Source organism: Anas platyrhynchos, chromosome 1, assembly GCF_047663525.1.
Source record: "Anas platyrhynchos isolate ZD024472 breed Pekin duck chromosome 1, IASCAAS_PekinDuck_T2T, whole genome shotgun sequence".
Taxonomy (NCBI): domain Eukaryota; kingdom Metazoa; phylum Chordata; class Aves; order Anseriformes; family Anatidae; genus Anas; species Anas platyrhynchos.
Window position 1 is genome coordinate 185671943 of NC_092587.1, and position 142452 is coordinate 185814394.

General features: G+C 43.6%; 4 protein-coding genes and 1 long non-coding RNA gene across 11 annotated transcripts; 2 read left to right on the forward strand and 3 right to left on the reverse strand.

The window, feature by feature from the left end:
* Positions 1-795: 795 nt before the first annotated feature.
* LOC106016383 (uncharacterized) lies at positions 796-15839 on the reverse strand. 2 transcript variants are annotated; one of them, XM_027469647.3, is made up of 3 exons: positions 15706-15839; positions 8002-8076; positions 796-2156 (listed from the first exon to the last, which is right to left on the reverse strand). In XM_027469647.3, the coding sequence occupies exons 1-3, from the start codon at positions 15738-15740 to the stop codon at positions 1871-1873; spliced, it is 396 nt and encodes a 131-aa protein (XP_027325448.1). In that variant the 5' UTR covers positions 15741-15839; the 3' UTR covers positions 796-1870. The 2 variants fall into 2 exon arrangements, with proteins under 2 accessions (XP_027325448.1, XP_027325458.1); XM_027469657.3 differs by having other exon boundaries at positions 8002-8072; positions 15706-15838.
* Positions 15840-15936: 97 nt separating this feature from the next.
* Positions 15937-75614, forward strand: LNX2 (ligand of numb-protein X 2). Of its 5 annotated transcripts, XM_038174966.2 has the most exons (11): positions 15946-16077; positions 45264-45398; positions 48826-49323; positions 57835-58070; positions 58900-59099; positions 62367-62762; positions 64299-64445; positions 66531-66708; positions 68358-68589; positions 70254-70412; positions 73175-75614. In XM_038174966.2, the coding sequence occupies exons 3-11, from the start codon at positions 48923-48925 to the stop codon at positions 73308-73310; spliced, it is 2085 nt and encodes a 694-aa protein (XP_038030894.1). In that variant the 5' UTR covers positions 15946-16077; positions 45264-45398; positions 48826-48922; the 3' UTR covers positions 73311-75614. The 5 variants fall into 5 exon arrangements, with proteins under 5 accessions (XP_027325424.1, XP_038030894.1, XP_071888756.1 ...); XM_027469623.3 differs by lacking the exon at positions 45264-45398 and having other exon boundaries at positions 15937-16077; XM_072032655.1 differs by lacking the exons at positions 15946-16077; positions 45264-45398 and adding an exon at positions 33014-33032.
* A 9391-nt stretch (positions 75615-85005) lies between these two features.
* On the reverse strand, positions 85006-102523 carry LOC140001333 (uncharacterized). The gene is made up of 4 exons (XR_011806476.1): positions 101948-102523; positions 96075-96193; positions 89658-91144; positions 85006-88237 (listed from the first exon to the last, which is right to left on the reverse strand). It is a non-coding gene; the product is annotated as an uncharacterized lncRNA (long non-coding RNA).
* Positions 102524-104148: 1625 nt separating this feature from the next.
* On the forward strand, positions 104149-108971 carry MTIF3 (mitochondrial translational initiation factor 3). Of its 2 annotated transcripts, none has more exons than XM_072032656.1 (4): positions 104149-104269; positions 106055-106518; positions 107712-107857; positions 108691-108971. In XM_072032656.1, the coding sequence occupies exons 2-4, from the start codon at positions 106056-106058 to the stop codon at positions 108901-108903; spliced, it is 822 nt and encodes a 273-aa protein (XP_071888757.1). In that variant the 5' UTR covers positions 104149-104269; position 106055; the 3' UTR covers positions 108904-108971. The 2 variants fall into 2 exon arrangements, with proteins under 2 accessions (XP_071888757.1, XP_071888758.1); XM_072032657.1 differs by lacking the exon at positions 104149-104269 and adding an exon at positions 104307-104536.
* On the reverse strand, positions 108888-113552 carry GTF3A (general transcription factor IIIA). Its single transcript, XM_038174971.1, has 9 exons — positions 113303-113552; positions 113090-113190; positions 112652-112748; positions 112369-112457; positions 111433-111506; positions 110201-110284; positions 109566-109795; positions 109431-109490; positions 108888-109178 (listed from the first exon to the last, which is right to left on the reverse strand). Exons 1-9 carry the CDS (start codon positions 113510-113512, stop codon positions 109017-109019), a joined length of 1107 nt encoding a protein of 368 aa, XP_038030899.1. The 5' UTR covers positions 113513-113552; the 3' UTR covers positions 108888-109016.
* Between the last annotated feature and the right edge of the window lie 28900 nt (positions 113553-142452).

Consider the following 142452-nt stretch of genomic DNA (forward strand, 5'->3'; position numbering starts at 1 on the left):
AAAAAAGTGGAATTGCATCTGAACCTACCTCTGCTGATGAAGACCATGACCTGGTTTAGGTCATGTCAAATCCTCTAGACCAGCATTGGAAGCATTGTCTATCAACTAGCCAGGTTAGTTTTGAATGCACACATTCAAAATATGGAGAGGAATTTGCCACTGCAAAGCCACATATGCCAGCACTGACATTGCAGCAGAAGCTGGCTGGAACTGTAAGTGCAATCCTTCAGATAAAATTATTGAGGAGAAAACGAGCAATGTCCAGTAAAACAAGGACTACAAATGACACCTGTTAATTTAAATCAAAGATAGCCCTAAATTTTCCCAAGATGCTACTTCTTCTTTGGTCCCACTTAAATCATTGGAAAATTTCTGAGGATGGGACTTCTAACATAGTGCTATAGTTCCTGCAGGGAAATAGAGAAAAATAGCTGTGCTCTTCAGTGTAAATATGGAAGTATCCCACTTCCTTGGATAATGAGCCTGGCAGCCACTGCTGGCCTTACCACCAGTTTAACTACCTCCCCTGTATTCAGAAGAGTAGTTCTCCGCTGCTAGATCAAAATTCAATCACAGCAATCTCCACTTTGGTCTCCCCATCTCCTAGCTCACACGATCTTCCCACGAGAGCCGACAGGTAAGTATAGCAAGACGAGGTAGAGCTGTGCCTATAGGTGGCACTCTTGCCCTGACACAGCATTGAAGGACCATGAAGTGCTCCTCCTTTTCTGTTAGATGACAGAGACACGATTCAGATAAGAAACCCATTAAAAGCAAAACAAAAACCACAAAACATTTTTAATGAACATTTCGGATTTTATTGTCAACACACGTAAAAACTGAAACCTACATTCAAAACAGTCACTTCTGAGAACACCGAAATACAAAATATTTCACACAGAAGTTTGTTATCATAACATAAACAGAAAAAAAAAAGGACAGAGTATGCTGATGTGGATTATAGGTGCTCGAGGTCACACGTTTAAGAAGTGTACCGCTACAAAATCGTCACATAGGTTTGGGAAGTGAGCATTTGATTGTGTTTAAGTATCTGAATTTCTAGTATTACACGTTTACTTGGAAACTTCATAGCAGTGGACAAAAACATGATAATTGTCTTCAAGGATTGTTTTGAAAGCACCATGACAACAGACTGTTCAAACTAGTTCCTTACAGAGGGAAGTCTAAACAGAGACAATTATTGCAGTTATGGCTTCTTAGGGGTAACGTTTAATGTTATCTATGACAAAATTGTGAATATACTACACGCAAAGTTGGTATTTCCTGGTAGCTCCTCCTGAAAAGTAAAACCAGCATAGCCCAGTTTAAATTTGCTCTTTTTATACTAAAGAAACCAAACTCTTACATGCTATACAAAATAGATGTGCATTGACCAGTCTTCTCTTCTTCCAGATCCTGTAAAACTAAACTAACCCAAACAAGCAAAACTTCTTCATTGGTTAAGCAGCAAAAATAAGTTCTGCCAACTTTACACAATAAATAGACTTCTGCTTAAGTTAAATTTATTTCCAAAAGGGTGACATGACTAAATAAGTTGTATTGGACAGTGACGCACGTATCACGCTCCATTACCAAGACCCTAAGCTTAGTCAGAAGTGGAGTGAGGAAAGGAGCAACGGGAAGGGAATGTCTGTTCTCAGACAACTGAAAGATTTATGCTGCACTTTGCTCTTCTCTTAAAGGTCCCGAAGAAACGTTTTATAAAACTATCTCTAGCTACTTCTCACACAAGCAACTCGGTTCAAAAATCAATTCTGAACAGCATCTCTTTCTGGAAAAAAACTAACATCCCTGCAGTCCGACGTCTAATGACATTTCTTGGCTTGTAACAGCACATACCCATCTCTCCTCATCGTTTGCTAGATCGCTTTTCATACTTATCCTTTGTGTGCTGGTTCCTGTTTCGGTGCCTAGGAGGAGAGTAGCTGACTCTCCTTCTGGACTGAAAGCTGGGTGTGTATGGATGAATTCTGCGTTTCTTTGGTTTTTCTTCTTTCCTGCTTTTGTTTGGCTCTGGCTCCTTACTGACTTCCCTTTGCTCACGTTCTTGGTCTTGTTCTTTTTGAGATGGTAACGTGTTTTTGATGGTATTAATAAGAAATCTTTTATTCGCACCAGCAAGAGGACATTTCAACCTGTAAAGACATTTAAGAGTAATCAAAATATGGGATAAAAACATCCTGAAAGAAATGTGAGAGTTTAACTTCAATAATTTTAAGACAGTTTTGTGTTTTTGGCTTTCCTTGCATGCCACCTAGTGTAAACTCTCAGTACAGAAAGATATGCTCAAGGTTGTCTTCATTCTCCTTTTATCTTACTCTTTATAGGATAAAAAATATTTTACTTTAACGGAGTGAAAGTTCATGTGATTTTCACAAGGCAGCGTGCAGGGAGAAGCAGATAAGGCGAGACTCATGGTTAACTCACTTTACACAGTGACGATATATTTTAAAAGTTTGTCAGTGCTTAACTTTGCTATTCAGGAATCAAATATTTAATAACACATTCTGAGTCATATGAGAATGGTTAACATGATCACAGTGCTGACCATAATAGATTATTTAATGAACTGAGATACTCATAAAGTAAAGGATACACTTGCATGAAGAACCCAAACAACTGTAGTAATAAATCAAAGGAGGCATACCAATTTTAACCTATGTTTAGCAACCACCAAATAAAACGCTTTTTCTTTAATAGAAAGGGTACTTGATTAAACTTCTTTTTGTTGTTTCTGACTTTCCCCTCTTGCAGCTTAATGCTTTTGCATGTAATTTATCAGCTCCTCTTAGTAAACAATTACAGCGTGTTACATTTATCCTGTTGTTACCAGTTGTACTACTTACTCCCAATTTATCATCTCTTAGGGAATGGAATGAAAATAACAGAAGTTTGAATACATTCCTTCAGTAAGCCAAAATCATTCTGAAAACTTTGCTTATTGTGGGAGCTACCGTGAGTCTGCCTGCTAATATAGAACCTAAGGGATTGCTCAAAAAAAGCAGAGATGTTGGAGATCGCAGTCCCTCTGAATAACCAGACTAAGCAGAAAAAGAAGAAAATAGCATACTTCATGACATTGAACTGTACATGGAATTTACTTCAGATCTACTTATTAAGCATTACTGATAATTGTTCTTGTTATAAATCCTCCAAGAAATTAGTCATTTTAGAAACATACACTAAGCAGACACACTGTTTTATTTCTGCTATGTATTTCTTGATATTTCTATTGCATAATTACAGTTTGTAAACCTCCTGCATATAAATCTACACTGTTTTACTCAAACCCAGGTTAAAAAAAATCAAATTAAAAAAAAGTAGATGTTCTGTACAGATTTTTTTTGTAAACTAGGGAGGCAATCATGCATTAGCTCTATTACTGAGTGAAAGTGCACAGCTAACATTTGTCAGTAGAATAGGGTTTCCATTTCAAGCTACACCAGCTATGAACGTGGCAATGAAAATGCCATGGCACGGGCTGCACTCGAGACAACACAAAACAGCCAGCATTTAAGTCCTCTGCATGTTTCATGCCAGCATTACGCTGTTGTACCTCAACACTTCCAACCAAGGAGCCCAACTTTCCCTAGGATGGATCCAGGTACAAACTATTTTACATTCGTATTCTTCCTCTTGCTTTTTCTTAAAAGCTAATGTATTGATTAAGCACTTATATATATAGCACCAGAATGAGACAATCTGCCCTAAATAAATCCACCTTGCTGAAGTATTTATTTCTTTTTGGCACTACGAGCGCTGCCTGAGCTATACTGAGAATGAAAACTGATGAGAAATGCAGGGCTTCAGAGTCAGCTAAGAGATGTCATTAATTCACTATCACACAGCAATAAAAGCGAGCCCCCGGGTTTTCAGGGAGCAGCAATAAGTCACAGCACTGAGGAGAAACGTCAGTCCTTGGTTTTATTGACTTCAGACTTCAGCAAAGCAAATTCTGCCTTTCAGTCTTGAAGGGAAATGAGATGTACGGCACACCCGCTACATTACACGTGCACACACGTAAATTCATAATGTTTTCATGTGTATGTGGCATATCTGGAGCTGTGAGGATTCAAAGCGAACTGTATTATTAATTCATTGATGCCTTTTTCAGCAGTTCCAATGGTGAGAAAGACGTAGGATACTTCTATAGCTCACTTCCCTGAAGACAAGCCTGTGGCTTGCTGCAGGTCTGTCTGATGCTGAGATGTTCAATTCACCGACAGCTGTGCCCTCAATGTAATTCTGAAAAACTGCAAAAAAAAGCTCAGTCTATGCGAGGTGAATCACAATCTGCAAGCCAGTGAACAGTTCCACACGACAGAGTGCAAATGCTTTGTTTGTTTTCAGAAGACATGTGAGGAGAGCATTACGGTTTCCAACTCAAGTGTGCCTGAAGCAGAACTGCAGGCACGGCCAAAGAAAGCAGCCTACCTGCAGCTCTGAAGCAATCTAGCTTACAAAACTGACTCCAGTTTTGGAGTAATGTTTTCATTCAATGTAATAGTTCGCTTTGTTTTGCATGTTTGGACAAGCTGAAAACCTATTTTTCTACGTAGAATCCCTTCCTCCTCCAAACACCCCTCACCCCAAAGTTTCTCTGCTGTCTAATGATGAAATGCCAACTCTCCAATTTGAGCAAGAAAAATAAATAGAAACCATTCTTGCACACACAAATCAACGCTTAATCCCACTTGTGCTGCACAGAAGTGGACTTAAAATGTCAGTCCTTTTACTCCCCAGCAATGCTGGCCACCAGGTTTGGCACTGTATTTCAGCACAGCAGTGCACATTAAGGCTTTTTATCAGAAGAACTCACTGACACTGCGAAGACTGGCGAACAGAGCCACGAACCACAGTCTTTGAGCATGTCACACAGGGCTGGCACTGTCAGCCTTGGCATGCAGAGCATATCAGATCTTTCCAGGAAACGGTTTACTACTTACAAGTACATTTCTAGCACTTCCAAACTGCCACGGAAAACAGGGTATTTAGCAGAATAACGGCTGAAGGCACAAAAAGCAGCTAGGGGTTGTTTTGCCAAGTGAGTTGCTAGAGCAAGCTGCATGCTCTGGGCAGCCAGATGCGGCTGGTAGGGCAGTGCATGGAAACCTGTGCTGTGATCACTCTGCTTTACCATACTCACTTTGCAGTCTCTGTACCTCCTTCCTCCTGCTCCTTACATCCACAGGAAAAAGATGAAGCAGAATCACACTGCAGTGCCTGCATAGCGATGCAGCATCCATGCAAAGGTGAGACACAACACAGCGTATTGCAGCTCCCATGCACTCAAGGCTTTCTGCCTCATCCTCCTCATTTCACATTCTGCAGTGCTTCTGACCAGCAGGTTTGGTATTGAACAGAAAACCATCTATAGGCATGAGAGCAACTTTAGGAGTGCTTTGAAAGAAACAGGACTACGAGTAATTTAATGCTTCTAACATTTATCTGTTGTTTGCAACTTCATCTGCTCTGACAACGCAGAGCTGAACAAACCGTCCTAAAATATGCTGTTTTCTATAGCTTATTTTGGGTAAGCTTTTAAAGTAAAGCAGAAAAGACTATGTTCAGTTCAGCCCTAGCTCACTTGCTACCTGGTCGTAGCATCTATCCATGCCGTCCACAGCAAGCTTGTAAGAAAATATAACAGTGGCAAAAACATTGCCAAACTGGAAAAAAAATAAATACTACCAACACTGTTCTGTATTTCAAGTCTGAATCTCTGTGTTGGAGACCAAGGAGTGAAGGATGACCACCTGGTACGTGACTGTCAGCTCTGTGATGTTTGTGTTTGCAGTACAAGCCCAAAGAGCAGCTGACTATCCATCTCATGAGACAGGACTGCAAAAAGCTAGGCAGGGATGCGTGGGGAACTTCTTCAAGCTGTGCACTCGAGCTATGGAGAATTAATCACTCTGGAAAACAACGGAGCAGTGGCATGAACCTGAAAGCAGTCCCAGAACAGCATTCAGAGGTTTGCTGGAGAAGGTTTTGCTGCCATCAACACCCACCAGGAGACTCCACTCTTTGTTATGGCATGCACAATATAGCTCCCTGTGAATGACACCTTCCCACACACCTCCCTTTATTAACTAATTCCTGTCAAATACCACTGACTCCAGACATATTTTGCAGCATCAACTGCTGCTGGAGAGCAACACAAACTGGAATCTGCACAGTATGAGCAGTAGCAGCCTCTGCCTCTCCTCACCCAAAGAAAGATGTCAAAACAAACCACTTTTCACAGGTCAAGTTACTTTCTCTACCTAAAGCCAATACAGGATTGATGGCCTTATAGTACTTTTCCAGGGTTTTTGCATCTCACCTCCCCAGCCCTCCTCTGACAAAGGGTTGAAGAGATCCCACAAGTCCTCATGAAACACACCTGTAAGCATTCTGAGTTTGGCAAGCAACGGAGGCTTTCAGTTTTACCTGTTAAAACTGTGCTTTAGTCAAGTAGGTGATGATCTCTGGTGGCAAAATTTCAGCCATAAATTGTCACAGCACCACAGAAGTCACACAGAAGAAGGAGCTGTAGTAAATGGCTGGGGATCCCTTACCTTCTGCTTACACCCACAGAAGTGTAACCTTCCCCCTTTACCTTCACCCTGCTCTGAGGGGTTGGAATTTATGTTGCCCAGAGAAGCTGTGGATGCCCCATCCCTGGAGGTGCTCAAGGCCAGGGTGGATGGGGCTTTGGGCAACCTGGTGTGGTGGGAGGTGTCCCTGCCCATGGCAGGGTGTCGGAACTAGACAGTCTTTCAGATCCCTTCCAATCCAAACCATTCTATGATTCTGTACTTGTAGCTTGAGTAAGTAATGTTATTTCCTTGTGCTCTTCTTACTCTGCTTCCTAGGCACTGGCTATTGCCCCCTGACAGAGTTGGATGGATCCCACCTTTGAGCCAGTACAGCTATTCTCATGTTCCTCTGCAGTTAAAAGGATCCTTACTTCAACAGTCTCAGTTCATATCACTTTTCCAAATCCCCATGTCAACAAACTTTCTCTTCCTGAAGCCTTCTTGGCCATCTCTTCTCCTACATCTTTATCCCATCACAGCCAGCTGAGTGGGACCACTGCTCCTGCACAGACAGGGAATAAAAAATAGCTGGGAGCAGAAACCCATACGTGCTCCTGGAAAGTATTGCAGACTGCACAAGTGGCAGAGAAGTTGCACAGGGAGAGCTGGGTATTTTCCAGCAGAAATTTTTGGTTTCCACACCTGGAATTACCTTGCAAATGCTCAGTAACAGGACACACACAACACTTCATGATGCTGATTATCTGCATTGGTTTACCTGGCCATTTTGCAAGGCTTGCAGAGAAAAAGCATGCTGCATCAGTACAGCTGTAAGTACTTTAGGAGATTAAACCAATTTAATTATTTTCACATAAAGGGTATAAATTTAGGGTATCCCTAGCAGAAATACTGGGTAAAATATACACAAAAAAGACCCCTCAAGTCTTGCTTAAAAAATATAAAAGATTAACTTTTTAGAGCAAGACACCAATTTCATCTCTTCAGAGCTACTAAAACAAACATAACTGAGAAATCAGCTGAGAACTTCATAAAGAGCACAGGCTTATCTTGTAATACTGCTGGTGAAAGAAGCCAGACCTTATCTACAAATGAGTTTATCAGAATGAATTGGTGCACTACTTGTGTGAACATCCTTGGTTTTGGGATGCTTCTTATCAGTCATATACATAATTGTGAGATGAACGACTCTACTCAGCATGTTAGTTCTCCAATTGCTTTGCCTTCAACACATTTGGTCAAGCAATTTTATGCAGGCAGAATTCTCCTCAACTTCTTTCTTATCTGGAGTCAAATTTTTGCCCAGACAAATTAATACCTGGATGAAGACAAACTATTTAAACACAACGCAAATTAAAATGCAAAGACTTCTGTCACCCATTAAATGCAAAATTTACTTAGGCATTGGTCGTAGAATTCATTTCCTCTTGGCACAACTTACCAACCCATCGCTCCCATTGTTTCAGCTCTGGTTCTCCCACGTTTTGCTTCTTTAAGCAACTCTTCCACAGCCTTCCTAAACATGAGAAGAGGAAAAAAGTTAGCACTTGAGGAAAACAAGAACTTGCTACTTTATGCACTTACATATAGAAGTGGAGAGCCCATTGTTTAATTCATTACAGGCAATAAAGAGGAAATGTTGCAAATACAACAATTGCAACACTAATTTTCATTGGAGAGTAGAAATAAAGCGTGCAAAACTGGTACACTACACTGAAAAGCACAATCCCTGTGCTTTTGGGGAATGCTCTCCCTTGCTATCATTTAGGTTCTTCCTGAAGTCCTTCAACCACAGCAGATCTATTCTGAGCACAGCCCAACAACACTAGCAAACTACTAAGCAGTCAGTTGACAGAACTTCTACCACTGCATCCACCAGTAGTTAAACTGCCCTAGCTTTGGTTTAACAGGGGAAGAAAGAAGCTCATCTCTGTGGTTACAAAGCACTGTCGTTCAAAATGACTACATTACCAGGATCTTTTATTAAAAAACAAAAACAGCCACACTCACATGAAAGCAATTAAATAACTGTGCTCACTTAAAAAGTCAGAGAGTAAATTATGCAAATTGTAGATAATTCCTACAATGTTGGTCTTTCAGTTCTCTTTAGACATTAATTTCAATCTCAAGTAAAACTTTAATAACTCCTCTACAGTATGTGGTTGAAGTTAATGGGAAAACCAATAAGCAGATAATGGGAGCCATTTATTATAGGAATTGAACGCGGAAGCTGACAATTAGGTTAGTTAACTGTAAGCAACTATACACGTCAAGTGACAGGAATTGCAAGACAGAAAAAGGAAGCTCTGCACCTGGCTCTAAACCCAGGACACGAAGCTCAGCATTAACACAGACATGGGTAAGATTGAAGGCTCGAGGAATGGAAAGCAGTGGGTGAAGGAGGGGGGCACGTGTCACTTTGCTCTCCCAGCTGTGATGTGCTACGAGGGCTACTGGTGTTCAGGCTCTGTGAGCAGGACTGCCAGCATCTTGATAATGCAGAAAGGTAGCAGGCAACAGCTTTCAACCTGAAGAAAGTCGCATCCCATCGTGTCACGGTGTTATTAGCATAGCAGGGTTTTGCTGCTGTGCCACAAGATTACAAAAAACAACAACTGAGTATTGATGCTGGTGTCAAGCAAACACTGAGACTAGAGAAGCCAAGGCTCATCATTTAATAGAAGAAGCAGAAGAAAAGCAAGCAGTTTACAGAGCAGGGCCACACGAAGACCTAAGGAGATAATGCTGGGCTCTAAACAACCAGCAGTCATTTATTACCATTTCTACGTCTGCACAGAGAACACCAGAGGTCTTAGCTTTAATTGCATACACTACACTTGTGTAACAGGGCATGAACATGAACAGTACAGAATTTGTCAGTAGCTAATGAGAAAACTTTATGCTGTTACCCAGCAGCTTACATCTGTCAGTCAAGATCTAACCCTCTCCAGTTAATGGTCTTAACACGGGAATATTCTGTGTATATATCCCTTGGTTTCAGGGGGAAACCATTCCAGCCAGAAGTGAAATCTATGCCAGGCAGATGTGCAAATGCTCACAGATCGTAACTTCTTTGATAGTTTGCATTTGAAGGGCTTTGAAAAAAGAAAGCATCCACAGAAACGACAGAAGAGAAATGCACTAAAATGTATTATTATTCCTCCATTCTCTAATCTAATGGCACATCGGTTTAAGGTTCCTTTCAGAAGTGTCTCTGAGGTTATTACTATGATCTCAGCTGTGCTTGGGATACTTCAATTCCTTTTTTAAGCATTCACCCCAATGCCAGGATATTTTACATCTCCAGTCATTCACAAAATTGAGCATCTGCACAGGTGAGCTGTCATTTGTTAGAGTTACCTGCATTCTAAGCACTGCTTTACCAACCCAGCCAGGTACTGCTGCCTCCCCAGGCAGTGGGATATGGGGCACAGCAATTCCCCAACACCCCAACAAGTGCCAGAAACACAGGCTCTGTCACTGGAACGTGGGAGATGTTACCTACGCAGGTCTTGGAGAAATCGAGGCAATATTTTACTGTCCAGACCCAGAATTTACAAACTAGTTCAGGCAGCAGTGGGCATGGCAGGAGCATGCAGCCTCTTGAAAACTTGTCCCGAGCCTTCAAACAGAAATACCAGACAAAAGGCAGGAAAGAGGGGGAAAAAAAAACAATCCACCTGGCTTTTTCTACCATGGTTACCAGACTTTCTGATTCTGCTGTAAGAGATCTGTAAAGCAGTCAGATTAAAAGCCGCTATATCTGTCACTATTTTATAAACGGAATCATAAACCAAAAGATTTGAGCCATAAAACACTAGGAAAACATTTTAAACAGCTACAGTTCAACTTTACAGGAACCATCAGAATAAATTAATATGGTGACATCAGTTCTATAACTTTATGGCTTATAATTCCTAAGTTATTTGAGACGTTATTTTTGCAATGTTTATATCACAGAGCAGGCTGACTTGGCATCCACCTCAGCAAGCGAAAATCCTCCTGTCTTATCAGCAGTTGTTTCCTGATAGTGGTCTTTTAACATTATTCCTAATCACTGTATCTGTACAAAGCCCTCTGGACTTGCACAGACAAAGGGGAAAAACTGCTCAGATAATCTCTGAAACAACGCATTTCCACTGGCTGAACTTACATTCGCTGCACAAGTCAGTCAAAATCTTAAAAGCTATGCAAACGGGGTCACATTTGCTTTTAAAGGCCTCCTGGGACTCAGCATTCCTCGCTGTCTTCATTTGTACAGCTAGGTTACAACTCAAACATTCCTGCAGCCGCCTGATTCAGATCCAAGAAGAGCAACATAAGCAAAGGGAACACAACACACAACTTTCACATGAGAAAAACCCAAGCGGAGGGAAAACAGGAATGAAAATTAAGGGCAGGGGCACATTTGAGAGCACTGTCATCATTCTGGCATCTTTCATGGCAAGGAGAGCAAGCGCCACTTAAAACTGACTGTGGCAATCCCTTCCGAGCAATCAGGCTCTGCTAAAAAACAAAATACAGTAGCATGAAGGTATGTGTATATACATACATATATATTTTTTTTTTATCTCCATGAGTATGGTCCAAGAATTATTTACATTTCTGTGGGATGAGATTTCTTCCTCCATATTCCAAGGTTACAGGCAAAAGTCCCATTTTATAACCCTAACAACTCGCATCACAAGTGCCTGGGCCCAAAGAACGGGAGAATGTTAAAGGCTCTGATGTTGGGCAAAAATCACATCTGCTTTCCCTTCTTCATTCAGGGACAGGACTTTATCATTTTTCTGAAAGAACAAATGCAAAATAGAGGCCAGACAAGAAAAAATTTGAAAGGAATGTAACAAGAAACAGGACAGCCTGTGCTGAGCAGGCGTGGGGCACAGCCAGACAAGCACGTCCCCACCAGCAGCCTGTTTGCAGGTGCCCAGCCCTTTCCATCCCCTGACTCCTGTTTTCCCACTTTTGCTCCTCCCCAAATCACCTACATCCAGCCCTTTCCCTGCCTGTGGTTCCTCCCCTAAACATCCCATAATGGGCATTGTGCAATCTCCAAATGCTCCTTCCCCTGCATCTCCTGGGGTGCCCCATACCCACAGCAGCAACACCCTGAGGTCCCTTCTGGTGGTGGCTCAGCACTGAGTCATCCTGAAGGGTGTGACAGCAGGATGCTGAGCACCCAGGGAGGGGCCCGGAGGTGCTGGTCATTTCTCCTGGTCCTTACCCTGGGTTCCTGCCTCTTGTGGTGCCCCTGAGGTCCTCTGGGCCTGGGGAGAGGTGTCCCTGGTGGGCTGATGGCCGCAGGGTGGGCCTGGATCAGCCCCGCTCATTATCAGGGCTCCCCCACCTGCCTTTGTCCCTCTGAGCTCCTCTGTGGGTGTGCCCAGGAGCTTTTAGCTCATACCTACCAAGCCCTGCACCTCCGCCCATGCCATCATCTCATTAAAGATCCCAATCCCAGTGAGAACTGGGGTGGCAATAGAGCTACGGGACTTGCTTCATAGCATGCAATCAGCTACTGAAATGCACACAGTAACGAGCAGGAAGGCACCATCCCCCAAACCCCTGAGCACTGAAACCTACCTCCTGAGGCTCCGGGACCTGACACCTAGCTGCCAGCCCAGGAAAAATGAGCGGTTTTCTTAAAAAAACTTATTTTCTCAATGTGGTTTTATGCTGACTTCTGTATCTTTGACCACGCAATAGAAGCGGATGTTGGCGTGCTGGTTACATCCAAATAATATCAAGGCCTGCAATCAGACAAAGGTCTGAAGATATTGCCTCCTAAAATAGAGGACTGCTATTTGCAATCAACTCCTAGGAGCTGCTTTGTCCCATCTTTGCACACTTACTAGGAAATTTGATGAAAAGGGATGTCAGAAGAAAAGCTTAAGCCAGAATACCGCAAGCAAGAATAAAGAAGGAAGAATAAAGAAGGCACAAATATGCCACAAACTTCTTAACGTGTGTTCAGAGAAAAGGCACTCCATGCCAGGCACGTTAATGCTCACGTCCTTTGTGGATCAGGAGCCTCATTTCTTAAATATTCTGGTTGTCAGTCCCCAAAGTGCTATTTCCAGGACATTTCTGCGCTGATTTTCTCAACAGCTCGAGCAGTGAGGATACCACTCAGCTCAAACTACGATTTTAGCTTGCAGACGACTTCTTCCCATTAAGATGGGAAAGAACGACAAACTCAATTACAACACCTAGATTTTAAAAGCCAATAGTAAGAATAGTTAGAGCTCTCATTTAATTTCTCCAAGGGGCAAAGCCTACTTGTTAAGAAGTGTAACTGGGACATCTGTGCTGCAAAATATTAGGCTATCAATTCTCAGCAAAAGGCTTCTCATTACAAGAATGAGCAATAGCTTTCCTTGGAATTTAGTACAGTATCTCCTTAGGAAATGCTTATTTTTAAGTAAATGATGCTCCAAGCAAGCTTGGTAGGCAATTCTAATAAAGCATGATATTTAAGGTTGTGAAATATTTATAGCTGATGAGATAAAACTGATTATGGAAGAATGTGGATACATGGTAAAACACAAAATTTCTCTGAGAATATAAAGGAGATGTGCTAGAAACATGAGACACCGAGCGCAAAGACAATTTAGGAAGGGGAACATAAAAAAGTGCAGATATTTAGTAGAAATTGCATAGGAGAACAAGTACACATGCTTGCATGGGAAACCAAGTAAATAGTTCCTAGGAGATGATTTGTAATTCCCCTCCTCCTGGATCATTTATCTTACCAACAGCATTAATTATATATTAACAGTTCACCCTAGAATTTTCTTTGGGTGGCTAAGAATTCACCCTTATGTTCTAGATCTTCACTGATGTACCAGCAAGTTTATGGGAAAAATGCCAGTTCAAGCTTCCAACAAAGATCATTGGGAGAGATGGAGGAGAGGAAATAACTCAGGAAAATATAGCAAATATTTTAGACACTCATGATATTTCAGTTTTTTAGAATCACAGAATGGTTTTGGGTTGGAAAGGACCTTAAAGACCATCGAATTTCAACCTCCCACTAGGCCAAGTTGCCCAAAGCCCCATCCAACTTGGTCTTAGGTTTTTTGAGTATTTAAATCCATAGCATGCAACAGTCTCACGGTAACTTCCAAGTCAGTATTCACCTTCAGCAGTGACTACCACCCCTATTAAAGTGAATAAAGCACCAAACACAAGATCAAGCGTGAGTCAGATGCAATAATAGCAGGGAAACCCGGCAGTAAGGACAGGATAGAGCAAGTAGGATGAAAACACCTCTCCTTAGATGATCGCAAAAAAAAAAAAAAAAAAAAAAGTAGGACAACTGGTTTCTCCTAGCACATCGCTGTTTGGAATGCTGAGACACAAAATTCACACCCAAAAAAGCACGCACAAAAACAGTTACACTTCCACCACTCCCCTCCATAGATTAAATAAGAAGTCCACATACAGACTACTGAAAATACTCCAAAGAAAAACATTTTCAAACAGTAAAGCAAAGTTAACACGGTGGCTACGGAACAGAAGTGCCATTTTTTTTCAGACTAAAGCCATATTATAAATTATGAAATTTATAAAATAAAAAAAAATAAAAAGCTGACAAATTATGAAACCTAGCTAGCACTGCTGCGCTACTGACCCCAGAGTATGGTGTGGTGGTTTTACTTGGGTGGGCGGCCGAGCTCCACCACAACCGCCCTCTCACTCCCCCTCCTCAAAGAGGAATGGGGAGAAAATACGATGCAAAGGGGTCAAGGGTTGAGATAAGGACAGGGAGACCGTGCAGTAATTATTTTGATGGGCAAAACAGACTCTGCATAGGGAGATGCAGTAATGTCTGCCTGCCACAGGATAAAGAAAGGTCTACTCCTGACTATTGAAGACTGCCTGGAGAAACATTTTGGAGCCAGAAGTACCCAAGCACGACATCTAAATGCATGTAGCATGAATTGAAGTCCGGGTGCTAGTAGCAAAAAGGAGTTGTGAATGCTGAGGGTATGAAAAAGGAACTATCTAATGGTAGGCAGAACCAGGACAGAAAGTGATAGTCATCTGGAACACTACACGGGTTATACGGTGAGCATGGAGCCACCTCAACTCTTATGGCACAGTAGCACAGATGGAAGATACAGGACAGCTAAACCCTACCGTGTGTCACTCCCTAAGTCATGAAGTTTCATCCTCATTTTCTACCACACTACCAGGGAAAAGGAATGGAGAGTCCTGAATCATCTTGAAGCTACGTGGCAGGACAAAACTTCAGATCTGGTTCCTGGAAAGGAGAGCAGCAGCAGGGGACCCTGGAGCAGGCTGCTGTACCCCGGGGGGCTGTCTGAGCACCCAAACCCCCAGGATGCCAACAGCAGCCAGGGGCAGACAGCACCGAGGGAGAAATGGCAGAGAGTCAACAGGCTGTGAATGAAAAAGGCTCAGGTTGGGAATGGCACTAACAAAAATAGCATCCGTGCATATATAGCAAGACGCTTTAATAATTTAACTGATTATCGGAGAGCCGAAGTGGCTTACCAAGAATTAAAGGCCTCCTAGAAAGCTTGGTGCTTTCTATCCTTTCTACCACCCCAGTGGTGCCACATTTATCCCATCTCAATGTATGTGCTAGATACAAGCAGAAACAAGTGGTTTTCTCTAACCACCCTCAGATATATTTTCTTAAAAGTTAGGGGACGGGACCATGGGTGCAGTTCAGCGAGCCTCTACTTATCCCTTCAGTGCTGTCACAAACCAGCCGGCACACGCACACAAAATGCAGCCTGTACAACAGATATAATGGAAATATTACCCCCCAAAACCTGTAACATAAGCACCTGAAGTCTAATCCTAAAGCCAAAGCCCGCGAGGCCTGCAAAAGGAAACACTCAAGCGCAGAAACCGACCTTTTGGTTTTGACCCCAAAAGTGTTCACCTGGGGACACCACGTTCAGTACGCATCGCAAAATGAACCACGTTACCCCAGCAAGATGGAAATTTGTGAAAAGTTTAAGTTTTTAGTATACCAGGGACGAGGCCTCGGAGCCCGGCCCCGCTCGGTAGCGCCGAGCCCCGGGCTGAAGCGAGCTCCCCCCCCCCCCCGGGGGAGCCCGGCCGCCATCTCGGCGCTGCCCCCCCCCCCTCCTCCTCCCTCCCTCACCTCTCCAGCTCCGGGTCCTCCTCCTCCTCCTCCATGGCGGCTGCTCTCAGACCAAGCCGGGCGCCATGCCCCGGCCTCAACCAAGCAGTATCGGGGCGGAGCGGGGCGGAGGCCGGCGCCGAGGACCCCGGAGGAGAAGGAGGAGCCGGGGCGGTGCGAGCCGGGGCCGCCACCACCGCCACCGCCACTCCCCGCCGGGGGCCGCCGGCGGCTGCGGGAGGGCTGCGGCTCCTCCTCCGCCTGACCTCGGCTCCCCCCTCACCGCCCCGGGAGTGCAGCGAGCAAAAAAGGGGGTGAAGGCAGCAGGCTGGGTCCCCTCAGCACCCCCCCGGGGCTCGCCCCTTGCCCTGCGGGCAGGAGGAGCCGCCGCCGGTGAGTAACTTGGCTGCCCCGCCGCCGGGCCTAGCCGGGGAGGCAACAAGTGCGGTGGTTTTTTTTGGGGGGGGGGAAATTTGGGGGGTCCTAAAGCAGCTCGGGGACTCCTGAGCTCGGCTGCTGGAGGATAAGAGAGGGGAGGTGCGGCGGAGCTGGGCTCGGTGCCGTGCCGGGTCGCTGGCGGCTCCTCCAGCCCGCCCCGGCACCGGCTTTGCCCCCCGTTTCTGGGCTTTCAGCTGCTGGGAGTGTGGTCGGGGAGCCCCAAAACCCGGCCTCTTGGCAACTTGCAGGCGGCGTGCTCGAAATGTGCTCGTCTCGCCTTCAATATTCAGCCAGCGAGGCGAGGGAACAATTGCTGCGGGAGTGCCAAACACGCCTGTCCCCTGTGACTTCTCCCACCGCGCTCCTCATGCGTGGCACCGGCTGTTTACCTCTGCCGAAATCCACTATTAAGCACTTCTGAGCTTCGTTTAATTCCTTTTTTAATTACACGACAGCACGGGCTTGTTTTCCAACCCGCGCCTGCAAAGTAAAAGTGGTTGTTACGGCGTGGCTGTGGGGTACGGCTGATGGTCTCTGGAAATAAATCCCAAATCGTAGACGTGTCCGAGCTTTGGTTCAGAAGGGAAATCGTTCAGAGCTAGGCTCTCTTAAACAAACTATCTGAATTACAGATTTTATTATTATTACTATCATTCCTCTCCCCAATTCCTCCTGGCTCCGCGGTGCTTTATTCTAAGCTGCAATCCAGCAGCAGATCAAGGAGGCTTAGGGGGAAACATCAGATGGTTCCAGTTAGTGGCCCCACCGCCTGGAAAATCGGCGTGCTATGACCATATGCTGCCAGGGCTTTATTAAAACAAATTTCCTCCAAGTGGAAACAAGGTATACAAGCTTACTTTCTGGGGCCAGGAGACCTGATGGGGTCCTTCTTGCATTTAGTTTCCTAGCATGATGAGTTTATTGAGGGAGGAACCTGCTGTTTCCCGATGACAGTGCTGTACGAGATGATTAACCTCAGATTCAGGGAGTTGGGAGGAATGCTGTTGTGCCCAGTTAGGGTTTTGATGTTGTTTTCAAGGAAAAACGTACGACATGTCATGGTTTTAAGTGCTTGAGCTATTAAAACTGGAATCTCTGAATAAACACAAATAAAATGCATGGTTTTAAATGAGGGTTTTCTATAATGAAATCCCACCTGTACCTATTCTTACTCACTAACTCTGGTTACTGACTTCACAAGAGAGAACCCGTGGCCTTGGACTCGCGTCTACGATTGGCAAAACCAACTCCATTTCCCAAGACAGGACTCAAACCTTCCCTGAAAAATAAATAAATAATGAAAGAAGCTGCAATTTAAAGATGAGTCTTTGCAAGAGGAATGCGAGCAGGTGACTGCGTGGAAAAGTTTAGCTCTCGAGAGAGAGAGTTGTTAATTTAAAAAACACGCCTACTGAAGGCAGCTTTTGCCAGTGTTTGGCATCTGCTCTCGTGGAAGCCTTCGTGACCTCAGTGAAACTTCTGTGTCATAAGGCTTTTCCAGTGTTAAATGGCCTTTGAACCTCGACTTCTCTACATATTTATGGGCCTGAATCACTAAAAACCAGCAGAAGTTTGTTAGCTTCTAGTAATAACTGTCTGCTTGAAAATACTTTGAAATACACCCCTTTTTTACTCCCATTTTTCCTATGCTCTTAAAAGATGTCTTAATATATGTGAAAGCATCTGTGAAGGAGAGGCAATACCAACAATATCACTTGAGAAGGGAAATGTGTAGGCATATGATGTGTATTAGACATCGGTTTAATATAAATTAATGTCATAAATCAGCAAGATGCTGCTTGTTTAAAGAGCTATGGGATATTAAGGGCCATAACTAGTAAGAAAACAGCATTCATGCAGTGATAAAATGCTCCCTGGTGTAAAAGGCACCAGAGGAAGCTGATTACAGATTAGATGTAGTCAGTGGCTTGTCTCTGATATTTGAAAATTCGTAGTTTGTTTGGTTTGCAGAATCGATTTAACGTGACATCAGTGAATCTTGTGCTTCTTAATTGCTTTATTGGGTCTATGGAGTTTGTTTAGGAGCTGTGGAGCCTTTTGAAGATGAAAATTCACTTAAGCATCATTAATGATGTAACCGTTATGTCACGATGCCCATGGGGCAATAAAAATAATGATGTTGCAGTGTGTGCTTCTTATGGCCCCAGCCCTACAGATCTGTCTCTTAGATATGTTTAATTGTAAGCATCCAGGTATTTCTCCTGGAATTAGTGGGCCTGTTCTTGGGCTTAACGTTAAGCCTGCGTGTAAATGGTCTCAGGGTCAGGATTCATATTCACAAAGTTCATGGGCTAAGCCTGTTGTGTGTTTTCACCCTGACTGTGCTGTCTTTTGTGCGAGATGATACAGGTGATGACTTCTGGTTTGGGACTGAGGGTTGCTTCATCTCCTGGCACACACTGGGATGCTGCCTCCATCCTTGCAGCGGGCTTTGCAGTGCTGCAGGCTCCTCCTTCATTCATCAAGTATTTGTGGTGGTACAGACCTACCTAAATGTCAGGCCTTTCCATGTTCTGAGCTGTTTATTTCAATTACTGAGAGTTTTATGAATAACTTGGGACAGCTTCCTTTCTGAAATTTGGTAAAGGCTGATAAAGAGGGCGCCCAAGCCAAGTCTCTCACTATTAGTTGTGCATTAAATGGTGAAAACAAAACCTTCTCTAAGTATTCAGATTGGTATAAAATCAGATAACTTACGACATGGTTTAGTGGATGACATTGGTGGTAGGGGGATGGTTGGACCAGATGATCTTGGAGGTCTTTTCCAACCCTAATGATTCCATGACTCTGTGATTCTATGAAAATAGATTTTAAATTACATTTTGCATTTCTGTGATTTTTTTTCCATCCGGTTAGTAGAATGTATTTTTATTTAAAAATGAAACTTTGCAGTAGCTTAGGTCAACATTTGCAGTCTCGTTTTTGTTTAAAGCAAACAAGTGGTGACGTTGCTCTGGATCTCTGGCATGTTGTTAGGAATGTCTCGAATTTTCTTGCTGTCATTACAGCAGAGCAGATCAAATCAGTCAATGAAGTGATTGTGAGGTTATAATAGTGTCAAATCAATGTTGTTTCCGAAGTTAATTTCTGCCTGTCAGTCTGTGGAAGGGTAGAGCTGGTTTACTTCAGGCTGGAGTGGTGGATGCTGGGTTTGCCAGGCTGTTCTCCCTTCGTGCTGCAGAGGAAGATGTGGTTTTATATTTCCTTGCAAAGATTTGCTAACGCTTAACTACAGTTTGATGGAGTGTGCAGAATTGTTATGAAGAACAGTTGTTTGCAGAGCAAAATTCAGCCTGACTGAGGAATATATCCAGTATACGAAGAGATCCTGTTTTAAAATGTAGTAAACAACAGCAAGTGGTAGGTTTAGATCATGAAAAGGATGGAAATAGACTTATTTATCTTGTTCCTACTGCTGTGCTGCTTGGAATAGAGCACAGCTGACAGTGGTATGCGTTAAGGGAGCACACATCTGGGCCAAGGAACAGTAGCTGTAGAGGGCAGAGCAGGGATTTGGGGTCAGGTTGACTGGGGGAGTGCAGCACTGGCAAATATTGCTCAGCACACAAGGGGGAAATGAGTGGCCAGCTACCTGCTTCTGCATCAGGGAATTATTTACAGGGGGGAGCGATTTCAAAGCGTGCTCTCCCCATCCCAGCCCCCTGAGATAACATTACAAGTTTGCATTTTCGTGATTATCTCCGAAGAGCTTCCTCGAGCCCCGTGGAACCTGTCAGGATGTTGGTGTTACCCATCCCTGTGGGCTGGCTGGTTGGAGAATCATCAGGAAGGAGCACAGTTCATCCTTACTGACTGCAGTCAGGCAACTCTCCACTAATGCAGTATTATATTCAAAATTTTCACCCTGAAAGGCCAAATAATATCAGAGGGTTTAAAATTCGTACTTTCCTGTGGCTTTCTTTGTTCTCCAGATTGGGCGTTAATCCTCATTTCTGAATTCATACACAGAAAAAAAGACCGCTGGGGCAGCAGCAGCAGTATCTGATGTAGCAGAAGTGCAAATTCAAGCAGAGCTAACAGATGGAGGTAAAAATGTCAGAGTTGTATACCGAAACCAGGCTATGGAAAGTTCTTTGCAGTGGCTGTTGCATTGTGCTTGGATAAGCTGGCGTGTTCTGCCACAGGAATTTTGTGTTTACTGTGAAAGGGCCAGTGCACGGTGGGTTTTTTGAATACACAAGCAACGTTTCAGAAGCTAGATTTTTCTGCCTATCAAGTTTTGGTTGGCATTCCTGATTCAAGTCTTCATTTAAAAATAAAAATAATAATAATAAAGAAGGTTGGCTGGTATCAGCGAGCCTTCTTGAGTCAGTGCGTTTATTTTGTCATAACATGAGTGTGCATTTATCTGTGCACCTTGTGTTAGTCCCAGATGAAATTAGGTGTGTCAGCAAGTGTTCCCTATGACTGTCATCGAAATCATTCCCCTAATTGACATTGCTACCTGCTACACCAGCAAAAACAAAGCAAAACCAAGAAACCCAACAAGTCTCCCAAGCTCTTACACTAACCACATCTTGATTTCAACAGAGTTAGCTCTTTACCACCTTCAGGAACAGCCTGTGTGCAGAGCAACACATTCAAAGTCCATCTTCTGCCTGTTTTTACCTGGTGTGCCAGGCAGTGACTCACCCACCAGAGGAGGAGATGTGAAGAGCAGCAGCAAAAGCCCTAGCACGTGGTGCAGCGCCTCAGTAAGTGCAGGGAGGGCTCTAGAGATTTTCATACCCATAAGGAGACTGATGGACTGCAGTAAGTCAGATCCCTAAGTATGGATGTTAAGCTGCTTCTACACATTTGGAGGCTCAAAATCAGAAAAAAAGTTAACACCTATTGCGACCTCATGGAGAAGATGCCTTATTTCTACTTATTTTTACCTCTCTAGTTAACTTATTTCTTAATAGTGCACCCCTTAATACATTTTTACACTTTTTAGTAGATCTCTTGCCCTGCCCCACATCATCATTTTCTCCTGTTGTAATTTTTTTTCTCTGTCAAGTTTAAAATTTGTTTGTAACCAGACTGAAATAGCTGATTGATGCATCACGGGGCCACATAGATCCTAACTTCTATATGCTTTCTGGTCATTTTTAAATGCTGTAAACTCCATTATGTTCATACAGCTTAAGTTGCATCTTTCATACAGTACGGGGATGCCCCTATTGTTAATTGAAATAACTTTTAAGAACTTTATTAAAAAGCCAAGCTTCTTCCATAATAGGTTGATTAGGATTGCCTCCTGTGCAGGTTCTTTTTCCTGTCTTTATTTCCTGTTCTAGAGGGGTTTTCTCAGCCTTTTATTGTTACAGACAGCAGCTAATGAAGCTCACCTGAAGTGAAGATCTTGATGAATTAGTAAAACAGTCCTGTATTTGTGCTAGCTCTTCCATTTATATTAAAAATTATACAGTATAAGTCCATTCCAGCACTGTTTTTACAAATAGTCCATTACTAATCTGTCACTGCTTCTTCTAATTAAGGTTGAAGCTTTGAAAATCACAGGGCTTCCTGCCTTATAGGAAAGGAATGTAAAAAGCTATTTGTGCAGTATTGAATGCCTTCAGAATTTCGGTTTGCTTCTTAACTATTCTGATGTTTTGTAAGTGCTGAAAGTAGAATTGATCTCATCTAGGGGGCTAAAAAATGCAGATACATTTGTGTACTTGTGGGCCTGTCGAGCATTTTATCTGAAAGCCTTACAAAGATGTGTGTGTTGGATCTTCACTTGCACACTACAAAGCTTCATAAGAATTCAGTGACAACCAACCAAATGCGTTTCTTTTCTGAATCACTTGTAAAAAAAAAAAAAAAAAAGGTATCGTTCTACTTAGTCTGCCAAGTAACCGCTGTGCAGTACCTATTATCTGCTGGATGGCTCAGCACGCCTGTGCAGTGCTGATACTTTTATGTCCTACAGCTCGTGATATGTGTCCGTGGCTGGAAGTGAGACGAGCTGAATTAGGCTTCACCGTGTGTACGGCAGCAAGCTGTCTTGGTGTATTTTTACAGTGTGGGCATGATTCTGTATAAATAATACTTGCATTTTTAGCTGTGGGGAGTTTTTTCCCCTCTGAAATCCATTTTGACTGATAGCTGCTGACTTATCTATTGACTGTGGCTCTCCTGCTTTCTGTGGGGAAAATAACTTTCCAGTAAAGCAAAAGTGAAGGTGAATCAGTAGTTGTAAAAAGGAGAATCAGCAGCACAGCTTGTCTATGCTCTTGACCTGGGCTGTCTTTGCCTTGTAAGCAGAAAAAGAGAATCTATGGGAAAATTAACACTGAAGTGAGTGGTAATGCAGAATTTTGGATTACTGGGCTGTGAAATGAAACTGTTATAGCTCTTTCTTCAGTAAGGGATGTGTGCCGTGCTAATGCAGAAATGCCACGGAAGTGTAATACTTTCCTAAATAATATTTTGAAAAGTTTGGAAAGCTGTGAAGCCAGGAAATGTTCATCGCTAAGAGTCGTGACATTATGAAGTGCCAGCTGGTTGATAAAGAACTTTTGGAAACAGCTTGACATGTTATTTCCTATAAATTATTGCAACAATACAGATCTCGCAACAGCTATCATTTGTCTTTAAATAACAATCTCGAGTTTAGCAAAGGCAACTCATTTCACAGAGCTCCAGTGCTGTTAGGATGCAGTAACGGCAACATCATGCTGTGATTTCTGGCCTCAAAGGGTCAGAGAGGAAATATTCCTGGTTTAGCTATGATACCGACTCAGGTAAGGATAAAAGATGTTTTATTCTAATAGGTGAGGCAATGCATAGCTGAAAACCTGCTAAATTTTAAGGTTAAATTGAAATGGAGGAGATAAGAGACTTCAGTACAATGCAGTAGTGTTAGGAATAGCTGCTATCCCATATATGCCTGTCCCACATACTCTGTTTTTCAGATGGTGCATCACATGCTGAATACTGCTCAGTCATCCCTACAACTTGATTGTACGATTTAATCTGCAGCTGTGACTTCATGGGGTCCTTTGTGGGCCTGAGAGTCCTTCTGCCTGGCTCTGCTTACAGGAGAGTAACCGAATTCAGCACAGTTAGGATGATGTGATTAGAGCAAGGCGCCCATTATGGGATTTCTTTTCTGGGGCTGAATTGCTGCTGGTACAAATCTCGTTAGCATTCTACTTCTAACTTTATATATAGTAAGTTTCTACATATAAACAATTTTCTATTTATAAATAAAACAAAGCCTAAAAAAGGGGGAAAAAAAAGTATTTAATCTTTTCAACATTTTTTTGCTCACTTTTCTTTCTTTTCAGATCTTGACTAAGAAGTCTTTCCAAACTTATTTCTAGCAAAGGACGCTTTATAGAAATCTGATCCAAAATGTGTGTTGTGTTTGTCTGTTTGTTTTTTGTTATTACCAATTTAACTGCTGTTCGCTCGAGCTTTGCTTTTACTTGTTGGTTGTAGAGTAACTTTATTCTTCTGGTGCTATCAGCAGTTAGAGTGGTGAGCAGCTTGAGTGATGTGTTGTTTAGATAGAAAATCTGTATAAATGCTATCAACATTGATTGTAGAAAATGTCATGAACAATGTCTGGGTCTTACTGGGGGGATTTTCACATAAACTGTCACAACAAAAATTTGGAAAACAGTAAATTACTGATGGAAAAGTAATAAACTTTTATAAGGTAACACATGAGTTATTGTCCTAATTTTCCAGCTGATGCATAGGTGCACATAAAAGGACAGACATCAGATTGCTTTTGTTATCATCATATAATACATTTTAGTGTAATCCAAAAATTCTTTTTTTTTTTTTTTTAAGGATAAAGTTACGTAGTTTTCTGACTTAAAATAAGCCTGCTTCTCAAATTTGAAAGAAGATGGAAGCAACAACCGAAAGAAAAGGAATAACAAATTATTTTGTCAAGAGCAGTGATGAGATATTAAAACTGTACTTAAATGTATTAAATATTTAATTCATAGAGTTGTATTTAAGTATGTTGATAAAACTCTTTAGTGGAAAAATGCTCTGCCTTAAACATGAATTGGAGAGGATTAGGATTTAATAAAGTGAATTACTGTTTCTGTTTGAGGGGGAAAATATTTTTCCCCAAGGTTTTGATTTTTAAAACTACCGGCTTTCTTCCCAGATGTTCTAGAATATATTATGCATTGTTGTAAAACAACTCTAATCTCTAATACGATTATCTGTAAACTTCCTTTGTTTACTGAGGGATTTTTCAGATTATCAAATCATTCTGTATACAAATCCTACTTCTCTTGGTGCATACTTTGAAGTCGACACTGCATTCTCTAGGCAGCACCCCAAATGCAGCTTCCCAACGTAAATGAATGATGATTATTGTCCTCACGTTGGGAAGGGAAATTGAGTCTCCTGTCTCAATTCATGGTTCACTTCCAACATAGGGTAATGAGAGCAGGTGCACTAAGGCACCAGAGCGTGTGAATTGATTTGCAGTATAAATATAGACAAGTTATTTATGAGTGTATGGAATTCAGGAGAGAAAAGGGTTGGAGCCAGAGTTGTCATTTGCTTTTTAAGATTTCATGGGCGTGTTTTTCATAATACCCATACACCGAAATGAGAGGAACTGTTGTCTGTTATCATCACGGTGGCACCTGTGCTCTGGGGCATGGGATGGGGCTTAATAAGAGGGAAGTGTCTCTCAATCCCAGTCCTCTGTGTAAATATGAATTATTCAGAGCCCAGTGTGGAATTTCTTGGGACAGTGCAAGCTGTGCAGGGATGTGTTGTGTTGTGTTTTTTTATTTTTTTTATTTTTTGCCTGAAATTGTGAGAATCTGCCATGGGGAAAGACATTCGGAGGTCCTCTTCCCCAGCAGCATTCTTCCCCTGGATGCACGAGATCGCAGGCAAGATGTAGCAGGAGAAGGGAAAACTAAGCAGAATAGGATGCGTCTTCGAAGGACAAATCAGTGCGTTGAGAGCTGCCTTTGCTGGCAAAATCCTGAGTAAGCAGGTGGGCTTGGCGCCGTGCCCTGAAGGTGAACGTGCTCGGCCGGCAAGCCAGCGGGGAGGCACAGCCCTCGCTTCTGCCTGTGATCTCCAAAAACATCCTTTGTGAAAGCTTCTGGCTGCCCTCTGCCACTTCACCTTGGATGCTGGGAGAAAGAAATGGCCTTTGGTAGCTAGGACTGAGGGGACGCAAGGCTAACAAAAAAAAATCAATTGGTGTAGTATCAGTTGCGTTTGGAAATGGCTTGGTTTCTTTTGTGCATGCTGAGCAGCAGCAAGGCTGGGATTATATTTCTTTATTTGGTGCTCTGGGCAGCAGGAAAGCTGGGCCAAGAGGTGTCACAGTGCCAAAGTGTCCCCTGGGCACTTCCATTCCCATTCCTCAGCCTCCCCCCATGCCAATCCCCAGCTTTCCAGAGGCCCCTGGTGCCAACTGTGCCCAAGCAGGGACACCCAGAGCAGGCTGCCCAGGCCCACGTCCGGGCGGCTTTTGGAGCTCCCCAAGGAGGAGACCCCACAGCCTCTCTGGGCAGCCTGTGCCAGGGCTCCGTCACCCGCCCAGCACAGCAGTGCTGCCTGGTGCTCAGAGGGAGCCTCCTGGGTGCCCGGCTGTGCCCATGGCCTCCTGTCCTGGCACTGGGCACCACTGAGCACAGCCTGGCTCCGGCCTCTCTGCACCCTCCCTTCAGGGATTTAGGGACACGGATGAGATCCCGCTGAGCAGCCCAAGCTCTCCCAGCCTCACAGCAGAGATGCTCCAGCCCCTTCACCACCTTGGAGTCCCTTCTTTGGACTCTCCCCAATGTGCCCAGGCCTCTCCTGTACTGGGGGGCCCAGAACAGGACCCAGCACTCCAGCTGCAGCCCAACCAATGCTGAGCAGAAAGGATCACCTCTAAGCCAAGCTTCCCCAGTCTGTTTCAAAACGGACAGAAAAGGTGAAAAGAATGACCAAACTCACCAATTCTGGCTTGGTGTAGCTGCAGATCCACCCAGTGAGCTGAGGGAACCTCACAACCTGTGAGGTGCCTGGGCTGCCACGCTGTGCCTGCTGAGGTTTTACGGTGGCCCCGAGGCGAGTCCTGGATGTCACGCCTGGGCTGGAGAAATATTGCCAGAGGTACTTTTACTGCTGAGGTCTAGCCGAGTACAGACGGTGATATTCTTAATTTTCCAGGCTGTTGCTATCTTATTCTCAGCTGTCCCTAGACGTCCTCACCATTTTATGTTTCCCCTCTAATGGCATGAGCCAAGATGTCATAATATCCAAAATCAAATGTACCAGAAAATATAATAAATTAGAGTCGGGCTAGCAGAGTAATTGAAGAATAAACTGAATTTTAAACAACACGAGATTGCGTTATGAACTGATTGCTATGCACAAAATGCACCAGAGGAGTGCGACTTCATGTAGATTTACTATTGATGGCAGTATTTCCTAGATTGCTACTAGTAATAAGGAAATGAAAATGGTTTGAACTTTTGAGTTAGTACCGCTACATAATATTGCAGCAAAGGAGAAGTACCATTCTAGTTACGCATCAAAGTGATTCTGGGAGAAACATTTTCTCAGCTATTTATTTATTAATTTAAGAGTTTTTCGTGAGTTTAACAATCCTGAAGCTTCTGAGGCCACAAGTTTTTGTCACAGAAAGAAGTAAATTCATCCCCAACTGTTTTTTTTTTTTTTTTTAATAAGAAATTGTTTATGTAAAGTACTTGGTGCAGTGGATCCCTCTCAAGTGAGAAAATTGAGCTTAGGGACATCTGGTGTCCCGAAGAAATGCTAAGGTTGTCTGCCAGGTCAGTTTTATGGCAGGTAGTCTGCATATTTTGTTTGAATAATTTTGTCCTAATTTTTATTTCATTAAGAAAAAAAGGAGCAGATAACACACACGTAGGACGTTTTAAAAATAACCCTCCAGCTGCAATACCAGTAGAGATGTTGGGAGACAGTCACGCTTATCTGAGATGGCATGAGAAGGTCTGGGTTTGTGAGCCAGAAGGCATCTCAGCTGAGACGTGGTGAGCATGCATGCTCTTCTGGTCTCCTGAAATCAGAAATGAGATAGCGCTGGTAAAAGCCATCCTGAGGCTGTTCTTATAACTCAAAGTTACGGGAAAGGTTGGGAAATGCAAATAGTCGGTAGGAGGTATTTGCTGAAAGATTACAAGTGGCAGGGTTGAAGAGTTTCAGTGGGCTGTATGGAACTCGATTCTGTGCAGAAGAGTTGGTGTCGAGGCAGTTGGGCTGTTGATATGCAGAGAAAACTTGAAAAGCATTTTGGACTTTACTTTCTTTCAGTTTCATCCAAATTTTGAGAATATAAAGAGAATTTTGTAAGGATGAGCTCTTTGGCAGCAGTAGTTCCAGCTCAAGTCAAGACTCTGATGCTTCATAAATTGGGCTCTCCAGTGGCATACCAACTAAAGGAAGGGCTGTTCAGTGGTAGAAATGAAACCTAAGGCTTGTTCGGTGGCAGGGAGGGCAGGAAGGCAAAAAAGCGATATTAATGCACTGAAATAATGTCATTGTGTAGTGGTAAGCACTGTGATTTGTGCTTTAAGTGAGAATTTTTAAGTTTAAAAGTTTAAGTTGTATTTCAGCATGAAATTGTATTGTTGATATTCATTAGTCTTGTAAAATTTCAGTAAGATTCTCTACCGGGAATGGTAATGAAATACATATTACTTGTAAACTAATTTTTTAGAATAGTGAAAGTGGTAGCTCGTGAGTTAAATACGTGAATATATTAAGTGAGCTTTATCATTGTGAAACTTATTTAAAGTGTCGTAAATCCCTTGATTTATGTTCCTTCTCAATGCCATGACCTAAAGGAAGCTGAAATTTATCTAGAAGAAACAATTATTTCCCGTGTAATACTTATTTCCCCTGTGTAACTTGTAAAATTAATTATTTTTCTGTATATATTCTGATGACTTAATAACTTATCTTCTTGCATCCATCCCCTGTTTCCATAGAAATGGGTTCAGAGATCACCAGGAGGCAAGAGCAAGGACTTTTGTGTATGACTTCCCCTCCACACTGCCTGTTGAGATAGTAAGTGGCACAAACAAGCCTCCAAACACCACTGCGCCAGCTCTTAAAACTTGTATGGCAGGAGGCTTGGGGAAATCAATCTGCCTATCACTTGGGGAAAACAGGCAGCCCTTAACCTGTTTAAAAAAAACAAACAAAAAAAAAACAAAACTTGAGCAGTGCAAGAATTCCTACAGGAAGGTTTTGAGGAAAATCATTTTCAGGATCCAGAGTTACATTTCCACTCGCTTCAATGGCAAGTTTTGATGTTCTGTGAAAGATTCATAGCTCTCTTGTGCTTTTCCTTTTTCCCTATCACACATCCCAGGTGACTTTTGATGACGTACCCCAACAGCATAAATCTGTGAGAATCTTCCCCAGTGGAATATGATACTTATAACAAATGTTTGTGCGGCTCAGCCTTTCTCTAGCTGTGGTCAGTCTCTGCTTTCTAGTATTTCTTACCCACTTAACCCTAGTAGTGAAATCTGTGCACCGTGGCAGTTTACTCTAGGGAAGACCACTCAAGAGCAAACTGTTGGTGAGGAATATAATGGGTAAATGGAGTTCTTTAAAGGAGTTTTGGAGCATCGTTTTCTTTCAAAATATATTAGTGTCATGGAGGAAAGCAAGCATTTCTGATAAAGTTTATTGCAGTAGTAAATGTTAGGAACGAGTCAGCAATATTGAGCAGGCCAGATCATTCTGGAGGCTGCAGGCAGTTGAATGATGCATTACAATTTAAGCAATATATTCTTTCTAGCGTTCAGAAGCAGAAAATCTAAACCACTTTTACAGGCTGAATACATCCTGAAAACATGCAGGAGTCATCAGAATTAACCATTGGAAAACAGCTCCGTCTTCAGTTCTGCAGTGAGGTGCCTAACAGAGTCCTCAGAGGAAGGATAAAGGAGTGAGGGAGCACTGAAAATGAGCACGGAGGAGCTGTTCCTGGGGCACGGGCAGAGCTGCTGGTTTGCTGGGAACACTTCTGAAGAGTTAACACTTGAAAGCTGGAAAGCCTTCAGGAAGGACTTACAAAAATGAATAGAGCGTATGCCGTCTGGTATTTATTTAAGAACCCTTCTTTCCTCATCTAACTAGTAAATAAACCACGGCGCATAAAAGTAACGGGAGTTTTCATCATTTTAAAGAGCTGTTTACATATCTGGCTGCGCTTGGAAGCTGCCGACAGGCAGCAAACGCAGCTAGGTAGGCCTGGTGATGGTCTGCTACAGGCTGAGCAAATATCATAAAGGCTGGAGAATGGGAAGCCCTCAGGAACAGCAAACACGGATAGCTAATACCGATCGGTAAGGATTTCTCTGTGAGATGCGAAATGGCAGAAATGTGTATTTAATGCGCACAAGCCAACTAATTGCTTCAGCTAGACCCAGCGCACAGCGATCCCGTTGCCATCAGCACTTGGTGGCATAATTTATATCGAGGGACGCTTTTCCCGTGGCAGGCGGGCAGAGAGCCAATGCCACGTAAAGTCATTCGTGTCATCCCAGGGACAGGTGGGACCGGCGGGCTGGGGGCTGGTTTACGAGGCAGCTGCATCCATCCTCGCATACCAGGGCTGCTGCAGGGTCAGGCCGCTACGGCTCGTTTCGTGGCGTGTTGTGAGTGCTCCCAGTCCAGTATTTTAGCCTAGTGATTGCCGTTTCAGTGGAGACTGCTATGCTTGAAGAATCTGCCCAGTCTGTTTCTTTTTTTTTTTAATTATGTATGCCACGAAGCAAGTGTAAATGAATGCTTTCCATGCGCGCATTGGATAAGGAGATGGACAGCTTATAAATGCACTTGTTACTCTTTCATATTCAGATAGACTTTGATGGCTGTAATGTAGCAGCACAAAGTTTTTGTGAACGCCAGAAGGAAGATGAATTCAGTTCAGATTCATCCCTGAAAAGTCCAATAAAAAAAGAGAAAAGGCCTTTCACGTATTTTCTTGCCTTATTTTCCTAGCATGATAAAAGCTGCTTTGCTGCAGCCTTAACGAAGGATGTAACAGTTGAAAGGAAGCTTTTCCCACCTGAAGGAAAATGTTGAGAAATTGCAAAATGAGTTTACAAGATCCTCAGCAGAAATATTTCATGGGGCTTAAGGAGGATCCCATTGTATAAAAGTGGGAGAACCACAGATATAAACTAAATCCCTGCATCAGGCAATATTTCGTTTGAAGTGGCATAGCAATAAAACTGGTTTGTTTGTTCTTTCCACCCTCCTGCTCTTCTGCGCTCTTCAAGAGAGCATGGGCTGGTGGTTTCAAATCAGGGATGGGGGTATTTTGGTATTTCTTCCTCGTGTAGGATGAGACAAGTACCACAAGCAAATAACTTCAGGTGAGCTCATTATTTCCATATGTAAGCTGAGGGAAAAAAAGCCCATCAAAAGAGTTCGTAAAGGTTAAAACCTTAATAGTTACCACTGACATTGAGGTTCTTAGGTAAAGGCATTAAATAAGTGGAATATATTGTGACTGTATCACGCTCATTGTCTTCTTCCCTCACACCTCACAAAGTTAGAATGTAAAGAGATGAGAGCATTTTTCCTCATATTTATGCACAACACAGAGCAGTACAATTGCTTAGCTAAATCAACGGGACTTTTTCAATTATAAGGTGCCATTACCTTTCTGTGTTCTTGTCATTTATGAAATCAGCGGGTGGTTAATTAAATTGGTCCTTTGGACTCTTCTAAAGGATGCGTATTAATTATATTTTAGTGATGGTGTGGACATTTCTCAACTTTTTAATGAGGGTCAAAGTTGTTTACCTCTTTCTTAGGAAATAGCTATTTCTTTATTGAGGGTAGTATAATACGGGTGGTTTTGTTTGTTTGTTTTAATAAAATCTCATTAGCTGCTCATTGGGATGTTAAATGCTGTGATCACGTTACATGCTTGCTTGAAATCAAAACTTAAAATCTGAATTTTCCTGACTGCAAAGCACTGCTAGGTCTGCAGAGTCCACGAGATAACTCCATGTCAATGAAGGGAGTAGGTTCATTGCTCAAAGAGGACATGTTCCCCTAAACCATCCAGCTCTTTTGATTTCGTGGCTTTGGAAAGCAATTTTGGGGCTCAAAACCAGGATGTCCATGTAGCTTGATGGAGGTGAGGACCCTGGTTTTACTCACATTGCTGTGCAAAGTTTTGCTGGACTGTTTCACAGTATGGATAAGATCCATACTCGCTGTCCTAAAAATCCTAGAAAAAAAAAATCATAGCAATCACTTACAGACATGGCTGTTGGGTTTTTTAGTTAATGACACTTGCGTGCTAAAGGAAGCCCCGAGAAGGTGTGCTAACAACTGCATGCTTTTGCCAGGATTAATTTATATTGGTTCCTGGATGAGATAGTGTGTTCCTGTCAAATGCCCAAAACCAAACAAAACCCCCTAGCCTGGTGTAAATACCAGCGAGGCTGTCACTTAAGTGCCGCTGTAAACGTCTCGAACAGATGTGTAAAGTTTCTGTAGCACTCCCTGGGTCTTTGAAATACCACTGCAGGTTTTATCTTACAGGAAGGAGCAGGATGGCCCTCGCTTCTCATCTGACGGGTTATTGACAAGTTATTCCACGGGGCTGGTGGCTCCACCAGGGCTGCTGTCTCCTCTAGACCATGCAGCTCTTCCCCATGAACCAAAACAACATCGGTCTTCTTTATGCTGTTTATCTACCTTCATTTATTTAAGACCACATCAAGCCAAAAAAGAGTTGAGAAAAGCAGTTTCGGTACGGTTTCAAAATGCAATTTGCTTTGTAATCGTGCTTTCTCAGACAGAGGATGGTATAAAGCCACCCTGAAGTCTTCTGAAGCATCCATTGAGCCATCGAGCTGAACCCTTCTCATCTGGAGCACGTTCATCTGCTGCTAATTTTTATCTCGTTTGTAAGTTTAGGGCTTTTTTTTCCCCACTTGATGGAACAATATAAGTGAAGGAAGGGGACATTTCCATGAGGGATGTGGCAGTTACCATATTTAGGTGGCAGTAGACTGCTGCATGGCATTTCTATTAGGTACAGTAAAATGGGATAGTAATATTTAGGTATTCAACTTGAAAATGGGGTTACTGAAGCCCAGCATCCTGGATTTTATAGAAGTAGTGGCCACTGTGGAGCACAGTGGTTTGTAGTTTGTGGGTCTGCAAATATTCATGACATCTATCATTCAAAAAAAAAAAAAGAAAAAGAAAACAACAGGGAAATTACTTTGAAAGAAAAATAGATTTATTTATTTTTTGGACAAAAGCAGAATAATTCAAGATGTACACTTTCTGCACCAAACACCCATCTAGTATCAAGATACTGAATTATAAACCCACAGAAACTGAAAATTATTAAAGTAAGCTTGGTTTGGGAAACATTTTAAAACTTTAACTTCAAATTTTATTTTCTCATAATACAATTTTCTTCAGGAGGAGGAGATAAGAAATAAGATTATATAATCCAGTTTGCTGTTTTTTCCTGGAAACGCCGTGTCTGGAGCAGGCTTTGCATATGGTTTGCAGCTCAGGGACAGCGTGACGGGGGCTTGAAATGCCCTGCGTGTGCCGTAAAGCTGCTCTGCTCTATGCGTGGAGTTATTGGAACTATTCCTGTGTGTGTGATACCCACACATGCTCTCCGGGAGTGCTTAAAAAAAAAAAAGAAGTAAGGCGCCAGATATAGTAGCCCTGTTTCATTATGCATTCGGGAGAAATTGCTGACGACATTTCAGCCTGCAGTTAATTTTAATGTTAGGGTTGGTATTTGAAAAGGACACGGCGTAAGAGAACGCCTGCGGATCTTTTATGCTGGCTGCTGCTACGGCCCCAGCTATTCACGTGAGGGGAGGCGAGCAGATGGATTCCCTGCTGTAAGTAAAGCAAACCCTGCGAGATGCTCCAGCGGTTGTAAGGGGCCGGTCCTCCTTTTTGATTGCCCGCTGGCGAATTCATTTGGGTCCACCAGCCTGCTGACAACCTTTTTCCTTGAAGTTCTCTGTCGTCATGTGCTACCCTCCTCCTCCTCCGTGAGAACAGCAGCGTGGTCTCCGTGCCCTGTGCAGGTATGCTGGCCTCCCTCCTCTCCTCCTCCAAATTCAGGAGCAAAAAGGGTAAGAAAAAGCGAGGAGGGAGAGGGGCTGCCAAAGGTTTTGTGACGGATCCTCAGTGCCAGCTGCCTCCCTGCTGGCCGGGGGCTGGTGAGGAATTAATCGTACCTGGGTGTTTCCAGGCTCTGCCTTCTGGAAGATGCTCTTCTCCAGAGGGCTTAATTGCAGGCTAGACCCTCTGGCGAGAATTACAAACAAGAAACGCAGGAAATACTCTGAATTCAGCCCGTTTCGAGTGTGTAGGCTTCTCTAAGCCAAAGTGTAAAGTGAGTCTGTCTCGAATTAACTGTTTCATGCTTTCTGTTTATTTGTTTGTTTATTTATTTTTACATTTATCTTTCCTAAATGGGATGTTTCTCTGAAATGTTGTGTTTAACAGGGTGATGCTTTGCAAAAAGGCTGTGGTCAGGAGTCTAAATTTCACTTGTACTAGGCTGCTTTTTGGTGATTTACATGTGCGTATACTAATTGTCTTCTTAAAGATTTAAGAATTTGAGCTTTGCTTAGTTGTAAAATCCAAGTTTAAAAGCACATTTCATGAATTACAAGGGATTTATGACATCCTTTCAGTCTGAAGGTGACAAAGACGTAGCAGTGAAATAAAATGAACTGTTTGTGCTGATGCAAGCAAAGGTCAGTGCATGTTCTGGCTGAAATTAAAGCAACTCCTTCCTTTCTCACAGCTGTTTGTATCGGCTATAAATGCATGAGATGGGTATTGAGAGCGTGGCTGGGAAATAAGCTCTTAAATACGAAAGCTCTTTGGTCTCCTAGGATACATATGTGGTTATAGTTGTACAGTTATCCGTGAGGCTTTCCCATAGAAATCCTAGAAACGCCGTTAAACTTCCAGCTAGCCTTATAACCCCGCCTTACAGCGAGGACTCCTGGTTTCATTGTGCTTTGTGCAGTGCAAACTTTGAGAAACAGGGGTCCCCCTGGTAAAGACTTCTTTAAAACAAAAAGCTTCAAGGTACTTTTAAATATAAAACAAAAAACAAAAGATCATTCATGCTGGTTTTTTATTATTAACTCTGCTTACTTGCAGAATGTGTTGATAGGAAAAATGAAGGTTAAGAGCTATAGCGTATAGGTATTTTGAATTAACTGTGTGTGATGTTGTACACACAGTAGTTCATTGTATGCTTTGACCCCCAGTTTGCAGCTAAATGGGAGTGTGTTGGAGCAAAGGATATCCCTGTGTGCATTCCCACATCCTAAAGGAGTAGGGAGGGCAGTGGAGAAGGTGTGTCTCCAGCTAGCTGGCATCCCAGCAGGAGTGCTCTTCTCCAAACCAAGCATTAAAAAAATAATAATTAAAAAAATCCATCTTTTGTTAGCATATGGGAAAGTTGCAGTGATTTTATTTTAATTGGTGAAAAATACAAGACTCTTTGTAAACCTTTTAAGGTTCAGATTTACTTCTATTTATTTCTGATACAAAGCATTGACTGAAGCCGAAGCAACAGAACATGCTCCAAGAACAAAGGAAATATCAGCTCTGGCTTTAAACTTAGCGAAAATTTCATGTTCGGTTAAACCAGTTTGTATGGACAAGCAGTAGATCCCATTTCACATATTTCCAGTTCTGAAGTTCATAAAGGGAAATGCATGCAGATTACTTCCCTGAGCCAAAGCATGCTACATTATTGTAGTAGGTTTCTAGGGTAACTTCTAGGATTTTACCTTTTCCATGTTAAAATTTTTCAGCTGGATGGCCTCTTCAGGACCCTTATGTATTATTTTTTTTGCAGCAGCAGCATTCAATACCTGGAGGCAGCCTAGTTGCCTTGGAATTTATTTCTTGTCTCTCTCTTCTCATCCCACATGACTGATAATAAGAAGCAGCGTTGTCTGTGGCTGAGTGCTGCTTTTACAGTAAGATGTCTCTTTTGAATGAAAATCTCATCATGTTCTTGACTGCACTTCTGGTTGTCAAGCTGCACATAAAAGGGGCAGAAAGGGCTTTTAATTATCCTATATGCCCACTTTTGGGTTCATTAAACTTAAATTTGAATGCTTAACTTTTTAACTCCCAAAGCATGTGAAAATCAAGGTTGCTTTTTTTTTTTTTTTTTTTTAAATACTAAACAGCTGTTTACAGAAATGGGAGGTATTTTTCTGACCCCTAACTGTGTCAGTATGGAAACTATAGAGCAGATTTTTTGATGTGTATTCCCTTATACTTCTATTATTACAAGCTTAATAGAGAGAGGACCTGTCTCAGGATGAAGTGCTCACTCGTTTTCTAGTTACTCCTTGTCTTGTTGGTGACTGACAGGTGAAGGTGATCTGGGGTTGAGTCCTTCTGACCCACTGGACTATTTCTGTGAGGCTCGAGACTGCTCTGAACCTGGTAGCAAGTTGGAGTCCATTCTGACAAGACCTGGATTTTAAGAACTCGTATTTTGCAGGTGAAATTCTGACTAGTTCCCAGCCTTATGTAGTCCCCTGTTGCTCACGGGAGCACAGAAGCCTGGAATTTCGTTATTTTCACTGAATCAGGGAATCATCAGGATCATGAAGTCCAACCATTAGCAAGTCCCATCAGTAAATCATGTCCCTTAGTGCCATGTCCACACATTTCTTAAATACCTCTGGGGATAGGGACACTGCTGGGCAGCCTGTTCCAATGCTTCAGAGTATTTCCAAATACTCCATCACCTGCTTATGCTGTTTTATTAAGCTAACCTGACATTATTAACAGAGCTGCTACCGTTGTTTTTTCTTTTAAGAGGAGTAGGCTGGTGTCTACAGCAGGGCTAGATGGTGTATGGCATTTCTAGGGTCTCATTGTCTTGACACACAGGACTGCTCTTTTTTTTATGAAAAGGGTTAGAGATCTCCCATGTGGATGTTGGTCTTTATGTCAAGGGGACAGCATTTTCTTCTACAGATACTTTCTACAGATACTAGTACACAAGGAGCTTTGCCTGGTAGGGTTTCTTGCTTGGTGTAGCAATTCAAAAAAAGGGTTTAAAGGTTTACAAAACGTTTCGTCTAAGTGTCTGGCATAAAATACGTGAAAACATTTAGCATGGGCTGGGAGTAACAAAAAAAAAAAAATGGAAATACCTGAGAGTTTGAATTTTTTATTTCTGTGAGCCTAACCTAACTTGTTGAGAAGTGCTTGGCTTGGAAAATGAGCACTGTGGTTAGGGAATGCAAAGAGGCTAGGTACTCCTGAGGCTGAATTGTCTGTCTCTTAAAGACCTTTTTCCAAAAGCAATGCTAATGAAGTAATATCCTTCAAAGTGAGGCTGGTAGTTTAAGAGCTAGTTCTTAAGGGTTGAATAGATAGAATAAATGAGGAAGGGAAAACTGTATCATCCCCCACAGAATCTCAAATGTGAAATTTCGGCATGCTGAGAAGAGATTGGGCAGTGACGAGGAGGAGGAGAAGGAGGAGGAGGAGGAGGAGAAGCAGGTTGGCTCCTTCCCAAGGTAGCATGCTTCTGTCAGCCTCTCTTGCTGGAGCCATTTTGACCACGGGCACAGAAAACTGGTGCCTGAAGTTAGGCTTTGGAGCATCCGATCTGTTGGGGCGTTTGAGCGTGTCACTCCTTTCCCCTTCTCTTCCCAAAATGTGGTGAACCAGAGTTTCCGACTGAAGTAAGTGCCTTCTATATGTTTTGCAAATTAATTATTAAGTCTACGAAAAACTAAGTGTATTTTTCTTTCATAATTCTAGGCCTTTGATTTTTAATGACTTACTTTTTGCTTGCTGGACAAGGGTTGTGGTTGGAAACCTGTCCTGTGATACGTCCTAACCCCACCAGACTCCTCTTGACCCTTCCCCTCTTTGCTTGTAGGATGAGCACCCTTCTTGGAGTCCCCTTGTACTTCTATTGGACAACTGTATTCTCGTTTAATTCTTTGTGTATATAAATCCCTAATTTCTGCATGTGGCTACCAGTTTGGGGTTTTGCATAGGTGCCACCTATTACGTGTCTTTAGTGTCATTTTTTCCTTTGATTTTATTATAATTTGTATTACTGTTTTAGACGGTAATGATTTTGATTTGTCTGCCTTTAAGAATCCTATTTTTTTTGTTTAAACAAAGAATGAGCCTACCAAGGAAGTGAGCAGAAATGCTTTAACAGCAGTTCAGCGCTTACTCCTCCACGTTTTTCATTTTGTAAGGGGGAGGTAGAAGATGATTGCTTAATATTTAGCCCCTGTCACTCATACCACTCATTGCTATGTGGTGCTAATACTATGCATCTTTGCTGATGTTTTCACTTGAATCTTAAACGACTGGATTTTGACAGTTCTGCCGAAGTAGTTTCTTTCCAAGAACACTGTAACAGGATTCAGGGGAGATGCTGCAGCAGCCAAACTGCACCTCAGGCAGATGCATAAATGCACTGTAAAAGGCTCTCTGTTTGATCAGTGCTGAAATTCCGTTTATACATATATATGTTTGTGTGTGCATATATATTTAACATGCAGGCAGCCAAGATAATATGAAAAATAATTGAAATAAACATGCTGCAAACATGGTTAGGGACAATGGAAGTGCTTTAGGAAAAAATGTGGTTGTTCTGTGTTTTGTTTTCATTCAACAAATGCTATCTCCAGTCTGTCCTTGTGGCTGTGGAATTACAAGGACTGAAGTGGAGGATATACGACTCTCACAGTTTAACTAAAAAACAAATGCAGTGTTGTCTTTGCTTCCATATACTTTGTCAAGTTTATTTGTATAACCAGCCTTGACTTCACATAGCTCCACAGCCACTTCCCTCCCCGAGCCCTGTCTAAAGGCCCCAGATCAGGTTCTAGCACACTGTGTATGCAAAGAGCTGTTTACATACAAAATATTTAAATGATTTTTTTTTTTTTTGTTCAAGGTAATGTTTGAGACTACAACTTCTACATCTAACTTGCTGTTGTTATGTAAATCCTGATTATGCATGGAGCCATTTGTTTTCAGTATCTCTGCACACAGTCTGTGTCCAAGGTATGATACGTGTACATGTAGAGAGCTTAAGCAGAAGATCTTGATGGGAGCGTTTTTGTTTTTTTGTTTTTCTGACAGACAGATGTCCTATAAAGCAACACGGGGGTGTTTTGAATAAATATAGGAGAGCAGGAGGGTAAGTCGAGCTGCGAAGCTGGCTCAGGCTAATTGTGCCTAGGCAGGGAGCTTGAGATAAATGCTGTTTTGACTGCCGACTTCAGAAGGTGGATTCATTTTCCTTCTGTTTTGAAGAGCTGCCCCCGTCCTGGTGTGGTGATTTCTGTTTTCTGTTATTAGGGAGCATGAGGGCTGTCTGGAGGCCGGGCAGGCTGGTTTTGGTGATTGCTGTGGCTTTCCAAGCAATGCGGCTGGAGTGTGGGGGCTCTGCTTGGCAGGTGGAGGCCTCAGCCCTGGCCCTGCTGTCCAGACCATCCTCTGAGCTTTCTCAGGGACCTGTGGGTTGCTTCTGCTCATTGTTGGCCATCCAAAGGGCTCTGTGGGCTTCTGGAGGCCCTTTGGCTCACACTTCTTGGCATCGGCTGTCCAAAAGGCTCTGCAGGCTCCTGGAGGCCCTTTGGCACGCGCCGCCACGTGGGAGGGAGCCCTTGGCTCTGAGGAAAAACTCGTTTTGAGAGAAATTCTTCTTTTTCTCTCGTTCAGTAGGGCACACCTTCATTGTTGAATTATTTGGTTGGCTTAAAGGGCTGCTTGGGAGCATCATGGTGTTGTGGTTGACGGTGTGGAGCTGTGGTTGACGGGGGACATCAGATGTGGCACGTCAAATAAGATGGCATACCCCTGAAGGAAGAGCTTTGCCTCCCCGAAAATAGATAGTCCTGCGATTTAACTATCCCAAAAGCTCTTTTATCCTTCTTTCCTCCCATCCACCCCCAGCTTTTCTTTGTCATCAAAGCTGTTCTGAGAATAATCCAAGAGCGTTGCTGTCTCCTTGATTTTCCTCCGTTCACACCCATAGTGACTGGGGCTTGCTGTACAGATAAGCAGGGAAAGGGAACATGGCTCACCTCATCCTTCTTTATGTTCTTTGAATTGCCTCAGCTCCTTAAAATTTATATTAATCAAATCAAATTGTATCTGTGCGTAGCCAGGAACTGGCTATGTTTAATCTAGTTAAGTGTTTTCTGTTCATCCATGGAAGCCCTCATTTCAGGGCAAAGAGCGCCGGGGAGGGCTTTACAGAAGGTTTAGCATCTTGATCGACAGCTTTCTGCTGCCTCCATCTCTCCAAACAGAAAGGGTGGCACATATGTCAAGGGCTGCTGGACAGATTGCACTGCAGAAAATAACCATGTTGGGTAAGCACATGTTCTGCTCTTTCTTGCCTTTCTCCTCTGCTCCGTAAGTGAGAAGAAAGCCTCATTTATTGACTGCTTGCAGTTAATTTCTGACTGTTGAGGTGGTTTTTTTTCACTCTCACTGGATGTAAAAGCCCACCTGTTACAGCAGTGGTAATGAAATACTGCTTTTGCTATGCTCTTTGTGCTGGGAAGGAAATCTGTCTTTAGCTCTACCACAGGTAAGCATGCATTATTCCCACTTTCATTCCACTTCGCTTCTCTTTGTTTATTTTTCACCGCTGTGAAACCCCAAAAAGGATGTATGTAGGAGCTTGGAGGAGGTTTTGTGTAGGATCAGGCCTACAAGCTGCAAACCTGTGGTGCCCATGGCTGGTGTGTGACCCAGGAGCGGAGAAGAGCAAATCCTTGTGCCCAAGGCTGCTGGTTGCTGTCCCTGCTGGCAAGGGAAGAAGCAAACTCAATTCCCATTTCCTTCTGAGGGCTTCCAAAGCCCCTTTTCCTGACCATCAGGAAACACAGGGTTTGCTCTCCTGTAGCTTGATTTGTGCCTTTCACTCCGTTCCTTTTTCAGAGCTCCTCTTGTTCAGTATGAATATTCAAAGTTTAATCTCTGTATTTTTTTGATGTGTAGATGTGTCTTCATTAAAGATTCATGTTCTTGTCTCTTTTTCATCTATTTTGAGGTGATTTATCTGATGTAGCCCTGTATTTTCTATAAAGAATTGATTTTTCATATGGTTACAATCCTCATCCTCCCTGTCTCGTTTGAGACTGATTTGACTAAACTAAAGCTATTTTAATCTCCCGCTCTCAAAATAGAAACCATTCCATTTGTGCTGTAGAAAATGGCTGCTGGATGATCTTTGCCTGCTTTGAGCACAAACCTTCTGGCTCCTTCCTTAATCTTGCAGAGCCGCTTCCTCCCATTTCGTCCCACGGTCCGCTGGTGTCAGGGTTCCCTGGTTTTTTGGAGTCGTGGTTTTGGGAGATGGGCATCATCCATGTTCTGTCTAATGGAAAGATGGTCCTGTGTGTCCCATCGTGCACGGTTCCGCCTTCCTTTACATCTTTTCATTCGATGCTGAGATTGATGCTTGGATCCCTGAAATCTTCTCAGTCTGAGGACACTGCATGGGTGTCCCTGTGCTGGCTTCCCTGCTTTGGCAGAGGCGTTTCGCCCACGAACGCATTCAGCAGGTGCCCTGCGGAGAGACACCCCTGCCGAAAGTGGCTGCCGTAATTAAAGCCCGTCGTCCCTGTTGCTGTGGAAACGCAGGGAGCCCGACTTGCAGGCAGCTTCGTTTTCCCAAATAGTCCTTCGCCAGATTTAAGCAGGGCTTCGTTCTCGGTGGGGCCGTGCCGGCAGCTGGCGTGGTGCGAGCGCTTTGGCTGCGTGGGCATTGCCCCTGCGCGTGGGACAAAAACCAAGCAGAGGGGTGGAAAATCTGCAAGGAGATGGGTTTGCTCTTAGCTCAATGCTGCCGAATGGTTCAGTTGTGTTCAGGCACAACTGTATTCAGCTTGAATACAAAAATTCCACTCATTCTGCTGAACACCTTCAAACACAGAGGGAAATATAATCGGGATTCAGTGAAAGTGTTGCTGATGCATTAAGAGAAATCCATCCTAGTCTAATTCCTGTACGCATGCCATCTCTCTGTTGTTTTTTATTTTTTTCTGTGACTTTGAGCTACCAGATGTCATCTTTTGACATCATAACATTCGGTTTTGTTTGTGTTTTCAAACAAGCAAGAGTCAAGCAGCACTACTTTCTCACAGACCTGCGCTGGAATAGAGTTGGGTTTTTTGTACTGGACGACAGCGAAGCCCTCAGACATCTGGATAATTAACATGGATGTTATGCAGTCAGTGCAAGTTGCTGGTTCTGCTCCACTTGTTTGCTGTATGGCTTTAATATTAAAACACAGATTGTATCTAATGAGCTAGGTCACGCTTATTGGAAGACGTGGGATAACATTTTTCCCCTCTAGTACCGCATGCCAGCTATTTATTCTCCTCATATTTTTTATTACAGAGCTGCTGCTATCTTGTGTTAGTCCACTCGAACTATGGTCTGCTTTGAAAACAGTTCTGAATCATCAGCCTGATGCTGTAATTCCTGTGAAGGATGCTGGACTGGGAACAAAGGACTAATTTTTCATGTTATGATGTGGTTTTAAGCCATGAATGTAACCACTGTCTAGTTTCCCTCTCCTGTGGCTTGTGTTTATCCACTCCTGGCTGCTAAGAGATGATGTTCGCAACCCTAGCGTTTGAACAAGGGGAATTTAGAAAACATGAGGTCTTTTCCAGCTGGGGTGCCATGGAAATGGGGATGTAGTGCAAGATTGAGAACAGACTTCAGAAATCCTGCAGTATTCAGAAATTAAGAAAACCTTCCCTGAAATCCGGGGTGACGATCATGCTACTGTTCAGAGTTATTGATGGGTACATAGGAGCAATTAGGCATTGCCTTGTAAATACAAATCTGAATGGCCAGAAGAGGATGAGTTGAGCCTTGAAAAAAGAAGACTGAGAAGGGATCTAAGTAATGTTTACAAATACCTGAAGTGTGGGAGACAGAGGGATTTGGCCAACCTCTCTTCAGTGGTTTGTGGGGACAGGACAAGGGGCAATGGCCACAAGATGGAGCCCAGGAAGTTCCGCACCAACATGTGAGAGAACTTTTTCACGGTGAGGGTGACGGAGCACTGGGACAGGCTGCCCAGGGAGGTTGTGGAGTCTCCTCTGGAGGTATTCAAGGCCTGTCTGGATGCCTACCTCGGCAGCCTGCTCTAGAGAACCTTTGACAGGGGGGTTGGACCCGATAATCTCTCAAGGTCCCTTCCAACCCCTACAATCCTGTGATTTTGTGATGAATTGTCCTTCCCACCTTGAATTTTTAATGTTATTCTGGCAGCACTGGCAAGAAAGAACAAATCTCCAGTAAATTCATCTGGTCCAACAATGTTTGCCATTCCAGGTAAGGCCAAAGTGACAGTTTGGCTTTCTAAGGACGTGTCTAAGAGCACAATAAAAAGATAATTTCAGATAGTTTCTAGACGCTTGCCAGGGTTCATCTGAAGCTGCCAGTAAATCTTAGGCTGGTAACATTTAGCACACATTAAGTGTTTTTCTAGAAAAGTTATAACTCACTATTTCATTTTCAGGATATTTCCAAAAAGCTTCATAATTTTTTTTAAAACTTTTCCCTTTTCAGTCATTCATATACCTTGTTTTTACTTTTCAAAAAGTTCTGCCAAGAAAATATAGCCGTATATAATTCTTGTTCCTCTTCTCATTCTGCTTATCCTGATTCTCAATTTTTAACCACAATAAAGCAATAGACTTCTCATGCCTCTGGAGATCATCGTTCAGCACGCAGCTTGATGTTCCCAGAGGAGGCTCCCACAGGAGCAGTGGCCTCGTGGCCAGCAGGGACCTCACTGTGGCCAAGGTTGCAGAGAGCGGTGGCCTCCAGGCAGAAGGCTCCGGAGGACCACATCCGTCCATGGGGAGCGATGGGTGTGAGCATGGCCATCCACAGGACGTGCAGAGCTCTCCCATCCCACCCCTTTAATTTAAGTTAAAATCTTCCAGATTCAGCCATGCATGAGCATCCAGACTCGGTTACATGGGTGACTTCAGAAAGCAGCCCAAGCACCCGTGTCCCCCTTGGACGTGCCTGGTCCAGAAGCCCGTGGGTGCAGGAGGAAGAAGCAACCAGTGGGGACAGAGGCCATGGGGAGGCTCTACCAGGAGCACCCAGCCGCTGCCTTTGTCCCTTCACTGCTGTCAGAGCCAACTGAGAGCTCTGCACAGCCCTGAACCCCTTCACCCCTTCCACTGCCTGTGCTGGGGTCAAAAGGGTGTTTGCATGCACTTCATTAGCACCTGGCTAATTAGGTCCAGGGACATCTGGATCCTTCCCCATTAATGTGTCATGGTGGGAAGGATGAAACTGAGAACAAAGAGTGCAACTGTGGAAGAAACAAAACCTACGGGGCTTGGAGCAAACGTGTGCCAGAGGCTGCCCATATGTAAGAAACATGGGATCAGCACAGCATACTTCCCTGTTGTCCCAAACCAAACTCTCCAGAAGATTTTTGGGAAGTCACTTGGCTCACCCCATGCTTCAGGTCCTTATTTGTAACAGAAGGAGTCTCTAAAGCAGGGGACTTTCTAAAGCAGAGGGGTTATGAGGAGGAGAGGGCGGCAAAGTGGGAGGGGAATGGGGAGTGGCAGTCCCCATCCTGTGTCATGAGGGGGCTGAAGGTAAAAGCAAGGGGAAATCAAAATGTCAGGGTGTGGTTGGGCCTCAGGATGCGAGGACCTACGTTGCCTACCAGGAAAAAATGTCCCAGGAGAGGAAAGGGTGCCGTCGTGAGGCATTGGGACTAGAGGGAATGGCCTCAAGTTGTGCCAGGGGAGGTTCAGGTTGGCAATGAGGAGACATTTCTGCTCAGAAAGAGCAGTCAGGCACTGGGACGGGTTGCCCAGGGAGGTGGTGGAGTCACCGTCCCTGGGGGTGTTCAAGGAGAGGTTGGATGTGGTGCCTGGGGACATGGCTCAGTGGGTGACACTGGTGGTAGGGGATGGTTGAACCAGATCATCTTGGGGGTCTTGTCCAACCTTATTTTTTCTATGATTCTACAAGTTCAGGGTCATATTTCATAGTAGTTCTTATAACTTCTTTCCACTACAGGGAATAAGAAGGGGATATGCCAGGGCATCCCTGTGCTGTCATCAGGCAGCAAAATTTCGAGCCCTCCCGGATAAGAAGAGCCAGCCAGCGCACGGTGGCCTTGAAATGGGAAGAAAGATGTGTGGGCATTGTCTCACCATCACTTTGTTTAATCACTTTGTTAAGGGTGGCACTTGTTAAAGGCTGTTTTTCCCATCTTGGATTTTGCTTGAGGGTATCACGTTAAAAAGAACAGGAAACTGGTTTATTAAAATAGTTTTAAGAGGGATTTAGTTGGGAAGATGGGTATTTTCCCTTATTGCTGCTGTGGCACGGTCAGTATTTTTGTGGGATTTTGAATGGTCAGATCGAGGGATCTGACTCTCCAGGTTTTTAATAAGACAGCTTAGGAATAGATTACTTGAACCTCTGATAGCATTCATTGCAAAATACATATTTCCATTAACTCCAACTTCAAATTGGTGTTACCTATTTGTGACTTATGTGGAAAAACAAACAAAAAACATAATACAAGTTCTGTTTTGCATGTGGTATGTTGCTTTTTTTGTTGTTTCATTTTTATTCTTTTATCATTCCCATCCAGAGGGAAGGAATAAGCATCATGAAATCTGACATGGGTATGAAGCCTGACACCGTACGCTTTTGGAAAACTTTGCGAAATTTCTCCAAAGCATGTTAGTTGAACCAATAAATCAGACCTAGAGGAAGCCTATGAATCAGGCTACTGCTTTCAGACTAAAGTAGCTGTCATGCATGCTCTGCATAAAAAATACATAAAAAAAAAAAAAAAAAAAGCACAGTTGGATGTCCAGTCTCGTCCAGTTCCCAAATGAATTGTGATTTAAAACTGAGAGCAGGGCACCACCTGCACTGTTCTGCTGTCGTAATGAAGTCCCAGGTGAATTCTGTTCTAGGGAATTACATGACTTGAAAACCAGTCCTGGCTGGCTCTTTTACCCTCCTTTCTTTTTTATTATTATTTTAATTCAGACTATTTTTCCCATTCACAGCTTTCCTGAGCTGATACCGTCCTGTGGAGCTGACAATCTGCCATGATATGAGAGATAAACAGTATAAGGGATGTATGAAGAGGGATGAAGCACTGTGTTATAAACGGCAATGCTCTGGTGTTGTGTATTTCAGGGGTACGTTGCTTCTACGTGGGGGAAGTTTAGACCCAGCTTGCTATCCCTGTTGTCTCTCAAACCATAAATACCGTGTGCATAGGCTTGGTAAACTGATTGGTATTTTGCACTGGGAACAGCCCCTGAAAAGTCTTGGAACAGATAATTAGGCAGCTGTGGTGTACAATCGATACAAATCCCAGTGAATGTTTTTTTTGTTATTGAATATGCTTGTCCGAAATGCAACCAGCAGCAGCACAGGAAGCAGGCAGCGGTGCTGGGGTGAAGAATTCCCCAGGGTTTTTTTGGTTTTCGGTGCTCTGCGTGTGTATGTATATATGTTCATTTGTTTTTTGAATCCCTAAGTTGTAATGGACTTTCTGGCAGTGAGCTGTGCTGCAATGTTTGAACTGGTGTGGGGAAGAGAAGGGAAAATACCCTGTGAGATCCAGAGGCGAGCAGGAGTTCCCTGGAGGGGAGGACCAAAAGCACAGGTCTTTCTTTCGTGAGATGCTCTGCCAGTAGAGAAGAAGCAGTCCTGCACACAAGCAGGGCACGTTTGAGCCACGAACAGACACTCGTTTTGCAGAGTCCCACAGGTTAAAAACACAGCCATCTCTCTGGCATTCCCTTCTGGCAGGGCACCGCCACCACCACGGCTCTGCCCACAGAGAGGTGGTAGAAGGGCTCTCGGATCATCAGCTGCAGAAAAAGGGCTCAGGTTAGCTCATATGATCGTTTTTGATCGCTGGCAACAGTGGCTCTGGGAAGCAGCTAGAGGCAACGTCAGCCGCCACAGAAATAGGTCTGGTGGAGCACGCCTGCCCACAGCCCAGGCTGCCACCCCCCAGCAGAGCATCCACACCCTGACTGCTGGCGGGCACATCGAAAATGTGATGGTGAAAGCCAGTTGTCTCAATAACTTTTCTTGTTTTACTTTTTGTTCACGATCTATAGTAACCATTTTAAAAGTTTAGCACGCATAAGGATTTAATTATAGCCTCTCAAAAGCCTGGTGCTGGTATCTTTAACCACAGCAGCTATCCCACAGGTGACTTCACGGGACAGAAGTGCTGGAAGCCTGTTCCTTTTGAAGGAACTGTTCCTAAGAGAGGGTAGGTTTAGATTATACATTAGGAAGAAATTCTTTACTTGAGGGCGGTGAGGCCCTGGCACAGGCTGCCCAGAGAAGCTGTGGATGCCCCATCCCTGGAGGTGCTCAAGGCCAGGCTGGATGGGGCTTTGGGCAACCTGGTGTGGTGGGAGGTGTCCCTGCCCATGGCAGGGGGGTGGAACTGGGTGGGCTTTAAGGTCCCTTCCAACCCAAACCTTTCTGTGGTTCTGTGAATTCACAGTGCTCAGGGGTCCACAACTGGAATGCACAGGATGGTGCCAGGACATTTCTGTAGCCTCACTCATGTTGGATGGGATGTTGGGATCTTGGTTACTTGGAGAAGGAGGAGTCCTGTGCTTCATCAGTAGTATGGGCAGTTTGGACACATAACACATCGTTGTCCACATGTATGGACACATCTTTAACACCAGCTTTCTGAGCCCCTTCTGCACACTGGTTGTGCCACCGGTGCCGCTGACATGCAGAGCATCAGGCACCACATGCTGGCTGGCTGTGCTGGCTTGCCTAATGCTCCATGGGGCAAAACCGTTTGGTAAAGTCACAGAGCAATGCAATGCCTTCCTAGAACACCAAGCTGGTTTATTTTGCATCTCATAAAGAGCCATTAGGTGGGTCTCCTTCCTTCGGTGCTTATCTGGGAGCCCCAACATGCGGTGGAGAGCTGCAGTTTGTGCATGAGAGCCCTATGTGCTGGGCTCCTTATCTGCTTTCCAATCTTTGAATTTTTACATAATGCGTTTAAGACTGGTTTTGAGTAATCTCTTTTGGGGTCTCATTTTGCATTCTTAGTCTCCAGTAACAAAGAACTGCTGTGCTATTCCCTCCTGAAATCCTTTCCAGAAGGTGCACATTATCTGCTACAAGGGAGGGCAATGAAGAGCATCAATTTCCACAGCAGAATAGAATCCTGGATTACAAATTACTATTTAATCCTTTTTGCGTCAAAGGATATAATAATCCTTGCAAAATGTGCTCTAAGTCTTGTGCTTGGCTGTGTGAGGTTAAGGGGCAAAAACTAAAACAGGAATTCTCCTAAAATGTACAACATAGCGAAACGCATGTGTTCTGCATGAATTTGGGAATGTGGTTATGACTACGTTTCAGCAGCTAAAGATAAAGATGATGGGCTTGTGCTGCTAGAAAACTAGCAGTTTTCATTTCACTGTAAGCTTGCGATTACTCTGTTAGAATACAGCCAGTCTCTCGTGAGTGTTGCTTGGCTGTAATAAAGAATTCAGGCACAAAATAGGAATTGCTCAAATTTGATTTTTATTTGTGATTGAGAACATTTGCTGAAACTAACTAATTAGCAGGACTCTTAAAAATGTGAGAAAGCTTGTTTTGTTTTCTAAATCATCCTGTTACAAGATTCAAGCAATGTGATTTTGTGTAAGAGGGAAGAATAAATAAAGTTGGGAGGGGTAAAGCTTCTCAAACTGTAGACTGATGGTTGTACAGTTTCCTGACCATGGAGCTATTTTAAGGCAAAGTTTAACAACTTTTAAAGTTTAAAAAATGAATTCCATAGTGACAGATCTCCAGTCCTTTGACTGATGTGATTATTGTCTCGTTGAGAATGTTGTAATTTGAATTTTGTTAGATACAAAGCAGAACGGGTTAGTTGCTTGGAACCACTTACTTCATGTAATCAGTTTATTCCGTGTTTTTACTTCTGGCCTGTGTACTAAATCGAATGTGTCATGCTGCATAGAATCAGCCCCTCTTAGCTGTGTAGGAATGAATCCACAGAGAGAACCTGAAGGTAAGTGGTGGCATATACTCAATATATGGAAGTAACAGGGTAAGCAATCACTTCTGATACATTTAGTACAAAATACTGAGACCTTTAATGTGTAATATTTGACATTAATACACAAAATCCGAAAGGAAGAGTAGGACCAGATTGCTGAATAAAATCATAATCGCATATTAAAGAACACATTTAATTACTTGGTCATATCACCAGTGTTCCTCAGTGGAGTGGTTTTGTGCTAGACGCTGATGGCATGCATCTGGTGTGACATTGCATAACGTGATGTCCTTGCTCTCAACAAGCTGCTCCTCTTGCAGGTGAAAGCTATGCAGTGGAGCAGCTGGCACAGAGCTCTAAAATGTTTGTTGTAACACGAATCACACGGGTGTATTTTCTCATTGCTCTTTTCCACAGCAAATGTACAGAAACCAAAAATGTTCTCTTGATCTAACTGTTGTTCCTTAGTGGGTTTTGGTAAACCCCAAACAAGTCAATAGGTCTGACGAGAACTTTCGTACTTCATTTGGTATTAATGATTTTTATTTCTTTATTTGCTGCAGAAAGTGACACTTGACTGAAGAAGGGAAGCCCCCTTTTCAGAGCAAACCCATCCTATGAGGAGGAGGAGGAGGAGCACTCCGCGTTCCTAGCTGCACCATGGGGACTACAGGTGACGAGATGGCTGCGGTGGAGCAGAATGCCTCCTTGAACCCCTTGTGCTTCGAGTGCGGCCAGCAGCACTGGACGAGGGAGAACCACCTGTACAACTACCAGAACGAAGTGGATGACGACTTGGTCTGCCACATTTGCCTTCAGCCCTTGTTGCAGCCATTGGACACTCCCTGCGGACACACTTTCTGCTACAAGTGCCTAAGGAACTTCCTGCAGGAGAAGGATTTCTGCCCGCTGGATCGAAAAAGACTCCACTTTAAACTCTGCAAAAAGTCCAGCATCCTTGTTCATAAACTGTTAGACAAGCTATTTGTTCTGTGCCCCTTCTCGTCGGTATGTCAGGAAGTCATGCAGCGATGTGACCTGGCGGCACATCTCAAAAACAGGTGAGCCATGCAGATGATGGCATTGGTAGATGAATACTTACACACTTAGACTGATTCACACTTAGACTGATTCACATAAACTGGGGAGAGAGGGGGAAGAGGGGTCGTGGTGGCTTTGAAACTTACAGTAGAGCAGTTTAGGAAATGAGCAGCTCATAACAGAGCACAGGCAGAGTACTGGATCCAGTTCTGGACGTCACACTGCGAGAATGGTGGGGAACACGTAGAGAGGACAATGCAAGTCAGTGGAGATCTTGTAAAGGTGAAAGAAAATGGGGTTATTTAAGGTAAGAGAAAATAAATACAGGGAGGAGGCAAGAGGGGGAATGAGAGAAATGCAAGCCACGCCTGCAAAGAGGAAGGAAACGGTGCAATAGGAACAAAGGAAATTTAGTTCAGATTTTAGGTCAAAACAAAACAAAAACAGTCTGGCACTGGCATAGATTGCTTGGGGGGCGGTTGTGTATTTTCCACTTTCAGAAGTGTTCACAAACACATTAAACCAGCCTTTGCCAGGAATAGTTATGGCAGCACTAATTCTGCCTTGAGATAGGCAAATGGACAATGTATCTCTTGAAACTCCTGCAGGACCTGTTCTTCTGTTGTTGTTTTAAGATTTATTTTTTAGAATCTGTTCACAGGTTGACTATATGTTCTGTATTTATGCCATGCTTTTTTTCTAGGATTTTGTTTTTTAGGTGGGGGCGACTTATTCTGAACCATTAATGATTTAAAGTTCTCCTCTTTTATGCCTTCCTACTCAAAGCACTTAAATACTGAAAAGAGCACATGACAGAAAAAGGGAAATAAGCTTGTCAAATTCAGATAAAGTAATATTTCAAACTGGGTAGACAAGTGCTCTTCATTCTTCCAACAAAGGAAAGCCTCCCTTGACTGCATGAGGTACTTTGCTACATGAAGATGTTTCACCCTTCTGTGGAAGGCAATGTCACTTTTCTCATGGTCAAACATTAAACCTGTTTTGAGGGGTGCACTTAACTGCTTTTGTTTTCTCTGTAGTTTAGAGGATATTTTTATAAGCAAATAGTTTTTTTTTTAATTATTTTACTACATGAGCTGTGACATACCATTGACATCGGGCATACCATTTATGTTAAATCTAAAGCATAATGGAATTCATGAGTCAGGGCTAAAAAATATTATGCACATCTAGACCAAGTAACACATTTTTAAACCGGTAAGAGATTTAAGAAATTACAAGAGGAGAATAGTGAAAAATTATGTAGGGAAGGAAATAATGTATGCAAAGGCAATGCCTCTGCTTTCAAAGGATTCTGTTCAAGTGAATTGCATCTGATATCAGAAAATATTTCCTGTGTACAACTCAACATTATTTGTGCCTTCAATTCAGATTGCATATTGTGTTTAACTTTGAAAACCCGTGTTTATTTTGCAGAAAGAGGTTTCAGAAAAATATGTACCTGTCCCTGCAAAAAAGCTTCAAACGCAGAAGAGTAGGCATTGTGCATATCTGTTGAACATACATAGACAAAATGCACTAAAGAAAAAAAACTCAGAGAGGGAGCATTTGTCAGCAGTGATTGTAAAAACAAGCACAGTGCCTGGTGACTCTTGGCAAAAGGGGAATGTGCATGTTCTAACCCTTCTCTTCTCAGTCACCGGGCTGAGAAGAGGTCTTCTCATTTCCATTCCACATGAACTTCATCACAGGTTTTGTTGTTACCTGCTTTGTTTTATTTATTCTTTTTTAATTATTATTATTATTTTTAAATCACCCTGAGCTTCAGAAGTTGGCTGTTTCATGTGGGACATTTCGTTGCTTGGTAGGTAGCTTTGTCTGCTCTTTGGCCAACAAGCCATCTCCATGGGCTTCAAACCAGAGGCCCAGAGGGAGAAACAACAGTGGCTGCAGTGTCACACGGGAGAGGTTTTCTTTCCTGCGTCTGTCCCCAAAATGCAGGTAGTATTAGCTATGTCAGTCCAGTCCAGCCTTGTTCAAACAATTCATTCAGGTGCATCTTCACAGCACAGCGTTTTCCATCTTGCTCTAAGCCCCAGATGCTTCCAGGAGCTGAGAGGACCACGGACATGCAGGACGTGCAGCATCCCTGCAGTCTGTAGTGAGCGTGGAGTTGCCTGGGTTTTGCTGGTTGTTGTACCCACAGCAAGGACATACACCTGTGCACTGTCCATGTCAGGGAAGTACAGGTATTAATGAGCAGCCTTTCTTGTTCCTTCTCCCACCCTTTCTTTTCTTTTTCTTTTTTCTTCTTTCTTTTTTCTTTTTTCTGTTTTCTGTTTTCTTTTTTCTTTCTTCTTCTTTCTTCTTCTTTTTTTTTTCTCTTTTCTCTCTTTTCTCTTTTCCCTTTTTTCTCTTTTCTTTTTTATATTTCCCAGTTTTCATGTATTATCTTAGGTTCTTGCTCATTTCCCCTAGGCAAATCACTTCTGATCTGTACGATCACTTGGAAGGAGGTGGGGGAGACAGCCTACCTGTTTGTTAGTTTTATAACCCCAATATGAAACTGGTAAGAATCACAGAATCACAGAATTTCTAGGTTGGAAGAGACCTCAAGATCATCGAGTCCAACCTCTAACCTAACACTAACAGTCCCCACTAAACCATATCCCTAAGCTCTACATCTAAACGTCTTTTGAAGACTTCCAGGGATGGTGACTCCACCACCCCCCTGGGCAGCATTTTTATTTTATAAAAATAAGATTTTTATAAAAGCCAAAACGCGAGCAAGACCCCTGCTACATGTTTACTTCATCTTCTAGTTTCTCACTGCCATTTCCCTCACCTTTTCAGTCCATTTTCCTTTATTGGCATCTCTTTGAGTGACATTAGGGCTATTTACAGCAAGGACACATAACTTCTTTGTACACGGAAGACTATGTATGCTCACTTCAGGTATATATGAAATACTCATTTACCTAATGCACAAGATTATCATGAAATCTGCGTGAGCAGAATCGCGAGCTTTTCCTGTTTGTCAGCTGGAAAAAGCTTTCAGTCGCAGGCTGCTCATCTTGAATTCCTTCTCTTGTCTTGGGATGCGGATGTGCATTTTGAGTACATGGTGATTTTCAGTTTCCAATTAAGTTTATTTGCAAACATCTGAACACCAGTAATTATCATTGCTGCCATAAAAGATGGCATTAACTGTGTAGCTTGAATTTGATTTCGTGTGGATTAGTGAACCTAGCAAAGTCCTGGTACTGATTATTAAATGTAGGAAAGAGATATAAAATTCAGTGCTACTGTAATTTTCAGTATAGATTAATATAAACGAGTCTCAGTAAGCACTTACATAACTTGTTTGCATTTCTAAGAAATGGAACATGTTTGGTTAGTTTCGGGAGTTTAAAAACATTCACACTCAGGTTTTCCAGTGTTGTTATAATTGGCTCCCTTTGAGCATAGAAGCTGGAAGAAATGTCATAATATCCACCAGGCAACTCAGAGTGCAAGGTTACTGCAAGCTACTCTTGAAATAAGAGGCAAGAGACACAAATGTGATTGCTTCATGGTCACTAATTGTATTTCATGGTACCTTGTTGCTCAAAGAAAATATTAATGATTTATCGATCCTTCAGTTTAGTCAGGTTCATTTGGGAAACGTGGCTTTCAAAGTTGAACACCGTGAATATAATCTGCCTTAAAGGAAAAAATGCATGATGATGTTGGGTTGTACTGTTTTTCTCTGTCAGTTGAAATAGAAAACTTGGTAATGTTTAGTAAAGTAGGTGCCAATTCCACTTCTAAATATCAAAGGCAATTTATCAGAACAAAATCCGGGAAGATTAGTAGGGCTTTTTCTGTGTGATTTTGATTCAGTTAATTCTTACAGATGATTCAGACCTGAACAAATTCCATTGTACAAAACCATATTCCTAAATTTGTACGACTTTTTAATAAGAGGCTTAAGTATCATGTTTATGTATTCCTTTTGAGTCAGACTTCAATTTTCTCCTATGTTCTATTCTGGTAGTTTAAGTTGTTATTTTGGATAGGGACATTTTTCCAAATGTTTTGATGTTGAGGTTAACGTTCAAGCCAACTTTGTGAAAGGCTAGATTTGAACTTTAAAAAAGATTGTATTTTCTGAAAATGGAAGAATTTTTTGAACTACTCACTGTGTATCAATTAGCATGCTTAATATACAGGTTTAGATTTATAAGACCTACGGCCAAATTAGCTGTATAAATGCAAATACTTATTCAAAAGCTAGGAAATCTCTCTTATTTTGGTGTTTATTATAGTGCTTCTAGGTTATTTTCCTTTCTCCCATTCTCATGCCAGCTACAAGCACTGTCCCTACGCTTCTGCCTTTAACACCAAGAGAGTTGAAGAGGATCTGCAGAATTTAACCCTCTTTTGGGCTGTCCTTTCTTATACATAAGTATGCAACAAATTCAGGGCTTCTCCATATTGCCAAGGACTTTTTCCATTGCTGGAAAAGAGAAGGATCTGTCTGGGGCTGGTTTCTGCTCTAAAGCCCTCTGGCACCTTGTAGGCTCCTCAAATCATTAGATGTGAGAAACAAATAAGCAACAGAAGCCCTCTTCCTTGTGTGTATGGGTTTTTGTTTTGTTTTGGTTTGTTTTTTTTTTGTTTTTTTCCCCAAATCCTCTTGGTTCCCAAATCTAGTTAACTCCTAGTGCTTCTTTATTTTTTTCTTCTTTTATTTTCCTCCCTTGGCAAAAGAAACAACAAACCCCAAACACTTTGCTTTCCAAAGAGGCAACATGTTTTACTCTGAATTGCAGCTGTAAATCTTGCCAAAATTACTGTTTAAGGTCACTTTGTGGGCATAGTTTTTTTGAGCGATAGCACAGGCATTTCAGCTGCTTCTCTGCAATCTTTGCTTAAATTCAGCTCGTACTTGGAAAACAATTTAGTGCAACTAGTTTGAGGCTGTTCGGTGTGTTTGCTTTTATCAAACCTCTAGACTGGGCAGAAAGTGATGGCGCAAGTTACAATGAAATCTTTCTTTTCAGTAGGCAGTGAGCAAATGTGTTTTTCAAGCCCCTACTGTTATTCCACGGAATACACTATAAACTACATCTTAATTTCGTATGAAAGCTCTTTTTATCTGCAGAGAGGGATTGCTGCTGGTGTTCCAAGAAGTCAGCTTTTAAATGAGAAACCATCGGGCTTGGCTGCTTTAAAATACATGTATAAATAAATAACAATCTGGTATGGATTAAGTGAGGTTGAGGATAAAAATTACACCTACACGCAGAAGCTCATTTTACATCCCAAGAACAGCTACCCTTAAAGTTTCCTGATAAATTACATCACTTGGGTCCTTTTGCTGGTTGTTTCAGCATTGTAACTCTCAGGCACCTGCATTCATGAAAGAAATAACTTCTGCATGTTTCAGAAAAACGTGCCTTCTTTTCTTCTCACTTGTGGCCAAGTTATTCTGGCTTTGTAGGTAGATATGAAATGCCATTCCTGGGAGAGACATTTCAGTCTCAAGTCCTTCTTTATGCCATTTGTTGTAAGAGAATGGATTCCTGTGCTTATAAAAAGAATCTTTGATGCTAGCTTTGATTCCAAGATGTCCATCTGTGTACAGAACTTGTTACAGGATTTTGTCAAAAATGCTCTTTATCCCGAGCATTTGGTAAAAACAGTGTTAGTGAAGTTGTGCACCTTTAGAGATTTATTGGCACTTGCTATCTGTTACAGCTGCTGTATGGTTTCACCGTTTGTGAGTAATACCTTCCTACTGCCAATAAATACATTTTTATGTTGCAAGAGGAAATGAAAAATCTTATAAATGTGCTTGAATACCAACACCACCTTTTGCTGCTCAGCAGGTGGAATATCATGTTTAAAGAGCTGGGAACTGGCATCCCGTGAGTTGATGTCTCCACCAGACAGCTCCTTTCCTGGCCGTGCAGCCCCACTCTACCAGGCTGAAAGTCTTAGCCTCTTAGTTACTGATTCATTAGGGGCAGAAGAGAGGAATCTGTTACCAGAATTAATTATTTTTTTATTTTATTTTTTATTTTTGTCTTGTCAAGCGTTGCATTAAAGGGAACCCGTTGAGCTATGTAGGTGCACTCAGGAGGTTGTTTACATTTCTTGCTGTTAGCCTTTGAAATGATAATGAAATAGCACTGGCAAAAATAAACCTCAAACCTATTTATATTTCGCGTGATGGCTTTAATCAGCTGCCAAACAATGATGGGGCAATGTGCTCTGTGAACGAGGGTGGGGGAGAACCTGTCTGTGGACTGGAAAGCTTTGACAGAAACAGGACGCTGCCAAGGGTGGGTTTTGTTCTGTCCTGTTTTGGTACAGCTTAAAAAAACAACAAACAAACAAATAGACAAACAAAACAGGCTTGTAAGGTGAGCTTTGCCACCTACACCTGCTCCTCCGTGATCCACAGGCCTTGTTTTGGAAGAAGATGCATAAAGAAGTGTCTGATCCACAGAAATAAGCCAGCAAGGCTGGGCTCCAGCCTCCAGGCTCCGTGGGATTGAAGCGTTGTCATCTGACAGCATCAATTTTGAGCAATTCATTCACTTCTTAGCCTAAAATCACCACACCTGAAGCAGGGCAGTTCAGGGACACCAAAGACATGTAACGCAGGGTGGCTTTGGCCTAACCTTGTCAGAGCTCCCAGTAAACAAGGTGTTTCCTCCTCAAAAGCCTTTCCCCTTCCCATGTTGCTCAAAAAGTGAGTTGTATTGAAGTTTTTTCTTTATTATTTCTTTTTTTTTTTTCTTTTTCCTGTTGCCAGTGCTAAGATTTTGGAGGAGTGTGAGGCTAACCCATCAAGTTAAAGTACTGTAGAAGTCAAGCATTTGCTTTGAGGGGTTGCATCTTTACTTTTTTTTGGCCTTTTGGGACTCCTGATTTGAGGTTTGTGTTGCAAAATGGTCAACAATAAAAAATTCTTGCTGAGTTTCACCTGCAACTTCATGCCTCACCAGATTAAATTGAGACCAGCCTGATTTTTTATTTTTTTTTCAACCCTTTTTGGCCGATCAGTCTCTCTTTGCCAGATTTTACATAGTAATAATTGCCTGAAGCAAGCCCAAGAAGCAGATTTGCGTTCCTTCATTAAAATCAGATAAACCTTTTCACAAAGCAACACCTTCCAAGTAATTTTCATCTTTCCTGCCTGCACTTTCTGAAGTTTAAAGATGACTAGCAGGTGTAAAACACGTCGTCTTGGGGAAAGCTCCAAGATGTGATTTCTGAAATGTGTCATTTCATAATGTGAATTGCCTCTAATTTATGTCGTCAGGCACATTTCACAGCACATTTTGGTTATTTCGTTCTTCAAAACTTACATATCATGATTATTATTATATATATATATATATATGTCAGTCTCACTTTATGTATGTATAACTGCTAAGGGGGTCACAAAATCTGTACAGGTGTTTTTATTGAAATTCTTTAGAGCTGAGTAATTTTGTTAGCATTTCTTCAAAATCCCTCATGTCAAAACAGTCAAACCATGTAATTATCAAATCCCCCTCGTGGAATATCAGCATGTTGTGATTCTCAAAGCATTCCAGTTTAACAAGTTAGGGCATCATTAGACTTTTGGCGCCTTTTACTCTGTTAACACATTTCTTCTCCTGTTGCAAACAAAAAATTTCTTTGAGTGTAACAATCTGTCAAGATGCTAGACAAGGAGTTCTTTCAAGAACGTGGCTCCTTTTTTTTTTTTTTCTTGGCACTGCTACAGTATGATCATCCTTATGTGGTCAGCAGCTCCAATAGCAGAAGCTATAAGGAGGACGGCAAATACTGCAGGGCATGAAACAGCCTTAAGAATAATATGAACTGATGGAAATCAGTTTACAATGGGAAGAAGAAAATCCTGATGGTGGATTGTTATTTGGGGGGTAAGCAAAAAAATTGGACCTTCCATGTGAAGTCAGGAAGAAAAAAAGGGAAGATGGAGAATGAAAGGCTCTCTGCAGATTCAAGAGATCATGAGCAGAGCTGCTAATTACTTCAAACTTTTCGTGCAAATGTCAGGTGTAATATTTTTCAGTATTTTAATACCTACATTGCAGTGTAGGTAAACTTGTCATCTCTCTCTTTCCTTCCCCAGGTGATTCCAGGAAAATGCAGTGTTTCTTTCTTGGCTTACTAAGGTCAAGGGTGATGACTTCAGGGGGTGCTCAGATCTGTTTTGGAGCAGGGCTCCTCTTCTGTGGAATTTTGTCCTGATCCTGTTCAGTCTTTTCAGAAAGATCTTCCAGAGACTGAAATACACATAGCAAACAAGTCCAAACTCAGAATGCATCACAGCACATTGAGTTCATGGCCAGAAAACGACATAGTGGAAATTTTGTGAAGAAGGCAGTCTATAGTTTTGGAGTGCTGTCTGCTGACATGCATTTTGGCTGTAAAATCCAGTGTGTTTAACATCTTTTATGATTCCTTTAAAGCTATGTCTTTGCAGAAGGCTGATTTTGCTGACTGTAGAACTGGGGTGTTTCGTGCTGCAGACCTGACGTGTGGTGTAAATGTTTTCTTCACAGGTGCCCCGGGGCTTCCCATCGAAGGGTGGCTCTGGAGAGACGGAAAGCGAGCAAGCTGCAAGCAGAAGCCGAGGGCGAGACGGGTCCCGGTGGGACGGAGCAGCCCAGCAGCGTGTCTCCGGACGCGGATCAGGGAGTGGTGCCGGCCGAGCAGAACTTCACACCCGCCCTCTCCACCTGGGCAGACGAGCCCAGCATCGACAATCCTCCTTTTGAAGAGAACACAGGAACAGACAGTATGTCATCAGCTATCTTCTCAGCCCTGTCACGGGTTGATTTTACCAGATGTAGAAGCGGTTACGGTGTCAGAGCTTGTCTCTTTGCAGGCTGTGAATGCACATCTTCATCTTCTGCTCTTTCTCTTGCAATTTCTGGAGAAGTGCTAGTGGGTTTCTATTATTGGCAAGTATGCAGCTGGGCTAAGAGCAGGCTTCCTGCACATGGAGTACTGTCCTGCTTGGATGAAAAGGCAGCTGAGTAGCTCCTGCACCCACCTGCATTGAACTAGCAGTAATGCCTCTAGCATCTGGGATTTTAGAGAGGAAGCACTGGGCCTGACTGCAGAAGAAGGTGGTCTTTTCCCCTTCCTTTCCTTGTGTATTTGCTGTCCCTTAGCATCCCATTTTTTCCTCTGTAGTTGTCTCCATGTTTGCTTCATACTCAGGCTCCTCCTTGGCACCTGTTAACACTTAATTCAGGTGTAAGAGTGGCCAACAAAGAAGCACGGTGAAGACATGCTCTGTGGGGTGCACCCCACAAGTGATCAAGTTGGAAAGGAAGTATCTGAAATTTATGATATAGGACAGGACCCAAAGGGTTCAGAATATCCTTTTCAAAAACAACCCCATTTCACAAAGCATGGGTGCTACTAAGATGCTGTAGATTACTTCAGATGACATAGGTGTCCCAACAAGTAGTGGAATAATCCAGTCACACTTATTTAGTTTGTTATTAAACCATTGTTGTGTGTCGTGCCTATCTTGTCCTCTGGTGATTTGCTTTGTTGAAAGTGAATGCGGTATAAAAGACATTAATCTTCCTTTTCTTTTTTTTTTTAATTGACAGCAAACCAACAGCCACCTACCTTGCCTGAAGGAGAGATCACTACTATTGAAATTCATCGGTCCAATCCTTATATTGAATTAGGAATTAGCATAGTGGGTGGCAATGAAACGCCTTTGATCAACATTGTTATTCAAGAGGTTTATCGGGATGGGATCATTGCCAGAGATGGAAGACTTCTTGCTGGAGACCAAATACTTCAAGTATGGAATCTCATTGCATATTCTGTCTGCTTGCTTTCCATTCAGTTGTTGCAGAGCTGTCTGTTAAATGAGATGGGAGATTTTCCTTGGCAGACTTATGTTGTGTAAATGTTAGCTTTGCAATTATCAGTTGGAAGGCCAATTAATATTCAGAGCAGAGCCTGTTGTTCTAGCACATTTGGCTGTGATGCGTGGTGGGGTTCATGGGATCAGCCCCCTGGAATCAGTTTTCCTCCTTCGCATCTCTTATCAATTTTTAAAACATGAGCATATTTTTTCTGTTTTTTGTGGGCCTCGTTCTTTATTTCAGTTTTACACATGCTTTCCAAGGAAAGCAGAGGGTACTTCTGGGTAACAAGTTGGCATGATTTGTCCCATGTGAAAAGCAATTTGTGGATTGTAAGACTGCCTTTATCTTAATTGTTATTTTAATCTGTCTTCGGTGTTACCTTCCAAAAGCCTCTGCAGCTCATCTGCATCTTTCAGTATTTATAAAAGAGAGAGTCAGTGATGTTCCTCACTGGCATGATTTGAAGCAAAGCGCTCCAAATATTTTTCTGAAAAATTAAACTATTAGAATTTATTTTGGTTATGATAACATGTGTATTTTATTGTTGTTTTAAATTCCTAGCCATAGGCAATGTAAAAAGATCTAATGCTATTGATTTTATGTTGGGAACAGGGTTAAGTACAGTACTCTGAAGAACAGCAGTAATTGAATTCTGCATAAACAAGATAGTCCTCCACCTTTCTTCTGTTGTTGAATCATTTCACCTGAAACAGATCTGTTACTATCATTTCAAAATGACTTCACTAAAAATGCTTGCTTTTGATCTGATAGCCTAAGATCAGTCCAAAAGTAGCATCGGCCTTTTTCATTTCAATTTTTTTGAAACCCAGGAGAGGGAAGTAGCTTAAGTATTGTAGTTACACTTAGAATAAAATTAGTTTGCACTTCAGAAAATAGTCTCTTTTGAGAAATGTGCCTTTTTCCTCTCTTTGAGTGTTAGGAGAGTAGCTGGCCAAGAGAGTAACCCAAGGGGCTTCCAAAATGTTGCCTTTTTAACGAGCAGTTGCAGACACTGATTGAATGCTGCCTAATTTATTCCCATACTCAAGGGCTCTCGTTGGTTGCAGAATAGGGACCTTGTCACTGAAGCTTTGGAAATTCTTGCCATTTGGGCAGGTGTCAATTATAGTTTCCAAAGCCATAAGTGGCGATAAATTGACTATAAATAGGATTTATAAGCTGCAGTGTGTTCTCCCTATCCATGTGCTGACACTGAGGCTGTCAGATGCTAGGAAGTGCTTGTCGGAGTCCTTTTGTCGCCGTGAGGATGAGGTGCGGGAGGTAAAAGTGAAACTTTCTGAAAGATAGGATATTTCTATTGCTTCAGATTTGCCTGTGCAGCTGCTGAGCTTTTGTATTCAAATTACCAGGCTTGGTCTGTGCAGGTGTAATTAGGCATAGGGTTAGACACAGCTCAGTACAAGCTTCAGTCAGTTATTTCTGAAAACGTCTTCAAAGACTTTTTATGAGCAGTAATAGACTGAAAGGAAGCCAGGAAGGACTACGGGGTGAAACTGGGTGTTTTCTTGCCCAGTCAAAAAAAGATTTGACATCTAAGATCCCCTTTTAAGATGGAGGGGAGCAACATTTAGTAACTGCTACATGCAAGTGCATGTTGTGTATGACATGCAGGTAGGTACCTAAAAGTGCTCTAAATTGTCCCTTTTTTATGCTGGACTGTGACAGCAATTTATGTAAAATATGTTCTAATGAGAATCTGTTTTCACAAGGAATGCTAAGGCTGTTTTATTCTGGAGCTGTGAACTGCCTTGTAGAAAGAAGAATTAAATTTTATTGCATATCTTCTTGTATGCCCTTTGCAGGCTTCCATATTTTATGTATTTACTTTAGCTAGCGACAGCTAAAAATAAAACTAAATTTAATTTAAGGGCTCTGACAGATGAGCCCTGGTGGATTTCGCTGGTGGCAGCTTTACATGTTATTTCTTCAAGCTGTGCCTCCCCTCCCTCTGCTCAAGGTTACATCTGGTCTGGGGGCAGCAGCTGCATTGCCCAAAGTCCCTCAACTCAGATGTGTGATGTAAACATGATGGTTATTGCACATTGATTTTTGGATCCTTCTCTTCCTAGTTTTTGTTGGTAGTTTGTTGTTTTATTTCTTGGTTTGTACAGATAGTAATTTTTGGATCAGTACTTGGAATTATTTTTTTATGATTTTTTTTAATTTTGGTATAGATATTTGGCATCAATTTTTGTAAGTAGGATACCTTTCTTTTTTTTTTGGTATTTTTTTCTACTTAAATCATGTGGGCAGGGGCTCTTCCATCAGGACACGATAATATGTGCCAAGGATGATGTTTCAGTGTTAACTCCAAACCCCTTCTTACACCTCAGAACAAGGCAAATAATGCTTTGGGGCTAGTTTTTGTCGTGGTCCTGTTTTCTGCTAACTCTCATTGCACTCATTTTTTACCTTAACTTTACAATGGAAGAGATGACTGAAGATAACTGATCTTTGCATCAGTGGGCCACATCACAAACAGAATTCTTGTGGATAGGGAGGGAGAGCTTAGTTTGGTTTTCATTTACAACTGAATTTAGAATGGTACAGGTTGGAAGTCTGAAGTTCTGACCTCTGCTGAAGTCAATGGAAAAGCTCCTAAGTTCATCCTAAGGCTTCAGAATCATAACAACTGCCTTGTTTTCTGTCTTAATGAACAAATTTAAGTATTCTGGTTTTCATTTTTTAATATATTTTTTTTACATTGTGGAAGTACTGAATACTGTTAGATGTAAGCTTTCCTTGGAGATTTGGGTGAGTTCTTTTTATAGCTATTATTTTTATAGATTTAAGTGTTAACGAGCTTGATGCTGAAAGCACACGTGAAGTTCTTGTTCTGGAGAACAAACTAGGTAAAGATCTAAGGAATACAGGAGACCAGGAGAACAAAAACCACGGAGTATGAGGATGGGGAGCATTCACCATTAGAGAGATGTTGTTACTTTTGTGGGAAATAGGGTTGTAGACTGAGCAGCCAAAGTGGGTTTGCAGAAAAGGATGGAAGGAAGAGAGCAGAAGCCCAGTACAAGCAGATAAGTAGGTTGCTCCTGGTAGGTTTCCTTGGATTTTGCAGAGACCTCTGAATTTAGTTTGAAGAGGACTTTATGTCCATAACGAGGAACAATTAAACACATGAGAACAATATTCTGATCTTTTTTTTCTTTTTTTTTTTTCAGGTGAATAGCTTTGACATCAGCAACGTGTCCCACAACCACGCTCGAGCTGTGCTGTCGCAGCCTTGCACGGTGCTGCATCTCACCGTGCTGAGAGAGAGGCGCTTCGGGAGCCGCACGCACGGCCACGCTGAGACCACCACCACCACCACCACCACCTCCTCCTCCTCCTCGAGGGAGGACAGCTTCCAAGTCACACTGCACAAACGCGACTCCAGCGAGCAGCTTGGCATTAAACTCGTACGCAGGACAGATGAGCCGGGAGTCTTCATTCTCGACCTCTTGGAAGGGGGATTGGCTGCTCAGGATGGCAGGCTCTGCAGCAACGACCGAGTGCTTGCCATCAACGGGCACGACTTGAAGCACGGGACACCAGAGCTTGCTGCTCAGGTTATACAGGTAAATTGCATTCCCTTCCTGAAGCCATGGCTCAGCTCTTTGTGCGAAGCCTGGGGTCGAGTCTGTCCCAGACAGAGCAGCTTGAGTGTGATACCTAAAAGCCTGCAGCAATGCAGTTTGCTGTGATACGTGTGCTGGAAATAATGCTGCAAAACAGGGTCTGCTTGGCACCTTGCACATGAAGATCATCTCATTAGAAGTGAAAACTGCCTTAATCTTCCCTAGCATGCAGCCTGAACATTAGAAGGGTGCTTATGTGAGTATCATGTAGCCTACTGCTTAGACAAAAAAAAAAAAAAAGGAAAAAAAAGACTATTATTATATTTGTGTGTGCAGGTTTGATTTTTACACTTAGTGAGACCTATAAAAGTGGGCATTGTTTTATATTGATTTACCTGTGCATTGAATTTGGGGGTTGGAATAGGAAAGTGGTTTGCCAAGCTTCATAGGAGGGGTGGCAGCTAGGAACACAATCGGTCTTCCATTAGTCTTATACAGTAAAATTCATTTCCTGAGTGTTCGGAAAGGGCTATTCCAAATGGCTGGCTCAGCTCTGATCACAAATACTACCCAAAGCATTACACAATCAAGCACGTGTCCCCTTCCTATTCCTGCAGGAAAACCTCAATGCCACACCTGTCTCCTAGTCTATAAGGAAACAGCTGCAGCACGTTGCTGCTTCCCGCTGATGGGATGTTGGGAAAAAATGCTCTGTTTTTGGTAAAGTTGGAATAGACCGGTAGCAGGTTCTTGCAGTCTAGTGTAGTTGCCTTTGGTTAACCCCAAGTTCCAGCACCAAACAGAGAACCACAATTCAGATGAATCATAAATACATGTTTCAGGTATCATATTAAGAGCTTCCATTGCAGTTAAAGGCAAGTAACAATGATCCTGGGGATTTTAATACCAGTTTCGCAGTTTCGGAATACAGCAAAATGGTCAGAATTTTACAGTGGGTAACTTTTTTTTCTCCTGAGGTATGTTTTTAAATCGATGGAAAGAGCTGATACTTCATTTAACATCTATTATCTGAGTCTCCTGATATTCCCACATCTCCAGAATTTGTTGGTCTGCTCATATGTAACATCTTTCTCTGAAGTCTCTTTGGGAAATACCAAAGGTGTTCAGAGCTTATGATGCGTATCTGCAGATCCTGGAGCCATCATGTGTGCATTTCTTCTTTTATTGATAACACATTGCACAAATTCGTAGAGGTTGCAAATGTTTTTTTGTTGTTGTTGTTTTTTATGTTTGAAGCTTCATAAAACAGAGAGAGTTGGTCCTTTTTGCAAAGAATTTCCAGGTGATGCAGAGGTAACACCAGGGGAAAAAAAGAAGAGTGTTACTGTCCTCTCTTTCTAGGGGGAATTGCAGCAAGAATCGAGTAAGGGACTGTGCAGTCTGAGAAATCTGTGGCACCCCCAGGAATTGGAAAACAAGTTCTGGTGTCTTCTTGTTTCGTCGTATAGTTTTCTTCCCCTCTGCTAATTATCAATATCCTACCAACTTCTTTATTTTGCTTTATATATTTGACAGGCTAGCGGGGAGAGAGTGAATTTGATCATCTCTAGACCCACGAAGTCACAGACAGTCAGTATCATCCGAGACACCGGGACTCACAACAGCAACCCACACCAACACCAGTCCCAGCAGCTGTTCCACAGCAGACCCAACTCGCATAAGGTTGGTGTTTCTCTTTTAAGAGATAAAAATAGAGTTTTTGTCATGTGATGGTCTAAGTGATTAGCAAGGCAAGACTGGAAGAAAGGGTTACATCTTCTTTTCGACCTACTTAACAAAGATTTCCAAGTTGTGAAGTCCTGCATCATGTCTGGAGTAGGAACAAAAGATACACATTTTAGTATTTTTTTGGATTTGCTGACTGCTGTCATTCAAGAGTGTTCTTGTTTCTGCCCCTATGCTGGCTGCAACCAGCAAGGACAGGAGATTTGGTGCACATAAACTGGATTTGGTATCCAGTACATAAAGAGCACATTGAGGAGATGTGTCATTTCTTTCAAGAGCCAACAGTGCCATTTGCAAGACTAGGTTCTGCAGGGTCAAGATAGGAGAGAGAGGCAGAATGAAGAGACATTCATGAAGGTAGTGTCAAATTATCCATAAGACTGCAGAAATAAAGCCTGTGCCTCAGGTGTTCCTGTGGTTAGAACAATGTGACTTCTCAGTGTTCAGATTTTGTGAAATAATTTTCACGTTGACCATGTCAACCAAACCACTTTTCCTCCTATCCACTCTGTTGGCATCACTGTTTAATGTCACAATTCTGCTGGGGGAGCTTTAAATGTGTTGAAAATATGTATTTTTTTAAAAGTTTGGGTAATTTCATAAAGGTACAAGGGGTAAAGGTGAGGCTCTTCATCCTGAGGGGTAAAGGTGAGGCTCCCAAATACTGTTAGTGCTTGCCACAACAATACTCCATATCAACAGAATCATTACAGCTCATCTGTAGCAGAGCCTGAACCCACTTTCCATCTACCAATATATCTTGTATTCATATTACAATTCCAAAGCCGATTAATTGGCTGAGCTGATTTCCCTAGCATACCAGTACCATTCATGGGCTCTTTCGAAGTAGCAAGTCTCATACAACTGAAAGTGACGACCAAGCTAGACTTGTCCTAGGTTTCATATAATTTATCTTTGCTTCCGTCTCATTAATCTACAGTTAGTAGGAAAAAAATGTTTATATAATTGCGTGGCACCAGCCAATTAGTCCTAAATCCTGAAAACTCCAGGAGGAATTGTTCTTATAAGCTATGATACATATATTGTGTGATTAACACGGATATGCAGGCAGAATACTCAATCAGAAGGGACATGTGGCACTGGAAGTGGAAGAAAACAGTTTCCATTTTCTAAGAGAAAGTGGGAGAATAATGAAGTGTTTGTATTCAGAAGAATCTTCCAGGTTCTTTCTAATGTTATTTTGGATTCTTTCCAAGTATTTTGTTGATTTAAGATGTTAGTGCAGGTGTACGTGCAGTGGTTTGAATGTATCACTAAATATCCTGAAGGGGAAAGGCTTGAGCGAATGAAATACACTTTGATTCAGATCTAAATCCTCTAGATAGGGAAAAGCTAAATAGGGGCTAAACTTTGTGATTCATGTGTTAGAAAATGAAATGCAATGTTTTCTTCTTGCTTCAGGTTTGGGTTATCCTTACAATCATCAGGGAGTCTGCACAAAGCGTCCATTAACAGCCTAGAGCATTGATTGGCCTTAGCTACTCCGTGCTCTGAGAGAGGCTACACACCAGCTGTGAAAGAAAACATGGCACATAAGGGTTTTAAATGGCCCCTCTGTTTGATCATGAAAACATGTGGTTTTGTTTCTTATGGAGCTTTTTTGTAGTTGTGGGCCATATTCTACTTACAAATGAGATAATGCTGATATTCACCAAGACATCAAAAGATTTATTTCTGCTTGGTTTCTAATCTTTTGACCATACGGTTTCACAGCACAGTCCTAAAATTTAACCTGTTCCAGTGTAAGAGCTAAAAGAAACTGTAGTGAGATTTTCAAGAAGAGCCTTTATAAACTTTCTGTCTATACTCAAGCATCTGCATGAGTGGCTTTTTTATTTGATCTGATGTAGAAGAAATCAAGATGAAGCCAATTTACACTACGGACTTAGTGCTTTTAAACCTTGTCCAAGTGCCAAAGTATAGCTTTGGGGTGTATTTAGTTGTGTTCTTAGTTTTTGTTTTGTTTAAGTTTTAACAACATTATTTATTCTTGTCAAACAGGATCTCTCCCAGTGTGTTACATGCCAAGAAAAGCACATTACTGTGAAAAAAGAGCCACATGAATCTCTTGGAATGACAGTGGCAGGAGGCAGAGGCAGCAAAAGTGGCGAATTGCCCATTTTCGTGACAAGTGTACAGCCTCATGGGTGTTTGGCAAGAGACGGCAGGATTAAACGAGGTAGGGCTTGGCTTTCCTGGTGGCACGGGTGGCCTCTGATTGGTTTTTGATGAGTGCATTCACTGAAATCAGGTGGTGCCATAATGTCTTTTAACAGATGTAACAAAGCCGTGATGAGTGCTTGTCTTCATGTTTCAATAATGGAAATACAGTATTTATTATCACGCTTTTAGGAAAGGGATGTTTAGAGAGCGATAGGAGGGGAAGTGGATGAGATCAGGAAATGTCTGGCTAAATTCTTTACAGCTGACTGTAATCCCCTGAGCTGAGGGTCTGATGTGGTGCTTTGTACTGTAGTACACGCATCCTGTTTTTGTGTTTAATTTGGTGGGGTGGGCCCCATCGCTGTTCGAGGAATCTCCAGTCCTCACTATAATATCTGAACAGCTCAGCTGATGGCAGGTCATAGCTCACCCAGGTGAAGTTTACCCCCAAAGCTACTTCTGTAATGATTGTGGTACTTGAATGCTCTCTTGTCCTTTCTCCAGCACAGCTTGGACTTAGTGATCTTCAGGTGTGCTGCTGCATCCAACCCTGTTCCTTGGATTTGCAAAAGGATAGAGGGGACTGGGAGGTGGAGGTTAGACTCAAAAGAGTTCAGACTCGATGAAGAAGACAGTCCTGAGTGATCAATATCTAAGCAGTGATGATTAAAACATTGTGCCATATGTGAAGCAAAGACTGCATATGGAATCTTTGCAATTCAGAGTTCACAGAATCTCAGATCGTTTTAGGAAAGAAATTCAGGGGAAAAAAAAAAACCTTCACAAATCACAAATTTAAAAAGAACAGTGTGGGAACCTCCTTATATGCTTCTGAGATGAATTACACCCACATACCAATGTGTAGTCTTTCTTTTTCTGTACTACTGTGAAAAGTACAATTGATGGAAGAATCACAATTGCTGTCTCATTATGTAATATTAAAGTAGCCACAGCAAAAGTGAAAGTGATTTAGAGTTAAGCTGCACCTCAACTTTATCTTTCAAAAAGCTTTCAAAAAAAGAGTCTCATTCCAAAGATGACTCAGTTGTTCACGTTTTTACTTTGAGATTCCTGACTTTCACCAGTAAGTGGACATTGTGTGAAGGAGACTACTGTTTGGACCATAGATTACATGCTTGTTTTCACCCTGAGGCATTTAAAAATTATTCTGAAATAAAATAAAAATAGTGGCTTTGTTTTTAGTGTCTTGGACTCTTTCCAGATTATTATCTTTCCACAGATACTTTCATTCTTCTAGTGGATTGGTTTTTGCACCAACCTTTCCAGTAGTTTTTGAATTGCTTTCTCTTCTCACAAATTACAAGCTAAAAAAAAAAAAGCAGACCTAGAATGCTCTATGGAGCCTCACTTACCTTTAAGATTTGGTTACGTTGTGGTGCCTGAGTTGTTCTTTTCCGCATTCTTCCTTCCCTTGTAATGTTTGGGTGAACTTAAGATACTCCACTGGGAACAATTACACGTTAAAGTTTTAAACAGGCAGGGTAAAGCTTAAAAACTAATGATGCTGTTCACATTCCCAAGGTGCTACTTCAGACTGTCTCAGCTTCAGAAAATACCGTATTAGATGAAATCCTGGTGAGAGAGGTGCCGCGGGTATGAACAATCCTGGCAGACTGATGTGTTCTTATTTGCACCTCTCAACAGGTGATGTGTTGCTCAACATCAACGGCATCGATCTGACTAACCTCAGTCACAGCGAGGCGGTGGCCATGCTCAAAGCCAGTGCTGCCTCTTCAGTAGTCGCCCTGAAAGCACTGGAAGTCCAGATTGTAGAAGAACAACCCCAGGCTAATGAAGAACAACTGAGTACCATCAGTGAAAATGAGTACGATGCCAGTTGGTCACCGTCGTGGGTCATGTGGCTGGGACTTCCAAGGTACTGAATTAATTAATACGATAATTAGTTACCAAAGCAGAGGTGTTTTTAGTTGCAGCACATCTGCCTTCATTTCTGCCTGCCCAACCATCTCATTCTGTTTGCCTTGTGCTCACAGTGAGGACCATGAATAGGAGCAATGTTTTCTTAGGCAACTGAAAGATGAAGAGACTTGGTTTGCTCCCTCACAAACCATAGTAGCTGCCCACGTGGATTCTTCTCATTGAATAAAAGTAATCTTTTCCATTGCTTAACCATATCAAAATTTCCAGTAGAGTATCTAAAACCAGAGAGATAATTAATAAAAACCCGAAGTGTTTGCCCTTGTGTCTCTGTCCTAATCTACTACTTAAATTGAAGAGACCAAATATATCATGTTAGAATAGTGGGTCAGACTTTCCATTCTCAGACTTTTTACACGTCTTTTACACACAAACAAGCCTGTAGTTACAAATCCTCATGTATTTTTTTTTCAAAGAACCCACTACCGTCTCTGCCAAACACAAAAGCTCTTGAAGATTTGCAGCTCCCTCCCTCCTCTTTCCTAATCTGCAGTCTGCTTGACATCACCATGCTTCATTTTTACCATTCTGTTTTTCAGTCTCTTGTGGCTTCAGTATAAACTCATTCTGGCATTGCTTGCTATCAAGAAGAGCTCCCACTGCAGTGAAGAGTGTTACTAACTTCAGCCAGAGTGGACAGGTTAATTCCTCTCCCTCTGATGGAGTTACCAGGCAAAGGCCAGTAGTTAAGTGTAAAACAACAAGAAAGGAGCATTGGTGGCAGAATATGTCTGAAGATAACAGAAACACAAGTTACCTAATCTTAGTAAACAGCTCTCAGCTTTGGTAAATTTTTGGCTTTCCATGCCACAGCAGTGGTTTATTGCTTACATGCTACAGAAGACCCTCTGTTGCTCCTAAAGTTATGTTATTCATTGTGCTGCTGTTCTTTAAAGAGTATTGTACTTCGGTAAAGAACTTGGCATCATTTTTACCCAGAGGTTAATCTCTAGTTTCTTTCTTTTTTTTTTTTTTTTTTTTTTTTTAATTACAGTCTCTATGTCACTGGCAAGAATGAATTTTCACTTAAGAAGTAAATATATACACACCAGCACAGTTAGTGGAACATGATCGGAATTATTTACCTTCTGCGTAACAAAATGGTTAATCATTTATGTTTTCATTACTGGTGATGCATCGGTTCACAGATAAAGAAGGTGGTGCATGGACTTTCAGATCTTTTCTTTGAGTAGAAAAAACCTGAACTGTCTGGTGGTAGAAGAAAAATGCACTGTATATTTGACTTGCAAAGTAAACATCGGATATCCATTTTTCCTCCACATTCTTGCCACCTGTGAAATCCCTATAAAGCCATATTATTGTCAGTGTGCAGAGTTAACTGCGTTTAAGTCATTATTCTAGCACCGCATGATTTCTTTTTAAACACGTTTCTGTCTCAGGAGTGTGAGGTTTTTTGGTAATTGGCTCGAATATCACAGAATTACCCTGTCTGGGAACAGAACTGATTACCATACCTCCCCTTCTCCTCCCTGCTTATTGCAGCGGTGATGGTGCGAGAGCAGGTGTTCTGCCTAGCATGGCAATGTCTGTATGAGGTATCCACGGCTTTTTCTCTTGCTGTCCTGTGCTTCTCTTCCACAGCTGCCTCCATAGCTGCCACGACGTAGTGCTGCGGCGGAGCAATTTAGGAAGCTGGGGTTTCAGCATCGTCGGTGGCTACGAGGAGAACCACACCAACCAGCCTTTCTTCATCAAAACCATTGTTCTGGGAACTCCTGCCTACTTTGATGGGAGATTAAAGTAAGTTAAAACACAAATAATAATAATAATCGATGCTTGTAACTAGTTAGGTGCTGGTGCAGCTCGTTGCTCAGTGAAATATGCTGCAGCACCTGGTGCTTTGCCTTCCTCGGGGTGTGATGCAGGGCAGCACGGGCTGCTTAGGCAGAGGGCAGTGTTTGTCACAGAGGTGATGCTTGTGCTGGCACCTCTGCCATCTCCTGTCCTCTGCCTCAGCTGCAGTGCTGATGTCCCCTACCGTTTCCTTCTCTCCGTTTAACTCTTTCTAAGCATAAATTTTACAAATATTTCCATGTGCAGGCCTGGTTACTTTTTTAATATATTTGTCTTCCTAGAGAAGTGTTGAAAAATTAAAGAACTTTCTCTAAAATGGGGGAAATGGCTTTATCCTTTCATAAAGCCTTCTGAAGCCACCACTGAAAACTGGTACTAAAGATGGGTGCTGCTGCTTCAAGAGAAAAGTGTGAAAGTGGATGGAGAAGTCAGTACCTCTGAAGAGATCATTAAGGAACGGTGCCTTGAGAGTTATTAGCTGGCAGAAAAGACAGGGATAAATAGGGCAAGTTCCATGGAGGCCCTGGAGAGCTGCAGGAGAGGCTGGGGGAGCTGGGCTTGCTCAGCCTGGAGCAGAGCTGTCTCTGGGGCACCTAACAGCCCCTTCCAATTCCTGCGAGGAGGTTATCGAGGACATGGAGCCTGGGCTCTGCATGGTGGTGAAGGAGAGAGGACGAGAGATGGCAGGCACAACTGAGCCAAAGAGGTTGAGACTGGGTGTCAGGAGAAGCATTTTCCCCATGAGGATGGTGATGCCACGGCACAGGTCACACAGGGAGGCTGTGCAGACAGGAGGTTTGTGACACCCAACTGGGAAAGCCCTGGTCAGAGCTTACAGGTGACCTTGCCTTGAGCAGGAGGTGGGACTAGAGGCTTCCTGAGGTCCTTTCTGGCCTTAAATATTATATTATTCTACTTACACGTTACATTGGATGCAATCCCCAGGTCTAGTATATATCTAAGTATCTTAGCCTTGTGTAGGGTTTCAGAATTAGGACTTACAATTCCTATTAAAGGAACCTATTAAAGGTTCTCTTGCTCAAAAACTGATCTTTATTTTTTTGTGCATGAAGGTGGGAGTAAAAAATATGCCATAGCTTTGTGAACATTACGTGGCTTGAAGTTTTATGGCATGGTTTTCACATGTAGGTTTACTTACCGAGTAACTTGAGAAAAAAATGTGCTTATGCCTAGAGCCTTGCCAGTAATTGATTTTTCAGTTCAATGACTAAATAAATAAATGAAAAAATAGTTTGGCTGAACACAAAATTAGATTTTTTGGCCAGCTATGAAACAGTTTGGATTAAATGAAAGATTTCAGTTCAACCCAAAGTAAATAATTTCAGATCGGGGAATTAATAACTAGAAGTCTTAACAGAAATGGAAATATATTCTTAAGAAGGGAAGAGTGCTTGTGGCCACACTCACCCCTTGTAAGGAATGGAAAAGATACTCGTCTGCAATATTGTGATGTAGTACCCTCTGTTCAAATCTGCTCTTACTGAGACTATGGACTTGGAGCTGGGCCTCTCCCATCAACAAGGGCTATAGTGGGACCGGTTTTTCTGAAGCTGTTCCACTTTGTTGAAATTTTCTGAATGTTTTGTTAAGCTAGAGAGAAAGTGAGAAAATAATTTCACAGCCCGGTAGTTAGGACAGTTTTCTGCCTACAGTATCTGTCTGGTATGATTTTGTAGAAGGTGAAAGGACTTCAGCAGAAAGGCTGAGGGAGACCCCACTCAGTGAATTGTAGCATTGTGGGTTTGATGCTTTCTTGGGTGATGAGATACCTTGGTTAAAGCAGAGAAGGGCTTCCAGTTGCCTGTTTGACCAGTGCTGGTCACACGACTTCTTCCTCTGTTCTTCCTTAGCTGAGGGCACCAGGAGAGCTCAGGAGAGCGTCTTTTTTGTCATCCACTTTTGGTGCCTTCAGTAGTTGGGAGGATCAGTGTCAGGAAAAGTCCCGTTCAGTCTCCAGCATCTCATTCCACTGCACTAGGGGATCCCAAACACACTCGGGTTGCAGAGATGCCTGCAAGATGGAGCTTACCTAATGTAGGAAGAACATGTGTGCTTTTTTGAAATTTCTCTTGAACTTAAGTAAAAACTGAAGCGTAACCCTCCAAGGCCGGTTTTCTCAAGGCCAACATACAGCACCCTCCCAAATTTCTGTTCCCTGATTTAAAACACAGAGATGCTACAGCTTCTCCGCTGAACCATCTGCTGTAGGAGATTTCAAGCCAAATGGTTACATTTCAGAAAATCATAAGCCATTGAAAACAAGGGTCTTGGTTGGAATGTGGTTGGTAACCATCAGTATCTTTACTTACACCTCCCACAGTAAAGCCGTGCTTGGTGTAAATGTGTTATAACTCACACAAACAAACATAAATGCTCTGTTATACACACGCTATCTCATTATCTTCTCCTGACTCCAGGAGATCTTTCCAACTCTCTCTTCTCACATTTCCCTGCAGGTCCGCTTTTAATACAGAAATAATTTGGTATTAGTGTTGAAATCCATTGATTTGGGAATTTCCCAGATGAGTTTCGTTAGTAAAAGAGACTTAAAAAAAACACACAAAGGGGTTCAATTTTGCTAAACTTCCAACCTGATGGAAAGCTACCGCCCCACATGCTGTTTGTCAGGGTGTGATGGTTATTGCAGAGCGGTTCTCATTGCTGGGTTTTCTTTTTGTGTCTTTTAGGTGTGGTGATATGATTGTTGCTGTAAATGGACTATCAACGGTTGGAATGAGCCATTCTGCACTTGTTCCAATGCTGAAGGAGCAGAGGAACAAAGTAACTTTAACCGTGATTTGCTGGCCCGGAAGCCTCATATAGATTTATGAAATCATTTCGGTTCAAGCAGCTTAAGTTTCTAGATAGCTGGCACAAAAATCTCTTTTTTTTTTTAATTTTTTTTTTTCCCCTATTGATACAGCTGGTTATAAGCAGGGCCAAAACTGCTATACTCACTTTCTTTGTTCTTTTTTTTTTTCATGGGCCTCTCAGACTCGTTGTATGTTCTCTTCCCATCCTGAAATAGCCATTTCAGTTCGCTACACCCATCGCTGAGGCGAATACAAATTCACACGTGCTCACACAGAAACTCCCACTGCAATAAGGCTGTCATTGAGCTTTCCCTGTCAAGCAATAGCCTTGGACAGCCGGCAGAAGAACTTAGCGGTTCTCTGGGTTGCTCTGAGCAGACCTAAATTTCTATGTAAGATATAAGCCTAGCAGCCACGTGCCCATTCGTCCCTGAGATGAGAATGTGTGTCGGTAAGGCAGAGGCACATCCACCTGCTGCTCTGAATCGGTTTCCAAAGGTACACCTTTCCATTTTGTAAGCCTTTCCCTTCGAGTCAGCATTTCAGACTCACTCAAGGAATCCATCGTACTCACAAGAAATTATTCAGCCCCCGTATTTTTCCTCGCAGGGCATCAGTGTTCATAGAAAAGTAGGACAAAAGCCTGATATTACTGGAATTTTTATAAAGTGCAATAATTGGACTCTTTGTTAGGAAACTTTAATATATTACAGAGTTTGTATCCTATAATGAACAGAAATGTGGAAGTAATTACTGTTGCAATGCTGGCAAGAATACACATGCCCAGGGTCGCCTTTGAGTGAATGGCTTGCAGTATTAGACTTTCCTTTACAAATGAATGTTTTGCTATGTCGGAGAATTTTGATGAACATTTTTACTGAGATCATTTTTACCGTTTATATTGTAGCTGTCAGCTCTCTTTATTCACGTGTGGAAGTGATGCTTTGACTTGTACTTTGTAAATGAGAGAATTACTTGCAGAAGCAGCAAGCTATTAAGAAAACTCGCGTTCTGGTTTACAGGTGGGCAGGCTAGAAGGATGGCTCTTTTTGTTCAAGTCTGACTGCAGAGAAAGCTGCAAAGTTCACTCGTATTCTGTCACCTCCTGACAAATGTGCAAATGCCTTGATATAAAATGCTGAAATAATCTGTCTTGCGTTTCAGGATTTTATTTTTCCTATAGAGAGCACCTGCTATTAAGTTGTCAGTAAGAATAATGCTGTTTATCTTGGATTGTATTTAGTATTTTTAAAAACAAACGTGTAACTTCTAGATTTTGCCTTTCCATGAGATTTGCAGGCTGAACACCCATTTGTTTAAAAAAAAAAAAAAAAAGAGGTGTGGGGCACATCAAGGAATGTGCTGACCTGGAGCAAAACTTGTAAGTCGTCAGTGTTCCGCATATTGGAAAAAGAGCTTCATTTGTAGACCAGGTTCACAACCTGAGCTGATTTTATGAATGACCTCTGTATTGTATTATTCATTACCAGAGAATGTATTTGAGAATCACGGCATATTTCAATTGTGAAGCATGAACTTTCTTTTCCAATTTAGCCATTATAATATTGGGGCATATTATCGCATGTCATTAATTCCAGTAGCTTTGTTTTAAAAAATAAATAAAGTTACTCTTTTACAAAAAAGAAAAAAAAAGAAAAAAGTAAAAACCTCGTATGAACAAAGTGGTTTTATTCCTCTCTATGATGTACAATATTAGTTTAATTTCATAATACAAACGAATGTCCTCTACAGTATATTACTGTATTGAGAATCTTACTTTCTGAAGCAAACACCAAAACGATTTGATACTTTAGCTGATTTGAGTTTCTTCCCATTCCAAAGTGGTGATTAACTGTATACTTTGCTCCTAATGCAGATTTTTTTTTGTAAACTATCTCTTACTGTAGACTTTAGGGAAGATCTTGACATATGTACTAGATTTAACTTTTTTTTTTTTAATATTATTTTAAAAGTAACACTTTTCATTCAAAACCCTGCAAAAAGCTTTTTGTTTTTTTCTTTTCTATGTGTATGTAATAAAAGCATGGGTTAGCTTAAACTGTGCAGTTTTGTTTCAGTGTGTTGTAGCTTTTGATCAGAATGCTTAGTGAGAATTTTTTTTTTCTGAATGAATTCCTTTCCTGAATCATTTTGCCCCTTTCTCTTGTAGCTGCATAGTTTGTTTTTTTCCGTGCCTTCTGTTTTAAATTATTTCAAGATTATTTTTTTTTCAAGATATTGCTATCTAATTGTATGGTATTAATGAAGGATGAATGAAAATAAAAGTTCATTCTACACATTGTAATAACTCAAAGTTTTGTCTCACTCTTTGCAAAAGTTACGGGTACCTAAATGCAGATTCAGTTTAAAGTTTTGGGTTTTTTTCCATGTGATTTATCACAAATCACATCCTCATCCAACCAGGGCTACGTATCAGCTGTTTAAATAGTAATTCAAGCCCTGAGAAATGTCTGTAAAGAGGAGGTAAGATCTGTGCCTTCTGGTTCTTCACCACAAGGAGCATTTCCTCCTCTCCCCTCCATGCCAGCTGGTACTGATCAGCTTGAGGATGTTTTCACGGCGCTGATTTGATGCAAGGAGACAGTCTTGCTGGAAACATCACTTTTTTAGGATCCCAGAGCTGAAATGTGAGCCTGCTGGTAATCAGTTCCCATCTCCATCTCCTGCAGGCAACTGTGCTCCGTCTTAAGATGTCTGCAAAGCTGGAATGAGCCTCGAAGCAATTCCTTGATAATTTACCATAAAGCCTTACGACTCACGTTGCCCAGCTTCCTGTTCTCTACAGTAGTTAGTGGGTTAAGAATAGATGAATTCCTCTAAAACAAAAACATACTTATGTACAAAAATATGCAGGAAGCCTTCTGTAACACAACGCACTGTGAGAGTTTTGATTTACAGGCAGATCCATGATCTTGTTGTTGCAGCTGAACGTGCACAGAGCTGTTTTGTGAGGTGGTGGACCTAAGCATATGCATGCTGTGTCTTCGTGGGAGGAACACCTTCCCCAAACAGCCCTATGAATCCTCAGCAAAGAATATAAAATAGTTTATTCTGCTTCACGGCATGCCAATGAACCCGCATCTGAAGACATAAGAGTTCATTTGCTGCTCTAAACTTTCTTTTTAGACTCGGTAACAACAGAGGGGAAAATTCAGTATTACAAAAGAATTTAGAGCTCTTTTATTCACAGACTCCCTGATGTATTTGGGCTGGGCATAATGAAAGCCTACGCGTGGTTCTCAGATATATTGTGGTAGATAATATTGGAAGCAAGGCAAGTCCCACTCAGTCAGGAAACTTGACCATTTTACTTTTTTACTTTACTTTTACTTCAGGCTGTTTCAATAGCTGGTGGAAACTTGTTGACCATCTAAAGTGTGAAATCCTGATGAGATGAAATAACAAATACACCAGGCAGGGCAGCAGCGATGGCAGACATAGAGGTAAGCCCACAAGGCGATCACATTGCACGGTGACAGCACACAGCCCAGCAAGATGTTGTAGCACGAGGGCAGGTCAGTGAACATCCTCATCCCAGTTGTCTCAGACAACTTTTAGGCAAGGTTTCCTACTCAAAAAGTGGATCTCCTCCAACACATAGATGATGGAAGCAGAGGGAGGGACAGAAAATGATTTGCAGTGACCTCGTCTTCCCAACACGTTGCCTAAAGGATGGTGAAAGCTTTAGACTTCAGGCTTCCATGACAATTCCTACAATGTTATATGGGTAGGACAGCTAAATGGTGATGCCGTCCTTCTATCTGTTGCCTTATCATGTGGGTGGATCACCTGCATGTTAGCACTTCAGTGTGGATGCAAGCGACTTGGGAAACTTCATCAACTCAGAAATCAAAGAGGTGAGAGTGCAGCCGAAGGTGCACAGCCTGTTCGGCATCAGCCCTGGGATCTGCAGTGCGTGGTTGAAAAGGAGAAAGAATGTGTTTGGGTTTGGGGACTGTTTTTATTGTTAAGCTCTGCTGGTAAAGGCTGGCTGGAGGAGTCTGTGGGTTGCGAGTACAGCCAAGCAGAAACAGCACACTGCTCAGCGGGGAAACCAAATCTGATTTTGCCAAAGGAGGAATGAGAGCCAGCCACTCCCATCACAGGCAGGAGGAGGAATTGGGTACGGGATGGGAGGGGAGAGCCCCCAGTTGGGGACTATCGATCACAAGGGCACATGCTGCATCTTTGGGTTGCCCCAATTCTCCCTTCTTCCTATGCAGCAGCTCTGAACTATTTCTTTGTACACACACACATACATATATTTCTTTATAGCTTTCATCTGCACATCTCATCACATTTCATCGTCCAGCCAGCAGCTGTGGTCTCATTGATAGCTCAGCCCTGGATGCTTTTCGGAGAGGCAGTCTGCAAAACAGCCCGTGCTGCCTTCTGAGCTGCAGCTGCAAGGTTTTATGTGACCAAAGCAGAAGCGTAAGTGTTTGCTTACCCTCCATAACCCTGAGCTGGGGTTGCCCAGTGCTGTGGGTCCATTCAATGTCATGCACAGAACCTCTGCTGTGTAGGGGTGCATCTGGCAGCTCTGCTTTGCCCCCAAATCCTAGTGTGTGGTGGTGCAAAAGCACCAGCAGGTAAATTTGGACTTACAAAGCTTTTCTGTCATGCTGGTGTTGGACATCATTGGAGGAACAGCTCAAGCAGAGGAGATGAGTTCAGTAACACCAAGCTCTTTCTTCATGCTTTTGCCTATATATGTGGACTGATCACATTCTCTGCAGTGCATTTTGTGTCCTGTGCCGTCAGATTTGTAATAAATTGTGGCATATGAGCACTAAATGGCGGTGGAAATTAGAGCTGGATGTGTTTTGTTGCATTAACTAGTTTACCACTGGGCTGGACTAGGTACTTCACGTACAGGAGATGGTATCATAAGCAGAGGGAGAATTTAATTACAATGATGAATTTAATGCTGTGATGGGTTTTAGATGCAGCGGTGCCATCCACTACTTGCAGTTACTCCATTGCTTAGCAACCCCGGCGCCAGGCAGCGAGCCCCAAAACGCCGTTCCTCGTCCCTTAAAGCATGAAGACATCGAAACCTAAACATCCTCCCAGGGGATGCAGGCGGTGGTTCAATATCAGACATACCATGAGCTCTCCTCGGCCAGCAGCTCCTCTGACACCAAGCAGACCCAGGTTTGCAGTTTGGGGCAATGTCTGCACATTAAATAATGAAGTACACACGTAGGGAACCTCTTTGGGTTTTCTTCTGATCTGGGGCAAGCCCAACTGCTGGTGGCCCGGCTGCCAGGTTTGGGTATAAAGCGATTGCAGAAAGCTACTGAAGAGAAGCATTTTAATCAGATTAGAATAGATAAAGAGCATAACCCCTCGGTTATACAATTGAGCTTTATAATCATATTAAACTTTAATACTGGCATTAGTGCCATATTGGAACAACAATCGCAAAAAGCTGCAAGCATAAAATATTACAGATCCTTAAACATATTACAAAATGTCATCCACTGAAGTTAAAAATGTTATCATGTTTGGGGAAATGTGCCAGCTCAAAAAAAAAAAAAAAAAAAAAAGCCCTGGAGCCTGAAGCCCTCTGTCCATGTGCAGATTAAATGCAGCACAGCAGAGGCAAGGCTTGACCTTTCCATTTCTTACTTTTTTTTTCTTTTTTTTAATGAAATTGCTTCCCAAACAGCTCCTTCTACTGCCCCTATCCCCCACCTCAGCCCTCATCCACTGAGGATGGGCCAGGAGCCCCCACGGCCCTGCAGCCATCGCCCCTCCCCTGGGGAGCAGCCCTGGCCCCTTCCAGCCACCCGGCTGTGTGGGTTTTCCTTCCCTGTGCCCCCAGGGTGATGTTTTATTCAGCCGAGTCCTCAGCACCCCACAGAGGCCTTCTCATCCTTCAATTCCCACAGCAGCTCCCAGCCCCCTAAGGCTTCTGCCAGGATCGGGCTCGCCCTTCAGCATTAGGCTTGCCCTTCCAGCAGGCCGTGTGGGCCTGGTACCCTGCACATCCCAACAGCTGATGCTTTCCACCCCAGCCTAAGTCACCGCAGGCTTTCTGAAGTAGCAGGGGGACCACACTGTCCCCTCAGTGGAGGCTGGCAGGGCCCCTGGAGGCCCCTGGTGCCCCCCCTGCCCAAGCAGGGACACCCAGAGCAGGCTGCCCAGGCCCACGTCCAGGCGGCTTTTGGAGCTCCCCAAGGAGGAGACCCCACAGCCTCTCTGGGCAGCCTGTGCCAGGGCTCCGTCACCCGCCCAGCACAGCAGTGCTGCCTGGTGCTCAGAGGGAGCCTCCTGGGTTCCCGGCTGTGCCCATGGCCTCCTGTCCTGGCACTGGGCACCACTGAGCAGAGCCTGGCTCCGGCCTCTCTGCACCCTCCCATCAGGGATTTAGGGACACGGATGAGATCCCCCTGAGCCTCCCCTTCTCCAGGCTGAGCAGCTCCAGCTCTCCCAGCCTCTACTGTGAGCCCACAGGCACAAGCACACCCAAAGGCACCAAACCAACACAAGGAATAATGCCACAAAGCCATGGCAGTGAGCTGGGAGAGGGGGGGGGCGAATCCAGCCCCAAGGGATGGGAAGGGAGCAGTGCCCCTCACATGGGTGTCACCGTCCCCTACTGCCCACGCAACAGCACCAGGAGGGTGCTATCAGGTAGAGACCCCCGAAGTTTGGCTCTTTGTGTTCCTTCCCAGTCGACACCCTGGTAATTACACACCTTATGGAGATATGCGGTGTAATCATACCCTTCTAAAAATGCCTTGGATTAAAAGCTTTTCCTGGGTCTTTAGGTGATGGGCCCGCAATTACAGAAAATGAATTGCATTTTAGCTTTCCCCTGAAATTAATAACAGTGGTTCTCCAGTTGACTCCGTGAGTAGTTAATGGAACAAACTGGACGCTTCGCTGCGAGATGGGTTTTAAAGCTATTTGAGAGAGATTCTGCGTTTCAAATAGGAAAATAATTCACACGATGCAAAACCATTTTGTCCACATCTCTGCGGAATAATGGCAGTGTGCAGCTCTGGGATGTGACTTTATGGCGGGGGATTTCAGCGTGTGCCCCCATCCCTTGCATCCCTTTGGGGGAGTGACCTGCCTGCTCTGCCCTGGATGAACTTCAGGAAGAGAAAAACAAGGCAGAGAGTTAATGATGCAGAAAAGAGCTACAGCCTGTCCGGAACTGCCCAAATGGTTTCTACCATCAAACTCGAAAAAATGTATTTGTGGGAGTTCACGCCAGGGCACGATAGCAAATATTCCCGGACTTGTTGAGTTCCGGCCACCCAATTTCGCACTCAGCTCAGCCAAACCATGACCATCAGCAAATTTTGCAGTGCTGCCAGTGGGCTGCAACTGATCCCAAAGGATCTGAGGAAAGAGAAGCTGTTGGCTGCCTTACATGCCTGTTCCCCTGCCCCATGGTACAACCACAGCATCGGGAAGGGCTGCGTTTTCCAGGCACATATCTCAGCTGCCTGAAGCAACCCGAGCTTCAATTGAAATCAACTCAAGTTTGCAGGGAGATTTTTTGTCCGTCTAAAGGCTTCTGCCAGAAATCTAGTGACGCATCAAGCATCGAAAAATATTTTTCACCCCCTGAAGTTTCTCCCTACACACGCAAAGGAAAATCCTCCCCCAGAAAATGGCCATATTCATGATGCTGTCCCTCCACAGCATCCTCAGGCAGCTGCCCTGAGGTTTCTTGCCACTGATTTCCAACAGTCTGCTCCAAAAGCCCCAACCTGGGGCTCTTGGCCCCTTCCAACACCAGTGCTCACACCAGTTCTGGTTTGGGTATCACCCCCACTTCCCAGCCTGCAGGTGAGACTGGATGCAGTCAGGAAGGAGGGCGTGCAGTCAGTCAAAACCATGGGACAGGAAAATTGTAGGTGGTTTTCTAGTATATTTCACAGGTAATTAATATATTTGACAATCTAGATATCATCTGTTATCCATAAATTAAAATCACCCACATAATTTACTATAATTACCTGTACATTATAGGCAACAAATTGCAGATAATTGCCCACAAGGTTGCAGCCTGTTGGGTGGCCCAGCTTGGGGAAGGTTGAATTTCATGTGCTCGCTCCCACTGACAGGAGCTCCTCAAGGCATAGCTCCGCTGCCTCGCAGAGCTGTAAATCACTCAGGCGGGTAGAAAAACTAATTTTTTTCTTTGCTTCCTTCTCTCCTAATTCTCCTTCCCTTCATTTTTACCTAATCTAAGTGGAAGCCCTCTTGCACTGCGTGCCTTGACTATGTCAAGGTCTTTGCGGGTGTTATTTTCTCGTGGGCTCTGTGACTGCACCATGCAGGGGTTATTGACAAGGGTTGGCCATGACAGCTTGTCTACGCCTCATGTTGTGCTCTGTTAGCACAAGAGGCCACAGCTCTTCAGCAATTGCTGCTTATCATGGCTGGGGAATTCAAGTTTCCTCTTCCTTGAAATAAAATTAAAACAAAAACTCGCTTCCTGACGGACTGAAGCCAACCAAAGCCACTAAAGCCAACCGAATTGGATACAATGCGAGGCTGGTGACTCGTTCTTTGGTTGTTGTTTAATAAATGAAAAGCTAGATGGACATCGTCAATGTTTTAGGGTGAATATCTCATCAGCTCCACCCTTCATGCACTGGGTTGCTCCACCATGGTCTCTCATTCATGGTGGAGAGTAAGGAGCGCTCACCTGGACTTTCAAAGGGGTTTCACTTTTTGAACCGAACGTGACGTTTTCATGAAAACCATCGACTTTCTCATGAGGCAGGAAGGCTGAGCACAAACACACATCGTTGCAGTGCAGCCTTCCCCTTTATTTGGTGTGATTTTTCAATGTCACACAGATCAAATTTAACCAGGAGGTAAAGAGTAAACCTGGCATGTTGTGACAGAAAGTTCCAAACAACAGAAAAAAAGCCCCATTTCCAGCCTCATCTAGGTGTGCTTGACTGTCATCTGGTGAGTCTTTGGAAGCTCAGAATATCAGGTGTCTTAGGTATAAATGCTCAGGCAAATCAATATATTTTTCAGTGCAGGAGCAATGACAGACAAAAGGAGTTTTCTGAAAATTCAGAGTACACAGCTACAGCCTCAGAATTTAAAAATAGGGCTAGCACATCTTTAAAAATAAAAATTAAAAAAAATAAACTCATTTATATGAAACAGGAACAGAAAATATAGACATTTGGGAAAAAAACAGAACTAAGCTTCAGCCTAAATACTGAAAGAAGCACAAGTTTTGGAGGTCAGGAAAGGCTTCACAATGTGTAATTATGTTGTACTTTCATACCTCGAAGTAGAAATACAGCTGTGACTCTGCAATTTTTGAGCTGTCCATGAGCTTCTCCATGAAGGAGAATTTCACCTGTAGAAATTCACCCATAACGTGCCAGGTGTGGGCATCTCTCCCTCTGCCAGCCCTGATTTTAGGCACTGATGCTCTGCCCAGGCACACATCCATCACGTTGATGCCTAATGTTTGCACCAGGGAGCTCGGGCTCTCCTTCCAGTTAATGGAGAGAAATTGACACTTTTAGGTGCTGTTCATCTCATCCTAATGCAGTCGTCGAAAATAAATCAGATGACTCACACTGTAGACGTAGCTATTTCTTTCCCCTGTCTTGAAAAGGAGCCCGGGATGATGAGCTGAGGCATGGGCTTGGGCACAGTGGTCTTCAGCCCATGTGTGCCCAGAAGTTGCTCCAGACTGATGAGATATCTCCCCAGAGATATCTCAGTGAGATATGGCACCGAGGGGACAACTCGTCCCCTCTCCATCCCTCTGTATCCCTGCACCTGGGCAGAAGAGGGGCTAGGGTGTGGGTGTTGGGTAGACAGAAAAGTTAAAGAAAAGGAAAATCAACCAAAATACCTCCTTGCCGATGGGAAGCTCTCCTGTTTGCTCAGATCACTACCGTATCAGCAAACCCGCGTGAAAGTACCGTTAATTTTAATACACTCCCAAGACTAATTAGGTTCAAATTGGGCAGAAAATATTGTGCGAACAAACAGCCCTGCACACAGCCCGCTGTGAAGTTTAAACAGGAGTGGCAGAAAAAGGGAAAAATAGTTTTTATTAATGCATTTACACCTTCTTAGAATCTCCCTGAATTGTGTTTTACCTTTGCTATAAAAATGAAAACATTTAAATTTCTTTAAAATTACATTTGACTTAATTACAGCCAATCCCTAATACCAGCAAACAACCCATTTTGCCTACTTTCCAGCACAAATAGCCACCAGCCTCATCATTTCATAAAGAGTTGTTTTTCTACATGATGTTCTCTATGTGCAGAATGTTAATAGCTACTATAGCTGAATATGAATAGGCTTTGTAGCTCCACTTGAAATATAGAAAAATGGCCCAGACATTAAAAAAGATAAAAGGGAAAAGGGCAGTAATGAATTTAGAGGAAAATGAACATTAATGGTACTAGCATTACCTCATGTTCCACATAACAAATTATTGGAAATCTGTCAAGCACACCAAATTATCTACTCATCTGCTGTTGTGGGGCCCTTTGGAGCCATCCAAAACCAGCAAAAGCAAGACAATTTAAGCTAATTTTACTATTTATAACAATAGAACAGACCATTAAGATAAATTAATGTCATTATCAAGTTTCTATGAAAATGACAAATACCGCTATTTCAAGCAGCTTTAGAAGCTGTTGACTATAATGAAATCTGCTGTACAGGTACTAAAAAGAAACACTCCAAGTAATTATTTTCTAGTAGCTTGTTTGTTTCCTTCACATTCATTTACTTTCACCACAATTAGTTCTGTACACAATATATGGTAACTAAACAGTCAACACTACGCAGCATTAGGACTAATTGGGCAATTAGGATGCAGTTTTCAGCCTTTTAGGTCCTAAAGAGAGCCAGGAGTAAACATTTTAGAGGCAACAATAGCAGCGCTGCCTCGATTTGTGTTGTTGGAGTTTAAAGGAATACAAAGCAAGGTGATAAATAAAGCCAAGGAGAAGGCTCTACTCGGAGCTGCAGGGAAGGAGGGGGATATCGGGTTATTAAATGATCCCACAGAGGGGCAAGGCCATGGGGACCCACGGGTGAGGGCTGAGGAGGGGTCCTGGGGGTGGATGGTGGGTGTCCCATCTGGGGGAGCTGGGAAAATATCTGCCCCTGGAGGGCTGATCCACATCCCATCCAAACTTTCTCCTTGCTGTGAGAGTAATGGCAGACACCACGTAGGCAGACGGGGGAATTTGGAGGGGTCTCAGCCCGGTTTTTCCCTTGGCCGGCTCCCACGGAGGGCAAGAAGAGGAAGGGATGCTCGCTGCCCTGCCTGGCTCCCGCTCGCCTTCCCGCGATGGCACCGAGCGCTTCCCTGGCTGCCAAGCTTTCATCCGCCCTGGCACTCGGTGCCAGCCTCGTAATGGAACAATTTGCATGCTCACACATCATTCCCACACCGCCTCCAACCCCTGCATGGCCAGGACGTGCTGGTACTGCACAGGGGCATCAGGAAAATGAGGCTTTGAATGGGACAACTCGGGGTGAACTCCCTGGGGATGGGGACAAGACCCACCAGCAGCAGCCACAGTGCCCCACGTCCCCTTGGGGTCCCAGCTCTGGGAGCACACGGTGGCCTCTGGAGCAGGGACAGACCCCAGGGAAGGTGGCAAACAGGAGCATCCTGCATCCTTCCTCTCCCCTCTTCCTCCTCCTCCTCCTCCTCCTGGCCGGCTCCCGTCCTGGACCCGCGATACCACCACAGCACAGTGGTATCGCAGCCCGGGTGCTGATCAGTTCCACTGCTAATGATAATGAAAGGCAATTAGTCTCTAAAAGCATTATCACAACATTCATTGCATTTATGACGTTTTATTAGGACTATCAGTCAGAGATTTTATGAAGCCGGGGTTTGCTTTTTCCTTAATTAGACATTCATGAGCGAATATCAAATCTGACAATCCATTTAGTAATTTATTACAGAATAAAGAGACTCCAGCTGAAATTCAGCTCTGGCTTACACCTCTGTTTTTTTGCACCGAGTTTAATAGGAGCCACATCTGTTTGCATTGGAGGGAGTTGGGCTCGGTGTCCTTACGATGGACTGAGCGCGTTCGTCTGTCTGGGAAGCTGGCACATCAGTGGCATGAATCCTCCACCCAGTTCTGGCCCCCGCAGTTTGACAAAGCATTAAATAATTTTAAAAATATAGAAAAACGGGAAAGCATTTCAGTACCGAGAGCTGACCTTGCTACCGTTTGTAAGGACGTGTTCAGAGAGGAAACGGGTGGCACAAAGCAGAGGAGAAAGGCACAGCCAGAGCTGAGGAACGAGGCTGCAGCCACCCAGATTGGGCTTGGAGACGGAGCGCAGACCTTCCCCAGCCAGGGAACCTAACCCTGAGCCCCCAGCGCCAAAGGAAACAGAGCTCTCCAGCCCAAGGGCGGATGCCTCTGTTCCCACACAAGCGGTTGGGCTCCAGACAGAGGTAAGCAAATGAAATGTAATAGCCTGCGATAGACAGGCAGTCTGCCCGGGCGGCTCGAGCTTCCCATCTGCCTTAAATCCTCTGAGTTTATTACAGGGACCTGCAGGCTGGCGAGGGAGGTTGGTGGGGAGCCAACCTCAGCACACACCTCAGGTGTGCATCAAAAAAAACACACATAATGGGGAAAATGCTCAAATAATGTTTGATTTTTTTTTTCCAGCCCTTTTTAGTGCAGCCTGCTTTGTAAATAAAGGCTATGCTGCAAATTTTTGGAGAAAGCAGGACTGCTGGCGAGGTACTCTGAGAGCCTTACCCTGGGAGCTGGTGACATCCTCAGACACGACCCTTCTCGTGCCATAAGAGAAGAAAACCCAGAGGTGCCCACGCTCGTCTTTGTGCCTGGTGAAGGCAGTGCCAGGTCAGCTCCAGCTCTGGGAATGACGGGGGAGCAGGCTGCAGATCAGCAGCTCCAGCCACAAAGTGCCAGCCGCTCCTCAGGCAGCCAGACCCACGTCTAGCACCGCATCTGCTCTGCCGCAGGCCTTTCTGCTGCTTCTTTCCCTCTTCCACCGATGCTCCTTAGGATTTGTTTCATGCAATATTCATTAAAAAAAAAACTTAACACTTTGGTTTTGCAAGGAGAAGCCCAAGCAGGGAAAGGGACATGCAGTTAGAGGCTTCACCCGCCTCTTGCCAAAACTGCTTTTATCTGTGTGTGTGTGTTAAGGGAAGAGGCAGACGGGCAGATGGTGGAAAAGCCACAGGCACACTGGTGAGGGCACACAGAAAGACAGGACAGAGATTTTTTCCCATTTCTTCGCCCTTTAGCAGGAAATGCGGGGCAGCAGCATCACCACGGAGGACTCTTCCCTCCCGCCCCTACCACCAAAGCCCCTTGGCAGGGCGCTGGGGGGGTGATGAAGAAATCCCCACCTTCTCCCCCAAATTTTCTCCTTTTCCCCCTGCTGGCAGAGAGAGCTTTCAGCCCCGATGTGAGCACGTTAAGATCTGGGCAATGAGATCTCAAGGCGCCTGAAAGAAGCTGCTCCAAGGTGCGGGCTCCCACGGTGGCTTGGGAAGCAGCAGAGCAAAACCCAAAGCAATCCACCTGCAGCCTGCTGAAAATGGAAGTTTGTGAGCATAGAGATAAACGTGTTGGTGTGCTGGCAAACCAAGTCACACCGAACTCATCACATTACATATTTATTGGCAGAATGATTCCATCAAATCTCTACAAGAAACTGGGATTTTTAAGGATTTTTCCACTAACGGGGTGCAGGACGCAGGATGCTGGTGTGGAGCTGGATGCTACCAGCTGCTTACTGCGTCCTTCTCCAGGCTGGATGCAGAGACCCAGCCTCTTCCCCAGCGAAATTATTTGGTCCCAGAGACTCTCAGGGCAGTGCTGGGTGAGATGGGGGTTGAATGAGGACGATCCCCTTCCCAAGGGCTCGGAGGTGGTCACGGGGCACCAGCCCAGCACAATTTACCTGCCATGTGTGTGCCCTGAGCTCACGGGGAGGGCAGGAGCATTGACTTATTTTGGCCCAGAGCGAGGAGAGGAAAGCTACAAGCACACACAGACACAGGGATTGCTCCTGCACCACGTGTTTCAAATATATCCGTACCGTACACCTTTCCACACTGCCAGGGACAAGGCTGTCAGCTGTATTTCCTCCCAAACCTATCTCCAGCATTGCTCCTGCTCCACTCCGCCCTCAGTCATTTGTGCAACATATGGTGAGCAGGACCACCGTGCTTACCTGGGGGGAAAAATATCCCACCTCTCTGCAAAGCCGTCTCTCAGCTCCGCCAGCTCCCTGGCTCCGCGCCGCCACGAAGCCGCTCGTGCCAGCACAGGTGGCAGCGTGGTGGGTGGGAACAGAGGGCAGGAGAGCAGTGACTGATGGAGAACTGCCTCCAAACAAGGCTGTGGTTTGTGGAGAGCAGCAAAGCAGCAATGCCTCTCCTCCCCCTCGCCCCTGCAGAGCGTTGCTTCATGTGCCCAGTCCTGTGCCGCGTCTTGGCTCTGGGGCGGCTGCCCCGGAGTCGTATCGTGACTCGGGTCAGGGTGCTTGCTCTCACCTCCCAAACACCTGCAGAATATTTATTTTTAAACCAGATGAGATTGTCACTAATGATCTGCAGCTCAGAGGCGGCTCCTGCACAGCTGGAGGGGTGGCATGATGCAGCACAGGCTGGAACGAGGCAAACAGCTGCTGGGGCTGCTCGGAGAGGTCACAGCCCCAGGCAGTGTGAGTCGGGACCAAAGGGGAACCAAGGTGTCCACAGAAGGCTTCACAACAATAACTGCAACCTTTCTCAACCCTCCCTTTAAGCTTAAGCAGAGCAATTTATGTTGAGCTGCCAATGATGTAAGATGACTTCTTAAAGGAGTTGGGTTTCTTGTAATGTCAGAATGCAGTAAGCCATGTCCATGGTCACACCTTCCTCTGTGATGAAAACTGAAGAGATAAAAATGGCATAGAAATACTTTTGTGATGTTTTGGTCCTTTATCTCCAAGTAAACTAAGCTCTACAAATAATAAAACAAAAGCTGCAAGTGAAATTCTAAAAGCGAGCATTTTAGTTATTTGAAGAACATGACGAATATGGATGTATTTTTGTCCCCCAAGACTCCAGGTCTGGGATTTGTGAGCAAAGCTCTGACTGCAGCAAAGCAGAGGACCCCGGGGAGGAGCAGGAAGGGGGAGCACAGTGCACGGCTACCTGAGCTTGGCTCGGGCTCTTGAACTGCACAAAGGGGAGTTTTTGTCACGTAGGGCATACAGGGAGCACGGATAATCCATCAGAGAGGAGCTGAAGCTCCTTCCTCGGTGGGCTATCTGCTCACATTGCTGTGCCCTTTCAGACAAGGAGTAAATCACCTTCTCCATTACCAGGTGTAGCGGGGTGAGGAACTGCACCCCGGAGCCCCAGTTCCTCCCAGGGAGCCAGCTGCATTCCCGAGGCAGCGCAGCTCCTGCTTCACCTTTCCCGCTGGCCTGAAGGACACAGACAAGTCATGGCTAAATCACGAAATGGCAGCTTGAATTAAACGGTGATTCACTTTTTTTTTTACAGCCCATTAATAGCAAACCATCTCTAATTACAATAATTTGCGGTCATAAATGACTATTAATATCAGGTTCGTCTGGGACAAAGACAATTTGCTGTCTAAAATGAGGGACGTGGAATGGTTTTGTACCCAGGTGCTGCTTAAAGGCGTGATTTGGGTTGCACATGGGGGCTGTCACAGCAGGTTACACCAACTGTCATGGTCTTGGGTCAGGAGAGTAACAGGAGAACTTGACAAATGAAATATCCGGGGCTGCGGTCGCTGCGGATAGAAGGCTGGGGCTTTGCACTGAAAGCATGACTTACAATTTTCCCATTTTTTTACTGGGATGTGAGCTAACTGGAATGGATACAAAAATTGTTGTATGAACAGGGCGTGCAATAGAGATACACTTCAGCTCCTTTCCACCCATCCAATTGTTTCCACAGGAATAAATTTCCCTGTTTGTTTGCTGAAGGTCAAAACCAGACTCCATTCATCTATCAAAAGTTATGTCTAGACTCTAGAGTGCCTACAACACCCTGTACAAACACATACCTTCCTCGTATGTGCTTACAAACATAGGATCATAGAAAAACTGCTATTGTATGAGACCTCTGGAGCACCAGTCCATGCAATCCAAACCTCTACCCAAATCGGGACCAATATCAAAGCTGAATCAAGTTTCTTAGAGCCTTCTCCAGCCAGAGCCTGAAGCTCTCCAAGGATTGGGATTCCCCCATCTGGAGAACAGCCCTGTTCCCGGGGGGTCTTTTAATCCAAAGATATTTCTTAGATATTTCATGTCACCTTTGCCTGCATCTTACCTTCAGGTTTTAGCACACTCATGAGGTCAGTAGGAACTTTGCCCACTTCCATAAGGACCTTTTCCTCCGCGCACAAGGAGCTTTGTGCTGTTACTTCTTTTCCAGTTTCCAAAAAGCTCTCAATCAGGCCCTTCATATCACGGAAATGGAGCTGTCATGAAAAATCCTCCTTTAAGGATTAATAACTAATCCAAAGTGGTTAAAAGATATGAAACAAAGGATGGAGAAGCTGAGACCGTTTGTCACAATGAAGGAGATAACCACCCGGGAGCTGCGCTGGCCAACATCTTCATAAGTGATTTGGATGAGGGGCGAACAGTGAGGTGAAAAAGTTTGCTGATGCTGCGAAATTGTCGGGGAGTAACAATGACAACTGGCTCTGAGGAGCTGCAGGAGGATTTTAGGCTGTTGGAGTGACTTTGAGGATAAAATGGAAGATGAAATTCAACATTGATAAATGCTAAGTAATGTGCATGGGGAAAACAATCCTAACTATGTATGCTCGGTGATGGGCTCTAAATTAGCTATTATCACTAGGGGAGAGATCTTTGAATAGCTCTCTGAAATACCAGCTCATTACTCAGTGGTGGTCAAGAAGGTAAATAGGATGTCAGGAGTTATTAGGAAAAGAACAGAGAGCAAAATAGAAAACACCATTATGCCATAATACAGATGTACTCAAACCTTGAACACTGCACACAGTTCTGGTCTCCTGTCTTGAAAGCGTGTGCTAGGGCTGACAAAAAACGAGGGGAGGGGAATAAAGGAATGGAAGGATATTTTAGGGGAAATAACTGCAAAAACAAGGACACTGAAGTTTGCAGAAAGCATGATTGAAGGGGAATACAGTGAACTGTTAAATTATGAACGGCATTTAGAAAACAACAACAACGAAAAAGAATGGATATTTGCTATTTCTCAAAGACCAACTAGGTGTGCATAAGCTTTAAATGAAACAGAAAGGTACTTTTTGTACTTATCTTGTGATAATGACTTCCACAGTTTGGGATTAGATATAAAAAAAAAAAAAATTAAAATATCAGGTTAAAAGCAAAGAGGGTAATGCAACCTCCAGCTTAAGTTTGCATTGGAAATATGGGCATTTTTCCAATGGAAAAAATGGAAAATTGTGTTCAAGCATGAATATATAAACAAGAATGTATATATAAATATAAACATGTGCAAGAATGCACACAAACACTATTCCTATGGCAGAAGAGGAGAACAAGGAAGAACAGCTCTACTTGCTCTGTTCACCCAGTGTTCACCCACTGCCAGTCTCTCCCAAGACCCACTCACATGCCCATCACCTCCTTTTAGGATCGCTGTCAGAGATGCCGAGCACTAGTCTCTGCTTTCAGGTCCCCAGCCGGAGCTGATGCTCCAAACACCGCCAGTCCCTGGTGTTGGGCTGCTGACAGCCAGCTTGAGCTTTCAGGAAGAGAAGATGCACGAGCATGTGAGCATCTCTCTTCAGAGAACGGCATCTGTGTGCAAACAGAAAGGCAGGGTTAAAAATGTCATCCACAGTTCACATCACTCTGTCAGAAGGAATCTAAATTGCAAAATCCTGAAATCTTTTCACATGTAAGAACTTTTTTTTTTTCATTTTCCTCCTGGCCTTGTATTAAGATTGGGAATGTAGCATGAGAAAAAAATATATATATTAAATAGTATATTTATGGAGGAGCTTGGACTGGTGAGCTGCTGGAGCAGCTATGGAGGAGCTGCTATGTACGCTAGTTCTTATGCATCCTATGGGAATGCTTTGAGTCCAGCCATCGTGTTATGATGCCTAATTCAAAGAGAAGAGCAAACATTTCACTTTTCCAGGACTGCAAGACCCTGACTGCCTCTAGAGTCAGCGACATAGCACAACCCAGCACAGCACAGCCCTCCTTCCCCAGCCCAGCTGTGCTGCTTGGATCCTACATGCAAGGGCAGGCTGGGTGCTTGCCACCCAATGTTTTAATGGATGTCATGCTCCTTAGCTTGTGTTACCACCCAAGCGAGGGTCCTGCTGCTGTCCTTCACTTTCACGACACAAAATAAATGGAAGGAGCAGGCGTGCAGGGTGTGCACGTGCGGACCTGCTCTAATGGCACCGTGCGTGCGTTCCTGCCTCGTGATTCAATGGACAGGGCTAGGAACAGCGAGCATATAAAAGGATGCCACATTTTCAGATGGTCGAGAAATGAATAATGCATTGGGAAGCAAACATAAGCATTATTTCTCTTCTAATCAGTATCATGAAGCATTTTACAAATTAACCACTTTCCCCAGACACTTACCATATTAAGTAGCTCTAGGCAGAGCCCCTATCCGGGTGGACTGTGCCATCTGCATTTAGAAAATTGCCTATACATTTATTAAAGTGAAATTCACCCATTAATTAATCCTGTCAGCATTTTCCCTGGAAACTCTCATTAGCACATTGAGCTAATTACTACAACTAGCAGTACTAGAGGTGTTTGCGTGTGAGGGTTGGGAAGGAGGGATGGTTATTTTAACATAATAAAATATATAATATTCTTAGATTTACATTAAATCAATTAGACAAAGTCAGAATAACTTTGTACTGAGATAAACCTGCCATGTTATTTTCCTCCCATATTGGATCTTTGATTGCTGGAGGAAAAATATACTCAAAATATGAGAGAAATCTGAAGCTGCTAACAGTTATAATAGCCACAGCTGCATGCTGCTACCTATGTAATTACGTGATGTTAGGTATATTTTGACCTAGTAAGAGGAAAATGCATTTGTGTAGCAATACTGCTCAGTTCCTTTTCTAGTCTTTCTTTGCTTGGGATATTTTCTTACTGGCTTGTATGACAGCAGCACCTACAGACCTTGGCTGGACAGGAGGGTTTGGATGCACAGAGTTACCTTGACCTGCCCTGTTTCTTCACTGAGGTGAGCCAGGGTGAATGTGATAAGCTCTTGACATGCCCAAACTAAAAAACTGCATTAACTTGAGCCTTTTGCATTGAGGTTTATGTTAACACGCTTTCCTTGTTCATCCTGTAGGTCAGAAGTAGCTGCTCGGCCACTGCCTGAGGCTCCGTTGATGGACAGTCCTTTTCTACACCACCATAACCATAACCCCAGCAATGAACATCACTGAATGAACATCAAGTGAAACACAGGGAAAGCTCCACAGGGAGCCTGCTGGCTACCCCAGTGAAACAACAGGTGGGAGGGGAAATGGCAGTACAGAAAAATGAAATTACTCTTAGGTGTCTTAGGGTAAGAGGAAGCAAATACTAAATCCAGGAGTCTTAACTCCTCACTGAGTCACCTTGCTAGCACATCCAACTGCCCTCAGCCGAGCATCTACTGGGGCAGATGTATCACACCAGTCTCAAAACCAAGGATCCTCTCTTCTCCAGATACTGCAGAGCTCAGGACGTGTTTTGTAAGCGAGAGACTCTACACAAGGTCATTGTGAAAAACATCCCATCTCAATTAAACACGATTTGCTCCTACTAATTTTACTGTAGTACAAGCCTTGTAACTATAATTATCCAAAGCTCCAAGCAACAGTACACAGACACTTAACAGTGATCATATCCACAGCCCCAATTCTTTGGTACTCTACTGCATATATAACTTTTCTCCAGCCTTTTATCCTTTCAAAGTCAGTAGGACAGTCCCCATGTGTAGAGCAGCTCTTGCACACACACGCCTTCAGAATCAGACCTTAAGTAACGCTTTGTAATCCCGAAGGTATTCTCTATTTAATGAGGAATAATAAAAAGTGTTCCCTGCTCAAAAAGACAAAAATACTTTTAACGACCTCAAATAAAAAAATGGGTTATTTCAACTTGCTAAGGCTTTTACTTAGCATTTTTTTATCACATCTTTCCTTGCCTTTTAATCTTGATAGATTTCAGCTGTATTGCTCCAGCAAAAAATGGATTCTCCTGTGGCTAAAATAATTGTACAAATAGGGATGCTAATGCTCCCTTTATCTGATTAGTATCAAGTTGGGGAGGCTGAGAGTTCAGATTGTATTTGTATTATAATTTCTATTAACTTCTGCCCCCAGTTCCCTTATAAAGACACTAGCAGAGATGTAGCATGAAACAGGCACAGGATGTGAAGCAGTTCTGGTGTTAAAAATGAAAAGAAGAAAGTTTTAAAGGAAAACTTAATCTCTGTCACTCATAGCAGATGGCTGCTTATTTAAATAATCAAGTTAAGTAAGATGCATTTAGGACTATCTTGTTTAATTTGGTTATTTAAATGAATAAACTGCCTGCAAGGCACTGGTTTTTACAGACACCGTCGCGTCTTGTTCAGCTCTGGTTTGTATTTGCTGATTTGGATATGGTTAGATCCAGAATGGATGAGCTCATCATTTCTCCCTGTGGCTCAACTGTTTTGCTTACATGGGGAATGTTTTAGATCAGATGAGAATCACCCTGATGTGCTGATTGATATTATGTTAATGCCTAGCAGATTAATGCCCTGTCAAATTTGCATATAATGAACGCGGCCCGTAACCCGTTGCTGAAGTGTGCATCCCCATGTGCCTGCCCCAGATAACAGGACCTTTCCATACCAACAGGGAGCCAAGAGGGGAGGAAAATCGGGTTCTGTAATTCCTCTTTTCTGCGTTCAACAAAACTACCACTGCACCTGCAGAGTTATCAGGTGGCTACGGGTATGGGAGCGATTATGCAAATGGCATTATGCAATTTTAGCGACTGATCTACCACCACCCAAAGACTTGTTTGGTGTAAAGGAGGCATTTCCAACCCAGAGATGCTTCAACAAAAGTAAGGGCTTTACCTGGCAAACGAACGGTGTTGTTCTGCCCTTTTGACTGGCTGACTTGGGCAGCGCTCATTATTTACAGCTTTGTCCAGATTTTTTCCACTGACACTGTTTTTGTGGAACGCCTCCGTTTAAAACTGCACAGCTTCCCATTGTTTCTGAGAGGATGTCTTCTGCCTGTGGAATAATCTGCCCCTCTCATCCTAGTGAGCTGGGTTCCAAGCAAAGCACATTTCATACAGGGTATGTCAGCCTGAATGCTCACCAGGATCCTTTCCTGGGCTTGGCTTAACTTCTGAGGCACAGCTTCATCAGTAATCAGTAATTTGTGCACTTTGTGAAATGCACTGTGCCTAGAAAACCCAGCCTGGAGAGGGCAATGAAGGTAGGAATCACCTCAGGGCATGTCCAGGTACAAGCATGCAGGCCTATAAGTTGATGAACTCATTTTAAAAAACAAGGGAAATATCAGTAGCTTTGTTCACTAAGCAAAAATATCTCGACTGCCAATGAAAAGCTAATAACTTAATGTCATTGAAAATACCCAGATTTGGAAATTTTGCATGTATTTTTCTGTCTGTCCTGTGGTCAGTTTATAAATGGCTGGGGAGGCCTGTATGGGAAAATGGAAAACTAGGATCTGGAGTGATGTGAGATGACAAATTTTGATATGAATTTAATGCAGAGAAGACTTGGACCTGCCTTTCCCTCCTCTTGAGCCAAGATCCCACAGTAAAGCCTTTGGCTTCAGTGAAATGCTACATTTTTTCCAAAATTCAATTTTCATTAAAACGAAAATTTTCCAAAGGGTCTACAATAAATACTTATAAAAATAATATAAGGAAACGGGGATAACCTCTATATACTTACTTAGACATTGGTTAGAGTTACTCTATATAAATCACTTTACTTGGTTTATGAATGTTTTTAGACATAATTAAAAGAAACCATTTACCTTTTAGAGCATCAGTTAATTATATTTCAAGCTTACAAAGTACAGTTGTTTTTCATTACCCACACATGTAACTGTAAAAGCAAAGCAAATGTTACTGCTATAGCCCAACATTCCTCTTCAAAGTTTACAAAAACAGGGTGAGCTAATGGAAAAATAACTACTAAATAAAGCACCAACTGGCCTGGTTCTAGGCCTACTTTTATTTTTTTCCCCCCTTTTTGGCTTTTTAATAAAAGATACCACAATTTTTCCACTTCATTTTCACACAGACATGAAACAGCTAACAATAACTCTTATCTTATTCAATAGCACGTTGAAACGTATTGGTTGAGATGAATGACTATGAGATTTGGATGTTAAAAAATATTCCACCTCTGTTGTTCTATTTCCTTCTCAACAAGTGGACAAACAAGAAGCTTGAGTTCCTGCAGGTATGCTAACTGCCTTACTTGTTAGGACCAGGCACAAATTTCATACTGCTTTGAACATGGAAAAACACTACAGAGCTGCAGATTAGTACATTAATTTTTGTAAGATGGTTTTATGTTCAATTATACTTACCAAAGTTCTCATTAGAACATTCTGCAGAACACTTTTTGAAGGACTTCGATATAATGAATGCATCTGAGCTTTTGCAGTATGAAAAAAATCTATTCAGTCTCTCTACTACTACTACTTACATTTGTGAGTTACCTGATCATAGTGAATGTGGGAATAATTCAGTGCATTTCTGAGCAGAATTCTATGTGTTCATGCAGAGCTGGTTTCTGAATTTCTCATCGAAAACAATTACCTCCTGCTGCTCTTGACAGAAAAAAAAAAAAAAAAAAAAAAAAAGATTCATTTCTTTTGGTTCCAGCATCTGTGTTTAATTTACATAAATAACTTATGGTCTGATACCATGTAAATAAAACTGGTATATAAATCCAAATAAATACAAAAATTGCTTAGAATGTAAAGACGTCTCAGCACAATTATAGTGTTTTAAAATTACTAACAAATAAATTGTTAGACTGCCACTCAAATATGTAATAGTTCTTTGAATTTCAAATGGACTGAGCTTGTTAGGACCATAATTGCTTGAAGAAAATGTAAACATAAAAGTCCCAATCCTGCATCAGAATGCAAAAGAGCACAACTTGAAAATCATTGGAGTCCTGCTGGTTTCTGAAGTTATTCACAGCAAAATAAGGGTTTTTCATCATTTTCATTCATAATGCAAAATTCTGGATATGTCATTGGAGTAGATGACCCTCTAAGGTCCATTCCAACCTGACTTAAGCTGTGATTCTACGCTTCTATCACAAAGTAGTAAACTCTCTCAGAAGCTGTCCCTCCTGGAGCTAAAAAAAAAATAAAAAATAAAAAATAAATAAATTATTCCTATAACCCTAGAGCATGTGGAGGGAGGGCAGAAGGGAAGGGGAAGAAAGACTATTGGAATTAAACAAGAAGTTGATAGCACATTGTGGGTTCTGGAAGTCACCAAAGTACCAAGTCTGGGAACACTCAGTTTATACTGGACACTGAGATTTAGCCTAGCTGTGAAAGGTTTGTTGGATATGCCTGCTGAGAGTAAACCTGATATAAAGATGAAAGACAGAGAATTGTAGGAATGGGTGAAATGCAAAACTCTGGATGATGAGTTTTCCTTATGTATCTCCTAGAAGAATCCAGTCTGAATTCTGGTTGGAACAGGAGATGTAAAGGAAAGTGTAGATTGGTATGAATGTTTTGTTGTTGAAGAATGTCAACTTTTTATTTTTTTATTTTTTTTTTCCCTAGGATATAGTTATTTTATTTTATTTTATTTTATTTTATTTTATTTTATTTTATTTTATTTTATTATTTTATTTTTTTAAGATGTTGACATCTTGGACCTGGTAGAGGAGCATCAGTATTATGCATACTGAATTCAGGAGGAGGCTTTGTCCCTGATTTCAGACACATGAATTGCACCTACACAAAAGAGCAAAGTTAAGGAAAACATATCAAAATAAGTAAGATATAAAGCTGCAAGTTGTTTTACAATTCAGTTTGACAGAAAATAATGCACAGTGAAGTGTTGAGACTACCACTGAGATTTCAGGAAGAAAGAACTTGGTGCCAATAATTCAGAAAGAATAAAATACTGTAAATCATTATTTTCTGACAAGCCAGTTATCATAATTGATACTTTTCCATGTTCCAGATGCTACACAAAAAGCAAGCAATTGAGCATCAGGCAAGAACTCTCAATCTTTTGAAGGACTTTTATTTTATTAAGGCTGCCAGCCCTGAGATAACAGGAGAGCCCCGGTGAAGTGCTCAGCGCAGTATTTCTTTATTGTTCGTTTAGATTATAGCAGCACCTAACCTGAGAGCACAGCTCCATTGTGCTCGGCATGGTGCAGACATGTAATTAGGGAAAGACCCTGCAACAAAGAGATTTTAAGTGGGTGAAAAGATGAGAGGAGCGGCACGGAAGTGAAATGGTTTCTCCAAGTCCACAGGCCATGGCAGTGGCAGAACTCACGTCCCCTCGCCCCCAAGCCAAGAGTCACCCAGCCAACACGAACACGAGGCAAAGCATGTAGGGGAAATTCAGGCTGTATGGATCAGAGCTCTTTGGGCCATTCTAACTCTTCCTCCCTGCTGCTCCAGCATTAATAAAAAGCCACGATCGGTGACTCGCAACGAGCAAATAACCTCGCTTTGGTGTGTCTGCGGCCTTCATCCACACAACTTTCTTTGTAGTTCTCCTCTCCAAGCTTCCTCTCACCCTGGGCCATCTGATGCCTGCTGTCTTCATGCAGCTTTTGAAATTATTGCTTTAAAGCCTGGAGGAGCACCTCAGAAGGAAAAAAAATATGGCATTTTTACATTTTTAAAAAGATGTTCTTATTCTGCTCACAGCTGAGTTTGGGCCGCAGCTCATGAGCAGAATAGTAAGTGGGAGTTTGTGTGTTTTTTTTCCAGGCCAGTTTGTCTGGGCTGTAGCAAGTCATATCTTTTCTTGTTTGATTTTGTTTTTGTTTTGTTTTGTTTTGTTTTGCTTGCTGCAGCCATGTCATGAGGAAGTCACCTCCTCAGTGGAGGTTGGCCTTGTTCATGGGTAGGCCAAAGGGAGAAGGGACACACACCTCAGCCATCTGAGCCAGATCATGTCCTCGTCTCCAGTGTTGGGGACAGAGAAGGTCCCTACTTCCCTTCTTCTCTCCTTCCCTATTCCTTTGTCAGTCTGTGCAGTATGCCTCCGAAGTCCTCCTTTGGGACCAAGCACCACCCACTGGTGTCATCCTAATATACATGTAAATACTAGTGCCTGTGAGCTGAACAGACTTTCTCCAGAAGAATTCAGTCCACACTGAATGTTGTCTCTTGGTTCCCACTGTAACAATTCCCACTGTTCCTCCTATCTTTTACAACAAACCACACAATACTGAACAATGACATAAAAAATATTGATACCCCCCAGCATGTCCCCTCTCCCTTGTCCTCGAAATGTCCTGGTTCCAGCAGTTCCTTTTCCTGTCTCTAAATCCCCCACTGCAGCACTCTCTCATCCCGTCATATCCCCTACATAGCCCGTTGGCCAGCCAGCAAGGCAAAGGACACTCTTGGACTGTGGCTGATCTGAGAGCTGGCTTGGACGAGGAGACCTCCAGAGGTCCCTTCCAGCCTAAATAATTCTTCAGAGCTGTGTGGGATAACCGGGCAGTCCATATACACACTCCGCCTGGTCAACTGGATGAACAAGATGCTAGTTTGAGGGTCTTTCCTCTGTTTAATCACCAATTTTCACAAAACTTGTTAGAAATGTATATTTATACTTTTTACAAGTGTACAGTAGCTTTGAGGGGCCACCATCTCTTCAGCAAACTGGGCAGAAGTGTCCAAAAGATTAAAATTATACTGGGTGAACTTGTAGAAAAACAGATGGACAGGCAGATATGATGATCACATAAGCTTTTTTTCCTTTAGAGTAACGTGTTACAAAGAAACAAAAAAGAAAAATACAGTTTGTACTTAAGAATTCTTATCAGATTTAATTATATTCTGTCTTCAGATCTCAGTTCTTTACTTTGTAGCAAGATAAAACAAAAAATTGCAGTGTTCTTACAAATTAATTTTGAAGAAAAGATAGATTGGCAGAAGATAAGCTAATATGTATAAACATGTGAAACACCATACTGCTCTTATTCTTTCTATTTTTCTTCCATGGTTTTCAGAAAGATTTCAACTTTCCTCCTCTTTGTATTCCAAGAAGCTGAACGAGGACTTCCTGATGGAGCTATCCACCAACTGCATTTTGTAGTTTGTGCTTGTTTACTAAATTGAAGAAAAAAAAACCCGCAAAACTCAAAGAACTATCATGATGTGCTGTACACTAAAACACCTTGAAGGGAGATGATCAAGACTGTTCTAAAGGGCATTTGACTTTTATCATCTTCAGAGGGAGATAAAAAAGAAAATAAGATTACCTTGGGGAAAAATAAATAAATAAAAATACAAAACCAGCCCATTGTAGTGCTTCTGATAAAGCACTTACTCTTGGCAAGTTAAATAATTGAAGAAAAAAAAAAAAATCAGCAGCTCCTCTGTCCGTAATGTGCATTTTTTTAACATTTACAAATTATTTTTGACTTAGCCAGGCAGGGAGCCTACTTTCAACCCTCAATTTGAAAATCATGGAGGCTTTATAAAGTCTTCCACCTGCATCTCTTTTTTGCATCACAGTTCTTTATCCTCTAAAGGATGAAAACCCAGGCATATAAAAACTTTGTTAAGCTGTCACCATCAATGGAGTAAAAAAAAATAATGGTTGACAAAGAAGAAACAAATTGCATCTTCGAATAAGTTTCCTTCATGCTCTTGTTAAAAGCTATAACCTCTGATGTTAACTAAATTTAACCCATTCTGACCCTTGCGGTGGCCCTTAACCTTTTCTTTATTCTGCTTCCTGTGATTGCTGAAGAAAACTGGCCCAGTCCTTGGAAAAGCGCTCTCTGTTGCACACAAAGACCCAGCCTCGCTGCTAGTCTGTCAGGAGGGATAGAATAGACGGGGAGGTCAGCACCTGTGCTGAGAAGCAGGTGACAGGGAACTGCTTGGACCATTCTAGGGCAAGTTGTAATAGTTTCTACCCTTTAAATATCGCACTGTAGTTTCGGGTATTCAAGGCAGCGAAGTTCACGTTTTCTTTGTGAATGCAGACTTTAAACAAATTAATCTATTGCTGTTCAACTGACTGTAAAATTAGTAGATTTACTGTTGCAAAAAAAAAAAAAAGGAAAAAAAAAAAGAGAGAGAGAGAGAGAGCTTTCACTTCCACTTTAATAAGGTCACGGATGTGTCCTAGGCTGCCAACAAAAGCAGCTTTTAAAATCTTCGCAGCTGAACCCAGCAACTTGCAAAGGCTGCAGAACAATGTCTTAGATGTACAGTGGAAACTCCTCTCCCTACAGTCAAGATGTAAAACTAGGCATTTAAAAAACTTGCTACACTGGGAAGTTTTAACTTTAATTGTATCTCGCCACAGGGACACCCAGGCTTGCTTTATGATTACCATTTTAATAAATTCAGTCAGCCTTCCTTTTCAGGGAGAAAAAAAAAAAAAAAAAAAAAAAACAGTTCCTTGCCTGGCTTCAGTTAATCAGTCTAAGCAATTTAATGTCAGAGCACACATCTTCAAAAGATTTATTTTAATTCACATAACAGAGGCGGATTTCTGAAACCAAACAAAACCTCAGCTCTTTTGGCTATCCTGCGCAGGGCTCAGTTAGCAGTGACCATTTATGATTCAAAACAATTTTTGTTTTTTGCCTTAATTTTTTGCTGTCTCTTGTAAGAATCAAAATAGAGAAGAGTGTGTATTAAACAGCTTTCAAAAGCTGGGGATGAAAAAGGAGTAAATGAACTACTGGAGAACCCAGGAATCTGTACCTGCGACTTACCCAGAATGTCTGTATCCTTTAAATATGCATTTACTCCAACGTGTTCTGCAGCATAAGGCAGGGCTCAGCTCAGCACAAGGGAGTTTTTCATTCAAGTTATGTGAGAAAAACGTTTATGAGTACTAACAGGAAAATATATACTAAGGAGCACATAGGGGCAGGTACAGCCCCTCTGCAAAACAGGGCTGCAGAGCCATGTGGTCGTGGCTGTAGTGAAGCAGGAAGGTGGAGGCAAGCTGTGCCAGCTGATGCCTGAGAGCAGGACAGAGGAGGAGAAAAACACAATCTCTGAGCCCTTCCCAAAGCTTCCCCACCGAAATGCCCTATAGAGGAGGGAAATATGCAGAAAAACAGGAAAACAGAGGTGCGCAGGGTGCAGATGCATGGTATTTTGGCAAGCACGGCTGTGCAGGAGGCTAATCACAGATTTAGTAATACGGCTTTGGAAAAACTGCTGTCCCACCCTCTGGAACTGCTCCATAACCAAGAGCCCCAGGCTTTGCATAAAGCTAGCAGTATCAATAATAAATTCCTGATGATCTTGTTTGGCCCTTGAAATGTTTTGGACAAAGTATCGAGAATGAGAGCTCCAGTTTAGAAAGCAGCAAGATGCTCACCGTGTGCCACTGCAAGATCCGTCCTCTGCTCAGAGCCAGCAGGGATGAGCCCCCTGCAGACGCAGGGTGCTCCAGCAGCTCACTGCTTCCTTCCCAGAAATGAACGATGGAGTTTCAGTGGAAATAAGCACCAGAGCCTTGAGTGTCCAGGCAAGCACTGTCATCCAGCTAAGGGCATTCTCACTGCCAGCCATCACTAATAGCTAACTGTACGCTGAGCAAATGCCAACAGGGCCAGACCTACCCAAAAGACAGAAAGACTGGAGCCAGTTTTCCACATCCTCAGGGGACAGTCAAACCCTTGGTCCCCCAGAAATCAGTTCTGAGTGTGAAGGAAGCTTCCCGGTAGCGTCTTGAGTCTTGCAAGAGCATGTTGACAGCACCTGTGCTGGTGCTGGTGCTGTTCATGAACCAGGGCAAGCAATCCCTCCCTCCACCACCCTTCCTCCTTCTCATTCACTTCCACTTTGAATTCTCTGTGCCATGAATTATCTGTGGTTTGGCTTGAGGACGAGCAGAACAGGCCTTGATTTGGCACAAAAGAAGATAGAGTGACTTTGCTAACTAGCTTGGGAAACTAAATGTCAAATGGAAAAAAAAAAAAAAAAAAAGCCAGATGTAGATTTAAGAAGGAAAAAAAAAATCCACAAGTAAATAAATGACTAAGAATCTTGTTGGGGTAGGCAGAGGATGATGTGCATCAGACAAAGCAGAAAGAAAGTTATTATTTAATGAACTTATTCTGATAGCGTCTTTCAGATAATTAAGACTGCAGTCCCAATTGTGATAGGCACTGTATAAAAACACAGCCCCTGGACTATTACAGGGTAAACAGACGAGACAAAGGACAAGGCGAGCGAGTACAATGAGCCCCCAGAAAGATCAAGTTAATTGAGAACAAACAGCATGAGAAGGCTGCACTATTTCTTGGCAGACTAAATTTAATTAGAAAGGCATGAAGTAAAACAAACATCAAGCTTAAACTTAACAGAATTAAATAAAGGGTAGAGAGGAGGAATGCAAATACTCTGCTCTGAAATATCTTGCCTTCATGCAGGTAGTTTTTATCACAGTGAGGAGGATTATTAACTTTATTGCTCCTACTAACATTGCTGAAAATTATCTGTCTTGTGGGGACGGTTCTCAGAGAGGCAACAGGAGCTCCCTGCAGCCCAGAGCCTGAACAGCTCTCCTCCAACACATATTGTAGGGTCTGAGGATGAAAAATAGTATCTCCAGGATTTTTATCTGCCAAAACTTCACCTCACAGTCATTCAGATACCACACTTGATTTCCAAACCATCAAAAGAGCCACATAAAACTTTCCTTTTTTCCCTCCTTATTGTGGAATTTTGCACTCTCCACAACTGGGTACTGTATAATTTCAATTATTTGTTTCAAGAGCATCAAACCGAGATCTGGTTTTGTTAGGCACTCCACTGCTATACTGGATGTCAATCCCCATTCCCAAAACGCTCACAACTGTAAAGGCACAAAGACTGAACAAAATCAAGAAGTGAACTAAAGGACTAAAGGATGGAAAAAGGAGGAGCCGTTTGCACAGCACAGGTGAACCTACACAGCCCAGCTGCTAACACCATCTACCACCTACATGGGTAATTCGGATAATGGCAGGTTTCCATAGCCATTACTGCAGACAAGGTGTTTAAATGAGAATATGGTAATGTGAGTAAATTTGATTTTGAACCCCTTTAGTGAAATTTTATGGTTTCACAGACAATGCAGTCAGCCCCTTCTCACACCTCATTGCTCTCTGCAGCTACCTGAAAGGAAGCAGTGGGGAGCTGGGGGTCGGCCTCTTCTCACAGGTAACCAGTGATAGGACCAGAGGGAATGGCTTCAAGTTGCACCAGGGGAGGTTCAGGTTGGCAATGAGGAGACATTTCTGCTCAGAAAGAGCAGTCAGGCACTGGGACGGGTTGCCCAGGGAGGTGGTGGAGTCACCGTCCCTGGGGGTGTTCAAGGAGAGGTTGGACGTGGTGCTTGGGGACGTGGGTTAGTGGTGACATTGGTGGTAGGGGATGGTTGGACCAGGTGATCTTGGAGGGCTCGTCCAACCAAGGCACACAAAATGAAAAAAACATAATCAATTTTCCTGCGAGCAGGCCGGGTGACGAGGCCTCCCTGAGGGCTGCTTCCTGCGGGCTCGAACCCACAGGGCTGAGGGGAGGGCGCGCAGGGGGCGGGCAGGCGCAGGCGTGGAGGCAGGAGGAAGAGGAAGAGGAGGAGGAGGAAGGGGAAGGGGAAGGGTGACGGGAAGGGGGAGGTGACCCCCGGGGTCCCGGCGGGCCGGGCCGCCAGGTAAGGGGCGCCTGTGGGGCCGGCACCGGGCTGCGGGTACCGGGCGCCGCGCACCGGGCAGCGCCGCTGCCGTTTTCCCCGAAAAGCGGCGTTTTCTCCCCAAAAAGCGCCCTTCTCGGCAGGGTTTTGGCGGATCTCAACGGCAGACGGGGAAGAAAGGCACGGGCAGGCGGCCGGCAGAGCGGGGCTGGCGGCTCTCGGGGCTACAGGGCTGCTGCCCGGCCGTAGGGGCGGCTGGTGCCGGGGGGTGAAGCCTTGGGACGCGGGGTAAATGGGATTTATTTATTATTTATTATGATTTGTAACGCGCCCAGGTGGTGCTGCTCCTCCGACAGCCTGCAGTGAGCGACCTGCAGCTGATCTGTGAAATTATCTTAATAATTGGGACCTTAGAGCAGCCTGACAGCAACCACAGGGGCCTGCAGGAAAGCTGGGGAGGGATGCTGTCAGGGGGCAAAGCGGTAGGACAAGGGGGAATGGCTTTAAACTAAAAGAGGATATTTAGATTAGATATAAGGAGGAATTTCGTTCCTCAGAGGGTGGTGAGGCCCTGGCACAGGCTGCCCAGAGCAGCTGTGGATGCCCCATCCCTGGAGGTGCTCGAGGCCAGGCTGGATGGGGCTTTGGGCGGTTTGTATTGGCTTTGCTGCTGTTGCTAAAATTGTAAGTCTGTTACAGGCTGTGAAATTTCCCCATTTTTACACCACGTTTGTTCCCAGACCAGTCATTTTAGTTGTTCCTATTCCAAACATTGCTTATACTTACAAATAATGCCTTATGCTTGCTGAGTGTTTGCACCTTTCCACAGATACGTGTGTACAGACATACGTATTTATGTATGCACATGGAAACACATCTACACAGTGATATACACGTGCATATAAATGCGTACAGAATGCAGTTATGTTTCTTCCTAGGCAAAAGAAGTCACGCTCTTCCCAGCTTACTAGGCAAGACTCACTCTTGTTCTTATATCATCTTCAGCCTTCTCAGTCCTTGCTGCATTTTAACCGTGGAATACCAAAACCACAGATCATCCTCCACAGTTTGCTCTTTGCATCTAAAGCATGTATTCTCTATGTAAGAAATCTAAAGTTTTGTTAACTGGAAAAAAATAAGCTCAGCTCATTATAAACAGGATTATGCCACACCAAATTTAATGTTTGTGGAAAGTGGAAAAGGCAATCAATACTTTAAATGCCTGATAAAATGGCATTTTGAAGTTCCAAACCCATACAAAGCACAGCAGCAGAGTCAGGCTGTAGATGTTGGGAAGGCTGAGTGCTTAGGGTAAGTCTGAAGCAACATGACTTGAATAGTACTTTCCAAAGAGGAGTACCAGAAGCAAAAAGGAAGTCCTAGTGTTGCAAGTTTCATGAAAAAAAAAAAAATCTGGACTGAAAATACATTACTTTAAAAGTGTGACAAGCATTTTTATTTGACAAAAACTTCCTTGTAACCATTAACTAATTTCTCTACACAGACAGGAGCTGCATCAGAGAAGAAAGGAACTAGAAGTTCTGGAGTCTTCAAAGCTTAAACGTTAAAATACTAAATATAACACCAATTCTACACATTCTGTTCCTTTGTCACATTTTCTCTCTGTTTTGAAGCTCCCTTTGTTATTGTAAAATTACTGTTGATTGCTTGTTCTGTGTAACAATGCGATACATCTTTTTCAGAGTGGTTTAATGGATGGGTGTTTAGTGGAGTCAGGTCTAATGACAAGTAGAAGAATCTGACTGATGAAGTTAACTTGTTTTTTCTCCTTCCCTTCTTCCTCAGAATGACCACCTTTTGTGTGATGAAACTTTTACGTCACGCAACCAGAAATGAGAATGGATATGCAAAAAGATTCTTTGGTACTCTCCTGACACAGACAGCACAAAAGGGAGTCTTTTCTCCATTCTGCATGGTAGTACCTGACCCTAAAAAGACAACAGTGTTCGGACTTGCTCAGCCGTTTTGTATGGCTGAAAAATCTCGCAGAGAACCAAAACAGAAAACAGCGTTTGGAAGTGTTGGGCAAAGAATTCCATATCGAATTTTGCACGTCCTCAACCAGGACGGAGAGAGCTTAGGAAATATGCACCGAGCGGATGCACTCAGACTTATGGATCAGCATGGCCTGAAACTCGTTCTGCTTCGTGAGAACGTCGACCCTCCTGTGTACAGGCTAATGACTGGGCAGCAGATTCATGAAGAGCAGCTTAAGCGTGCAGAGAAGAAAAAAGCAAGTTCAAAAGCAGGTACGTACATTGTTAACGTTACAACAACGAGCACTGAAAAATGCTGTTCTAAAAGTGGTTTCAGCAGATTAAATCCTCTTACTTGCATTTGTGTAAATCCAAAGCCATGCCACTGCAGTCCGTGCTATTAAGGATTTGCACTAGTAAAAATAAAATTTTGGATTAGTCTTCTCCGGAGAAGCCTTCTATTGCTTTCTCAGGATTTACTATTTTGGCATCAGCTGATTTTTTGTTTGTTTGTTTTATTTCAATATCTATTATTAATACAACTAGATTCTGGTTTTGTAAGACTCACTGAATTTGTTCTTAATTATTAAGGCATAAATGACAGTTTGTAAAAACTATGTGCACCAGATACACAAATTTAGTTTCATCACCAGTAATCATGAAACTTTCTCTTCCTGGCCTGCTTCTAGGAGGAGAAAGTCTGGAGCCCTTTCTTTTATGGAATAAGAGAACAACTTTTTTAGTATTGAACACTTTGGAAACTTTTGTGTATTAAGTTCATCTGCTCCAGCAGTTTAACAAACTGAGTTTGGGAAAAAAGTTTTAGAAAAGGCATCTGACCTTGTACTGTCTTGACCCTCAGGTTAAGGAAGGTATCTGTGCTTTGGGTATCATTTTAGAGAGCACTGCTGTGGTAGTGAATTTTTCTGTTCCAGAAGCTAAAAAAGATTATTCACGTAGTAACTACGTTGCAGAATCCTTAAGGAGGAAGAGACCAACTTGTTTAAATGTATTACAAGGTCTTGTACTTCCACTTTAATATCGTACTTCACCGTGTAAGAAAATGGGCTTGAGATGAAGAGATGCCTAGTTTTAAGGCTTTCACACTCAGCTACAACACGAGCAAACTACAGGAATTTGTACACTGCCTTAAAGTCCAGATCCAGTGCTTACCTATTTGTCCGTTAGGCCTGCACTCTGGGTGGTACAAACAAAATTGCAGTTGAAATAAAAATATTGCACATTCTGACCCTGAAGAGACATTCCCGTGTGCCCCAAACATGCAGCCACTTTTCGTGTTACAGCAGTGAGTGTGAGGTATCAATTTAGCCACTGCCACAAGACTGGGAACTCTATGAGAAATCAACACGGGGAAGGGAGTTAAGCAAAACACAAAAGATGATTGAAAGAAAGCAATGCAGGTTTGTCATGCTACACCAACACAATCTTAGTTCTGTTTTAAACAGGGCTAGTTCAGAAGGAGTTATCCTTTTCTTCAGCTATTGCTAAGAACGACTTGGAGACCAAGACTAAGCAGATAGCACACTGGATTGAAAAGAAGTACCACGTTAAAGTTACCGTCCGCCAAGCAAAGGACAGCAATACAGACATGGTAAGTGGACAGTTTCATTACACAGGTGTACTGCTGTTCAATTCCCCTCTACAGGACTGCCTTCTTCTTTTAACGTATTGTTCATTGCTAAAGTAAGTGTAGGTCCCATGAAAGCAGTGGTTGCTACATCTGTTGAAACACTGCAGTCCTGTATACACAATTCTAGTACTACGCTTTGTTAAGAATGCCAGTATAATATTGGTCTTCACAGCAGAAGTTAAGCAGTTCCTATTTCTTTTCAGCACTGCCTTAACTGGGCTGGTAAAATTCTCCCATCTATACCTTAAGCCAGCTCACTACTGAGATATTTTGCAGTAAGGTTTTTAATAGATTCTATTTTAGCTGGATTATTTCAATAACTTAACTGCACTTTCAAAGACTCATTTGTGCATCCTGTGGCTAAGTTTAGTTTTCCATTGCTGTGTTCAAAGCTACTGGGATGGCAATCAAGTAGTATAACTGCAGAGCCTTCAGATTTGTCACCTGCACAAATGGCTTTTTTCCAAAGACTTTTTTTTTTTTCCTTTTAATGTGTGCAATGAATTGGTAAATTGCTGGAAAAAAAAATTGTGATGTCACTTCACTCAAAAGGAGCAAAACATTTTTGTAGGAAGTTGAATTTACAGGGAAAGGGTATCGTGGAAGAATTGGATAGGGAAGGGAACACTTCATGGCAGTCCACATTTAAGTTTTCCTTAAATTTAAAAACTTAACTATGAGCTGAGAGTTCATCTTAATAAATTAAACTGCTCAAACTAGGGCTAACAAAACAGTCTGAAATGTTTTTCTACCCGTGTTTGTGCATTTTACCCAATTTCTCCCCTTCTTTTCAGTTCATCCTTTTTGATCGGATTTTGGAGACTGTGTCTGACAAAGCCACTTACCTTTCCAAGCCAAAAGCTATTAAAGAAGGAACAGGTACCTGTATTTTGAGACACATGTCTGACAAAGAGTTGCAAGCACACCAGAAGGCGGAAAAGCAGAAAAACAGTGCAGTAAACAAAGATGGAAATGAAGATCAGAAGTCAAGTGGGGTGTCTCAGTGACTTTATGAAGAGGTATAAACAATATTAATTTCTTATTTAAAAATAAAAAATAAAGTGTTTTTTGTTGAGCTTTGCACTGGTCATTCCACGAAGAAAACTGTCTCAATTAGCCTTTACTGCAGAGTCAGAATTTCAACAGTTGGTATTTCATTTTCCACAGGTTTATCCACTGTCTTGCTCTCTGTCACAGCCACACCTTTTCCTGGCTGTGTTTTAGGAGGAATGTATCCGCTCAGACGAGAGGCTAAGCTCCTCTTAGGGCGAGAACGTTTACTCTAGCAGAAATAAATACAGAATTAGCAACTTCACATATGTATGGTGCCAAGACTAATGATGGAGGTAGAAGAAAAAACAATGAAAAGGCTAGCACTACTTCTAAAGGAACTTCCAAAAGATCAAGAATCCCTCTAATTAGATAGCTGGCCTGTTTTCCCACTTGAAATCACATTCTAAAACACTTAATGTTAACCCTCCTCTGTGAGGTGGCAGGATATGGGTGAGAGGATTTCTTTAAGAGTACAACTTACTTTTAATTTCAGCTTTCTCTTTTCAGGATCATGGTCAACCATGTGCCTTGCCAGGCTCTGCTACAGTTGCAAAGGAAAAAGAAAGTTTAGTTTCAGATCATGGAATTCAGATTAGGGAAGTGTAAAGATACATACCTTCATTGCAAACACTTTTCCACAGCCTGGATGATCACAAGAGAATGGCTTTTTTTCCTCATGAAACGAGAGAATATGGCTTTGAAGGTTAAATAAAGTTGTGTAAGTTCTCCCACATCCTTCTCTTGGGCAGCGGCAGACTTCCCTCTCCACAGCATGTGTTTTTTGATGCTGCTTGAGGTAGTCCTTGCGTTTAAAAGTTTTGGAACACTCACTGCAAACTATTGGCTCTGAGGAGGGGTAGAGGGGAAAGACATAGAAGCAGAATATAAGTTAACAGCTTTTTACAGGAGCTTAGAATTAAACCCTAGAATCAAACCTCTACCACTAAGCTAAAACTCACATGAAGTAGGGAACTCAGATCACCACAATATGAGTTATCTAGATCCCAAATCCAACATTATACAATTCCTCATTAACTGGATCACAAAGCAAAGTTAGCATACCGAGCAACACTTCCATCAGTTAAAGGTCTAGCCATACTAATAACATTCTACCAAGAGAGTGCTAGTAAACAAGTTTGTCTAGGTACAATGACGAGGGGGCAAGTTAAACAAGGACTAATTTTCAGATGAGCATTTTGTTTCCTAATCATTCAAAATTAAGTTTGGTTTACTGAAGCATTTGGAGTTTACCTGTATGACTTTCTTTATTATGTTTCAGAAGCTCAGTCCACGTTTTTCCAATATATGAGCAGTTTTCTTTCTTGCATGCATAGCCTGTTAGAGACAACAGCTGTTTACAATCACAAAGGGTCTAGCAAACAGTCCGCTTTTACAAGGGCAAATTCCACCTCCAATGTTTGAAAATTAGAGGCAAATATTCCTCATTGCCTCCCATACTGCACGGTAGGACAGAAGGCCACAGCCACAAGTTGTTCAGAGAGTCTGTGGAATCCCTGCCCTTGCAGGCATTCGAAACCTGACTGGATGCAGCCCTGAGCAAGCTGGTCTAACCAAGCGTGGATTTGGACCAGATAACTTCCAGAGGTCTTTTCCAATTTAAAGAACTTTATGAAGCTCTACCTTTTATTGTCTTCAGAAAAACTACTTTCTCACCAGCCATACACTTTCATTCAGGTATGTAACTGCAATAACATATTTCCATATAAATACCTGTATAGCATATTAAAAAACGGAAGAACTTTACCATACAGTAATACTCAAGCCTAAAGAGACCATCGTGTTATCAAACAGACAGGATGGCTTTTAAATGAACCACAGAAAGCTAATACTGTTCTTTGACTGGAAAGGTCAAAGAAATGTAAGCAAATCCCTGCCTTAAGAAAGGAATGAAGTACAAGTCATAGCTTTTGGGATATTCTTCCTAGCCACAGTTTTTTACTAGCACTGGAAAGCAAGTTAGCTGACAGGACTACTAAAAGAATGGGTAGCAGTGTAGCAGAATTAGCTCTAGCACCTGTATGACCACCTCCTGACAATTCCACTTAATACCTTTCACATAAATACATTAATAACTTTAAATATGCAAGCCTGTGTTTTGGCCAAGGTTACCTAAGAAATTTGTGGCAGAATGGGAATTGTTCCTAACCAACAGGATCAGAACAGGCTAGTGGCTTAACCATTAGCCCACACCTTCTGTCCAAGAGATAGGTTATTGATGAGGAAGCATATCAGGAGAAAAATAAATAACTGAAAGGCATCCTGAGCCTGCCACAAGTACATCACAACTGAACGCTGCAGTGTCCTGCAATTGTATCCCTGCTGACCATTCAGAACAGGTATTCTTACTTTGTCTGGATCACTAGGCCCAGAGTACTATCACATCCGTGCATACCATCCACACCAGAAAAAGTCCTTTTTCTTCTGCTAAAACATAATAGCAGCAAGAAGAAAAACTGGATTACCTTCATGTATCTTCTCGTGCCGTTTTAGTCTACTTGGAGTAGCAAAGCTCTTTCCACATCCTTCATGACTACATCTAGGTACAAAGTATACTGGTTTAATTTCTTGTACTGCATCCACATATTTTTTTTTAAGTCAGACACAAAGTGTGCAAAATAACCCAAGTTTCCCCTTGCCCAGAGATTTGTTCCATTTCCCCCCTTGTGAAAATAAATTACATAATGTTTCCCATGTATACAGCAAATTAAGCTTTAGCTAAAGAATCAAGCTTCATATCCTCCATACTCCAGCTCTCCAAACATAGAGATACAAAGTGGAAGGTTTAAGAGATTTGTACAAATCTAGCAGTCAGGGCAGTAGCAGAGCACCAACAGCATATTGTACTGGTGACCCAGCCATACTACTGCACTTAAGTGGAACACTCCTGTGAAGTGTGTCCCACTTGTAAGAAACACAAGATTCTTTTAGCAGATCTGTACCAACGTGTGATGTAAATAATGGAAGTTGCAATGCAGTGTCTCAGACTGGTGTTCAAGGCTCTCACCTTTTTTTAAGCCACTGCTCAGTTCAGCGTTAGCCAAGTTCCTACTTTTCACTGGAAAACAGAGGTAACTGCATTTTTCATTACCGTGCAATATTTTATGTTTGTGTTTCAGACTGTGTGAATTCAAGACTAGTTTGTTTTTCCTGTGAACCTGTAATAAATACTAACATAATACATGGAAAGTTGAAGTTACAGTGCACCATGATGGTCGCTCAAAGCAGACTACTGAGCAAACAACCAACACAAGAAATGTACTGGCAATCACACCTACATTCACGCAAGTTTTTTCAGGTATTAAATGCCACATCAATGAAAAGGTTGGGAGGAGGCACATGTTTTCATCTGTATCATTTAAATGGATTTCTAAAGTTTATCAGTAAAATTATTCACCTACTTGAAGGGAGGTTCATTGGTGTGGTGACACTGGTGAACTTTAAGTTGCTGATGTTTCTTGAAAGACTTGTTACAGCCTTCAAAGTCGCACTATTTAGGAAATTAAGTTGTCATTAGAGGCCAAACAATGACAGAGCCCAGTCCACCTGTGTTTGCTGAAATCCCAACTGCAGTATTTGGACACATACAAGTTCTGCGTAATAACAAGTTCAAGAATCTCAGTGGACATCCCACGAGGAGCTTGCTTAGGCTTTAGTTTTGCAGCACCACAGGTAGTTACTCACCACATATTGCTTCTGCTGATTTTCATGCTTGCGTTGGATGTGTTTCTTCAGGTTTGATTTTGTCCCGAATTTCTGATTGCATCCATCAGCCGTGCACCTGCAAATAAACTAAATCAAGAGGAAGAACCACCAAAATTCATAGCCCAAACGTGAAAATTTGGCTTAAAGATATGAAAAGCCTGAGGTTGTTACCATTAAAAGCCACTGGCAAACATGGTAAGAGGGAAGGATTTTAGTTAAATATATAGGAATTTCTAAATCTTAGTCCATGGCATGCAGATATTAATTGCTAAATCATATGGGTTGATTGCTTTTCCTTCATTTCCTCTCCCTTCAAGGCAGAGATCTGCCCACTCCCTTACCCCCCCCCCGCCTCCCTCAGGACCCCCGTACCTCAAAAACCCCCAAATCCCCCCAAAAAACACCCCTGGTCCTTACTCAAAGGGCTTTTCCCCGCTGTGCGTGAGGAGGTGCCGAGCCCGGTGGAACTCCCTGGTGAAGCCCTTCCCGCAGCCTTCATGCCCGCAGACGTACGGCCTCTGCAAGACACCACCGGGGATGGCACCGGGGACGGGGACCGGGACGGGGACGGCACCGGGACACCCCCCCAACCCCCCACCACCCCCGGGGACCCGTCAGGGGGCTCCTCACCTCGCCCGTGTGCCGGCAGAGGTGCGCGTCCAGCCGCCAGCCCTTGCTGAAGGCGGCGTCGCAGCCGGGGAAGGAGCAGATGAACGGGCGGGTGCTGCTGGGGGAGGCGGCGGGCGCGCTCCCGATGCTGCTGCTGCCACCGGGCGGGGACGGGCACGAGCACGGGGACGGGGACGCGCCCGCCGCCGCCGCCGCTCCCTCCACAGCCATGCGGGACGGTCACGTGAGCGCGCCGCCGCCGCCGGGCGACGAAATGGCCGCGGCGCCGCGCGCGTGCGCGATCTGTCACTAAGGCGGGCGGGCAGGGGGAGCCATGAGGGGGGCTCACAGAGAGGGGACCTCCCCTCTGCTGCACTCTTCCCACCACCTGCCCTTAATTTAGGTGTTTTCAGCCCAAACGGAGGTGTCTCCGCTGTCCAGGACCTCATGGTGCCTGTGGCTTGTTGCCCCTGTCCCCACGCAGCCCGAGGTCACACCTTCAGGAATCTGTGGGGCTGCACAGAGCTGGGGGGCTCTGAGACCTTGCCAAGCCATTTTCACATTTCCTAACTTGTGCAAAATGAATCGTCTGCTCTGCTATGTATTATTGGAGCCACCAGCTGTGCTTTTCCTCAGGAGGCGCTCCACGTCAGATACACCCCTACCCCCCAAGTGTGAGGGACAAGGGGCAGAGAACCAAGACAGGGTAGTGACAAGGAAACCCACCTGGGGGGAAAAACTCCCAGTCATTGAATCATTCAGGTTGGAAAAGCCCTCCAGGATCACCTGGTCCAACCATCCCCTACCACCAGTGTCACCACTAAGCCATGTCCCCAAGCACCACATCCAACCTCTCCTTGAACACCCCCAGGGACGGTGACTCCACCACCTCCCTGGGCAACCCGTCCCAGTGCCTGACTGCTCTTTCTGAGCAGAAATGTCTCCTCATTGCCAACCTGAACCTCCCCTGGCACAGCTTGAGTCCTATCACTAGTTGAGGGAAGCTGCTGGGCAGAGCAAGCAGTCCCTGCCCAAATCCCCACGGCGCTGAGGGACCTCTCTGAGCCTGGTCACCTGCAGCAGGATTGAGCAGAGGGCTGAATCTATCAGTCAGACCCTCACAAAGCAATGGCAAGAAATGCAGCTTATTTTCACCTTGTTTTTGGAAGGGAAGTCAGTCTGAAAACATCGCAGGTTTTAATAAGTACTAGCCCAAACACTTGGAAGTAAAAGCTGACACTTTTTTTTTTTTTTTTTTTGTCTCAGGTTTACAATGAAAAAAAATGAAATCTAAAAAAAGTTGCAAATCTTCCTTTTTGAGACTTTGCCTATTAAAACATGCTATTACTTCAGTCTAACACACACGAAGAAATAGAATGCAAGGAAGAAAATGTCTACTTTGGAAAATGTCACTACTGGATACACAGAAAGCAAATATTCGTCACGTTGTGGGTGGCTTTTTTGTTTGTTTGTTTGCTTTTGTTTGTTTGTTTTTGTTGTTTTCCTACATAATACTTCACAGCATTTTGTGAGCAATACATATACATTAGGCTTTGAAATGCAGTCCTTGGCCAGCTCTTTCTGGGGGGGTTGGTCACCCCAGTTAGAGATTTCAGCAGAGTCCTCTGGGAATTTTCATCCACTTTTGGATATATGTAAAGACAAAGACGCCAGTCCTGAGGGATTTTCACTGTGTTATGTTGTTTATGTTATCTGAGGTGACTACACAGGGAGGATTTTGAAGTGTCCTTCAGAAGAGCTGGAAAGAGCAGTGGGTTCCCACTGAGGTTTGATCTCACATGTCGGAGAGATCTTCTACAGTTCCCAGCTTTGGAGACTTCTAGTAGGTAAAAAAGTGCAGTGGAGAAAAGAACATCTGAAGATGCCAATTTCCAACATGAGGACCACTTTTCCACTGATAAATTTTAATAATCTGCAAGATGAAAAGAGGCAAAACCAACCAAAGAAAGAAAAACAAACAGAATTGAGGTAGTTCTTCCCCTCAAGAAAAAAACATCACACAACTCCCCTTCCCACACACACACACAACCCAGAGGGTAGTAATCCCTCAGACTGATTAAAACTATTCCTCTAAGCCATCGCAATCTAGCCAGAATTAAGCAGCAATCTCAGAAAGACTGCACGTGGGGCTGGGGATATTTATTTTCCTCCAAAGTGAAATGCCTTCAGAGTGAATGCCATTCTGCAATAGTCAAAGTCATACTGACTTTATGTCTGACAAGAGTCACTTCTCTTTATGTTGAACCATTGAAGTCCAAAGATTTTATGTTTCTTTATGAAAATTGCACAGAAATTGTTTCACTGTGTATTAAAACGATAGATATTTTAAATGTGCTTGCAGAGTAGCTCTGGAATTGCAGGAATGATTCCCCCACATGAGGAAAAAAAATATAATTAAAAAAAAAAAAGGTTTTCTGCTTTTCAGGGTAAATGGACAAATGGTATTGAGTAGCTCAGCAAAGCTGGCAGAGCTGGCGGGAGACTTTCTTCAGGTTGTGGAGAAGTTTCTCAGTTACGCAGCGTGACCTGTCCTGTGCAGGGGACAATGGAAGCAGCATGGAGAAAGAAACTACTGAAACGCTTCTTAAAAAGTGAAACTTTGAACTTGTTCTTAGCAGGAATGTGAAATTAGCATTGTAGCAGATGTGACAGAAACATGTGGTAGTACAATCCATAAGCACTCCAATGGACATGTGATTGCAAAAACAAAGGTGTAGACTTCCCAGATCCACCTACAGGTAACACAATTCATCTTTGTAGGAAGAGAGCTTTGTGAATCCCAACAATATATTAGATTCTCTCTTGCAGAGAAAACAAGGGCTTAGCCAAAAAGGACTTAAAGGACTTTTTTTTTCCACTCTAGGCCATAGATCCCTGAAAACATAGAAGCAACAAAGCTTTTTGGTCGTTCATTTTCCATAATTGAGAAGGGAGTAGACCACTGTCTGATCATTTCCAAGATTGCAAGGAAGCTGTGAAAGGTAAAATTAATGTCTTGCAATCAAATGATTTGACTTTAACAGTGTATGGTATTTGCAGCTAATGGTGCTAGAAGTTCATGGAAAACCAGAAGAAATATTTCCTCCTACATAATTGTTCAGCTCATCTACTACATATTGCAGGACAAGGTGTCACAGATAATTCATTACTTGGCTGCAAAAGCTGTGAAAGAAGTTTTCATTCGTTTTTCCTGATTAGCTACAAGGTTTCAGGACAATTCTCCTTTTTGGCAATAGTGGTAATGCATAGGAATGTTGAGGCACATGCCCTCAGGATGATTTCCAGAGTTTTCAGCTGAATGGATGTCAAAATTACCCAGATGTTGGTGATCCTGGAAGACATTTAGTGTGAATGCCTTGAATGCCTTGTTGGAACTGTTGTGTCCTTCAAGGCTGACAGATGGGGAGGTGATGAAGAGACTTCCGATGCAGCCCTGCTCCTTACATCTTTCCCTCAGTGTGTTCATGAAGTCTGAACACAAAAGCAGATTTTGATTACTCAAAACACAAATGAAAGAAGGCTAAAATGTTAAAAACGATCAAGAGAAAGCCCCAGAAAGCTGGCTGCTATCCCTCTTGGGGTGAACGTGGATGAGAAGAGCCAGGGGTTGTTCACATTGAGCAGCATCAGCCCGGCCACGCTGGAAGTGCCTCCTGCATCCATTATATTGCTTTAATCTTCTCTGTCCTTTTCCCCTGCTCCAGCCTATTTCTTCTTCACAACATCACTTTTATTCTCTCCTCCATCAGAGCCTGGGCTCTTCCTCTCTCCCAAAATTAAAGCTTATCCCACAGCTAAGGGAGAACAGATGCGGTAGGTGTGAATTACGCAACCTGGATGCCAGAGGTAAAGTGCAGCTGGAATAACGTGCCCTTGATCTCCCTGTTTACAGAATTATAGCTGGCTTTTACTGGGGCTGATGTCCTCAGGAGCCCTTTCTGGGGATTTCTGGTCGCCACAAAAACATGCTAGGAAGAGGATGGAGTTAATCAGTTGGGCTTTCGCTGCTATATTCAGCCTAGCAAGCTGACTCCGACAGATGTTTCTGCTTTTAGGCCACAAGGAACTTTATTGACTGTCTTTCCCTGTGCTCAAGAAGCATGTAAAGCTATCAAAGACTTGCTTTCTGTAAGAGCATTGTCTTGTCACTTGATGCTTTTTCTATTTCTGGCCTAGCAGATTTTAATGAATTTCTCAATGGACTGATCCCCCAGCAGAAGAAACAGAGGAAATCCTCATTGCCTGATTTTCTCTCCTGTCTGCAGAGGGCACAGGCTGCAGAGGACAGTGAAGATGCAGGGCAGAGCTGTGTGAAGCAGAGTTCGGAGCCCCCTGTTCCCAGCCAACCTCCCATCGGCTTCCCTTGACAATATTATGTGGTGAGGAGTCGGACCTTGAACAAAATTTCTTGCACAGCCATTAGAAATCAGACAAGACCAGGTTAAACCAAAATGGATCAGATTTTATTCTCTATTGAACCTCTGTGCTCCCCTGATGTGAGCAAAGTTGCTCCAGGACAACTCCAAGAAGGAGCTGCCTGCCCAAAGGACATCTCAGGGGTATTGGTCTTTCCTGGCTCACAGCACGGCTGATTTTCAGAAGAGACACAATGCCCCGAATCACTCCTGTCCTCAAGATGCTACCTTTTTTTAATCAGTCACAATTATTTGTGCTCACAACGCAGGCCTCTCGAGGCATCAGGTTGCATGGGTCAATAAGGAAGGCAGTTATCTGCCCAAAAATTGCAGGTGCAAAATTATGCCTGCAGCTACCTGCAGCCATAAAAACCAGGCATCCTCCGAAGGCTGGTTACAACAGAAGTTGCCACACAGCAGCGGTGGGAGTCCTTCCTCCCCTGGCCGAGCCCTCGGGGCATTTCCCCGGCACGTAGTCTGTTTACTTGGAAGAAGAAGAAACTCAATTTCCCCCATCCTCTACGGGACGGCTATTTTAGTGGACCATAACGTTATTGTAATAATTGCTGCTTCACCAGACAGAATTAGTAGTCTGCCGGGAACGTGTCACGCATCAACGCTCGTCTCAAATGCCTGTTAATTATCTAAATAAGCAAATTTGCTTCCTTTCCCACCATGGTCACTAGTTCCGTGTATCGTTCGTGCAGCGGAGGCTGTGATCTTGCAAAGAGCCCTGCCAGCAGCTGTCATTACCAGGGCTGTCTCATCGAAGCTGCCGATGTGAGGAAGGACTCATTCCCCAGGGCCTGACTGAAATCCTTTTGAAATCAGTAGAGAGTTGCTCGCAGTCTTTAACAGGTTTGGATTACATCCTCAGATAGTAACTTTTTCCGGGCAGGAATTTTGCTTCAAACATCTCTTGAATACACTTGAGAGATCTGTCAACTGATAAAATACCCAGCCTTAAGCCAGTACAGCCAGTGGAGCCCCTGAATATGTTGTATTTTCTTTCAAGATATAGTTTTTTCTCCTTGGAAAAGCAATAATCTCATGTTCCTTCTTGCCCAGAATCAGACCTGCAGTAGCTTTTTAGTTGCACGGAGACATCCAAATCCAAAAACACTTTTACTCTGAGTGTTTGAGGTTTCAGACATCCCCAGGGCTTCGGTGTGTGCCCTCTGCCTCTGGTACAGCAAAGGTTTGCCTTCGACCTGCCTCCCTGCACTCCCCCTGTGCACAAGCGTCCCCTCCACAAGCATCCTCTCCTCCCTCTCCTCCCATGCCAGTGGCGAACAAGGAAGGCATGGTCCCACCAGCTGGATTCACCTTGTCTTGTGCTGGGAGCTAGTCCACCGTTGCACAAAAGACAAAGAAAAGGCAGCTCCTGGCTCTCCACGGGTCTGCACCTGAGTTAAACATCCACCAGACATCCAAATTCCCCCCCTTTTTGCTTCAAATCTGCACAAGTGCAAGGGCTGCTGGAGGAAAACCCAGACCTTGTCCCCAAGAGGACTGTTTCGTGCAAATCTCAAAATGAAATTTCTCACAAGTGTTCATTTTATTCGGGGACATTAGCAGGAACATAATGAAAACTGTCATCCCGGCCCAGGTGAATTTTCCCACCCACTGGAGATTTGCCTTCCCATGGTGTGGCATGGGACCCCACAAGCCGCTGATTTGGGGATGTAAAAGGAAAACCGTGTGTGTTTAGTGAAAGCAGATAGAGCCATCTAGTGACAAGAGAAATGCATTCTTCATTTCACAGAGCTCAAAGCTTCCACAAGCCCCCAAAGGCCAATGTTCACCACCAGCAGGCCGGAGGGCCCCTCGCCCGTGGGTGCATCTCATGGGGTTCACGCAGACAGAGCTTTGTCTGGTTCCCAGCAGCCTGTGGACAGCAAAGGTTTGGGGAGCTGGGAGCAGGGATGGCAGTGCCAAGCAAAAAGGTTGCTCTGGGTCATCAACAAGGTTTGGGTTTGGGCCCCAGGGAGGTGGGAAGAGTGTGGGGTGCCAGGCTTGGCCAGAGCTTGGCCTCAGCTGCAGAGCATCCTGATGGGGCAGATGGGGCTCTTGTATTTCCTGGGAGAGTTTCCCCAAACTGATTTTGAGCTGCTTGAGCCACACAAGGAAAAAAACAGGACAGTGGAGATGCTGTTTTTATAAAATTTTATTAAATTTTTAAAAGGTTCTTTTCAGGCAAATATTTGAGGTTGGACTGATCACTGCCTCTGATCAAAATAAAAAACAAAATGAAACACTTTCATAACTTTCTATCACTAACATACTGAAAAATTTGGGTTTCTTGACAGGGAAATTTTGCTTTTTTCTTCTTCCTTTTCCTTCTTTGTCCAGCAAAGTCCCCCCCTCCTCTGAAGCAGCCACACAATTCAGTTCATTATCAGTCCAGCTAACTGCATTACTGCACTTCCCAGCCAATTAAGATCCAAAGCCTGATGTTTTACAGTAAACTCCCCAAACGATGGGATAATGAGGTTACTGAGGAGGTTTTGCTCCTTGGGTAGTGTCCGTAGTCTTTGTGGTTTATAAAGGGGGAGATAAAGTAGCCAGCGTGGCTTTCATGTGAGCCTTCCCGAGCACCCTCCAGGCCTCGTATTGCTTCTGGGAAGGAAGGGGTTCTCCTGGAGCACGGAGGTGAGACCATTTGCCCTAGGGCAGAGAGGGACCAGAGTCAGCCCTGTCCCTATCTGTGCTGCCGAGACCATTCGGGGTCCTTAGGCTATATTCACGCTGCTCAGTGCAGCTGTGTCCCCATCACAGAGCCCTCAAGCCTCGGTCTCCTCCTCACCCCAAGAGGTTTCCCCATGGCCGGAGGACAGGACTGTGCAGGGGCGAAGTTGTGGGGCTGGTGCCACCACATCAGGGCTGCAGTGAGCGGGCTGACCTGACAGTCTGGGGCAGAAATTCCAGCTTCAAGGTTTGGTTTGTCTTGGGGTGGAACCAAACCCAAGGCTGTCTGCATCACAAACCGCCCCAAAGCAAAACAATTTGTCTGGGGTCAAGCTTACATGTTTGGCTTTGCCTCTGCTTTCTGCTTTACTTTTGAAAATAAGAGGCCAAAAGGTTCCTTTTCTTGCTCCCACGGACAGGTTTTGTTTCTACCAGATGACACAGCTCTTTGAACATATTTAACCAGTTCTACCCACTAACTTGTTCATACCTGCAGTCTCAGCCAGGAACTCAGCACCAGCATCTCAGGCATTTTGCACATCCTTAATTAAGGCAAGGTGAAAGGAGTGTGTGTAATGAGCTGCTAGGGTGAAGGGTGTGGAAGGAGAATAAGGACAATGCAGCCATCAAAGGAACAAAAACGCTCTTAATTGAAAAGAAAAAATCCCTTCTGATGAAGGTGACTCCCTGCAACACTTACCTGGTTAGGGTTGAGACTCTCCCACGTAGCTTTGTTCATTTTGGTATTAATTCCTCTTTCCAAATCCTCTCGGCTCCATTTGGCCAGCTGTGGCTGAAAATGCGCCCCGTGGTTTGTGCCTGCGCATGAATCCACATGCTAAAATCTGGGGCAAGAGGCTGTGCTGTTTTTTGTAGGGTTTTTGTAGGGTTTCTAGTCTTTTCCTGGACTGCTGTAAGTACAGCCCAAACATCTTAACGGTGCCCAGTTCTCATTTACCCTCTCATCTGAAGGAGCTACTCTGGTCATGGTTAATTGGGGATGAACCTGGGAGCAACACGTTGGTTGACTCAAGCAGCTTTAATCAGATTGGAGTCAGCTCCAAAACCCGCAGCTGGCTCACAGCACTGGCCGGGACAGCACGTGGCGTGGCCAGATCCAGCCCTTAATTTAGAGGCCCGACTCCTAAAATGTGTTTGAACAGAAAGCTTCTGTGAAGACCTGCTCCACCAGACCCTCCAAGAGCTGGAAGCTGCCCAAACATCCGCTGCGCTTTCTGCAAAGGACTCCAAGCAAAACACCTTCCTGGGCAGGACCTGGCGAGCTGCATGCTGCCATCAGTCCAGGGACACGCTGTAGGCAGGAGAGATTGCAGCAATAAGCTAACAAAACCCAGGGAGCTCAGTTTGGGTGTGCTTCCTCCCCGTGTCCTTATGAATCAGCCGATTACGAATTGGTTTAGAGGATGACAACTGCACATTTGTCATCCTCTGAAAGCACCGTGCCGCTGTGCTGTGCACACAGACGCGTTGTGGCTGCTGACAATCACCCCCAAACCACCTGTCCATGGAGCTCGGGTTGTGCTGTTTCTGTGTTTTGGGAAGCTGGCTCTCCAGCAGCTTCCAGCTCTACCTAGCGCTTGGAGCAGCCTCGCTAAACAGACCTCCGGGCCTCTAATTAGGCAGATGAAAGAGCGAGGAGCCCAGCACAAACACCTTTGTTCAGGAGTTCTGCTGGCTGAGTCATCTGTTTTCAGGGGAGAAAATGATGATGAATTGATTCCTCGGCTCTGGCTCTCTGACCATCCCACAGAGCCCAGCAAAGTCCTACCAGGACAGGACAATTTAAGCAGCAGGAGCCCTGCAGGCTTTAACAGGGGACCCTCGACGCACACCCCTTCCCCCACACAACTTCTGAAGCTCGTAGGTGGTTTCACTGGGGTTTTATGACAACAACGAGGGAAAAACAGCTTTGGGAGCTAACATTGCCCAGCAAGACACAGCCTGCAGCATGTTTTTTATGGCCAAGGAATCACGGCGTTCCTGGCTTCATTTCCTAAATGCTTGCAGCAGTCCCCGTGGTGGCCGGGCTGTCCCCGCCGACGTGTGCTGCGGCGGCAGGACGGGGCTCAGACGTGACGAAGCAAATGGCTGTGGAAACAGAGAAGTTGAAGAGGAATTTGAAGAAATGACACGAGTTAAAGCAGGCGTAAGATGGGTTAGGCAACAACTGAGGGCTTGTTATTCCAACCAGCGTCATCGGGGCTCATCCACGGTGCCTGGGCAGGGCAGGGGTGGCTTTGAGCGGGTGGTGGGAAGGGGACGCCCGATGCACAGCTGGGAGCATAGGCAGGGGCAGAGAAAATCTGTGGCCTTATTGCTTCCAGTGTGCAAAAGTCACCTTCTGTAGATGCATGCAAAGCTGCTGTCACTAATATCACCAGCGTCGAGTTTCCTGGGCTGGTAGTGAGGATTTTTTCCTTGTCAGCATGTGGTTTATAGTGTAACACTCCTGCTCACATCAGAAGGCAGGAAATATATAAATGAATTCTCTAAGAAAGGGATTTGTTCCTAAAAGTCAGTGAGATTGGTACAGGACCTAAGGTCAGGATCTAGCCTGCAGAGCGTGTGGTGGGAGTGATTTGATCATGAAAATGTAGTATTTTAGAGGACAAGGTGAGTCCATACCATTCGGGGAATAATTCACGAACCTCAGAACCCAGAGACACGTTCCACAGCTTGCTTTCTCTTTTGTCCCCAGCCTTTGCTAAACTTGGCTGTTCCTCAGTCATTTTAGCCCAGATTTTCCTACCAAGTGAGGTTTGGTTTTTGAAGACATGCTGTGTAGCCCACGAGGTTTTCACCTTGCTGTATGAAAGCACAAGGCAAGCAGCAGCTTGTACTTTCATTAGTAATTATTTACCAGAGGAAAAAAGGCTTCCTCATCGAGGAACGTTATTTTCTTTGTGGACAGGAGATGATACCTCCAGGGCTGGGGACTCCACCACTTCCCTGGGCAGCCCGTTCCAAGGCTTGTCCACCCTGCCTGTGAAGAAATTATCCCCAATATCCAACCTGAACCTCCCCTGGTGCAACTTGAGGCCATTTCCTCACATCCTATATCTTGTCAGCTGAGAAAAGAGCCCCACACCAGGATGAAACCCTCCCTATTCCACCACGCTGCACAACCACAGGCCAGAAATACTTGCCTTTGAGCTCAAAGGGAGGTGCAGAGGCTCCTTGGCTATCTCCTGCTGCCCATCTTTCCCTTTTCTTCTGTGAGGTAGGAACAACAGCATTTCCCCACAGGCATCACAGCAAAACAACTACTTTTTGCATAGTGTTTTTGGTGTCAGAGCTCTGGGAAATGGCCTTGCTTCTGTCACGGGAACACAGAGGGCCCACAGTTGGTGGCTTCGGCTCAAGCTTTAGATGCTGTACAAAGCCACAAGCCCATTTCACCAACAGGGATACAAATTTCCTCCTGTACCTCTTGTCACAGCCCAGGAGCTAACAGGAGGGAGTGAAAACAGCCATCCCTGGGCAGAGGCCTCACGGAGCCAAGCATCCTCTGGCTGCCACGAGCACAGCACAGAAATTTGCCATCTTCCTTCTCATCTCTTACCTGTAATTACACCAGCTTTGCTCCCTGGTCATCTGCTCTCTTCAGCCAGGAATCCAGCAGCTGATCTGGCCCTGCCACCTACAAGCATTTATTTGTTTGCACAGTCGGGAGCACTTTATGTCTGCTCTTTTGGAAAGATGTAAACTGCAGGCAATAGAGGTGGTGACTTAACACCGATAACATGCCTCACTTGGGGAAAAAAATAATCTATAGTTGCTTTAAGTGTTAAGCATATGGGAACGACAGTAAACATGCTCTGAAAGGCTCAGGAAACTATAAGGACACCGGTGTTGTGTGTGGGGAAGGCAGTAAGAGATTCCCCTCCACGTTGTACATTTAGAAATGCCCATCTCTAACATATTTAAGAAGATATAAAGTTGTAGTGTCCTATATGGTCACTAAATTGTCTTCAGTAAGCGACTGTGTGTATTTGACTTTGGCACCTTTCTAGCGGTGTAAAAAGCGTTTGTAAGGAACCATAAAAAGTCATTACATATGCAGAACAATTGAACCTCCTCAGCATCTGTGGTAGGAAACACATCTGTCTTCTGTCCGCCTCTTCCCTAAATGCCTCCCTGAATCAACTTTTATGGGAGGGCCGTAAATATCCCCTTCTATTTGAATCCAGGAGTTAACAATACCCCCTGTGACCATAAACACAAGATGGTTCATTCAGGAAAGAGGTGCACTCAAGTAAGCAGAGATCTTTGTGACAGTTGCTGCCAGTATGGTCCACAGGCACCGCTAATCACATTAGCGCGAGAGCACGGAGGTGGCCAGCAGACAGCAAAATAAAGAGGGGGAGAAAAGCAAGACTAATCTCGTTAAAAGGGAAGCAAAGATAGACGCTACTCTTACACAGAAGCTTATAACGTCCCCGCTTTCCCAGGGCTGGCATCACCTGGATGCTCTCTGGGACGCGGTCTTCACCATCTCGCTGGTGTTTGCAGAGGGATGCTTTTTCTTACGGCCCTTTGCCACCACTGTTCTCTTGGTTTCTGCACAGGCGACCTCAAATCCTTCCTGAAGGAGGGGTTTGCTTGCCTCCAGATGACCTTAAAAGCAGTGGGAATGTTTTTAAGCCCCTGCACGTGATCCTTTCCCAACAGAGGAAGACCTACAATTGATTACAGATGAAACAAGCACCTAATGTACAACATCAATGTTCCCTCCAGGGAGGCAATATTTGATGTTTGAGTGTGCCTGCTCCCTAAATTAAGTTTTTCACTCTATGCTGTGTGAGGAAAATGCCCAGAGCTCAGACAAGACACGCATCTCTGGCACTTTTCTGACTTGGGGAGTGCCAAAGCACCCGTGAAGCTGGGAGCTGATTAGCCAAGCAGTCACATCATGCACACTAGCAAACCCCACAGTGTCACCCCACAGTGACAGCCCTTTCTGTGCCCTAGCCAGGATGCACAGCCTCACCACCCTTTGCCTCAAGAAGGATTTGGGCAGTTTCCAAACCAGTGGGCTTCCAGTTCAACTGGGTGAGATGTGATGTTGGGGGAAAAACTTTTGTCCGCTTCTGGGGGGAACTAGTTTTAGTGCCTCCCTTACCCCCCAGGGTTTAATGTTGGAAGGGGAAACAGTGCCTTGTTATCTGAAAGGAGCCTCAGCCTGGCTTTATGCCCACGGTTGTTTGATCAGTATCATCCTACGGTGATGAGGATGGAAAAACAAAGCGCTTGCGTCAGTGGGTCAGCTGCCCGCCGCCGCGTGTGCCGGGCAATTAATCAACCCGGGGCGAGGGAGGGAGGGAAGATCTGGCGGACAGGAGAAATCCCTGATGGAAAATGTCCCTCGGGGTTACATTAGGTAGCGGGGCCTGGGTAGGGAAAGTGAAGATGAATTCATTCCTCAGTGGTGGTTGGAAAGAGCACGGGAAAGGCGTGGATGGACCCAGCATTTCCGAGCTGCTGGGAGCTGCCTGCAGGACATGAACAAGGAGCTGCCAAAGCAAAAGGGATGGAGGGGAGAGGGGCCAAGGGAGGAAACACCTTGTTTTTATTCTCATGGATGTGTGTCTGGCCCTCGGTCACAATTCGCTCATCTCTTCGGCTAAGCCAACATATTGATCTTTCTCTCGGGCTCTGACCCTTCCATGCCTTCTCTGTTTGCAGAGTTATCGGCAGCATTCCTGCCTTCTCACCGCTGCTCGGGGACAGCAAACAGTTCAGATAAAATTGATCCGGTGGATACAAGGCAAGACGTAATGAAGGAACCCGGGGCACGAGGCCATTCGCAGCCTCCCTGCCCTCACGTAAGCTGGCTGAGGGGGGTACAGCATTACCTGGCTCAGGAGGCAGGCTGTCCTAGTGGGCAACGCCAAATGGCTCTGAGCAACACTCACAAAATGCAAACTGGGATGTTAATATGGTCATCATCATCGTTGTTTTTATGTGCTGAACTGGAAAAACCCTAATGCCACCTCTCTCCACAGGTGTTACATACCTGGTAGATTTTAAAGGGTGGATAAATCATGCAGACCACCCAGTCTGACCTGTGTGGTACCAGCCAGAGCCTGGGAGCCACGGTTTCATCTTCAGGCCATGGTTTTGTGCAGGTGGACAAATGTCTGAAAGAGGAACAAGAGTCTTCTCGGTGTTTGTCAAGACCTCCTGGTGTCAAGGCCACCAGGTTTGCAAGGGCTACTCAGAACAAATGTCCTCTTTTGGGGGGATGTGCTGTACCTTCTCCATTTATAACCACAGATAGGGTCAAGCACACAGTGGTTATATGGAAGTAACTACTTGTAGGGCTACAGATCCCATACCCAAGGGATGTGGGAGACGTGCTGTGCTCAGAGTGGGCAGTGGGGAGTGTAGGAGAGGGAGAAAAAAAAAAAAACAGTGCACCCCATGGATTGTAGGCAACATCCTCGATCTCCTTACAAATGGCTGAACCTGTTAAAACAGGGAAACTTTACAAACTGATAAACACAAAATAATAATAATAATAATAATAATAATAATAATAATAATAATAATAATAATAATAATAATAATAATAATAATATAACAATAAAAAAGGCCCTTGAACTCATGTTTTGGCCATTCTTGGTGACAGTAGCTTCAAGCATCATTAAGTGAGAGCTCCATTTCCAGCAGCTGCGGACAACTACTTGCTCTCAGGGTCTGAATCAGCAAAGCCACTCGAGCAGCATGCAGCCTGGCAGGGCTGGTGGGGAAGCTGCTGGCTAGGATGAGGTCAGCTGGAGCAGCTCGAGGGCTCTTTGCTTGCTGGTTGGCCTGTGCAAGCTCATCCGGCTGACTTTCCCTGCTGAAAGGAATAAAATGCACCTAAAGAAGCTGGTTGTGTAGGAGTCTTTGCTTCTCATTAGTTCTCAGTGATTTCTCTATGTATTATTGTACAATGACTATTTTCTACAGCAGCCTGCATAAGAGGAAGTCTGTTTTCTAAGGTGTTGAGAGAAATTCTGCTGATGGCAGACTTCTAAGGGAAGGCCAGAGCAGTTTGAAAGGGTCTTGGTGGGTCCAAACGGACTTTGTGCACCCCACCCACAGCAACCTCCAGCAGTGGAGCATCTTTGGAGCCCTGCTGCTCAACATTTGGGAGCACCTTTACTGGGGGGAGTGGGGAGAGGCAAGGGCAATGCTTCTGGCTGATGTGGGGATGGAAGCCACTGGATAGAGGAGCCAATGCTTCAGCAGTTCCGAGGACAAGGAAGAGTCAGGCAATTCTGAAATGCAATTCTCTTGACCGACTTTAAAAAAAACAAAACAAAACAATGACCAACCCAGGCACTGAGGTTCTTGGGGGAATGAGACCTGTGTTGGCATTCCTTGTGTCAGGCACTTTCTCTAGCCAAAAATTTGTACTTCTCTCCCCATTTCATGCTTTTCTAGGGCTTCTGATATTTCTCTTTGCTTCTTTGGTTGTATCAGCATACACACCTCCAATGAAGTAAAAAAATCTTTGTATTTGCAATCAGAGCTAGTAAAAATCCTCTACTGACATAGCTTGGTTCCTGAGCAACTTATCAATATATACATGTATATGCATGCTTCCAAAGGTGGCTCCTGCTGTTTCAGCTTGTCCTACTCTACTGTACTGAAAGAAAAAAAAAAAAAGTTTTGTGTTTAGTGTCCTTATCAACAAGGCAGCTCAGAGCCAGGGCAGTTTGGATGGGCCATAGTGGCTGGTGGGCAGAAGAGATGCTGTGCTGCATGCTGGCACAAGCAAAGGCAACGCCACAGTTTCGTGGGGCAGTGAATCATGCAGGCTGTGCTGATTTCCTTCCTTGCATGACACACGGCGGTCTGCTTTTGGCATTGCAAATACATCTGAGAAAAAGAAAAAGGAAGGATCAATACATTTCATGAAACTGTTCCACTCTGAATCATGTGGCATTTCCCAAATTGGCTATGGCACGTCACTGAGTAATTTAGACTGTGATCTTCCTGCAGTCTTTCAAAACAGTAATCAAAATCTGAGGTCTAATTCACTACGTTTAATTTATTGCTGGTTTTGAGCCTATGTTTACCAATGCTAATTAGTTGTCTGAAAGCAAATTACTTGCATGAAAGACATGTTACTTTTCAAACCCTAGCATGCCTTGGGCAAGTGACTTGTGTTTTTATGGTCCTGCTGATGAATCATGCATCTGGCACAGTAAAGCAGGGACAAAGCCATAGCATTTCACCATGGGGCCAGCTCCTGGGGCTGCCTGGTGCCCTCACTCCCCACAGAAGCCCTCTGATGCTGTGTAAAAGATGCTCTGACCATTTGGGAATGTCCTAATTCTGTAGTATCTAGAAGGAAGAGCCTAATTTCAAACTAAAGTGGAAATCTATGAGCTGGCATGCACTTGCATAGCTAGTAAAGATTCGAAAAACCTGAGCACATCGAGCACATCACTACCAAGGCTCAAGTAAAGGTGAGAAAAGCTGGAGTAAGGATAGTAGAAGGGTAAAGAGATACTTGAAGTGTTTTAAATCACAAAGAAAAGCATGATGAGGAAAAAAGGAGATTTTCATCTTTCCAGTTAAGAGTGATTCAATGATGGGTGTGTGAGAAATGCAAGAAAACGAGGCTTTAAAAAACAGAGCAGCCTCTCCAGCATCCTCTTCGTGCTTTGGTACAGACTCTGACTGCCACCCACCATGTGTGAAGCCTCCCTTCCCCACCTTGCGGGGTCAGTTTTACACATTTTTACATGGTTTTACACACATGCCAGAGGTGAGGACCAAAGGTGGGTTCCCAGCACACTGGTTCCCAGCGTGTGGGCACATGTGGGAACATCTGAGCAAGCATGTGGGAGGGGAACCACGCCATGCCTCGGTGGCTGCACGGCGCAGGGACTGACCCTGTGCAGCACAGACACTGCTAAATGCCGAGCACCCAGCCTGAGCTGTAATTTGAAATGGCACAGGAAGGCACCGTGTTTGATTCCCAGGTGCCTGATGGGTCTCCATGGAGGGAAATCAATGCCATTAGTAGTGGAGCACCGCTGTTTTCTCACTGCCTCTCAGCTCCGATCAATCATGACAGGCTGCTGCTGTCCCATTCACTGTCCAGATGGCAACATGCAGTGCCTTGTCTTATAAGCTCTTGTACAGAAGAGAAAAGCAGGCTCTTTTCAGCTTTAAACAGCATATCTGCTTGGTAGACACCACACAACAACCTTGTTCTCCTGCACCGGGAATGTGTGAGGGTGGAGCAGGTGCACAGAGCTGTTTTACTGCAGAGAGATTTAGGATCATAGAATCACAGAATCATTAAGGTTGGAAAAGACCTTCAAGATCACCTGGTCCAACCATCCCCTACCACCAATGTCACCCACTAAACCGTGTCCCTAAGCACCACGTCCAACCTTTCCTTGAACACCCCCAGGGACGGTGACTCCACCACCTCCCTGGGCAACCCATTTGATGTGCTTTGGTCTCTCATCCCTGAACAGATGACCATGGGCACTGGTTTGTAGTGTGCACCCACTCTGAAGGGCAGTAGGAGATGGGGTAAAGGCACCTCTCTAGCAGAAAGCTTGAGGGAGGACATACACCCATCTGCCAGAAAAGAACCAGTTAATTCCCTCTCCTATGATGCATTCTCATAGACTATCTTCAGAGCATTACCCAAGCACTGTGTTATTTCTTCCATGTGAAAATGTGCAGTTAAATACTAATAGACTCAGCCCTGAGTTTAGAAGGGTGTTTACGCCTCTTCTTGCATTGAGATTGGCGTTTTTCTCTTTAAAGCAGCAGATTTGAGGATGATGCAACTTGCTGTGTGGGTATATCAGGTTTGGAAGGAGGAAGGTGTTAAATGTTAAGTTTCACGATTTTTAACCTTAGTTGAGAGTCCTAAAACCCTCCTTTTGGTACCAACCATAAGATTTTGGGTGAGGCTGACCGTGGAAGCTTGAAAACTCAATCAGAAACATGGAGATGGGGCAGATCAAGGCATAGAAACTACAATTCTTCACCTACAAAAGGTCCAGGAAAGCTTTCTCCCTCCCCCCCAGCCCCTCTATCCCCCTCCTTTAGAAAACTACATAATCCGAACACAAGCACACTCACTCACTGAAGCTGATTAACAGATTTTATCTGCTGCCCTCGTGATGTTTCTGAAACTTCCTTTGATAGCCATTGCCCGTGAATTACATTAATCATACAAATCAAGAAAAACAGTAAAAAATAGTAACTTTTCTGATACTCTGTGTCTTTAACTAATGTGGTGGAAATTAGATGGCATTTCAGTAGTCATTAAAGGGCTTTACTGGCCTTAATTTTTTCTGTGTAAACATTTATAATCTGTAACTAACAAACTTCCTTTTATTATGAAAGAGGAAATCTTTTAAAAATCAATGTAAAAAATTCCTTTCCTTTCCATTACAGAGATAGGCCCCTATTATTTTAAAATTGAAAGCCCGTGGTACATGTTTTAATCTTTTTGAAGTTGTGCTGTAAGTTAACACCAACATACAGTTTCCATATATTCTTTTGGATGCTGTTTGCATCCTTGTGGACGACTAGCTTAAAACTTCACTGGTCGCTTTTGTGAAGGGCTTCTTGCCTGAAGACATCATCTTCCATTCCTTTATTCTTGTGGTTATTAATACAAAGTTTTCATCAATGATATTTACGTGTCATTTTGCCAGGTGCTGTTCGGACACATAATAAGAGACATGCCCTGCCCATGTGCATTAGATAACCAAGATTACTCAGTAAATACAACTCTCCTAAAGACTGTGCAAACAGTTCGTGTTTCATGTTGCACTTTCCTAGTTCTTCATTCTCCTTTTCTGGATTCATTGGTTCCTTTTAAAGCCTTTCTTTGCTACTGTGCCTGTTGCCACGTTCAGCCAGCTTTCTTCACCGTTGACTATCGTGTCAAGCTGAATTGTCACATCCAAAGCAAATCCCAGCCTGATAAGAAGTGACAACATGGCAAACAGGTTTTGTGTCTCTTTCATAGGTTGCTTGATTGAGCTGATACTGCCTTAAATTATGATTGGCTCAGGTTCCCTTGGCTGGTCATCTGGTTATAATGTCCTTCTGGTGCTCAGTCAGCTTAACACACCTGAATAGTGAGAAGAGAGTGGTAGCAAAGACATACAGCTATTTCCCTTAATACCAAACTAAAACTTCCCTGAAAAGGCACCAACATGTGATGAAAATGAGGCTACACCTAATGGGATGCTTTACCCATTGCACAGAAACATAATCCCTGGAAATGCACAAAGTCAGAGCTTTCCGGCTGAGATAACCTCTCTCAGTAGATCAAGAAATGCCACACAACCTTTATGCAATCTCACCATGCTGCTCCTAAAACACCCCTTGTTGACAGAGTTAGGAATGTGAAGCAGAATAAGTCCTTGCTAACATTCTCCAGCCCCGAGGGGGTCCCAGGTGGGTTGGAGCTACAAGCTGCAAGCCTCTACAGGCAGTCAGCCCGTGCTGAGAGCTGGACAGATCACCTATGAGAACCAGCTGTGATGGCAGACAGTTGTCTAAAGGGAACTAACTGTATTGAAGACACTCCGCCTTTATCAGACAGCAAAAATTAGCCCTCTTTACTGACCCAAGTTGCTCTAAACTCTTAGTGTTCAGTGAGAAATTATTCTGGATTGCAGCTCTGGCCCCATTCAACCTACCTAGCTCAGCCACTCCATTTAGTAGGAGGTCAAATCGCTGTGGTTTCTTCCTGGCATTGGGTGATCAGTGGAGAAGAAAGGCTTTTATCATTCTACCATCAACAATTTGTACTCTGGGGCTCAGCCCGGCTCCTAGCATAGCTCCAATGACCTGAGAGCACCCTGCACCCAGGGCTGTACCCAGGGCTAAATCCTCATCTCTCAAGGGACCATGGTCAGAGGAGGCCTCCAAGATAACCTTGGCTGGTTCAAACTGCCCAGATCGGTACTCTTGGACCTGGAAATGACTGTGGAGTTATCTGAGGGCGTGAATTGCTGCTGTAATAGCTTTGTATGTGACTGCTGTCAAGGAGATGGGGATGTGTCCCCTGCCCAAGATAGGCCAGAGACAACAGCTCAAACCATTGGGGATGAAGCCAACGACCATTACTGCGCTGCCTTTTTGTGTGTGGTGGATGTATAACATTCTTTACTCGTGTAATGTCTGCTTGAATGGCTTCAGATAGTATCTAGCCAACGCACGGGGTGGGGTCGCTGCAGGCGCTTTCCAGGAAGAGAACCATGTCTTCTGGCCTTCACACCCTCTGAAGCTTGAAAGCACCTATGGCCAACCCTCTCTAGCTAAAAGGCAGTGGAGATCTGTGACAGGAATCTCAGAGCAAGGAAAATAACGAGTTCTGAGAAGAGACAGCGGGCACTGACTGTATGGGACGACTGATCTGCCACGTCTCCCTGGAGGCTGGGCCTGCCCATGGTCACCTTCCTCAAGCACTGCTCCACCAGGGGGATCTCCTTGTGCTCTCTGGGGAGTCTGGGGCCAGCTGGATTAATTGTAACAGGCACAAAGCAGCTTTATCCTGGACACCGTAATAACCTGCATTCTTACTTCAGGAAACAACTTGGTGGTGATGGACTCCAACTTCTTTTATACATTTCAGAGAAATGCTGTGGGCTGCCATGAGCACCTGCCAGCTCTGTTTCGGTCAGAGGAAGGTGTGTGTTTGTAGATGTACCTGCCTCTGAGGGTAAATGTGGTGGTAAATGCGAACCCCCTCAGGAGAAGGAATACAACCAGATCCCCTACTGGGGCAGGCTGATGGCATCTTTAGTAAGCCAGCTGAAGAATCTGATCAAATTAGGTTCTGGATGGGTTAGATGTATCTAATTTAGGCATCTTCACAGAGAAGTCTGGAAAAACCTTAACTTCTTTCCATGGGTGGTGATCAGTGCTCTTATTAACCCCTTTAAGAGCCACCTCCTCTCCAGGCTTTGTGGGAAGGAGGTTCCAAGAGATTTTCTGAACTTGGATTTAATGGGATGCCCACAGTAGGCACCATGAAACCCCATTTGGTGTTCCTTCTTTGTCCATCTCAAAACCAAAATATTCTGTGGCATGTCAGCATTTCAACACCTCCCACGGGACACCGACACACCCACACCAATTTTCCATGCTAGGAGCAGTTTCTCCTGGACACCTGCCTGCAAAATGGACACCACAACTCCAGTGTTTTTCACAGGTCATGATTCCACTATGCACGGAGTAAATGCCACCTTCCACATGAGAACCCATGGGGGAGATGTTTTCTCCTGGGTACCGACTGGGGAGCTCATGACCTTCGTGTTTATGCTGCTGGGGATAGGTAGCAGCTGTCAGAATGGTGTGATCGAAGAGCTTTCACCCAAGGCAAAATTAATAACGTCTGCTGCTTTCTTTCACACTTCTGTAAGGCTCGCGATTGAGTCTTGATTGATGGCCATGATTGATGGCATGAGCAAATCCTTGTTGGCGCCGTCTCGAAGGCAGGTGCCTATAAATGAAACAAAAAAGACAAGGAGGAAGGTGTCTTGCAGGGCTCACAACTCCCCTATCAGTGCTGGAAAGTTGACGTGAGTGGCTTGTTTAGGGGGGTATATTTGCTGACAAAAGTCTGTGCAAACAAAGACCTTGCGAGAACGTACAGGGAACAGCTGCTCTGTATCTGGGAAAGGTAAATGCAGTTTGCAGAACAAACTCGCTCTAATTCAGGCAAATACTGTTACAAGCACTGTAGCTGAAAAGAAAACATGTTTACTGGGATGTTAACATGGCTCATATCGAGTGCAAGGAAACGGGGAAAATGCCTGTGTCTGTAAGCTTGCTGCCTGAAGCAAGTAATTCCTGCCCAGAATACTCTTTTGCATGAAGCGTCTAGCCCTGACCAAACAGCCCCAGTGCCTGGGATGGAAAGGTGCTCAGCACCTACCAGAATCTGGCTCCGCACACCCAGGCCAAGCACCAGCCCTGTGTTTGTATTTGTGAAAAGCACTTTTTACTCCAGTTGCTCATTGTGAGTTGCTCCAAGGGCTGTGCTGGGGAGGCTCGGGGTGCTAAGCACCTTCTGGAAATCAGCGCATGTGAGGCATCCCCAAACTGAGCGTCCTGAGAAAGTCAGAACTTGGTCTGTTGTTTCTCTAAGTCTAATGAAGTCCAATTCATTATAGTACAGGTATCCAGCTCTTGCATTTCTGCAGACCCATAAAAGCCCTTTTCTGCCCTCAGCAGCAGCCCAGGACAGAGCAGTCACCTGCAGCCCTGTGCCTGGCCAGTGTCCCCTTGCCACAGCAGAGGCTGGCACACTCTTTTCTATTTCCTAGACCTGTGACCATGCTGGGATGTGGCTATTGAGCAGGTTTCTAATTTACGGACAGCTGGTTGAAGGCCAGGCCACACATTTAAGGAAAGAGCAATTAGGTGTCGTTTTATGTGATTAATTTGGGCAGCAATAGGAAGGCATCAGCCAGGGCAGAGCTGTGCTGTGAAGACCGACGGATTTCCCTGCAGTTGGCTCAGCTGCTGCAGGAGCACTGGTTCGGGAAACAAGAGGGATACAGCCCAGGAGAGGCTGCAAACCAGCTTTGAAGCCAGGTACTTGCTGGAAACACAGGTGAGAGGGCTGTGTGTTTGGGGAATGAAGTCTAGGTCTGCTATATGGGGCAGAAAAGAAGTCTTTCTTTTTCTAAACCCTGATTTTCTTTCTAAAAACAAACAAAACACAGAATTTTCAGTGACAGTTGCATCTGACATGTAACTTACAGATATACAACAGTGGCTGCTACCTGGAAGGGGGTTTAGCTAGAGTCTGTGTGGGAAGAAATTTCCTTTCTATTTGGTTGACACAACAACAACAAACTAGAAACATCGGTGATGTTGATCGGTGCATCTGCTATAACCAGGGATGACCACATCTCATTTTGCTTCCCGCAGCAAAATTCACCCCCAGTGCCAGACGTGGGAGCGATGCAGGAGGTGCTCAGCCAAAGCAGCCGTCCTCTGCCCCACCACGGCAGCAGCAAATTTGGCCAAGCATGAATCTCCTCATGACAAACAGAGCGAGAAATGGGAGTGGCTGTTTCTGAACCTCTTGCAGTGAAGCCCATGGGCTGAGCAACACATTTGTCTTTGGGAATCATTGTAGCCACTCAGGAGTGGGGCTTGGGGAGGATTTTTGTGTTTTATGGAGAGACTGAACAACCACCAGTTCATAGAATCATGGAATCACAAATCATGAAGGTTGGACAAGACCTCCAAGATCATCTGGTCCAACCATCCCCTACCACCAATGTCACCCACTAAGCCATGTCCCCAAGCACCACGTCCAACCTCTCCTTGAACACCCCCAGGGACGGTGACTCCACCACCTCCCTGGGCAACCCGTCCCAGTGCCTGACTGCTCTTTCTGAGCAGAAATGTCTCCTCATTGCCAACCTGAACCTCCCCTGGAACAGCTTGAGGCCATTCCCTCTGATCCTATCACTAAACAGCGCTTATTAATAATTAAGCTGGGCAGCAGCGAGATGTTTTCAATTGATTTTTAGAAGAGGAAAAAAAAAAAAAGAAGAAGAAGAAGAAGGAAATTTCATTTCCTTAAGAAACGAGGAGCGATTGGCAGCCACTGGATGCAGAAGGAGCCAAGCCCTGCAGGGACTCCAGCGGGGGTGCAGAGGAGGGTTTTTTGCTGGGATGTCCCCAGCCCTGCCCTGATCCCAAATCATCAGCGGGGCCAGGAAACCCTTGGTGTTCCCGTGCCAGGAGCGTGCTTTCGGTGCGTGGGTGACATCTACCGGGGTGACACCGAGCAGTGTCCGGCTTTCCGGCTTCTTCCGGAAAACAGCTCGAAAAGGGACATTTTCAAGGCTTTTTGTGGACTGCGTCACCCCCAGCCGGTGGCTTTGCGGTACAGCGCCCAGTTCTGCCCAGCCCCAGCAGGTATCTTCAGCTCCATCAGGCGCTTTTATGGCTGCAAATAAAACCCTGCCCATAAAGCGATACTTGAGCTTGCGGGCTGTTGTAACTGCTTGTTTACCTGTCCCAAGGTGAAAGCCGATAATTTTTTTCTTTATAACTGTATAAAGGCTGCGTGTGCCGTGTCAGGAGCGCTCTCCTGGATTTCTGACAGCCGGCCAAGAGCGGGTGTGCAACTGCAGCGGTGAGACTGCAGGAAATCTTTGAATGGGAATAGGGATTTGTTCCTCTGTAATTACAATCAGAGCTCGGAGCTGCTGCTTTGATTGAAAATTCGGAACCAGTCCGGAGCTACTGAATGGGTTTTCTGCCATTGGTCTTCGGATTTCTTTAAAAATGACAAAATAATGGTCGTTTCTCTCAAGTTCGTTTGCTTATTTGTTTATTTATTTTACCTTTTGAAGGGTAGAAAGTAAAATTAACAAAAAATAAGTGCTTAACTTCAAAAAAAAAGGCAAAAACAAACAAACAAACAAAAACAGTAAAATAATTAATCTAAGAAGCAATAAGCAAAATAGAGATACCCATGTCCTTTCAGAAAGCAAGTAGGTCCAGGCTGGTGGCTCCTGCTGCCATGCAGTAACATCGTCCTGGAGTTAACGGAGCCATCCTCACCGAATTGCCCTGGCTGGATGCAGCCTGCTGAGGGCACGGATGCTGCACCAAGCTGCCAGACGCCTGCAGCTGGAGCAGTGCTGCAGCAAAGTCTCTTGCAGGAGGCTGTGAAGCCTGCTCTGCTTGGTTACAAGCTCTTAACCCATGCAGCTGCAAACAAACAAAAGTAAATAAATACAGTACTTAAGGGCTCATATTCCAAGTTGAATAGAAAGCAAACAACATTCATTCTTTAAAATGTTGTGATTTTAAAGCCTTTTATTATTTTGGCACCTGCCCTACAGTTTGTGAGTGTTTAGGCAAGGTGAGGCTGCTGTAGAGGCTGTGCAAGCAGCGCCTTGGCATTCACACAGAATAATACCACTCACAGCCACTGCAATATTTGCAGTGCCATAAACACTGATCCAGCTCATCCTCTCTTCCTGCGTTATCTCCCCACAGGTACACTCGGTTCCTACAGCACAAGGCTGGGGCAGGAGGAGTCCTACTGGGATACCAGCAAGATTCATGTGCCCAGCTGTGATGGGGACTAAAAAGCGAGCTGTTGGTGGGAGAGCTGGCTCAGGCTGGGCAAAGGCAGCCCTGAACGTGATTCAAGATCAGCCCTGAATGTGGGTGTAGATGGACTCTGCGATACCATGTCTTGTCAGTGTTGTCCATTCCTTAAAGATGGGCACTCTTAATTTCTCTAAATTTCTTATTGCCTCTTCCCAAGGGAACGATGATCCTCCTGTGTGCTGACTGTGCATCTGCAGGTACCATCCCAAGCAGGTAGGACCTGTTTTATACCTTGAACACAAAGGAAATTCTGTCTGAAATCAGTCCTCGTGGAACAGTGTAGGTAACCTGCTGCTGTCCCTAAACTCACCTTACACACACACCACGTTGGAGCCCAATTTCAATGACTTTCCTGAAAATTTCTCATAGACCGTCCCACGAGATGCTTTTCAGATGTCCACAGAGATTAGATATTGCTTTTCCCCTATAAAAAGATGGCAAGTCAATCTGGCATGACCGTGTTTTTTGTAGATCCATGTTCTTTTATATATATATATCCATTTTACGGCCACTTCCTTGGCTTTCACTATTTAGCCCTTAATAATTTCATCTGAGGTCTTGTGTGCTCGCAGGTGCAACCCAATGGGCCCATAGTTTCTCTAGTTTCCCTTACTCCTTCTTAGTACCTTCATCTCAGCCCTCCTTCATTATATCTTCTGCAGATTTAGGGGTCTCTATTGCTGCTGCTAAACCCAGCTGATTTGCCTTTATAAGTCCTGTTGTATTCTTTTCTAACCTAATATCTACAGAGTGCTTCCATCTGACCTCCAGGAAAGCTTCCCTATGCTCCAAAGCAGAGCGTTAGTTCATCTATTAATCACTACTCCCCCAGAGTTAGCAGTCAGAGCTATAAATCAGAGCACCATAAGCAAGCACAGTGTATGTTACATGTGATACAGATGAGTAATGTTATGCCTCATCTTGTGAAATGTAAAATAAACTCCTTCAGGATATACAGGAATGGCAACCGTGCAGAAAATGATTTTTTCAGACTGTCAACCATGCGGAAGAGGAGTGTTTAGTGGCTTTAATGTCTGATCTCAGACACTAGACTTGACGAATTTAAATGCAGATTATTTTGTGGCACTCTTCTGAATAAGATCCTATAAGGAAAAGTCTTGCACTTTAAGATCCTGTGCTATTTTTTTACAATAAGGTTTAGCTTATATGTCCTTTGGCAAGACTCTCACTTCTCCCATTAGATGTTCTGCTCACCTACGCCCAGCTGACATCTTCCTGCCCAGAGACAATTTAATGGTGCTTTACAATTATTGCTTTTAAAGTCCTTTGGAATTTACAGCTGTATAAATGTCTGTGGTATTCTGTAAAAGTTATGTGAAAATCTTGGAAATCTGCCCAGCCTTGATATTACCAGGAATTTGGATAAAAATGTGGTGTGACTGGCTTGGGTAGGGAAGAGACTACGAAATGTTATTTTGATTGATAGTTCCTAATGATCATGAGCTGAACGACAGAATATTTTGCTCTGCTTTTGCCTTGTCCAGTCCTTTTGAGCATTTTTTTCTTCTGCAAAGAAAGAAAATCATTGTACTCTGCTGAGCGAGGCGGTAACATCATATGGGAACAGAGCATTTGCCTTTGGTCCTGCCTGCTTTGGGATAACCACTAGCTCAGATACCGCAAGGTGGAGCCAGCAGGCAGGAGAAACGAGGGCAGGACGGGACGGGGAGATGGAGCTGAGTGCGAGAAGAGTGAGGTTATTTAAACACGGTTGGTCCTCTGTGCTTTCCGAGGTCTTCTTCAAGGCTGGCTGGCACCCGACCAGACCTCTTTTCTCTGATTGTAGCAAGGGATTCTAATTAAAAACTCTTCTAACTGTTCGTATGTTTTTAGTCCATGTTTCTGCACTGTACTTAGTAACTTCTTTTAGGATCCAGACCAGGATGCTGTGTAGCAGTTGGCATTCCCTCAAATATCTGGCTTTTATAAAAAGACGAGCACTCCTGTTGTTTCCTCTAGTTCCTAACAACTGTTTAAAATCAAGTGACGTGGAAAATGTAATGATCTCTATGTCTTAATCCCTCATGCTTCATTTCTTTTGGATTAATGTTTGGCCATGACTATTTTTGTTCCTTTGTCATTATAAAATCAAAGCACAATCCAAAGTTCCTTTTCAGAAATCAGTTGTTCTGCCTTCTGCATTTTCATCACAGGCAAAGGAAGGCATTTTTTTCGCAAAGAAAAATGTTGGGACCCTCCTGGCAAGGTGGAGCACAGTCTTTCTGCTCAGCAGGTGTTGAGCTCACTTCGCACTAAATTGTTGTTGAGATATTTCCCATCTTTGAGATGGGAGAATAAAGTCCTGCTCATACTTAAATATTAAAATTCAGCTGCACTTTTGTTGGGAAGCTTGGGATGGGGTTGTAGGGCTGCTGTCACCAGGGGCTGGTAATAGAGCCAGGTCTTTGAGGCAGGTAACACCCTGTAATTGATCACTCCATATAAGATGGACTCACAGACTGTTCCAGTGATAACTGAACAGCTAAAGTTAGTTGATACAAACCCAGTGCAAGGTCAGTCCCTAAAGGTCATGAAGGAACCTGCACTACATGGATTAGAAGCTTAAGTTTCTTGAGAATTGATCTAATACTTGAAGAACTGACTTGTTGTTGGCCAGCCAACTTGGTCTTGGTTTTAAGCTCTCCCCAGTAAATGAACAGTTTGCCAGGCCTTTGCCATTGGTTTCCACTCATGCAAAAGTTGACCTACATATGAGCTTTCTTCATGGGTTATTAATTCAGTGTAAGCCCACCATATCTTCTCCAGCTTCTTTCAGGTGACTCAATCATCATTTCAACAGCAATGTTTGCATTTATCCAAAGAGACCAAGTCTTTTAAAGCCCACAGTTGTGTCAGACTTTAAATAAAACAGACTCTGTAGACCAATAGCATCCCATAGGGTCATGTGTAGTGCTGGAAATGACATGGGTGTGCTCAGCAGTTCCTGCCCTGTGATTTTCATTTGGGTGCCCTGCTGATTGATGCTGTGCTGCTGAGGTAGCCACAGAAGCTGATATTTCCTGCTCCCTGGGCTCGGCCCCTGTTCCTTGGTCAGGTAAGGATGTAATCACACTTGTTGTCAAAGGTGGAAGCTGAAGATGCTTGGCAGTGCAGGAAATCAGGCCTCCTGTGCAAGTCTATAAATACAGCTATAGATGCCAAGCTAGTAGAGAAAATTGATAGAGCTGTCTCTGACATAGCTGTTATCTTATAGGCTCCTTACAGACCATTAACACAGCTCTTGTTGTCCGCGATGGTGCCCATCGTAGAAGATAAGCACCCTGCCATCTTCCATCTTCCTGACTATATCTGCAAGCCACAGGAAGGGACGATAAAGATTTTACATACATTTTTTTTGTCTCAAAGACACAAAACACGCAGTGAGACTTTCACTTGCCTCAGCGAAGCTGGTATTCTCTAAAGTTTAAGCAGTTAAAAAGCTGTTTGCATGACATAGCCACCTCAAGAAGATTTCAAAATTTTTAAATAATATAAAGAAATTATACTTTTGTCTCTCATTATTATTTTATTCTGCTTAGTTTGCTGTCCCTGCACCAATGGGGTAATGTCAGAGAGAAGTGTGACATTTGGGAACAAACATTTAAGAGCTACTGCAAGCTATATTTGATAACAGAGAAGGTGCCTGGCAGTCTGTGACCTTTAGTGTAATAAAAGAGTGGGATAACAAGGATCAAAATCTAAATCCCGAGACTCCACAGGGAGCACGGCCGGTGCTGGGCCTTGGCGGAGAGGCACTCCTGGAGCTGTCTGTCACAGCTGGATGTGCCGTATTAGCATCTTTGCTGTGCTGTCCCCACTGAAATGTCACAGCCTGGTTCTTCCAGCCGAAGCACCCAGCAGCAGCACGACGTGCTCGTGGCATAAGCCTGCACCAGCTCCAAAAGATTTCCCATCTCTTGGCCTAAAGGCAGAAGATAAATATGGGTGCTCTCTGCCTCGCAGCTCAGCGTAACCACTTGTGTGCGTACTTACATGTGTCAGTGTTTAGCTGAAAACAGCGTTTCCCAATGTGCTTGCCTTCAGAGAAGATGAGGGAAGACGCATGCTCCAGATGCATGGCTGAGCACAGTGCTCTGTGGGGTTCAGTGCAACTGCATGAGTGTTGGCATAAAAACCCATGCAGAATAGAGCTAAGCATTTTTAACTCTTACATTAGCTTAATTTTTTTGAAAGAGAAAAAAGAAAAAAGAAAAAAGAAAAAAAAAAAAGAGGAAACAAGAAAAGAGAAAAAAAAGAAAAGAAAAAAGAAAGAAGAAAGAAGAAAGAAGAAAAGGGAAAAAAAAAAGAAGAGAAAAAGAAAAGAAAAAAAAAGAAAAGAAAAAAAAAGAAAAGAAAAAAAAGGAAGAGAAAAAGAGAAAAGAGAATAAAAAAAAGAGAAAAGAGAAAAAAAAACAGGAAAGAGAAAAAAGAAAAGAGAAAAGAGGAAAGAGGAAAAAGAGAAAAGAAAGAGAAGAAAAAAAAAGAAAGAAAAAAAAAAAAAGAAAAAAAGAGGTGCTTTAGAAGCATCCATAAACACCCATAAACCAGAGGCCATATTATGTCTATAAACCTTGGTCTACAGTTTTCAATACAAGGCAATAAAACCTCCTGGGAAACAGGAGCTCAATGTCCTGAAAAAAAAAAAAAAAAAAAAAAAAAAAAAAAAAAAAAAGGTAAAAGAAAAACCTCCCTGAATTATTTCTGAGTTATTTTAGAAATCTGAATAGCACTGCACATAAATATATTTTCCTCCTCCAAAAGGCAGGTCACAGCAGCCTTAATTATCAGGGGCCGGAATGGAAACAACATAAAAATAAATCCTTTTAAAGTTTGCTCTCATTACCACATTTGGCATATTTAAACACAAAC

Bases quoted from the DNA above. Each gene is read 5' to 3' on its own strand.
- MTIF3 (XM_072032656.1), top strand. From the start codon at position 106,056: ATGACCACCTTTTGTGTGATGAAACTTTTACGTCACGCAACCAGAAAT. The intron at 106,519-107,711 runs GTACGTACATTG...TGTTTTAAACAG, and splicing joins AAAAGCAAGTTCAAAAGCAG to GGCTAGTTCAGAAGGAGTTA. The intron at 107,858-108,690 runs GTAAGTGGACAG...CCTTCTTTTCAG, and splicing joins AGGACAGCAATACAGACATG to TTCATCCTTTTTGATCGGAT.
- LOC106016383 (XM_027469647.3), bottom strand. From the start codon at position 15,740: ATGGAGGAGGAGGAGGAGGACCCGGAGCTGGAGAG. The intron at 8,077-15,705 runs GTGAGGGAGGGA...TCTCATGTTTAG, and splicing joins GAGGACCCGGAGCTGGAGAG to GAAGGCTGTGGAAGAGTTGC. The intron at 2,157-8,001 runs GTAAGTTGTGCC...ATGTCTTTACAG, and splicing joins ACAATGGGAGCGATGGGTTG to GTTGAAATGTCCTCTTGCTG.
- LNX2 (XM_027469623.3), top strand. From the start codon at position 48,923: ATGGGGACTACAGGTGACGAGATGGCTGCGGTGGAGCAGAATGCCTCC. The intron at 59,100-62,366 runs GTATGGAATCTC...TTTTTTTTTCAG, and splicing joins CTGGAGACCAAATACTTCAA to GTGAATAGCTTTGACATCAG. The intron at 70,413-73,174 runs GTAAGTTAAAAC...TGTGTCTTTTAG, and splicing joins TACTTTGATGGGAGATTAAA to GTGTGGTGATATGATTGTTG.
- GTF3A (XM_038174971.1), bottom strand. From the start codon at position 113,512: ATGGCTGTGGAGGGAGCGGCGGCGGCGGCGGGCGCGTCCCCGTCCCCG. The intron at 113,191-113,302 runs GTGAGGAGCCCC...GGTGTCTTGCAG, and splicing joins TCTGCCGGCACACGGGCGAG to AGGCCGTACGTCTGCGGGCA. The intron at 109,491-109,565 runs GTATGTATCTTT...TTGCAACTGTAG, and splicing joins GAAAAGTGTTTGCAATGAAG to CAGAGCCTGGCAAGGCACAT.